This window comes from Macaca mulatta, chromosome 1, assembly GCF_049350105.2.
Source record: "Macaca mulatta isolate MMU2019108-1 chromosome 1, T2T-MMU8v2.0, whole genome shotgun sequence".
NCBI lineage: Eukaryota > Metazoa > Chordata > Mammalia > Primates > Cercopithecidae > Macaca > Macaca mulatta.
The window spans coordinates 79,057,735-79,201,913 of NC_133406.1; the positions used below are offsets into that span (position 1 = coordinate 79,057,735).

The 144,179-nt window shown below is 38.4% G+C and overlaps 1 protein-coding gene and 1 long non-coding RNA gene across 2 annotated transcripts; one reads left to right on the forward strand and one right to left on the reverse strand.

The window, feature by feature from the left end:
• The first annotated feature begins 21,150 nt into the window (after window positions 1-21,150).
• On the forward strand, window positions 21,151-86,036 carry LOC144337644 (uncharacterized). Its single transcript, XR_013411053.1, has 3 exons — window positions 21,151-21,389; window positions 46,301-46,417; window positions 85,865-86,036. It is a non-coding gene; the product is annotated as an uncharacterized LOC144337644 (long non-coding RNA).
• Window positions 86,037-129,962: 43,926 nt separating this feature from the next.
• LOC144338286 (putative uncharacterized protein C1orf140) lies at window positions 129,963-132,526 on the reverse strand. Its single transcript, XM_077987045.1, has 2 exons — window positions 132,259-132,526; window positions 129,963-130,311 (listed from the first exon to the last, which is right to left on the reverse strand). The coding sequence occupies exons 1-2, from the start codon at window positions 132,477-132,479 to the stop codon at window positions 130,128-130,130; spliced, it is 405 nt and encodes a 134-aa protein (XP_077843171.1). The 5' UTR covers window positions 132,480-132,526; the 3' UTR covers window positions 129,963-130,127.
• Between the last annotated feature and the right edge of the window lie 11,653 nt (window positions 132,527-144,179).

Below are 144,179 nucleotides of genomic sequence, written 5' to 3' on the forward strand. Positions count from 1 at the left end.
AGCACTGCAAAGCCGCTGTAGCCAGACTGCCTCTCTAGATTCCTCCTCTCTGAGCAGGGCATCTCTGAAAGAAAGTCAGCAGCCCCAGTCAGGGGCTTATAGATAAAACTCCAATCTCCCTGGGTCAGAGCACCTGGGGGAAGGGGTGGCTGTGGGCATGGCTTCTGCAGACTTAAACGTTCCTGCCTAATGGCCCTGAAAAGAGCAGCAGATCACTCAGCACAGCGCTCGAGCTCTGCTAAGGGACAGACTGTCTCCTCAAGTGGGTCCCTGACCCCCGTGCCTCCTGTTAGGGAGACACCTCGCAGCAGGGGTAGACAGACGCCTCATACAGGAGAGCTCTGACTGGCATCTGGTGGGTGCCCCTCTGGGACGAAGCTTCCAGAGGAAGGTGTAGGCAGCAACCTTTGCTGTTCTACAGCCTCTGCTGGTGACACTCAGGCAAACAGGGTCTGGAGTGTACCCCCAGCAAACTCCAGCAGACCTGCAGAAGAGGGGCCTACTGTTAGAAGGAAAACTAACAAACAGAAAGCAATAGCATCAACATCAACAAAAAGGACAACCACGCAAAACCCCATCCGAAGGTCACCAGCATCAAACACCAAAGGTAGATAAATCCAAAAAGATGAGGAAAAACCAGTGCAAAAAGGCTGAAAATTCCAAAAACCAGATCACTTCTTCTCCTCCAAAGGATCACAACTCCTTGCCAGCAAGGAAACAAAACTGGATGGAGAATGAGTTTGACAAATTGACAGAAGTAAGCTTCAGAAGGTAGGTAATAACAAACTCCTTCAAGCTGAAGAAGCATGTTCTAATCCAATGCAAGAAAGTTAAGAACCTTGATGAAAGGTTACAGGAATTGCTAACTAGAACAACCAGTTTAGAGAAAAACATAAATGACATGATGGAGCTGAAAAGCACAGAACAAGAACTTCGTGAATCATACACAAGTATCAATAGCCAAATAGATCAAGTGGAAGAAAGGATATCAGAGATTGAAGATCAACTTAATGAAATAAAGTGTGAAGACAAGATTAGAGAAAAAAGAATAAAAAGGAACAAGCAAAACCTTCAAGAAATATGGGACTAGGTGAAAAGACCAAATCTATGTTTGATTGTTATACCTGAAAGTGACAGGGAAATGGAACCAAGTTGAAAAACATACTTCAGGATATTATCCAGGAGAAATTCCCCAACCTAGGAAGACAGGCCATCATTCAAATTCAGGAAATACAGAGAATGCCACAAAGATGCTCCCTGAGAAGAGCAACCCCAAGACACATAATAGTCAGATTCACCAAGGTTGAAATAAAGGAAAAAATGTTAAGGGCAGCCAGGGAGAAAGGTTGGGTTACCTGCAAAGGGAAGCCCATCAGACTAACAGCAGATCTCTCACCAGAAATTCTACAAGTCAGAAGACAGTGGGGGCCAATATTCAACATTCTTAAAGAAAAGAATTTTCAACCCAGGATTTCATATCCAGTCAAGTTAAGCTTCATAAGTGAAGGAAAAATACAATCCTTTACAGACAAGCAAATGCTGAGGGATTTTGTCAGCACCAGGCCTGCGTTACAAGAGCTCCTGAAGGAAGCACTAAATATGGAAAGGAAAAACCAGTACCAGTCACTGCAAAAACATACCAAAATATAAAGATCATCAACACTATGAAGAAACTGCATCAACTAATAAGCAGAATAACCAACTAGCATCATAATGAGGGGATCAGATTCACACGTAACAATATTAATGTTAAATGTAAATGGGCTAAATGCCCCAATTAAAAGACACAGACTGGGAAATTGGTTAAAGGGTCAAGACCCATCAGTATGCTGTATTCAGGAGACCCATTTCACGTCCAAAGACACACATAGGCTCAAAATAAAGGAATGGAGGAAGATTTATGAAGAAAATGGAAAGCAAAAAAAAAAAAAAAAAAAAAAAAAAAAAAAAAAAAAAAGCAGGGGTTGCAATCCTAGTCTCTGATAAAACAGACTTTAAACCAACAAAGATCAAAAGAAACAAAGAAGGGCATTATGTAATTGTAAAGGGATCAATGCAACAAGAAGAGGTGAGTATCCTAAATATATATATTCACCCAATACAGGAGCCCCCAGATTCATAAAGCAAGTTCTTAGAGATCTGCAAAGAGACTTAGACTCCCACACAATAATAGTGGGAGATGTTAACACCCCACTGTCAATATTAGACAGATCACTGAGACAGAAAATTAACAAGGATATCCAGGACTTGAACTCAGCTCTGGACCAAGCAGACTAATAGACATCTACAGAACTCTCCACCCCAAATCAACAGAATATACATTCTTCTCAGCACCACATAACACTTATTCTAAAATTGACCACCTAATTGGAAGTAAAACACTCCTCAGCAAATGTAAAGGAATGGAAATCATAACAAACAGTCTCTCAGACCACAGTGCAATCAAATTAGAACTCAGAATTAAGAAAGTCACTCAAGCCTGGCCAACATGGTGAAACTGTGTCTCTACTAAAAATACAAAAATTAGCCTGGTGTGGTGGTGGGTGCCTGTAGTCCCAGCTACTTGGGAGGCTGAAGAAGGAGAATTGCTTGAACCCAGAAGGCGGAGGTTGCAGTGAGTGGAGGTTGCACCACTGCATTCCAGCCTGGGTGACAGAGTGAGACTCCATCTCAAACAAACATACAAAAAAACTCACTCAAAACTGCACAACTACATGGAAACTGAACAACCTGCTCCTGAATGACTACTGGGTAAATAACAAAATGAAGGCAGAAATAAATAAGTTCTTTGACACCAATGAGAACAAAGATACAACATACCAGAATCTCCAGCAGACAGGTAAAGCAGTGTTTTGAAGGAAATTTATAGCACTAAATGCCCACAGGAAAAAGCAGGAAAGATCTAAAATGGACACCCTAACATCAAAAGTAAAAGAACTAGAGAAGTAAGATCGAACAAATTCAAAATCTAGCAGAAGGCAAGAAATAACTAAGATCAGAGCTGAACTGAAGGAGATAGAGACACAAAAAACCCTTCAAAAAAAAAAAAAAATCAATGAATCCAGGAGCTAGTTTTTTGAAAAGATTAACAAAATAGATAGACCGCCAGCCAGACTAATAAAGAAGAAAAGAGACAAGAATCAAATAGACACAATAAAAAATGATAAAGGGGATATCACCACTAATCCCACAGAAATACAAACTACCATCAGAGAATACTATAAACACCTCTATGCAAATAACCTGGAAAATCTAGAAAAAGTGGATAAATTCCTGACCACATACACCCTCCCAAGACTAGACAAGGAAGAATTTGAGTCCCTGAATAGACTAATAATGAGTTCTGAAATTGAGATGGTAATTAATAGCCTACTGACCAAAAAAGGCCCAGGACCAGACAGATTCATAGCTGAATTCTACCAGAGGCAAAAAGAGGAGATGGTACTCTTCCTTCTAAAACTATTCCAAACAATAAAAAAAAGGAAACTCCTTCATAACTCATTTTATGAGGCCAACATCATCCTGATACCAAAACCTGGCAGAGACACAACATAAAAGGAAAATTTCAGGCCAATATCCCTGATGAACATTGATGCAAAAATCTTCAATAAAATTCTGGCAAACTGAATCCAGCAGCATATTAAAAAGCTTATCCACCACAATCAAGTTGGCTTCATCCCTGGGATCCAAGGCTGGTTCAACATACAAAAATCAGTAAGTGTAATCCTTCACATAAACAGAAGCAGTGATAAAAACCACATGATCATCTCAATAGATTCAGAAAAGGCCTTCGATAAAATTCAACACTCTGCGTGCTAACAACTGTCACACTACATATTGATGGAATATATCTCATAATAATAAGAGTTATTTATGACAAACCCACAGCCAATATCATACTGAATGGGCAAAAATTGGAAGCATTCCCTTTGAAAACTGGCATAAAACAAGGATGCCCTCTCTTACCACTCCTATTCAACATAGTATTGGAAGTTCTGGCCAGGGCAATCAGGCAAGAGAAAGAAATAAAGTGTATTCAAATAGGAAGACAAGAAGTCAAATTGTCTCTGTTTGCAGATGACATGATTATATATTTAGAAAACCCCGTTGTCTCAGTCCAAAAACTCCTTAAGCTGATAAGCAACTTCAGCGAAGTCTCAGGATACAAAATCAATGTGCAAAAATCACAAGCATTCCTGTACACCAAAAATAGACAAACAGAGAGCCAAATAATGAGTGAACTCTCATTTACAATTGCTACAAAGGGAATGAAATACCTAGGAATACAACTTACATGGCATGTGAAGGACCTCTTCAAGGAGAACTACAAACCACTGCTCAAAGAAATAAGCGAGGACACAAACAAATGGAAAAACATTCCATGCTCATGGATAGGAAGAATCAGTATCATGAAAATGGCCAAACTGCCCAAAGTAATTTATAGATTCAATGCCATCCCCATCAAGCTACCATTGATTTTCTTCACAGAATTAGAAAAATAAATAAATAAATAAAACTACTTCAAATTTCATATGGAATCAAAAAAGGGCCTGTATAGCCAAGACAATCATAAGCAAAAAGAACAAAGCTGGAAGCATCATGCTACCTGACTTCAAACTATACTACAAGGCTACAGTAATCAAAACAGGAGGGTACTGGTACCAAAACAGATATATAGACCAATGAAACAGAACAGAGAACTCAGAAATAACACCACACATTTGCAGCCATCTGATCTTTGACAAACCTGACAAAAACAAACAATGGGGAAAGGATTCCCTATTTAATAAACGGTGTTGGAAAAACTGGCTAGCCACATGCACAAAACTGAAACTAGACCCCTTCCTTACACCTCATACAAAAATTAACTCAAGATGGATTAAGGTTTAAACGTAAGACCTAAAACCATAAAAATCCTGGAAGAAAACCTAGGCAATACCATTCAGGATATAGGCATGGGCAAAGACTTCATGTCTAAAACACCAAATGCAATTGCAATAAAAGCCAAAATGGACTAATGGTCTAATCAAACTAAAGAGCTTCTGCACAGCAAAAGAAACTATCATCAGAGTGAACAGGCAACCTACAGACTGGGAGAAAAATTTGCAATCTATCCATCTGACAAAGGACTAATATGCTGAATCTGTGAGGAACTTAAACAAATTTATAAGAAAAACACAAACAACCCCATCAAAAAGTGGGCAAAAGATATGAACAGACACTTTTCAAAAGAAGACATTTATGTGGCCAACAAACATGTGAAAAAAAGTTCATCATCACAGGTAATTAGATAAACGCAAATCAAAAACACAATGAGATACCATCTCACACCAGTTAGAATGGCGATCATTAAAAAGCCAGGAAACAACAGATGCTAGAGAGGATGTGGAGAAATAGGAATGCTTTTACACTGTTGGTAGGAGTGTAAATTAGTTCGACTATTGTGGAAGACAGTGTGGTGATTCCTCAAGGATCTAGAACTAGAAATACCATTTGACCCAACAATCCCATTACTGGGCATATACCCAAAGGATTATAAATTGTTCTACTATAAAGACAAATGCACATGTATGTTTATTGCAGCACTATTCACAATAGCAAAGACTGGGAACCAACCCAAATGCCCATCAATAATAGACTGGATAAAGAAAATGTGGCACATAGACAACATGGAATATCATGCAGCTGTAAAAAAGAATGAGTTCATGTCCTTTGCAGGGATATGGATTAAGCTGGAAACCATCATTCTCAGCAAACTAACACAGGAACAGGAAACCAAACACGGCATGTTCTCACTCATAAGTGGGAGTTGAACAATGAGAACATATGGGTACAGGCAGGGGAACATCACACACTGGGGGCAAGCAGAGGGATAGCATTAGGAGAAATACCTAATGTGGATGACGGGTTGACAGCTGCAGCAAACCACTGTGACACACGTATACCTATGTAACAAACCTGTACATTCTGCACATGTATCCCAGAACTTAAAGTATAAGGAAGAAGAAGGAGAAGAAGAAGAAGGAGAAGGAGAAGGAGAAATAATATTAATAATGCCCCAGCATTATTAATATAATATATTAATATTATATAATCAGGTTTAAGACCTGATAAACATTTTATGCATATGTAACAACATACCCGATTTTACATAAGATTTAAGTCATCCTCAAAATCCTATAATGAAAGGAAAATGACTGAATGGAAGGAAAACTATATTTGGAGTTTTTTTTTATTGATTTCAGATGATTTTTCCAAAATTATATGTTAGAGTATTTGCAAAATAAATTTTCTATAAAGTCAAGACAGATTGTCTTTCTTTGATCACTTTAATTATATAATGAATCAGTGAGAAGGGAAACGAGACTTGTGATTTTGTCTATTCATCTCTCTAAATGACACAAATGCATCAAAGTACTAATAGCTTAGCCTTAAATAGTTTGTTGTGGAATAGAATAACCCCAGGAGTTATTTCCAAAGCAATTTTTTTTCTTTAGAAAATTTAACAATAAATGTCTCAAGGTCAGAAGGATGCAGTGGATCAGTGCTTAGAGCCCACAAAGATTGTCACAGCCATGTTAAAACAATATTGTTAGTCTTCCCCCTCATTTCCTCAGAGGTGCACAATACTTTTCCCTCCCCACCCTGTGGCTCTCTTTCTAAAATTGTTTTGGACCTTTAGGGTCTTTCTATATTAAGACTGAAGGAAACTGGAACCGTAACTTGTTCTTTCTTATGAGCACTTTTCCTGGATGTGATAAACGGAGAGCAGCTTCCCATGAGGCTGTGAGCTCGTCAATCCCAGAGGCTTTATCTCACAAGAGCAAACTGCCTTCTTGTCTCCTGACTCCTTTCCCGGTATCTTCACACCTCTCTAATGTCCCTCCACACTTACGGACTTTCCCTCTACCTTCACAATTTACCAAAAAGCAACATGGGGCAAGGAGAAGAAAGGGAAAACAGAAACAATAGAACACCAATCAGAAGTTTCTCACCTGCTCTGAAATGGTGAGGCAGCTTTGTCAGCCATGCACACTTGGATCACCTCTTCTAGGTAATTGCTTTCTTGGAAGTTTGCTGGGTTGTAGAATTTCTTCCCTTGAGTCCTACAACCTTCTGAAGTCCACAAAGCTATGTCAAGAGGCTTAATTAACAGAACATATTATGTGTCACACATATCAACATTTAATGAGAGGAGTAAATGTGGCCAATAAGATTTCTGAGAAAACCCTATATTGCCACCACCTATTTTCTGTCCCCATAGAGAAAATGAAAGGTGTCTTTCTTATTTCACTTTCCTCTGGAATTATGCTGGCCCTGTCATTTTCTCCAGTGATTACTTTTTGCAAATCTGTAAGACAAACTATTATTGTGGAGGGTTTATTTGGCTTTTCTTCAATCCACAGTGCTGTTAAAATCCTTTTCTTGATTTTTCTGAGGGTTGAGGAGGACATGGTTTACTGCCGGAGGCTCTATTTTTTCCTCTTCTCTGTATTCTTTCTCCCATGCAAAAGTCATTTTCCATGTCTACTATGTTTCTCCAGAGGCCTCTCGAGTTGAGTCTTCTACTGACTGTCTGTAGTACAGCCTTGTAATAGAGTTTTATTATAAATTGAAATTAAAGTTGTCCCCAGTGTAACTCGAATTTCATCTCTCCCCATGCCAAGCCCTATTACCTCTCCAGTGTCGACAGAGAACCTTTCCTTCTTGCAGGTTGTGTAAAATTTAAAATCACACCTTCCAGACATAAGAGTGTGTCTTATGTCTTATGAGAGTGTGTACAGTGACAAGAAAATAAGGGGATGGAAAGGTTCATTTTTCTTATTTCCCTGCCTGCTCCCTCCTGCTTTCTACCTCCCAGGAGGAACAGTTGTGTTCACTTTGTGCAGTCCTTTAAGATCTCTCTGCGGCAACAGTAGCAGGTTGGCTAATGGCTCAAAGAAACTGCTATGCTTCAGTCATCAGATCTATCTCACTCTGTTCTCTTCTGTGAAACAAAAGGCGTGCCACCTCCTAGCAGACTTTATGTTTGCCTGATGGATAGTTTGCTTTGAAATAAAATATTATTAACAGATGACTTATAAAATTGTCTTTGCAGATCTGTAATGGAAAACAACTGTTATTTAAAAACTGAGCCAAAGATGAAACTTTCTATTATTTTATATACATATATATATTCAATATAGCATACTTGATGCTAGTTATCAAATATTAAATGACTTTGTGCTTCTTTATCCTACTTTAAACAAGTTCTGTGACGTTGACCAAGTCTGTTATGCTCTCTGGGCATCAGTTTCTGCATCTGTCAGATGTGAAAAGTTGAAAAATAATTCTATTCCTTCTCTCATAGTTCCCCATTCTCTGCTTCTGTGAGTCTCATTCACAGAAGAGTCTCATTCATGCACGATATGGGCAATCAAAATCCACACATGACCTCCAGTCCTCTAGTTAGCCAATAGATTTGATCTTCTCTTAAAACACTTTAACTTGATTGACTAAAAATAAACCAAATAGACTATTCGAACACATTCTTTGCACCTTGCTCTGCTGACCTCATAGAATTTTTATGAGCAATTAAAGGATCAAGAAGAGAGGAGAAGAAGCAGGAGAATCAAAGGCCTTAGTCCGCTCACAAGCTGGGTAGTCATTCCTGAATATTGAGTAAGTTGTCCTTTAGTCCTCAGTAGCCTATGTACAGCTTCATCTCCTGTAGTACCACTGGAAATTCTGGATTTCCTTTGTAGAGTGGTTTTTAGTCTCCGTAAGCTCTAAAGCTCAATGAGGTGATTGCTCTCCTCTGTGAAGATAAAGGCAGATAAACGTCATCTGTAGGAGCCACCCATCTATTATGCTTCTGAGAATGGCACTAACGTGAATGGCGCCAGGCATCCCCACACCCTGTATTCTGGTAGGAATGCATGCATTCATTTGAGTAAAGATTGGGTGACAGTGTCCCAGGAGGAGTTGTCACATCTGTGGTTATGGAGCTATTTTCATTTATTTGTTTATTCTAAAGTGAATGCATTGTTTGTGAATTAAATAGTATTTTAGGCTGGGCGTGGCAGCTCACACCTGTAATCCTGACACTTTGGGAGGCCAAGGCAGGTGGATCACCTGAAGTCAGGAGTTTGAGACCAGCCTGGCCAACCTGGTGAAGCCCCAACTCTAATTAAAAACAAAAAAAAAAAAAAAAAAAAATATATATATATATATATATATATATATATATATATATAAATTAACTGGGCGTGGTGGTGGGCACCTGTAATCCCAGCTACTTGGGAGGCTGAGTCAGCAGGAGAGTTGTTTGAGCCCAGGAGGTGGAGGTTGTAGTGAGCCAAGGTCACGCCACTGCACTCCAGCCTGGATGATGGAGCAAGACTCTGTCTAAAAACAAAACAAAATGTATTTTAGTGTCTTGATCTAAATTAAGTCAACACTTAATTTACTTACTTGATTTAAGTAAATTGAGCCAACATACACTTGTTTATTACCTGCCCGATTGACCTATTGACCATGAGAATGAAATTTTACTAGTGTATAAAAATTATGAAAGTTTGTTTACATTAATATCCAGCCTTCAGGGTGAACCACACTAAAGTTCTCCTTGATTGGGAAAAGTTATATATATTTTTCCTTATCAGAATCTTACTTTTCTTATTTCAGAATCTTCAAGAGAAGTAGTATTCACTGTCCATGACCACGACCACTCTGGAGAATATTTAGTAGATATTTTTCTGGCACATTTTTGTCAAAAGAATTTTTTTTTATGCCAAAGAAGCCTAAGAATTATCCTAATATCAGCATCTTCAAATGGAAAATGTTTCAAGAAGGCTTCTCATCATCGGCCTGCTTTCATGTCCATTTTCATGTGAATTGTTGATGGGAAAATAGAATTTCATCACAACAGTTGGTGGAGACATTCCTAAGAACACAGAGTTAGTGCATGCAGTTACCTGGGGAGGGAAGAGGGCTTGCAGAACTTTCTAGCAGCCCAGGCTCACTAAGATTTGCTACGTCCACCTATCCAACTTATGAAGTCCTTTACACCATGGCAAGGTCTTTTTGGAGTCACAACTTATTTCTTGGGTCCCCTTGAGTTTTTCAGACCACCACTTATTAGTTACATGATCATTAAAAAGTAAATCCACCTCTCTGACATCAATTCTTAGTTTGAGAAATAGAATAGTAATTCTGACCCAACCTACCTCAAAGGCCCATTACAAGGTCAAAAATGATGTATGTGATGAGCTTTTGAAAAGTAAAATTTATGAAGCGAACACAAAGTAGTGAATTGTGGATATCAACATTTTGATACAGAATTAACTTGGTTTAGTAATTTAAAGAGGATGGCATCTATATCTTTTTATAATCAGGAGCTTTTGATACCTTTTTCCTAAACTGCAAAAATTCACAGAACCTTGGTTAGCTTCTCTGTTCCCCAGTCCTTCAATAAGTTGACATCACAACAGAGGTTAAAATAAGGCAAACTGACAGTGGCCTAGAGATATGTGTTTGTGTGTGTCTTTGTGTGTGTATTTAAGAAGATGTACATGTGCCTTTGACCTAGCAACTACCTGTGTTCATACAATTAAAAAAGAAATAATGACTCATTAAGCAAACAAGTTCTAGAAAAAAAAATACTCATTTAATACAATCACAGTGACTTCCTCACTGTTTCCACTTCATTCCTGCTTATATGAGTAAAAACAACATGCTAAATGGAGACTTTCAGGACCCCATGGGACCAATTAATGCCACGTGACTTCCTCCCCGCCTTCCATGAAAATAACTATATTATAATGGTCTGTGATATTAATATCAGCTTTGGAAAAGTCAGGCAGTGACTCCATAGGGAAGGAAGTGGCCTGCGCAAGAACTGTGGAATGTGCAGTATTTGACAGACTAGAGGCCACATCTTTTTATAAGCTACATCACAGAGTTAAACGAGATGGGGGCACCAACTGGGCTAGTGGGTTAATTCAGGTTAAAAGGCCACCAGGGTAGTCTATCTCTGATCTTGAACTCCAAGAAAATGTGGTTATTGGGGAAGTTTTGGAAATTAAAGTTCTCAGAAATAAAGTCATTTCCAAAGCATTATTTTCCTCTGAATTTCTCCAGATTTTTGCCCACCACAGAGGCAGGATGTATTTTGACAACCTCTGTTTGTCTTGGAGGGTAGACCTGGGATGAGGAGTGGTGGGTACACCTCCCAAGTGTGTTGGCAGCTTGATGGGGTTTTCCAGTGACAGTGGAACACAGGACAGAACCAAAGGGAATATGAGCCACAACGCTGGTAGTCAGTCCAGGCTTCCTTCAAATGCAGTTGTAGGAATCCCAGGCCTATGCCCCACCCAGGCCCCATCCTAATCCCACTCCCCACAGGATCCTGGAGAGATTCAGTGTTCTCCCTGTGGCTAGGCAAATTCTCTCTAGCACATGGCAATGAGCCCGTCAATTTTCTTGGTTGTAAATTGCTGTAGTGCATTAACTCCACTCAAGGGTGGTCCCAAAGCACAATTGAGGATATTAAGTTCTCCTGGGAGCAGATGTTTAGTGGTATAGCTAATCATCCAGGAGAGACTGCCTAAGGCAATGATCTAGATCCAATTCCTGGACAGTGGCTGATGGTTTGGCCAGACAGTCAGAGGTTTGGAAGGAATAATATGGGAGAATTGGTGATGGGGAAGATAAGGGAAGAATGAAACCAGTGTATGAGAATATTTGTGCTTCATCCGCATGATCCCCCAAAGGTTCCCACTGTGGGGAAAACTTTAAGTAATTAAGAAGAAAAAATGGCTTTTTGTTGTTGTTCTTAGAGATGTCCATCAGAATCTTTCCCTGGTGCTAGACCAATGGACTGCAGAGCAGCCATGGTGGCAGGGATGAAGGCTGTGCAGGAGCCTAATGACAAGGACTTCCTCTCATCATGGTGACCTGCCTAGTGACTCAGTTGAATTCCCCATTGATCAGGAGTAGCAGTCAGATCTGAAAACCAGGATGACACCGTATCAAAGACTACCAGTCAACTACCTAGTAGAAGCTGATGATATTGAACCCTTTCATTGTGGTAGGGGCAGAAATTACCCTCACTGAAACAGATACCTATTCTATACGTGAGTTTACCATCACTGCTCTACTGTGCTTCCACTAACACTTTCCTCATGTTTAACAGCTCAAATTCATAAACATCACAATGGAATTCCCATTCTACATTATTATGTTTTATAACCATATTATTTTCTTCACATTTATTTTCCAAATTCTTGAAATAAAATTGAAGGTGACTCATAATATAAGGGTAATGCCATTCAAATAAACTTTTGAAATAAATTAAACAAGCTGAGCCATAATAAAATTAAAAGGTGTAAGTAGATCCTTTATGAGTAAGGAACTTACTTTACTGAGAAAGAAATAAGACAATGGGCTAATTGCCATAGAATTGACTGATCTAGCCACGTGTCCTACTACCCAGAAGCAAATGACCTTATAGAAAAGCAGAATGGTCTATTGAAGTCTTAGATATGGTACCAGCTGGCTGTCAACTGGTAGATAACATCTTGCACATTTAGGTGCTGTTCTTTAGGATAAAGCATTTACTTTGATTTAACTGTGAATAAATGGCACTCTTTCTTCCTATTCTGGGATACACAGATTGAGAAGCCTTGGGGAAGAAATATAAGGCCACCAGTCAAAATTAGATCTAATTATCCACTATTAAAATTGTGCATCCTGGGCCAAGTGCGGTGGCTCACGCCTGTAATCCCAGCACTTTGAGAGGGCGAGGTGGGAGGATCACCTGAGACCTGGAGTTCAAGACCAGCCTGGCCAACATGGTGAAACCCCGTCTCTGCCAAAAATACAAAAATTTGCTGGGCATGGTTGCAGGCACCTGTAATCCCAGCTACTCAGGAGGCTGAGGCAGGAGAATTGCTTGAACCCGGGAGGTGGAGGTTGCAGTTAGCTGAGATCGTGCCACTGCACTCCAGCCTGGGCAACAAGAGTGAGACTCTGTCTCAAAAAAAAAAAAAAAAAAAAAAAAAAAAAAAAATTTGCATTCTGTCCCAGGGCTCCTTTGGTTATTTTAGTGTCCAAAGGAGAATTGCTTCCACTGAGTGATATTATAATACTTCTATAAAACTGGACGCTGGAATAACCACTTGGACATTCAAAGGTTCTCATGCTGCTGGAAAATAATAGAAGGAGGAAGTTGGATTTTTGTTGGGTTGACTGATCCTGACTACTAAAAAGAAGGACAGGAAGGACCACAGTACACCTCTTGTACTATTATTTTGAGTGGTAAATGTGAACAAAAGACTATTGCAAGTTTATACAAGCAGGAACAGCAAGTGCTCAGATTTCTAAAGGCTGAATATTTAGTTTAGGTTGCCCTACTGTGTGCTAACTAGCTCAGGCAGAGAGAACATGGAGTGGCATAAGACAAAAGCTGAAAATACTAGCTATGGTCATATGTCTAACTGCAGAAATGCCTGTTGTGTATAGAACGTGTTGGTGGTGGCTATACTTACTATTGAGTTTTCAGTTTTAGAACTGAAAACTCAAGATGAGATTGTATCAGAAAGAATGGGCAATGGCCAGAGAATTTGGGCTGAAACTCAATGGAGTGAAAAAGAACTTCATATTTTCTCTGTTTGAGGAAAGAGTGAGGGTGTTTTTGGTTGCATGAGACAGGCTACCTATATAGTGTAGAAATATTTTTGGAAGTGCAAGTTTAGGAGAAAGTATTTATGAGGATGTAAAGCAGTCAAAGGGATAGATTATAATAGGCCTGACTATCTTTAGAATCTGAATATTCTTATTTGGGAAGAATCCTTGAACAGGTGAGTTAGCAGGACCCTGTTTTCCACTAGGAAGATAATGAAAGCAGGTATTTCCTTTTCCTTCCTCCTGACCTCAGTGTGTTCACATGGCCCACCCTTGGTCAGTCGTATTCAGGATCTCACCCAGGACTTTGCAACGTGAGAGAGTGATGTAAAGCCCGAGGGGCAGGTGAAGAGCTGTTTATGATAGTAAAGGCAGCACTGCTGAGAGTCCTGAAGTGGGGTTCCCTAGCGTCCAGGGTGGCTGTGGTGACAGGGAAAGCAAAAACACGTGTCCAGAGCTGGTGGCATTTTTTTTTCCCCCCAAGACGGAGTCTCGCTCTGTCCTTTAGGCTGGAGTGCAGTGGCACGATCTTGGCTCACTGCAAGCTCCGCCTCCCCGGTTCATGCCATTCTCCTGCCTCAGCCTCCCGAGTAGCTGGGACTACAGGCGCCCGCCACCACACCCAGCTGATTTCTTGTATTTTTAGTAGAGACGGGATTTCGCCATGTTAACCAGGATGATCTCCATCTCTTGACCTCGTGATCTGCCCGCCTCGGCCTCCCAAAGTGCTGGGATTACAGGTGTGAGCCACGGCGCACGGCCCAGAGCTGGTGACATTTTAACCAGACTGTTTCAGTGCTGTGATCTCAACTGTTTTGGATTGCCTGACCTTCCTCGATTCCTATCCACTTTATGAATTGGCATCTTCAGTTTTCATGTTGATTTGAGAGCCATCCAATATTCCTTCCATAAATACTTTTCCTGGTAACCATGGCCAGAGTCAATTCTCATTATTTGTGCAATGATGCAAAGGCTCAAGATGCCTTTTATTCCACTTGGAGAGTCTAAATGCAGCCTTTTTCTCACGAAATTGGAAGATATCATGGTCACTTTGGGGTTGGTTATTGCCTTAGTAAACACTCCCATTTTCGCCAAAGGCTTGAGTACCTGACTTTCCATGTAGTGACTGTCTATCCTCCCTCTTTCTTTCAGTATAAAAGGGCCTGTCTCTCTGAGAACATGGCATTTACTTTTTCTTAAGACATATTTAGGAGACAATATGAAGAAATCATCGCTATGAAGCCAGCAGAATTGTACTTGAAGTAATCTCATCTATTGTTTGGGGACTGATTAGATGCCCTCTGACTACCTTGATTCAAGGTAAGTTCTTTTTCCATCCAGTTAAAGATATGCTAACTTGCCTTCCACTTTTATAATGTAAAGTTTACTTCCTGAAGTTGTCAATTAATGCCAATATATTCTGACCCTCTTCTTCCCATATAACCCCTTGGAACATTAAATATTTGATCTCTTTGGTGTTCCTTACCCTAACACATTTAAACTCTCCCCAGTAAAAACACAGGGAATTTGGGAGCCTTAGCCATAGACACATAGTTTTATATAGACAGAAATTCACTCAGTAATACAATTTACGTTAGACCTCTCGAACTAAAAGGGCCCATTGAGAGTAAAGAAAACACAAAATCTTTTTAATGGAAAATGGAAAATTCATGTAAATTTTTCATTCAACAAATGAATACATCCCATGTAATCAACACCTCTGTTAAGATAAAATACATTTTCATCACCAGAAATTTTTTAAATTTGTTGAGCAGCTATTCTGCACCAGGCATTACCCTAGTCTCTGGAGATTTATATATGAACAAAATAAAATACCTTTTGTGAAATATTAATTATAAACAGATAATTAATCTATGTCCAAAGGTGATAATTATTATCAAGAGAAACAGAGCAGGGTAAAGGCTTTGGGGGAGTGCCAGAAACATGCTTGGATATTCAAAAAATTAAGCAAGAGCCATTGTAACTGCAGCGTGAACAACAGTGAGAAGATGAGGTTCAGTGGGGAAGCAGAATGTGTAGGGCCTTGAGACTATTGTAAGAAGTTAGGCTTTGGCTTTGAGATGGAAAGACATTTGAGGATTTGGAACCAAAGGATAATATTATCTGACTTACTTTTTCTCAAGGCAAGTACAGTTTTAAAAAATTTAGATAAAATTTGCATACAATAAAACTACAGATTATTAAGCACACTTTCAGGTAAATCTATCAAATGCATACATCCCATGGAGTCAACCTCTCTTAAAATAACATATATTTTCATTACTCCAGAAATGTTTCAATTTCCCTTGCCAGTCAATTCCTGCTCCCAAGCAACTACCATTCTGATTTGTGTCATAACAAATTAGTTATATTTGTTCTAGAATTTCATTTAAATAGAATCATATGATATCTACTCTCATATGGCTGGCTTCTTCTACTCACAAAATGTTTTTGACAGTTGTTTATGTTGTTGTATAAACCAGTAGTTATTCATTTTATTAGTGAATAATATTGTATTCTATGACTCTACCACAAGTTATTCCTCCATCACATTGATGATAGTTATTTGGATTATTCTGTTTGTTTTGTTTATTTTTGCCATTATTAATAAAGCTTCTATGAACACTGTTCTCATGGCTTTCTTGGAGGTATGTTTTTACTTCTCTTTGGTAAATACTTAGAACTGCAATTTATGGGTCCTAGGGTAAATATAACTTTAACCTGTAAGAAACTGTCAAGCAGTTTTTCAAAGAGGTTATACAATGCTTCCATCATTGATGTAGTAGAGTCCTGGTTCTCCACATGCTCCAGAACATTTGGTGTTGTCAGCCTTTTGAATTTTAGTCATATCACTTACTTCTATAAATATTATAAAATTCACCTCATAATGCTATTAGTTTGGCTTTAAATTGTCAGTTTCTTTTAAGGAAATTGTACAAGGGAACTAAATATAATATTTTATAGTAACCTACATAGTTATTATTTCTGCTGTTCTGTTTTTCTTCTTATGGGTTCTAATTGCTATCTGCTAACATTTGTCTTCTCTCTGAAGAAAATCCTTTGGGACTTCTTGCAATAAATTCTTTGAACTTTTGCTTATTTAAGGATGTCATTAATTCACTCTATTTTAATTGATTATGGAATTTGGTGTTGATAGTGAGATCTTTTTTCCTTTTGTTATTTCAAAGATGACATTCCACTATCTTTTCTCTGACATTGTTTCTGATAAAAAAATCAGCTGTCAGTTGTATCACTCTTCCTCTGTATATAAAGCATCTTTCTATTGCCTGCTTTCAGGATTTTTCTCTACCTCCTTGTTTTTCAGCATCTTGATGCTGTTTTCTTTGTGTTTTGTCTGCTTGGGATTTACTGGGCTTTTTGATCTGTAAATTGACATTTTTGAAAAAAAATCTGGGAAATTGTAAGTTTTTCCTTGCCCTTCTGAGGCTCCAAATACATGAATATGAGATAGTTTTAACTGCTCCATAAGTACCTAAGCCTCTATTTAATTTTCTTCAATTGTTATTTTTCTGATAGCCTGTCATTTCTAAGTCTACTATTTTCCTGCCATTTCCATCATCCATTGAATTTAATTTGAATTCTTATTCCAGTTTATTCATTTTTATTTGATTATTTTGTAGTTTCATTTCTTTGTTGACATCCTCTATATATTCACTCATTAATGCCATAGCTCCTTTAATACTTTGAACATGTCCCTTTATTTCCTTGACAATATTGATAGCTATTTGAAGTCTTCGTCTAACATATCCAACACCTGGGCTCTCCTGGGGTGAATATCCATTGCTTGCTTTTGTTCTTGCTTGTGGGTCACACTTTTTCTTCTTTGAATATCTCAATATTTCTATTGTGTGCTCAACTTAGTAAATGCTACCTGAAGAGTGCTGAGTTTTGTTTTAAAGGAAGCTCAATGACTAGTAGTTTACATTACACTCATATAGGCTTGGTTTTATGTTTTATTATGATGGCAGATTTATAGAAAGCTCAGAGCATTTCCCAAGATCCTTTAACTTGGCAGTGAGGGAAAGCAATCGCCAATTCTGTTTCCTTTAAGGCTTTTGTCCGGGCTTAGTTTTAAGCATCTTTAGGGCAGGTATAGAACAGAAATTCTCTAAAGTGTGGTTCTAACTTTAGAGGCTTGGCCTCACTGTCAGCTCAGACAGTTTCCTGATACTAATGAATTGTTAATAGAGCTTCTCCACTCTGGCTGTAGAGAGTCCCCCTCCAACACCCCCAAGTACTGCTTATTTTTCTATCTCTGTTTCACTCTCAAAACCTTAGCGGCCACTCTCTTGATGGCCTCAGCTAGTCTTTCCTCATGCATGTTTAGCCTGGCCATCAACCAAGGACTCACAGTTTCCCTCACTTGGGCACTTGAACAGTTCACCTTTTACTGATGACCTATTCTTTAGATTCCTGCGGCTTTATTATCCTGGACTCGAATATCTGCTTAGTTAACTCAGTGGGACTATTCTACTCTACTTGGATTCCAGCTCAATGCATTATGATTGTGAACTTGTCCCTGGCACAGTTGTGTGGCTTGCCACATGCACTTCCTTTTTCCTGTAGGAATCGTGTTTCACTGCTCATCCAATGCCTGATAACTATTCCCCCATATATTTTTCCAGTCTTATGGTTGTTTATAAGGACCAGTTACTTTGTTATAGCCAGAAAGAAAGAAATTTTCTTGGCCGGGCGCGGTGGCTCAAGCCTGTAATCCCAGCACTTTGGGAGGCCGAGACGGGTGGATCATGAGGTCAGGAGATCGAGACCATCCTGGCTGACACGGTGAAACCCCGTCTCTACTAAAAAATACGAAAAACTAGCCGGGCGAGGTGGCGGGCGCCTGTAGTCCCAGATACTCGGGAGGCTGAGGCAGGAGAATGGCGTGAACCCGGGATGTGGAGCTTGCAGTGAGCCGAGATCTGGCCACTGCACTCCAGCCTGGGCGGCAGAGCGAGACTCCGTCTCAAAAAAAAAAAAAAAAAAAAAAGAAAGAAATTTTCTTTTTTATAATTGACAAAAAAAATTGCATATGTTTATGTTATACAAGATGATGTTTTGATACATGATTACATTGTGAAATGGCTAATCAAGTATTAATATATGCATTAGTCACATACTTATAATTTTTTTTGTGGTAAGAAAACAAAATCTACTCTCTAAGCAATCTTCAAGTGTGCAACGTATTGTTTTTAACTATAGTCATCATGTTGTGTAATAGATCTTTTGAACTTATTCCTTCTGTCTAACTGAAATTTTGTATCCTTTGACCAACATGTCCCCAATGCTTCCTCCCCCCAGTCTCTGGTAACCACCATTCTACTATCTGTCCTATGAGTTTGACTTTCTTAAACTCCACATGTAAGTGAGATCATATGGTATTTTTCTGTTTGGCTTATTTCATTTAACATACTGTCTCCAGGTTCATTCATGTTGTCAGAAATGATGGATTTCTATTTTCAAGGCTGAATAGTGCTCCATCGTGTATATCTACCACCTTTTCTTGATTCATTTATCCAGTTTTGGACACTTAGGTTGATTCCATATCTTGGCTATTGTGAATAATGCTGCTATGAGCATGGGGACGCAGATATCCCTTTCATGTACTGATTTCATTTTCTTTGGAATATATACCCAAGAGAAAGTGGAATTGCTGGATTATTTGGCATTTCTATTTTTAATTTTTTTGAAGAACTTCTATACTGTTTTCCATAACGGCTGTACAGAGGAATGTTCTTTTTAAGTATTTTTCTCCACTCCTCCTCCATGGTTTTAATACATTTGGTCTATGGGCCACACTGCCTTAGATACTATTCTGAGCCTGGATAATTAGCCTCTCATTTTTCTTTTTTTTCTTTTTTTTTTTTTTTTGAGACGGAGTCTCGCTCTGTCACCCAGGCTGGAGTGCAATGGCCGGATCTCAGCTCACTGCAAGCTCCGCCTCCCGGGTTCACGCCATTCTCCTGCCTCAGCCTCCCGAGTAGCTGGGACTACAGGCGCCTGCCACCTCGCCCGGCTAGTTTTTTGTATTTTTTTAGTAGAGACGGGGTTTCACCGGGTTAGCCAGGATGGTCTTGATCTCCTGACCTTGTGATCCGCCCGTCTCGGCCTCCCAAAGTGCTGGGATTACAGGCTTGAGCCACCGCGCCCGGCCTAGCCTCTCATTTTTCTATAGGAAATTTTATTTTTAGGAACTATAGCTCTTTGTTACTGGAGTTTCTGGAGTTTCATCAGGATCATCCTTACCTACCCCAAATCATCTCACAAGCTACAAATCCTGGTTCAAGTTGTAGGTTTCTTTTCTTTTTTCTTTTTTGTTCTTTCTTTTCTTTTTCTTTTTATTTGAGATGAAGTTTCACTCTTGTTGTCCAGGCTGGAGTGCAGTGGTGTGATCTTGGCTCACCGCAACCTCCGCCTCCCGAGTTCAAGCGATTCTCCTGCTTCAGCTTCCCAAGTAGCTGGGATTACAAGCATGTGCCACCATGCGCCACCACACTCGGCTAATTTGGTATTTTTAATAGAGGCGGGGTTTCTCCATGTTGGTCAGGCTGGTCTCGAACTCCCAACCTCAGGTGATCCGCCTGCCTTGGCCTCCCAAAGTGCTGGAATTACAGGCATGAGCCACCATGCCCAGTCTCCAAGCTGTAGGTTTCTTATCCCTTTCCTCTCAGAAATTCCCAGGCATTGAATGCAAAATGATCCACCTTCTCTACCTTCCCTCTGTCCACCATTATGTATAGCAAATGAGCAATATACAAACAACAAAAGGTTCTATCAAATATTGATTCCAGGGTAATGGGTGCTTAGTTGCCCTATATTAGCATTGTCCAAGTGACTATTCTCTAACTTAAGCAAAGCAAAGCAAAACAAATGTATTCCACTACATTTTGCTAAAGCCTCAGTGACTCTGAATTGTCAAGGGACATACCCTCACTAACATGGCTGGCCAGGGACAAATCTGGCTATGATCCTGGTTGTTTGACTCCCAGAGGATGCTTTTCCCGTGAATACCCTTCACAACAAACTTTCAGATTGACCAGTCCCTTAGCGTTCAATGAGACTGGGAAGAGAACCTGGAAGTTATAATCTGGTTGTAGTGATGATGGGGATTTACATGTATATGTGTGGTGTATACGTGTGGCAGTGGGCAAGAGGTAGTTGTAGGTGGCATAGGAAAAAAAGTTATAAAGCTGAGGCTGCTGCTCTTGGTAGACAGGAACTAGAAAGAGTTCTAAGTCCCTGTGATGGTTAATATTGAGTGTCAATTCGATTGGATTAAAGGATGCAAAGTATTGTTCCTGGGTGTGTCTGTAAGGGTGTTGCCAAAAGAGATTAACACCTGAGTCAGTAAATTGGGAGAGACAGACCCCACCCTCAATCTGGGTGGGTACAATCTAATCAGCTGCCAGTGAGGCTAGAATAAAAGCAGGCGGAAGAATGTGTAAAGACTAGACTGGACCTGTCTTCTGGCCTTCATCTTTTTCCCATGCTGGATGCTTCCTGCCCTCGAACATTGGAGTCTAAGTTCTTCAGCTTTTGGACTCTTAGATTTACACCAGTGATTTGCCAGGGGCTCTCAGGCCTTTGGCCACAGACCGAAGGCTACACCGTTGGCTTTCCTACTTTTGAGGTTTTGGGACTCAGACTGGTTTCCTTGCTCATGTTTGCAGATGGCCTGTCGTGGGAGTTCACCTTGTGATGGTGTGAGTCAATACCCCTTAATAAACTCTCTTTCATATATATGTCTATCCTATTAGTCCTGTCCCTCTAGAAAACCCTGACTAATGCAACTTGGGAATAGAGAGGGGCGCTATTGGGACTGGTCTGTTTTAGATGTTTTTCAAGCAACTAGACAAGTAGGTCCCTGAGAGTCCCCTAAGTTAAGGTGAGGGAGTTGCCTTGTGCCTCTCTAGTTGTTTTCACTTTAACAGTATCTCTGATGATACCCATCTTCCTTGCCTTCTGCACAGAAGAACATTTATTTCCAGACTTGAACTTTGTGCTGGTAGTAAACGGAAACTCCCCAAACAAGGCTTGCGAGGGTTTATGGGGCCTCTTCGAGGCTTGCGAGGGCTTATGGGGCCTCCTGGCAGCCTCTCTCTCCTACCTGTCCATGGGGCTTTTGCTGTGCAGGTTGGTGAAGCAATGGTTCAGGATGGCTTTTTGCCTCTGCTTCCTCTTTCCCTCCTCAAAGATACTCAGTGTCCATCCCTGCGTGAAGCAGTCTCCCCTGAGAGAATGCGCCCAAGCAGCGCTGAGGGCAGGGTAGCTGCGGGGTCTCCCTGTGCCCCTACATTCTTCCCCTAGTGTAGTGTAGCATTGTTGCAGCCACATACGGGAAGCCTATGGGGAGCCCCTCGGCAGGGCGGCTTTGATGATTTCTTCAGACGCACGGAGCAGACTGACAAATTGACTTTCAAGTAAAAGGTCAGAGCCTAGGACTGAAGGGGTAGAGCATCTGGATTCACAATTAAAACGCCTACCGAGTACACTTTGCAGCTCTGGCGTCTCGTCGTGTAGGAGGTGCTGTCAGAGGGACTTATTTGGCAGCTGTTTCTGACTCTGGATTGGGATTGAAGAAAATAAAAATTCCTTGTGGTTGTCTCTCTCTCTCTCTCTCTGTGTGTGTGTGTGTGTGTGTGTGTGTGTGTGTGTGTGTGTGGCGCACCTGAAACCATGTGTGGGTGTTTCAAGAGAAACCTTGCTCTTTGGCAAAAGCAAGCAAGGCTAACTTTTGCTAACTCAGTTCTGCCCTAGAGCTGACCTCCAGAATGGTCTGTCCAGAGTGAGTGAATCCTCAGAAGAGTTGGCTGGTTCATCACTGTACCGGCCTTATAAAACTGCGGATTAAAGACCTCTGTGGACGGAGGTTAATCACTATTTACTCTGTAATCTTGGCAAGTTTTCTTTTAGGATGTATAAAAGGGCTGCACCCAGACACCTGCAGAATGGAAATGTACTTGCTCTTCCAGTTGAAAAGAAAGCCTGACCCCTCTGAGGCCTTTCCTCTGTTGTTGGTTGGTCGCAGGAATATTTGTTCTATTTCCAGTTTACAGAATGTTTCCATACCCGAGGATATAGTGAGAGCAAACAGGCTATCCCTAATAAGTGCCTGAGTGCCCCATAACCCCAAAAGGTGCTTGATAGCTTGGAGCTCAGTAAACCCAAAGCTCAGCTTTCTCAGGATGTTTTATCTGCCCCAAACTTGCTTTTGAGTTCTTACTGACATAATCAAGCAGGTAGATGATAAAACCCTGTAGTGACACCATTCATTATGGCTTGTTTACTTTATTCCCCTTTGCAGCAGTCAGCGAGCGGGAGGTCTCTAAAACACTCCGTTGAATGATGGGATGCAAACCTCTCTCCACAGTTGAGGCTCTCTGCTTCTCCTGCTACCTCACACAGGCGCAGGTGGTTTCACTTCGGGGGGCACTTAGGAAGGGATATTTATAGCTCACTCTTCCTCTTCCTCCTCCTCCTAGCAAGCAGTCAAAATAATGAAATTAAGCTTGTGGTAGAAAGCGTTGGAGAGGGTTGCTAGAAAGACAGGGACAGAGACCGAGGACTCAGAGGCTCCTGATTGCAAAGGAGAAATATTTTCCAATAAGTCAAAATAACAGCAGAGTCTGAGCCCCTGGCTGCACTAGTTTGGAGACAAGAATCCCTTTGCTTAATCTGACTTATGTGGCTTACTATCTACATGACCATGGACATGTTATTTAACCTATCTGTGCCTCAGTTTCCCCTTCTGCAATATGAGGATAATAAGGCCTATCTCACAGAGTTGTTGCAAGGATTAAATTAGCTAACATGTGAAATGTTTAGAACTGTCTCCAGCACATAGTAAGCACTACACGACTCGACAAATGTCATTAATTTTCTATGGATTAATTCATTGTCTTTTTCCTACCTGCCTCCACCATCTGCTGACTTCAGGTAAACAGACTCTTCATTTGAACTCTGCAATAACCTGTATGAGGGAAGCAGGGCAAGTGTAATTATCATCATTTTACAGATGAGAAACTATGGATACATTCTTACAGGGTCCTGATTGTTACTTATATACCTGTATTTTCTCTTTATTTCTCCTACTCACTTTAGCACTTTCTACTAGGTAAAAGTAGTAGATTATAGATAGATTTATATATAAAAATCAATCTAGCTATCTATAATCTACTACTTTTTATAGTATATCTATACTATGTATATAAATAAATATAATATATAATCTACTACTTTTACCTAGTAGCAAGTTACATATATATAATGTGTATATATATATATAAAATTTGTTGGATACCAACTATAGACCAGAAACAGTTCTCAGTGCTAGATATAGAAAGCTGAATGAGAAACATAAAGTCTTTGCTGTCATGGAGTTTATAACTTCATCTTATCTTGTCTGTTAGAATCTAAGCTCCTGGCAGGCAGGAAATATGTCTGATTTATCCTTATGTCTATCAAAGTTTTCCAACACAAAGTTTTGCTCATAGTAAGTGTTCAAACAGTTGTTGATACAAAAGTTATAGCTCACATTTGAGTGCATACTAATGTCAGACACTGTGTTAATTGTTTTACATTATCATCTTGCAAATCCTGTAGTAACAATCCTCTGAAATTGGTATTTTTAGTAACCTTATTTTATGATGGAGAAACCAACATTAGAGATTTGCCTAGATTCGCTCAAATAGTAAGTTGTTACAAGAACTCAGTCCAGGCTTGCTTGACTCAAAATGTCATGCCTTTTGTCCTTGGAAATAAAGTTAAGATGAATAGGCTTTACTTAATTATCTTAATAGATAGGCTAATGGAATCCCAAAGTAGTTAAACAGGCTACTGAAATTGGCATAACTCCTTACTCCTCTCTGACCTTTTTTGCTGAACTCTTTATACTCATCCAAAGAATAAAATTTCCTACACGAACGAGGGCATTGGCCTCAGGGTTTCCTTGTTTCCCTGGCATCTATGTTTGGTAGTAAATTTATGCTCTCTTGTGTTCTGTTGGCAAGGAAGCAGCTATCTAAACACTGGGCTGTTGCCACAGCCCTGGGAAATAGAAACATCGGTCATTCTACTTGCCACACAGCCTAAAACATGGAGCCTATTTTTAGCATATGCAGAGTAAGGAAATAATTAAACAGTAGTTTGCTTAGAGAATACGTTACAGGCCTAGGTTCTGTGAAGACAATGTGGAGTTTAAAATATTTCTTTTATTTGTTTATCAATTGATGTATATTGGTCCTAGCTGATAGGGATCAAGTATACAGGACTTGTTTTAGTATCTTCAGTTCACCAGAGGGAAGAGTAATCTTAATTTCTACATCTAAATGTTATGGTGTTCTTTCAAAACAAATCAATCTCCAGGATAAATGTAGGGATTATTTTTTAAATGAAAAATTGAAAAGATAATTTTCATCTCTACATCTCCTTATCACAGCAAAAGGGCATGATTCAGTGATTTGTTAGTCTATCATTTAAGGAACGGCTATTGGCAAAGTACTAAAGAGAATTTTTTTGCATGGTTTGTGGAATCAGCCTCAGTACTTTAGTGTCACTCACTCACATATTTAAAAATTAAAAAAAAAACTAATTAAGAAAACCTTCTTGCCACAGAGAAATAAAGGGTGGCCACAACAGATCAGCAGCTTAGAAATGGAAAATTTTAATTGATTAATTCCATAAGTAAGTATTTATTAAGCCTGTGTCTAGCACAGCATTAAACTAGCAGACAAACACTCTCTCTAAGTATAAGAAGGTCATTCATTAATTCACAATTGCCAGTACCTTATGTTAAAATTCATATGTCAGGCTGCTTGGGTGGTATTTTTAATTGATTCTATTAAGAAAATGGTAGAGAACTTCAGCTTATGACCATATTTTGGATTAGGATACACAAAAATCCTCTTTTAGAAACACCTAGAAATACAGACAATATATTTAAATATGTAATATAACAAACATTGTATTAAGTGTATATTCAATGTTACAGGAAAGATAGAAAATTTTCTAGAAAAATAAAAACATAAATAATAGAATCAAGTAACAGCAAGAGAGTGAGCGTGTGAGCTGTTGCTCTAGTCACCTTGGTTGTGGGGAAAGATTGATTTTCGACATCTAAGGGTTTTAAAACTCATGAGGGAACAGACACACGCACGCAACAACAACAAATTAAAAAATATCTTCCTAAAAAAATGCTTTTGTTCATGTGTAATTATAGTTCAAAAAGATTTTAACTACCAGTGTGGCCCAGACTAAGACATCAACATAAAACAGGCCTGGGTTAGTGATATAATTAGATTGGCAGAAGGTAAAATACCTCTTTGGAGGATGTGTTCTCAATCTAGGCTATGTAAGAGTTCTTCATCTCTGATGAGGATCAGCTCACAATGAAGAATTACAAACCCCGTAAGAAATAATCTAAAAGCAAGAATCAGTTTTTTTTAAATGGAAGAATTAGGCTACAAAGATGTTCAAATAACCAAGCTATCTTTTAGAGATTACAAAATAAGTATGTTTTAGATGGTGAAAGACATTGAAAAGAAAGGATTAAAGCCGGGCGCGGTGGCTCAAGCCTGTAATCCCGGCACTTTGGGAGGCCCAGATGGGCGGATCACGAGGTCAGGAGATTGAGACCATCCTGGCTAACATGGTGAAACCCCGTCTCTACTAAAAAATACAAAAAAACTAGCAGGGCGAGGTGGCAGGCGCCTGTAGTCCCAGCTACTCGGGAGGCTGAGGCAGGAGAATGACGTGAACCCGAGAGGCGGAGCTTGCAGTGAGCTGAGATCCGGCCACGGCACTCCAGCCTGGGCGACAGAGCAAGACTCTGTCTCAAAAAAAAATAAAAAAATAAAAAATAAAAAATAAAATAAAAACATAAACAAAATGTTATCAGCATAGGCAGTTTCTTAAAAGAACCAAATAAAACTTCCAGAAATTAAAAAAAGAGACTTTTAGAAAATGGTAGCTAAACAGCAGATTATATATAGTTGATTAGAGAATGGGTAAATTGAAAGACAGATCTGAAGAAATTATTACTCCAAGATAGCACAGTAATATAAAAAATTGAAATAAAAAAAGATTAAAAAAAGTACACACATCCTCATATATATAGACATATATATGTATATACATACATATATACATAGACATATATACATATATATACTGATTATTGCTTTTAGATTATTCCTCATGGGCTTTGTAATTTTGTAATTGTGGGCTTATCTTCATCAGGGATTATTATAGGGATTATTATAGAACTCTTATATAGCCAAGATTGAGAACACATTCCTCCAAAGAGGTTACTTTACCTTCTGTCATATGCACACATATGTACACACATTTCTATATATACATATATGTATATATATGAGGATGTGTGTGAATATATATAGATTTATATATATATATATATATGTATGTGTGTACAGGCAGAGACCTAGAGGATTGCACATTCTGTTAAACTTTTATTCAATACTAAGAGTAAAATAAATATATTATACATATAGGTGGTGGTGGTATATGAAAAGGGTGTGTGAAAGGGGATTATTTATATATTGTTAGAGATAGTAGTGAGATTAGAGCCTTTATAGGTAGAATTATACCACAATGCCTAAAATTGGCCTAGATCCAGACAGTATGTCACTAGGTAAAGTCTTTACCAAGAACATCAACAAGTAGGAAAATCAGCAATTCTTTGTTACTAGCTGGAATTTAGTGGTAAGCCCCAAGGCAGAATTCTAATCAGAAAAGTATACCACTTGAGAGGCTCTTTTTGTTACATGCTAACTAGTCCAAATCACAGAAAACCAAAGCAGTCTCCTTTTCCATTTATCTCACCTTCTTTTTAATGCCCACATCTGAATCTTTCTTTCTTCTTTCTTTCTCTTTCTTTCTTTTCTTTCTTTCTTTCTTTCTTTCTTTCTTTCTTTCTTTCTTTCTTTCTTTCTTTCTTTCTTTCTTTCTTTCTTTCTTTCTTTCTTTCTTTCTTTCTTCTTTCTTTCTTTTTCTTTCTTTTTTTCTTTTTCCTTCTTTCTTTTTCTCTTTCTTTCTTTCTTTTTTCTTTTCTCTTTCTTTCTTTCTTTTTCTTTCTTTCTTTTCTCTTTCTTTCCTTCTTTCTTTCTTTCTTTTTCTTTCTTTCTTTCTTTCTTTCTTTCTTTCTTTCTTTCTTTTTCTTTTTCTTTCTTTCCTTCTTTCTTTCTTTCCTTCCTTCCTTCTCCCTTCCTTCCTCCCTTCCTCCTTTCTTTCTTTACTTCCTTCCTCCTCCTCCTTCTACTTCTTCTTCTTCTTCCTCCTCCTCCTCTCTTGTTCCTTCCTTCCTTCCCTCCCTTCTCTCTCTCTCTTTCTTTCTTCCTTCCCTCCCTTCTCTCTCTTTCTTTCTTTTCTCTTTTTCTTTCTTTCTTTCTTTCTTTCTTTCTTTCTTTCTTTCTTTTCTCTTTCTTTCTTTCTTTCTTTCTTTCTTTCTTTCTTTCTTTCTTTCTTTCTTTCTTTCTTTCTTTTTCTTCTTTCTTTCTTTCTTTCCTTCCTTCCTTCTCCCTTCCTTCCTCCCTTCCTCCTTTCTTTCTTTACTTCCTTCCTCCTCCTCCTTCTACTTCTTCTTCTTCTTCCTCCTCCTCCTCTCTTGTTCCTTCCTTCCTTCCCTCCCTTCTCTCTCTTTCTTTCTTTCTTTCTTTCTTTCTTTCTTTCTTTCTTTCTTTCTTTCTTTCTTTCTTTCTTTCTTTGTTTTTCTTTCTTTCCTTCCTTCCTTCCTTCCTTCCTTCCTTCCTTCCTTCTTTTTGTCTCTTTCTTTCTCATCATTTTTTTTCTGTTTCTTTCTCTTGTGAAAAGGTAGCTACAATAAACACAAGCAGATCCAGAGAGAGATGGTGAGAGAGAGCACACCTGTGCCATTGCATAGGACAGTTTACCTTGGTTACTCTCACAAGGTTTAAAATAATGGAGCCCTGTACCCATTGTAGTCCACAAAAGCAGAAACAAATGTGCAGTGAGGAAGAAAGTGATATGGTTGGTTTGCTAAGATATAAGATAGGTGAAATGGATTCTAGAAGTTCTTCCTAGGCTTTAATTTAAACTATAATACAGATTTCATTGCCAGTGCACACCACCATGTATAGCACAGAGAAATGCTTAATAAATATTTTCATCAACATATTTATGAATGACAAATTAATGAATGATAAAAATAAATAAATTAATTTAAATAATGAATGATAAAAATATATAGAAAAGATAAGCAGTTGAGGGATAGATAATTATTTGAGGGGAAAGGGAAGACCATTTACATCCTTGGAGGGCTTTGTAAAAATTTTCTACATTTTCTGGGGCAGAAATATTCCTGGTGAGAGTTTTGTTAAGTTTTATTTTTCAACAGCTGGACTCTGGGCAAGATATCTAAAAATGCATATTGTTGCTCCGAGAGAGAGAGAGAGAGAGAGAGAGAGAGAGAGAGACTGAGTAAATATAAAAGGTTGTTGTTGTGCAGTTTGGACAGTTTGGAGTATTCAGGGATCACAGGAGCTGCAGAGGCAAACAGATTAATTAAAGGCTTTAGGCCTCATCATGAAGGCCTTGAACTTTGCATGAGCATTGTAGCCAAAGTGGTTTCCAAAGGGTGAGGCTCAGTGACTCTTTCACCTCAATATTAAGGAGCATCAACTCCTACATTTCACAGCTGCTACAGTGACTGGATACATTTCAAGGAAGAATGACTCATTTTAGAATCCTGCTGGCAATCAGACTCATCTTAATAAGAGCAACAATTTGATGTAGCTTATCTGATTTTTAAATATCACCAAGCCCTTTTATAGGCATAAGATGCAAGTATTAGAGGGAATAATGATAGTAATCTGGCTAAATTTCAATTATCCATACTAATGTTGTAAAATTTCCCAAAAGTAATTTATGTTTGGCATTGGTAGACATTGTGGAAAGTTGTCTGTGTGTTGGGGCAATGGATTTATCGACACAAACATGTTTGGCTCACTCTGTTACTAAAATGATTTTGCATTGCCTGAATACTCAAAGGGAAGGAAAGAAAGTCCAGAAGACAGTAACTGGTGATTAGAAATCAGCATAGAATAGTCACTTGTACATAACTTTGCAAATTTTAAAGCACTTTAAAATAGATCTCATTTCATTTTTATAGTAACACTGAGCAGATATGGATGTCAAACTATACTAATTGGGAATGTTCTGCCTTATATAATCCCCATTAGCCTCTCCTAAATTCACAAGTAGATATTCTAAGAAAAGCCAGTGCATTTACTGTGCAAATAAATACAGCTTCAAGAAAACATCCTCAGCCCTTTCTTTCTAACTAGAACAACACTCCATTCTTGCAGTAATTGATTGCCTCAATGGCCCCAGTTCTTCATCTTCTCCTACCATATCCTTTATAGTGTGACTTTGCAGTTTCTCCCATCAGGAGATGGAGACTATTTCCCCCGCCTTGATTTTGAGTTTGGCCATGTGACTTGCTTTGGCAGTGTTGATGCAAACAGAATTGAAACAGGCCTGCAAGTTTTTGCTAATGCTCTTGCTTTTCTTCTAGCTGTCAAAGGAGAATGTCTAAACTAAACTGTTGTGAGAAGACATGTAAGGAGCAGAGTCTAGAATCTGCTTCACCACAGGAAGGATGCCAGCATGTCAGGAATTCGGGGAGGAAGGAAGAAGGACAGAGAAAGAAGGGAGGGAGGAAAGGAAGGAAGGAAGGAAGGAAGGAAGGAAGGAAGGAAGGAAGGAAGGAAGGAAGGAAGGGAGGAGGGAAGTCAAGAAGGATGGAAGTCCTCTTAATCAGTAAATACAGGCTAACATCACCATTTTTAATACCTGCCAAATAGTCAAATGTAATCATTACCATTATTTATTAAACCAGTCCCTTATCCTGGTAAATTGCAAAATGGCTGCAATTTTCTGCTCCTCCCTATATCCATGCTCCTTTGCAATGTGATTTTGCTGTTTCTTCCAGGAAGAGGTAGAGTCTGTTTCTCCACCTTTTGAAACTGGGCTGCCCCTGTGACTTGCTTTGGCTAAAGGAATAAAATAGAAATGATATAATGCCAAGTCTGACCCTAGATCTCAAGTATCTTGCATCCTTCCTTTTGTTCTCTTGAAATCCTGCCTTACTGCTGTATGAATAAACTCAGCTTTTAACTAGCTGCAGACACATGAGAAAGGCCAACTCAAACCAGAAGAACCATCTAGCTGAGCCCTGCTAAAATTGCTAATCCACATATACTCAGTAGCTAAATCAGTGGTTATTGTTAAAATCACTAAGTTTTGGGTGTGGTTTGTGTGTAGCAAATTGATAATTGATGTATTTACTGATGAATTTTTAGACTGTTTCTAATTTTTCTTTACTATAAACAATGCTTTGATGGAAAACCTTCATATAGATCTTCACATACTAGTCAGATTATGTCCATAGTGTAATTGTCTAGAGGTGAGATTACTGGACCAAAGAGAATGTTCATTTTAAGTTATATTACACGTAGCTAAATTGTTCCCTAGAAAGTAGGATTAATTTATGTAAGAGCATCCACCATGGTTAGGAGTAGAGGCAGGAACTATGTTAGATAGAGTGGTTAGGGAAGTCTTTTCTGGAGAGGTGACATTTCAGCCATAACCTCAATTGAATAAAGCAATGAGCCATGTGACAATTGGGGCAAGAGTGGTCCAGGCAAGCAAAAAGCAAATGGCAAAAGACCAGTCTGGAAGGTATATGATGTTCTGGGTAGTATAGCTGCAATTCAGAGAAAGAGGACCAGAAGTTAGGTTCCAAATAGGCAGGGGCCAGATCTTGTAGAGCACTGTAGGCTGTGATAGAATTTTGTATTTTATTCTGAGTATGATAAGATGCCATTGCACGATTCTGTGCAGAGGGGTGGCATCACCATTGTTAATGGCAGCAGCACAGCATCTTCCTTATCACAAATATTTCCTAAGTGCTTGCTTATATGTTAGATACTGTTCTTGGCATGTGTCACATGTGTCATGTATTAAGTCACTTAATCTTCCCAATGCAAAAGTTGGGTACTATTGCTATCATCCTGATTTTACAAAAGAAATAATGGAAGCACAAATTAGATGAATTGTTGAAGTTCACACTGTGAGTTAGAGGCAAAATCAGGATTCAAATCTAGGCAGTTAGGCTCCAGGCCCTGGAATGATGTGATTTATGTTTTAAAGTGATACCTTGTAGGAACTGACTACAGCAGTACAAGGGAGGTACTGCCATTTCTGAGGCTGTTGCAGAAGCTTGGAGGAGAGTTCTTGGACTTGTTGGTGGCTATAAAAGTGGTAAGAAGTGATTTCAAGAATTAGCTGGTAGATTCTCAATGATCTGTTAATTATTTCAAAAACTCACAAGTTCATTTTGTTGGTTAAAAAAAAAAAAAAAAAAAAAGTAATGTCTCCCTGCCATTTTATTTGCATTTATTTAGTTAGAGTCAGATTAAATATGTTTCCTAATTATATTGGCTATTTAAATTTTTTCTGTGAATTGCCTGTACATATTCTTCACATATTTTTCTATGGGAGGTTGGCTTTCACTTGATTTATGAAGGTTCTTTGTATGTTAGGTATATTAACTTAAATACATTAATTTATTCATACAAATATGTCTTCTAATATAAATGTAAAATATAATAGTCTATGGATTTCCCAGTTTGTCTTTGCCATTGTGACTTTGCTGATTTTTTTTTTCACAATAACATTCATGTTCTGTTTGCATTATGTTTTGTGGTTTCTGAATTTTCTGCCACATTTAGAATAGTTCTCTCTATTCAGAAATTAAAAGAGTACTCACCCAAATTTTCCTAGTACTTTTAGGTTTGCATTTTTCTTTCACTTAAATGTTTAATTCATTTAAAATTTATATCGAAGTCAGGAGTGACTTGAGATGTAGCTTAATTTATTTCACAAATTACTAAAAGATTAGTTCAACATTATTTAAGAAAACACTGTCTTTTTTGCACCAATCTTTTATATATACTAAATTGACATATAATTGGTCCTGCTTTCGTATTTATTTCCATTCCTGTGTTAGAATTAAAATGTTTTAATTATAAATATTTTATATAATTAATTTTATTATCTATTAGAGTAAGTACTTCTTGCCCCATGAATCTTTCTTTTCAGAATTTTCCTAGCTATTTCAGCTCAGTTATTCTTTCATCTAAATTTTCAAATTACTTTTCAAGCTAAAAACATTTTGTTGAGTTTTGATGGAAATCACTATATTCTATAAATTTTTTTAGATAACTTAGGGAGAATTAACATCTTTAAAAATTAAATTAAATTGGAAAGATTTATTCTACTAGTGTGGTGTGTTGTTGTTATTGCAACTACTAATATGCTGCATTTGGAGGAATTTCTTTGTCTTCATCTTGTCTTCTCTCACTCCCTCAGCTCCCCCCACACATGTAAAAATTGCAAAGCGCATTAAAATAGGGGATTTTCAGTATTTTCTCTTGAACTTGAGCCTTCTTCTTTTATTTGCTCTGCTTTACCTGCTCCCCAGCGCTGGGAAATTGTTGTTAATCAGCTCCAAATCTTAGTTCCCAGAAGGGGAATGTGTATGAAAAGACCACATTGGCCCTCAACATCTGTAACTTTTCAGTCCATTGTATGCCTCTTCTATGAGCACGCCACGGGGCATTTTTTTCCAATCTGAAACTTATTTTACATTAACACACTTTTGTTTTACAACACTCTTTCCAAGTTTATGGCTTTCTTGTTTGAGCCGCTTGTTCCAATTGTATCTAATATTTCATCAAATATGGTAAAGAAGCCATGAGAATAAATTGATGCTTCTTAAGAACACTCTTAAGCAGACACCGCCAGATTGCTGTAATGGTTTTCCTTTTTAGCCCTTCTGAATTGTAATATGTTTCTGAGGCCAAATTCTTCAGGGAAACATTATGACTATTTAAGGTCTCCAAACTTTATGCTTCAATACAAAAGGCCTAAGGGTGAGGATTTTAAATGGATGAAGTGGAGAAATTTTCACTTCCTTAAGCAAACATATAGCATTTCCTTCCATGTGTCAGAAATGAAAACAAAAAATACAAACTAATTTGTCATGAAATTTTCCCTTTTATAATTCCCTCTTTGGTGCTTTTTCAACCTAACAAGTCATATTTTCTCTTCTTTTGTGTCAGGTTTATAGCTTTGCTGGTCACAGTTTCAATAACCATGATGGACGATCCTCTGTTCTATATATCATGTACAAGTATTCAGCTTAAAAGTATCTTTGTGTTCACAGCTTGCTTTCTGTCACCTCTCGGATCCCTCCTCCCCACCGCACATGCACATGGCGTTATATTATATGCGCGGAGAGCTTTGGGGAAAGCTCATATTTAGGAACATTAAGTAAGCAGAGGAGGATGGCTGCTTATTTGGGCTGAGCTTGACCTCACTATGAAATGAGGTAAATTGTCATATTTATGACTCAGAGTAAGTCAATAATATATTGGCATTCACATGTGGAAACGCGTTTACTCCCCAACATGGGGCCTCTGCTTTGTTTTTCTCCAAGTAGTATTCACCTAAGTATGAGTCTTTCTTTGCCCTACCTTTTTTCTTTTTCTCTCTTCCTCCCTTCTTTCTTTCTCCTCTCTTCTCTCCTTTCTCCCAATTCCTTCCTTCCTTCTTTCCTTCCTTCCTTCTTTCCTTCTTTCCTTTTCTCTTTCTTTCTCTTTTTATGTTTTCTCCCCTTCTCCTTTCTGAGACCTAAGTAAACTTTGTGAGATTTATTTCATTTATATATAGCATAGAAGACTTCTCTTCAGAAAACTAAAATTATTACTCACTTTAACATTCTATTTCTACCCTCTCTTTGCCTGTTCTATGCTTACACACACACACACACACACACACACACACACACACACACACACACACACAGACATACAGACTCATCAGCCACTGAAAAAAAAGTACATGGTTGGATAAATGCTATTCACAACTATTGCCTGGAAATGTGATCCTATTGGGTCCTTTGGAGTCTCAATCAGTATCACTTATTTTTCTTGTTATACTGCCTCCCTATAAATTACAGCAGGAGAAAGGAAGGTCACATGGGATCTGATTTACTGTGGAGAATATTGAGAAGGAAAAAAAAAGTATTAGAGTAAGTCATTGATAATAAAAAAATAGAAAAAACTTACTGTGAGTCTTTATTATTTCTAAATTTGGTAAGCTACACCCCCCTGTTCTCCCAGCTACAAGGCCCCATTATCCTGAAGTCTGTTTTTATAACTCAAGTTTGCAAGTGGGATTTAGGTTGGGAAGGCATGTAGAAAATCTGGACCTGTTTTCCTCTATCTCCAATATGTTGTGGAAGTTAGGTTTCTCTCCCTGCTTTTTCTAGCTTGTGCAGATTTGTGGGGTGTTGCCAATCTTTTCCACCTGGTCTTTCTCCTCTTCCTTATGTCTGAGTCACTGTTTGGATTCCATCGGCTCTTCTGTGACTGACCACCCTTACTGGGAGAACCGGTAAGCCTGACCACACATGGGCAATGTACTGGTAACAGGAGAGAGTCCTGTGCTGGAAAAGGCCTCTGAAACACTGGAAATGGTCTTTGCTAGATGTTGTCTTTCTTGATTTTTCTCATCATGCACATGGCAGTTGAAAAGAATTGCCGTTTTGACTCTGGGCTGAGTTGCTGTTGCTAGTAAATGTGCTAAACCAAAGCAACCACCAACTGAAATCAGCAGTGACTAACTTGCTTTACACTACATGATTTTAAGGAACTGGTTAGGATGAGTTTTCCGCTTTGTATCCCTTAGATTCAACAGGAAGAAGTTGTGAAAGCGCAGAACCGGGCACCAGAAGACTGATTTTAAAATTCATCTGTGTTTCTGCATTTCTGGTTCCTTAAAGATGTTATTTACTTTTCCTTGGCCTCTGTTTCCCTCTTTGTTATTTTGAAGGGTTGATTTTCTCTGAGGTCACTTTCTGTAATAACATTTGATGGCCATTTTTTTTTAATTTAAAAAGGGAATTGGATGGGATTTTCTTATTACCACATTTTAAATAATTTGTGGTATGATCTGGTGCAAAGAACAGAACTGTTTTCCCTCCATCTATGTGGGAAGAATGATTCTCATGAGTGAACTACTTCCCACAAATGTTGAAAAGATGAGGGACTAAGCGACTTATGTTGTCTCCATAGAGCATAAAACAAAGGAAGATTTGGCAGCTCTCCAGCTCATTTGATCTACGTTAAACAGGGACTAATTTTTTATGCTTTATTTTTGGCTTGACGCTAGTCATGGTTTTTAGGAAAGTTGATATGAGTGCAATTACTGACCATTTTATTTTATAAACAACTTATTGAATTCTATCATGTAGCTGAAGCTACAGGTATTATTCTGAAGAATTCCAGTTGCCTGATTAATTTCTTCTTTCAAAAAAATATTATGGGTGGGTGAAAACACCTTGCCATATAGTTTGTATTTATTAGTGCTTTCAGTTAATTTGCTGAAAGTGAATAATCAGACTGCAGAAGATGGACTCAGGCTTAGGTCAGGGACTTCATTTATGTGTTTGCTCCCGTATTAAAGATTCACACACTCCTTGGCTGTAGATTCTGGATTTACACAAAAATAGGACCAGACTAAGGGATCCTGGATGGCAGGATTTTATTCTTTGTGTACCGGTATCATGCTGCCTGAATACAGAAGGATTTTAGTAAATATCTTTTGAAAAAAAATATAACTAAATAGCTACTCAGTTTACTTTTACCATCTTTTTTTTAATGTATACATAACATAACTTTTGTTTTTTGGGTTTTTTTTTTTGAGACGGAGTTTTGCTCTGTCATCAGGCTGGAGTGCAGTGGTGCGATCTCGGCTCACTGTAACCTCTGCCTCCCGGGTTCAAGTGATTCTCCTACTTCGGCCTCCCAAGCAGCTGGGACTACAGGCGCGAGCCACCATGCCCACCTAATTTTTGTATTTTTAGTAGAGACGAGGTTTCACCATGTTGGCCAGGATGGTCTCGAGCTCTTGACCTCATGATCCTCCCACCTCAGCCTCCCAAAGTGCTGGAGCACAATATTTTAAGTACAATTTAGGGCCATTAAGTACATTTACAATATTGTGCACCTATCACCACCATCCATCTCCAGAGCTAATCTTCTCGAACTGAAACTCTATACCCATTAAACAATAACTTCCCATTTCTCACCACCTTCAGCCCCTGGTAATTACCAACTTTCTGTCTCCATGAATTTGACTACTTTAAGTACTTTATGTAAGTGGAATCATACATTTTTTGTTTATTTGTGACTGGCTTATTTCACCGAGCATAATATCCCCAAGGTTCATCCATTTAGTAGCATGTGTCAGAATTTTCTTTCTCTTAAGGCTGAGCCATATTCCATTGCATATATGTACCTCATTTTGTTCATCCAATCATTCATCGATGGACATCTAGATTGTTTCTACCTTTTGACTATTATGAATAATGCTACTATGAACGTGACATGGTACAAATCTCACCATCTTTATAAGAAAGAAAGCACTACTCAGAAAGAATCCATATTATAGCAACCCTTCAAGTCCATTCACATAGCTTAAATTCTTAGGCCATTTCCTGTTCAGTTTGTTCTGTGCTGAGGAGCTCACTCACCAGACTGAGGAGCTCTAATAGGGTAATGTCCTTGTCATGTTAACTTTTGCATCCCCAGCATCTGGCATAGAGCCTGGCCCAGAGGAGGATGAGTAAAGTGTTGAATGGATTGACCAAGTTTAATTATCTGATTTACATTTTTAGTACCCAACAGAATAAAGAAATTAAACCTAGAATGCTGAGTGTATTTATTATCAATTGAGTTTCGTAACTATGTTTTCTCTCTCATACACTAGATTGGCTATATTCTGAGCAAAGGGACTGGCTTGAAATTAGTGGACTTCAAGCCTATTTACCTAGACATTTTTAGAGAACGTTGAAAAAAATACCTCCTTCTCATTTTTATATTGACTTCTAAAATTTTGCGTAAGAATTTGAGCAATCCTAAGGAAATTTCTTATATGTTGCAAATATTGGCAATTTAAAATTAAATTATGACATCACTATTTTAAATATATCCAGTGAAATGTTATATACCATAGCAATTTGATACCACCATCATCTACTTAAAAATATACAAACAACCCTTTTACAAGTTGAAAGTTTTACATTGTTTCTTTTTTTCTCTTGAATTTTTATATTTTCATTCTACTTCCCTCACATTTTGTCCTAATTTAAGAACTGAAAGTCATTTATTGAGTACTTTATCATTCTTCTTGGCAATGATACACATTTAAAATTTTTAAAGTTTTAAATTTTCTGTGACCATTAGATTCAATGTTGGAAACAATTTCTACCAGACTGAGTTATCATCATCCAATCATCAAAATCATTAGTGCATAATCAATCAAACAACATAACTACATATAATTACATTATTATGTATACTTATTATTATACAACAACATACAATTTCATGGGAAGTACGTTTTTTAAGGAGATACTTTAAAATTTGTAATTTGTTCTCTTTATTGCCAGAATGAAACAAAGTTCAATATCAGTTCTACTTCCCTTTTTCATTTCAGAAAATGTAGCACTCAGACATCTTGTTCACATGTTAAATTAGATGGGAAGTAACTCCTTTTGAATTAAATGTTAAAAATTAAACAGAAGATCTAGCATCAAAAATTATTTTTAGTAATCAGATGGAAATTCAATTACAAGTCTTTACTTTCTTAGTTTTGTGGAAGTATATCTCTCTCAAAAAAAGTTTTAACAAGACCTAGAAAATGACAATTATTTATGTCTATTGTTCTTTCCCTTACAGGATCTTGCTTAATCTAACATGTTTATAAGGTGTTAGAGGAATAAAAATAATGTGAATTTAAATGGTACCTTTTTCCTCCAAATAATATTTTGAAACAAAGTCATTTTATTTTATCATAAATGTAAATATATTTTTATCAAAGCCTTTGAGCATAATATGTAGTTTTATTAATTTGTGAAAACCATATTCTATAGAATCAAGTGGCAAAGTCAGTCCTCATTATCAGATTCAGTCTCCAAATCAGATTTACTTTCTATAAGAAAGCCTAACTTCATATTTCAATTCAAATAAACTTGTTAATTCACTTCCCTTGGACAATTTCACCTCCAAATTCTAATAGTAAGGTGAATAGATAAGGGAATGAAACCTTCCATGGGTTTGTACCTGGATATGTATATAAAGGTGAAGATGCTATATATGTAGTGTGTGTGTGTTATCAGCATTCTCTTTGCTTTGCCATCACAGGATTTTGCCTCAACAGTGGTACATTTAACATAGACTTATAGTACCTTGTTTCTAGTGCCACACTTTGCATTTACAAATCTATGCATAATATAAAGAAGTACAAAAAGCCCTCTCACTGGTATATGGTATCCATCATGAGCATAGAAGCTTTTGTCAACACCAGTATTTTAAATGGTGTCTTTGCCAGCCATGGGTTGGGGCTGGGGTTACACCTCAGGAAAATGCGCCAGCATCAGGTTCAGGATGTCTGTCTTTTGTAAGTTGGCAGAAGGGAGAATCAACTGAAAATCTGAACCCCAGGCATTTCCCAAGCAAATAATTTTTTTTTTTTTTTTTGGTATTTTTTTTTTTTAGTAGAGACGGGGTTTCACCGTGTTAGCCAGGATGGTCTCGATCTCCTGACCTCGTGATCCGCCCGTCTCGGCCTCCCAAAGTGCTGGGATTACAGGCTTGAGCCACCGCGCCCGGCCGCAAATAATTTTTTAAAAGGACAAGTATGGAAGTTGAAGATCAGAAAATGTATTCTCTAAAAACTACCTGTGCCATGTGTCCCTTGGAAAGCATATATTCCCAGGAGTACACACACTGCATTGTCTTATACGTCTCTGTGCTCTTACCATTTAGCTTAATACCTACTAATATTTATCATGATGTCACAGTTGTAAATTCTCTACTTCCATGATGTAATTTCTTTTTTTTTTTTTTTACTTTTCTTTTAAGTTCAAGGGTACATGTGCAGGTTTGTTATATGGGTAAACTTGTGTCATGGCGGTTTGTTGTACAGATTATTGCATTACCTAGGTATTAAGCCCAGTGTCCATTAGTTATTTTTCCTGATCCTCTCCCTCCTCCTACCCTCCACCCTCTAGTAGGCCCCAGTGTGTGTTGTTCCCCTCTATGTGTTCATGTGTTCTCATTATTTAGCCTTCACTTATGAATGAGAACATGTGGTATTTGGTTTTCTGTCCCTTCATTAGTTTGCTTAGGATAATGGTCTACAGCTCCATCCATGTTCCTGCAAAGGTCATGATCTTGTTCTTTTTCTTTTCCAACTTATTTTTTTTTTGCATTATTATACTTTAAGTTCTAGGGTACATGTGCACAATGTGCAGGTTTGTTACGTATGTATACTTGTGCCATGTTGGTGTGCTGCACCCATCAACTCATCAGCGCCCATCAACTTGTCATTTACATCAGGTATAACTCCCAATGCAATCCCTCCCCACTATACCCTCCCCATAATAGGCCCCGATGTGTGATGTTCCCCTTCCTGAGTCCAAGTGCTCTCATTGTTCAGTTCCCACCTATAAGTGAGAACATGTGGTGTTTGGTTTTCTGTTCTTGCGATAGTTTGCTGAGAATGATGGTTTCCAGCTGCATCCATGTCCCTACAAAGGACACAAACTCATCCTTCTTTATGGCTGCATAGTATTCCATGGTGTATATGTGCCACATTTTCTTAATCCAGTCTGTCACTGATGGACATTTGGGTTGATTCCAAGTCTTTGCTATTGTAAGTAGTGCCACAATGAACATATGTGTGCATGTGTCTTTATAGCAGCATGATTTATAATCCTTTGGGTATATACCCAGTAATGGGATGGCTGGGTCATATGGTACTTCTAGTTCTAGATCCTTGAGGAATCGCCATACTGTTTTCCATAATGGTTGAACTAGTTTACAATCGCACCAGCAGTGTAAAAGTGTTCCTATTTCTCCACATCCTCTCCAGCACCTGTTGTTTCCTGACTTTTTAATGATTGCCATTCTAACTGGTGTGAGATGGTATCTCATTGTGGTTTTGATTTGCATTTCTCTGATGGCCAGTGATGATGAGCATTTTTTCATGTGTCTGTTGTCTGTATGAATGTCTTCTTTTGAGAAATGTCTGTTCATATCCTTTGCCCACTTTTTGATGGGGTTGTTTGTCTTTTTCTTGTGAATTTGTTTGAGTTCTTTGTAGGTTCTTGATATGAGCCCTTTGTCAGATGAGTAGATTGCAAAACTTTTCTCCCATTCTGTAGGTTGCCTGTTCACTCTGATGCTAGTTTCTTTTGCTGTGCAGAAGCTCTATAGTTTAATTAGATCTCATTTGTCAATTCTGGCTTTTGTTGTCTTTGCTTTTGGTGTTTTAGACATGAAGTCCTTACCCATGCCTATGTCCTGAATGGTATTGCCTAGGTTTTCTTCTAGGGTTTTTATGGTATTAGGTCTAACATTTAAGTCTCTAATCCATCTTGAATTAATTTTCATATAAGGAGTAAGGAAAGGATCCAGTTTCAGCTTTCTACTTATGGCTAGCCAATTTTCCCAGCACCATTTATTAAATAGGGAATCCTTTCCCCATTTCTTGTTTTTCTCAGGTTTGTCAAAGATCAAATGGCTGTAGATGTGTGGTATTATTTCTGAGGACTCTGCTCTGTTGCATTGGTCTATATATCTGTTTTGGTACCTGTATCATGCTGTTTTGGTTACTGTAGCCTTGTAGTATAGTTTGAAGTCAGGTAGCGTGATGCCTCCAGCTTTGTTCTTTTGACTTAGGATTGTCTTGGCAATGTGGGGTCTTTTTTGGTTCCATATGAACTTTAAAGCAGTTTTTTCCAATTCTGTGAAGAAACTCATTGGTAGCTTGATGGGGATGGCATTGAATCTGTAAATGACCTTGGGCAGTATGGCCATTTTCACGATATTGATTCTTCCTATCCATGAGCATGGTATGTTCTTCCATTTGTTTGTGTCCTCTTTTAGTTCACTGAGCAATGGTTTGTAGTTCTCCTTGAAGAGGTCCTTTACATCCCTTGTAAGTTGGATTCCTAGGTATTTTATTCTCTTTGAAGCAATTGTGAATGGAAGTTCATTCATAATTTGGCTCTCTGTTTGTCTGTTATTGGTGTATAAGAATGCTTGTGATTTTTGCACATTAATTTTGTATCCTGAGACTTTGCTGAAGTTGCTTATCAGCTTAAGGAGATTTGGGGCTGAGATGATGGAGTTTTCTAAATATACAATCATGTCATCTGCAAACAGGGACAATTTGACTTCTTCTTTTCCTAACTGAATACGCTTGATTTCTTTCTCTTGCCTGATTGCCCTAGCCAGAACTTCCAACACTATGTTGCATAGGAGTGGTGAGAGAGGGCATCCCTGTCTTGTGCCAGTTTTCAAAGGGAATTTTTCCAGTTTTTGCCCATTCAGTATGATATTGGCTGTGGGTTGGTCATAAATAGCTCCTATTATTTTGAGATACGTTCCATCAATACCTAGTTTATTGAGAGTGTTTAGCATGAAGGGCTGTTGAATTTTGTCAAAGGCCTTTTCTGCATCTATTGCGATAATTATGTGGTTTTTGTCTTTGGTTCTGTTTATATGTCGGATTACATTTATTGATTTGCATTTGTTGAACCAGCCTTGCATCCCAGGGATGAAGCCCACTTCATCATGGTGGATAAGCTTTTTGATGTGCTGCTGGATTTGGTTTGCCAGTATTTTATTGAGGATTTTTGCATTGATGTTCATCAGGGATATTGGTCTAAAATTCTCTTTTTTTGTTGTGTCTCTGCCAGGCTTTGGTATCAGGATGATGTTGGCCTCATAAAATGAGTTAAGGAGGATTCCCTCTTTTTCTATTGATTGGAGTAGTTTCAGAAGGAATGGTACCAGCTCCTCCTTGTACCTCTGGTAGAATTTGACTGTGAATCCGTCTGGTCCTGGACTTTTTTTGGTTGGTAGGCTATTAATTATTGCCTCAATTTCAGAGTCTGCTATTGGTCTATTCAGGGATTCAACTTCTTCCTGGTTTAGTCTTGGGAGAGTGTAAGTGTCCAGGAAATTATCCATTTCTTCTAGATTTTCTAGTTTATTTTCATAGAGGTGTTTACAGTATTCTCTGATGGTAGGTTGTATTTCTGTGGGGTCGGTGGTGATATCCCCTTTATCATGTTTTTTTGCATCTATTTGATTCTTCTCTCTTTTCTTTTTTATTAGTCTTGCTAGCTGACTATCAATTTTGTTGATCTTTTCAAAAAACCAACTCCTGGATTCATTGATTTTTTGGAGGGTTTTTTGTGTCTCTATCTCCTTCAGTTCTGCTCTGATCTTAGTTATTTCTTGCCTTCTGCTAGCTTTTGAATGTGCTTGCTCTTGCTTCTCTACTTCTTTTAATTGTGATGTTAGAGTGTCAATTTTAGATCTTTCCTGCTTTCTCTTGTGGGCATTTAGTGCTATAAATTTCCCTCTACACACTGCTTTAAATGTGTCCCAGAGATTCTGGTATGTTGTATCTTTGTTCTCATTGGTTTCAAAGAACATCTTTATTTCTGCCTTCATTTCGTTATGTACCCAGTAGTCATTCAGGAGCAGGTTGTTCAGTTTCCATGTAGTTGAGCAGTTTTGATTGAGTTTCTTAGTCCTGAGTTCTAGTTTGATTGCACTGTGGTCTGAGAGACAGTTTGTTATAATTTCTGTTCTTTTACATTTGCTGAGGAGTGCTTTACTTCCAATTATGTGGTCAATTTTGGAATAAGTGCGATGTGGTGCTGAGAATAATGTATATTCTGTTGATTTGGGGTGGAGAGTTCTATAGATGTCTATTAGGGCCACTTGGTGCAGAGTTGAGTTCAATTCCTGGATATCCTTGTTAACTTTCTGTCCTGTTGTTCTGTCTAATGTTGACAGTGGGGTGTTGAAATCTCCCATTATTATTGTGTGGGAGTCTAAGTCTCTTTGTGGGTCTCTACGGACCTGCTTTATGAATCTGAGTGCTCCTGTATTGGATGCATAAATATTTAGGATAGTTAGCTCTTCTTGTTGAATTGATCCCTTTACCATTATGTAATGGCCTTTTTTGTCTCTTTTGATCTTTGATGGTTTAAAGTCTCTTTTATCAGAGACTAGGATTGCAACCCCTGCTTTTTTTTGTTCTCCATTTGCTTGGTAGATCTTCCTCCATCCCTTTATTTTGAGCCTATATGGGTCTCTGCATGTGAGATGGGTCTCCTGAATACAGCAAACTGATGGGTCTTGACTCTTTATCCAATTTGCCAGTCTGTGTCTTTTAATTGGACCATTTAGTCCATTTACATTTAAGGTTAATATTGTTATGTGTGAACTTGATCCTGTCATTATGATATTAGCTGGTTATTTTGCTTGTTAGTTGATGCAGTTTCTTCCTAGCATTGATGGTCTTTACATTTTGGCATGTTTTTGCAATGGCTCGTACCGGTTGTTCCTTTCCATGTTTAGTGCTTCCTTCAGGATCTCGTGTAGGGCAGGCCTGGTGGTGACAAAATCTCTCAGTATTTGCTTGTCTGTAAAGGATTTTATTTCTCCTTCACTTATGAAACTTAGTTTGGCTGGACATGAAATTCTGGGTTTAAAATTCTTTTCTTTAAGAATGTTGAATATTGGCCCCCACTCTCTTCTGGCTTGTAGAGCTTCTGCTGAGAGATCTGCTGTTTGTTTGATGGCCTTCCCTTTGTGGGTAACCTGATCTTTCTCTCTGGCTGCTCTTAACAGTTTTTCCTTCATTTCAACTTTGGTGAATCTAACAATTATGTGTCTTAGAGTTGCTCTTCTCAAGGAGTATCTTTATGGTGTTCTCTGTATTTCCTGAATTTGAATGTTGGCCTGCCTTACTAGGTTGGGGAAGTTCTCCTGGATGATATCCTGAAGAGTGTTTTCCAATTGGTTCCATTTTCCCCCTCACTATCAGGCACCCCAATCAGATGTAGATTTGGTCTTTTCACATAATCGCATACTTCTTGAAGGCTTTGTTCATTTCTTTTTCCTCCTTTTTCTTTAGACTTCTCTTCTCACTTCGTTTCATTCATTTGATCCTCAATCGCTGATACTCTTCCTTCCAGTTGATTTAGTCAGTTACTGAAACTTGTGCATTTTCACGTATTTCTCGTGTCATGGTTTTTATCTCTGTCAGTTCGTTTATGGCCTTTTCTGCATTGATTCTTCTAGTTATCCATTCTTCCATTCTTTTTTCAAGATTTTCAGTTTCTTTGCGCTGGGTACGTAATTCCTCCTCTTAGCTCTGAGAAGTTTGATGGACTGAAGCTTTCTTCTCTCAACTCATCAAAGTCATTCTCCATCCAGCTTTGATCCATTGCTGGCGATGAGCTGCGTTCCTTTGGAGGGGGAGATGCGCTCTTATTTTTTGAATTTCCAGCTTTTCTGTCCTGCTTTTTCCCCATCTTTGTGATTTTATCTGCCTTTGGTCTTTGATGATGGTGACATATTGTTGGGGTTTTGGTGTGTATGTCCTTCCTGTTTGTTAGTTTTCCTTCTAACAGTCAGGACCCTCAGCTGTAGGTCTGTTGGAGATTGCTTGAGGTCCACTCCAGACCCTGTTTGCCTGGGTATCAGCAGCAGAGGCTGCAGAAGATAGACTATTGCTGAACAGCAAGTGTACCTGTCTGATTCTTGCTTTGGAAGCTTCGTCTCAGGGATGTACCCTGCCGTGTGAGGTGTGGGGTGTCAGTCTGCATCTAGTGTTGGATGTCTCCCAGTTAGGCTTCTCAGGGGTCAGGGACCCACTTGAGCAGGCAGTCTGTCCGTTCTCAGATCTCAGCCTCCATGTTGGGAGATCCACTGCTCGCTTCAAAGCTGTCAGACAGGGTCGTTTGCATCTGCAGAGGTTTCTGCTCTTTTTTTATCTTGTTCTTTTTTATGTCTGTATAGTATTTCACGGTGTAATGTACTACGTTTTCTTCTTCCACTCTACAACTGATGGAGATTTAGGTTGATTACAGGTCTTTGCTATTGTGAATAGTGCTGCAGTGGACATTTGCATGCATGTGTCTTTTTGATACAACAATTTATATTGCTTTGGGTAAATACCCAGTAGTGGGATTGCTGAATCAAATAGTATTTCTGTTTTTAGGTCTTTGAGGAATCATCACACTGTCTTCCACAATGGTTGAACTAATTTAGACTCCCACCAACAGGATATAAGTGTTCTTTTTCTCTGCATCCTCATCAGCATCTGTTATTTTTTGACTTTTTAATAATAGCCATTCTGACTGGTGTGAGATAGTACCTCATAGTGGCTTTGATTTCCTTTCTCCAGTGACATGATATGATTTTTTAATAAACTAGTTAGTTCCACAGGTTATAGGTTGCATATCTCTGTGTGACAGACACCTTATTCATTCATTCATCTTTTTTCATTTGCCAATTCAGCAAATGCATGATAAACAGCTAATGTTTGCAATGCAATATGGGCTTAGCGAAAGATAAAGGCCACAAAAAAAGAAGTTTTTTTTTTTTTTTTTTTTTTTTTTTTTTTTTTTTTGTAGGAATGAGAAGACGTGCACAAATAACTGTGGCACGAATCAGGAAGTGATGCTATATATATGAGGAGTTTGGAACAACTAGTTGTGGCCTGAAGAATCAAGTCCCAGTGATGACCGTGTGTGAGTATGGGTAGAGGCAAACCCCATCACTACTTCTAGAAATACAACTCAAAGGGTGTGTTGGGCAATAGTCCTATTTGAAAGGTAGTCCTTTATTTAAAATTGGTAATTCATATGATCATACTTACATTTATGAGTTTGTGTACATAAAACCTTTAAAATGAATTAACCTGTTTCCTACCTATGGAGTAGATTGAATCATGCTTTATTTTTTTTCTGTTGAGAATGTGATATAACATCACAGTCTGTCAGTTTCGTATTTATTGGGGGAATGTTTTCAGATCAATCTTTCCTCACTGACTTGAAAACACATTTACTTTTTATTTCTTGAACTCCACTTCAACCAAAAAAGTCTCTCATGCTGACTCAGCATACAAAGCTACATTTTATACCTGTCAGGCCACATATAGATTTTTATAAGGTGAACAATGGTTGTATTTAAGTACTGATGTAGTAATCTTGAAATCTTCTGGCAGTATCCTTTGGAAACTGAATCCATAAATTTTATTCGTATTAAATGTTTCTAATGGGAGTTGACAAATAGTTGAATGGGATAGCTTTTTCTTTGCACTTGGCAAAGAGAGAGGGAAGAAAAAGTCCCCATTATACAATGAGAAATGCATTAATGCTCAAGCCCATTCATTAATCTCAATTTTGTACAAAAATAATTTAAAACCTTTAACAACTGTTGGTGAAATTACAGTGTGCTGCAGGGAAGTTGCAAAATTTTTATGGACCTAATAAAATTGTCATTGTAATACCATTATAGGGTGCTGTGACAATATAGATATTTGTAATACTTGTACTCGCATGCCAAATTGAGAAGGGAGATAGTAAGTTTGATTGGAGACAAATGCTGAACAAGGCTAAAACCCAAGTGTGTTTGATAATGAAAAGCTCCTTATCATGTTTGATATAAAATGAAATTGGATGGGCAATCAGGCATTTTAACTGGTTGGATTTATAATGGAGCAGATAAACATTATCAAGCACAGCCCATAAAATAAGCTATTTTATGATTATGCATTATCTTTAGATAAATTTCAAAGCAATTTTCAGTTGATTATTTTCTGCTTTTTCATTCAATTTTTGCTTCAGAAATATGCCCACTGGCTTTTCTATGCTCTTACTTTTAGCATATAGCCAACAATCTCTTGATGGTCTTTAGTCAGGCTAAAAGCTTTTGAAAAAAATCTCATAAGAGATTCAGTCACTTTGAAGTACAGGGTCAAAACAAACAAACAGCCCTCCTTTCAGTCAATATCCCTGGTGAGGTAGGGAAAAAGCATGTACTCTAAAATGGCTCAACACTGAAATCTTGAGGATGAAAAATAGAATTTGCAGGGTGTGTCCCAAAGGGAGCTGTGGTCTTTTCTATGTGACCGTATCTTCTGACTGCCCTTGGATTCATGTCGAAATCTGCTAACAGGATCAAGTGAATGAAATATTTAGATTCTCCTAGGATAGTAACATACAGCCATGTACTCCAGCTATGAAAGGCTTGGTGCTTACTCTCCTCTCTTACTGGGCATTGGCTGATGAGAACATTATAAACACACCCTTATTACAACACTGGAGTAGTCTTTGTGTTTGAATCCCTAATATCCCATCCTCTCCTCCAAGGAATTACTTTGATATGAACCTGTTAATTTCATTCCCCTTTATAGTGATTGGTTTAGGGATGGACTTGAGACCTACTGCTAGCCTTTGCTCTGTGGAGGGGAGTATGCTCGTGTCTCCTGGGAACTCTACCTTCTTCCCAGGAAGAGATATGAGAAAGATCTCCTTTTTTGTATCTAGGTGTGGCCCATGGAAATACTGTCGACACCTCACTACATCTAAAGATTAAGGTGAAACCCCGTCTCTACTAAAAATACAAAAAATTAGCCGGGCGAGGTGGCGGGCGCCTGTAGTCCCAGCTACTCGGGAGGCTGAGGCAGGAGAATGACGTGAACCCAGGAGGCGGACCTTGCAGTGAGCTGAGATCCGGCCACTGTACTCCAGCCTGGGTGACAGAGCGAGACTCCATCTCAAAAAAAAAAAAAAAAAAAAAAAAAAAAAAAGATTAAGGCAATACAAAGTAGGAGAGATACTGAAGACATGAGACAGAGCCTTGATACTTTGTACCTGGAACTCGTCTTCCTCCTGATGAGTGAGAATCTGAGCTGAGGACAAGCTTGCAGAGCTATGCCATGTATCAATTCTGTAACTTTTGGAAAATTCTTAATTTCTCTGAATCTTGGTCACCCCATTAGTGAACCTAGCTTAGCTGGCTGCTGTGAATTAATATATACAAAGTGCTTAGAAGAGTGGTTGGCATATAGTAGACATTCAATAAATGTTAGCTATTCTTATCATTACTTTTTTTTTTTTTTTAAGACAGTCTCATTCCATCACCCAGGCTGGAGTGCAGTGGCATGATCTCGGCTCACTGCAATCTCTGCCTCCCAGGTTCAAGTGATTCTCTTGCCTCAGCCTCCCAAGTAGCTGGGACTACAGGTGCGTGCCACCATATCCAGCTAATTTTTTGTATTTTTAGTTGAGATGAGGTTTCACCAGGTTAGCCAGCATGGTCTTGATCTCCCGACCTCATGATCTTCCCTCCTTGGCCTCCCAAAGTGCTGGGATTACAGGCGTGAGCCACCGTGCCCGGCCATTATTACTATTACGTGAAAACATAGCTTTCTTATTGCTTAAGTCATTTTGAATCAGGTTCTTCTGTTATTTTAAAATATAAATATTTAGCAATATTAAATAGCATAATTGACATACTGGCTTTGCTCAAAGGTCATATTTTTAAGAATGCCTTCACTGACCAACCTATTTAAAATTACACCCTTCCTCTAGCATTACCTATCTTTTCTCCTAATTTGTTTCTCACGAAAGGACTTACCATGATTTGATATATATTTTACTTAGTTATTTGTTGACTCATTGTCCCACCTCCTCCTTGCCTTCCCCCACTGTAACCCACAGTGTATAGATGAGTACATGGTACAGAGTCGGCCTTCAATAAATGTTCGTTGACTGAATAAGTGATGTATCATGCTCTACCTGGTAACACTGTGCAACAAGTAAGGTAGGCAAACCTCTACACCATTAAGTCACAAGAGTGATAGGCAGGCAGCAAAGACAATGCTACTTCTTCCAGCGAGCAAGTGAAACAATTTAGGTTACTTCAGAAATTATTAGACAAAACAGCTTATTGCTTTCTAGATCGTGCCTTTACTCTGATTTTTTAAAATATCAGCATTTTAAAAGATCGATAGATATTGTATCAGATTGTGGGGGCTGGCATGTCTGAGGGCTGGACACAGGGACAGGAATTGTTGGAGTCTTGAGGTGGAATATCTTTCTAAGAAACCTCAGTAATTGTTCTTAAGACTTTAAACTGATTGGGTGAGGTCTACTCACATTATTGAAGGTAATCTTCACTTAAAGTTAACTATTATTAGGTTAGTGCAAAAGTAATTGCGGTTTTTGCCATTACTTTCAATAGCAAAAACCGCAATTACTTTTGCACCAACCTATAATTATCACTGTTCTATCTACAAAATACTTTCATGGCGGCACCTACATTAGCATTTGATTAAGTAACTCTAAGCTATTCTCTAGCCAAATTGATACATAAAACTAACGATCACAAATATAATAAGAGTACAATACATTAAAGTTCTGTAGCTGATTTAGCAAAGGGCTCTTCAAATACTCTTTATTGGTATTAAAGATTAAATGATACAAAACAAAATATTTTGATATATAGTACACATTACATCAGCTGACTCATGAGCCAGACTCATTCGGATTCTCATAATGCAATAATGGCTTTTCTCATGGTAGTTTTCAGCTAGGCTTTCAATCATGACATAAAATTCAGTACAAAAATAGTTTTTGAACTAGGAATAATTCATTCTCACAAGGGTTTTTGGAGCTGGCAAGTGAGTAAATGCATGAGTGAGCATTCTTGTCAAGTGGTCTTACTTAAGTATTTTGTCTAGAGGTGGCTGGTTTGGAGTCTGATTGTCAATACAAACACTTGTAAAGATAAATCATTATTGGAGTTAAAATATATTGAGGTCTTACTATGTTCTTGGAAATGCTAAACACCTTACACAATAATCTCATTTAATCTCTACTGCAATCCTATGAGGTAGGAGCAATTTTTGCCTTCATTTTATTGTTTAGTCCCTTGGACTATAAAGTCCTTAACATCATGAATCATCTCTGTTACTTCCATTGTCTCACTTCTCACACTCTGGTTCAGAGCTTCATTCCAGTTGGGTCTAAAGCAGAGCTGATTATTAGACTGGCCAAATTCCTTAAAAGTCTTGCTTTTTAAAAAGGCCTGAGAGGGCTCACTTTAGCTATCCAAGGAGTAATAAACCTGTGTCTTCTCAACTGAACCTGTAATTGTGATGCTGCCAAAACCAAAGTACCTTGGGTTGGAAATCTGAATGGGTACACGCTTTGATCGAAAGTGGATCTGTTTTGTGCTGCACAAGTTTTGAGTTTAGGGTTCATTTCAATGTTCCTTTCAATTCAGAAAAGCATAATTTCATTTTAAGAGAAAAGAAAACAATTGCTTTAATAAAAATCTTTGTGAACAAGGTTCAGAGGGTTTCTTGCACAACAAATGACTGTTACAGAGCAACATTGTGGTGAGTTAAGTGTAAATGGCTCAGAAACATGCAGATTAAATTTCCCTGAAAACACTCAAGGGCTTCCAAAATTAATGGAGGGAAAATACTTGGACAACGTATATTTCAGACTTTATAGTTTTTTTTTTTTTCTTTTTCACTCTGTTGATTTTATTTTCCTCTACAACATTTCCTAGGGTGACTTCATCTCTTGTGGTCAGGATGCTGTCAGACCAAATTATCATTAATTCTGATGCATTCTGGGTGGCCCAAACTGGGTATCAGCTGTGTTCCCTCTCTTACAGAGTTAGCTTTTCTTTCTATTATTTGTCTTTCAATATAGGAAAGGCATAAAAATAAAAGCACAATTCAAATCTGTGGAAAGCTTTTAGGCCTTGTGAAAGTCCACCATCATGACACTTGAGAGATAAATGTATGTTCTTATATGTTGAAGACTGATAAATCTTCTGTGCTTTAACTTAGAAAATACCTCTATGGATATAGATGTGATAGGGGGATTCATAAATCAAGATATGAAGATTCTTAGAAGAGACTTTTGAAAGGCCCTCTAGCCCATTCCCAAGCCTCAGATATGTCTCAATAGAAAGCATGACAGAAAAATAATTATAGTCCTATTTCTTAATTGTTGCCTTAGATAAATTTTCTTCAACAAGCATTATAAAAATATTCCTATGTTCTCTGCCTTGTGGAGATTCTCATAAAACTAACCAAATTCCATTTTGTAGGGATTTAAGCTTATTTTCCTTTTTCCTGTCTTTGGAGGAGGCAAATTCTGGAACACTGGTAACTGTGCCTTTTCTCATTTGGACCTTGCACTACCTTGGTCAGTGAAGTATGTCAGACATTTCTTTCTTTTCAAATATGGAAATGCTGAAAATGCTCATTTTGGAATTCTGCTATGTCTCCAAGCAATATGGTCACCAATGTTATTGAAGTGTAATAGATTCTTTCCATCTCAGGACATTATGTGATAGGGAAAGCAATTCACTTCATCAAATGAGTACAAAAGCAGTAGAAAATATGGTAGCTATCTCCTAGAACTTAAAGCTTACGTGGCGTTAAAATTTACATAGATGGCTGAGTGAGGAGGTCAGCAAACTCTCTTCCCAAATCAACTACAAGCCTAGATAAAATGAATAAAAATAACTGTTTCTAGGACTCAAACAAAAGCATAAAAGAATCAGAGAATCCTTCATGCTTAAAAACCTTCAAGTAAGAAATTTAAGTAAGAACAATGGGAGCCAGTGATGTTCTTGGGTGGACCTGCTCCATTCCACCCCACCCACCCTCCAGCTCAGTCTGCAGGGAGAGTCTGGAAGGGCCAGGTGGTCCAGGAAAATGTGCAGTTTCACTGCCACAGCTGAAGGGGTATCACTTGATGTGGAATGGTGAGCAGTGCCTACACCAAGTGTGGCAAAAGTGATAATATAGGCAGTGGGAGGGCCTACATCTCTACTAGCCTAAAGGAGCTACCATGGTGATAGAAGGCAATAAGTATAGCACTGTATGGTTGGTTTAGAACATATCCAGATGTAATATATATGGCAATTATAGTACAAAGAGAGAAGGAGAGAAGCTTTATTAAAGTTTCTATATTTTACCAGAATTAAGTTAGTATTAATTTACGAAGTTTATTGTTATAAATTATGATGTATATGTTAATCCTTAGATCAGTCACCAATAGAATTATAATTAAAAAATCAACAGAAGAATTAAAATGGTACATTTTTTAACACTAAAGAAGGAATTAAAAGCAACAGAGGACTAAAAATATAGGAGACATATAGAAAACAAAAAGCAAAGTGGCAAATATAAATCCAACTGTATCAATAATTTTATTAATGTCAAAAGCCTAAACAACTTGATCAAAAGGCAGCGACTGTCAGAATGGATCAAAAAGCAACGTCCAACTGTATTCTAACTGTAAGGAATACACTTTAGATTCAAAGACACAAACAGGTTGGAAGCAAAGGATGGAAAACGATATACCAGGCAAAAAAAAAAAAAAAAAAAAAAAAAAAAAAGAGGTGCAGTGGTCATACTAACATCAAAAAAAATTGAATTTAAGATAAGATATATCACTGGAGATACAGAAGGTCATTTTATAATGCCAGAAGTGTCAATACATCAGGAAAATATAATACACCTAACAACAGAATTTCAAAATAAAGAAAGCAAATCCAGCCAGAATTGAAAGGAAAAATGATAATTTAACAATAACAATTGAAGATTTCAATACTCTGCTCTTAAAAGTCAATAGAACAACCAGACAAAAGTTTATCAAACATATAGGAGACTTGTCCTACACTTTTAGCCAACCTCTGTTTTAAAAGAAGAGTCTAGCCACTGATAGCAGAATATACTTCTTTTCAAGCAGATGACATAAACTGAATGTAGAAATTCCCATGAAATTCACAAAAAATACTAGAATTAATATAGGAATTATCAATATACACAATTAATTGTATTTCCATACAGTAGCAATAAACTGTAGGAAATAAAATCAATAAAATAATTTGATTTCCAGTAGTATCAAAATTTTAATATGAGTAAGATGGTGCCTTAGTCCTTTAGTGTTTCTATGAAGGAATACCTGAAGCTGGATAATTTCTAAAGAAAAAAGATTTATTTGTCTCATTATTCTGCTTGCTGGAAGATTAGGCAGCTGACAAAATCTTTAAGCTGCTTCCACTCATGACAGAGGAAAAAGGGAGCCAGTGTGTGCAGAGATCACATGTCACGAGAGGAAACAATAGAGAGTGTGGGGAGGTCCTAGGCTCTTTTAAACAACCAGTTGGCTCTTGTGGGAACTAATAAAGTGAGAACTCTCTCATAACTGCAAGGACAGCACCAAGCCATTCATGAAGAATTTGCCTCCATGACACAAACACCTCCTATTAGGCCTCATCTCCAACATTAAGTATCACATTTCAGCATGAGGTTTGGTGGCCGGAGGGACAAATATTCAGCTATAGCAGATGATAGTTCGCCCTAAATTAGTACAATAAAATCAATGCAATCCCTATCAAAATATCAGTAGGCATTTTTGTACAAATTGATAATATTCTTCTAAAATTTATATAAAAATGCAAAGGACATGGAGAGCCAAAAGAACTTTTGAAAAAGAAGAACAAAGTTGGAAGAATTACTTTACCTGATTTCAAAATTTACTATAACATAAAAGTAGAAAACACAATGTGGTAAATAATAAAACTATGGTAAAAGAAGATACAATTCAACAGATAAATGGCACAGAATTGAGAGTTTAGAAACCAAACATTTCATTAAAGGATGACTGATTTTCAACAAATAACAAATATGCCAAGACAATCAATGGGAATAGAATAGTCTCTTCAGCAATGGTGCTGGAACAATTGTATGCTCATGTGAAAAAAAACAAACAAACTGAACTTAGAGCTATACCTCACAACATACATAACAGTTGAATCAAAATGCAATAAAAATACTGTATTTACATTTTATTGACCAAAATGCAAAAGCTAAAACTATACAAATTCTTGAAGAAAATGATTGAAAAAAATCTTTGTGATCTTGAGTGGATGAAAAGTTCCTAATTAATGACCCCAAAAGCATGGTCCATAAAAAAACAGACAAATTGAACCTTATCAAAATGTAAAATGTTTGTGTTACAAAAAATATCACTAAGCCAATGCAAAAACAAGTTCTACATAGGGAGAAAACATTTTCCAGTCATATTTTTGATAAAGAACTTGTATCTAGACTGTATAAAGAGTTTTATAACTCAATAATAGAAGAAAATTAAATTTAAGTGAGCAAAAGATTTGAGTAGACACTTTACTAAAGAGAATATTCAAATTGCCAATTATGGTGCATAAAATAGATTTAACTACATGAGCTGTAAGGGAAATGCAAATTAAAATCATAATGATATATCTCTACACACTCATTAAAGTGGCTACAAACACAAAGACAATTCCAGGTGTTGATAACTAAGTGGAGAAACTGGAATCACCATGCAGTCTTGTTGGAAATATCAAATGGTACAGACACTTTGGAAAACAGTGTGGCAGTTTCTTAAAAAGTTAGTAACAAATATATATGACTCAGCAATTTTACTGCTAGGAATCTCTTTTGGAAAATAAAAACACATGTCCACACAAAGTTATGTACATGAATGTTCATAGCCAAAAAATGGGAACAATCCAAATGTCTATCAAGCAGTAAATAGATTTTTAAAAAATGGTATATCCATGTAATAGAGTACTACTCTGCAATAAAAAGGAAAAAAAACCCTGCTGATTTATGCTACAACATGGATGAACCTCACAAATATTATGCTGACTGAAAGAAGTCATATGTAAATAACTACATATTGTATGCTTCCATATATATGAAATATTCAGAAAAGGTAAATTTATAGAGACAGGAAGCAGACCAGTAACTGCTTGGGCCCTGAGGATGGTGGTGGGAATGAACTGAAAATGAGCATGAGTGTACTTTTTGGAGGTTGGGAGATGTTATAAAACTAGATTGTGGTACTGATTGCACACTTCTATAAATCCGATTTTAAAATCACTGAATATTACACTTATAGTACATGAATTAGGTACTTAAATTTAACTAAGCTGTTAAAGAAAAATAAGGCTTATAGCTTATTGTATATATGCCATTTAGCAGGCACTGCGCTAGGCAGTGATGACAGAGGGAGATAAAGTCAGTCAAAGAAGACTTGCCATCATGGAGCTTACAATTTGCAATAATCAATATGAGATTTTGAGCAGGCTGACATTGTTGGCTTGTGAAGTTTCAGAAACAAACAAGCCATGTTAAAAATATTATATTGCTCTCCCTCAAAATTCTGCTTTCACATAATTTACATTTATTGTAGGAGATTTGGAGGAGATGAAAAATGAGGATATAAAAACATGAATAAATACATTTTAGGAGGTGGTAAGTACTGTTAATAAAAATAAATCTGAGATATAAAGAACTCCTGAAACTCAACAACCAAAAAACCAACTCGAAAATGGGCCAAGAAGTTGAGTAGATATTTCTCCAGATAACATATACAAATGGCAAAAATTGTATTAAAAGATGCTCAGTATCACTAATCATTAGGGAAATGCAAATCAAAACTACAAGGAAATACGTTTCACACTCATTAGAATGGTTAGCATCACACGCGCACACACACACACACACAAAACAGAAAACAAGTGTTTGTGAAGATGTGGATTAACTGGAAACTTTTGTGCGCTGTTGGTAGGAGTGTAAAATGGTACAGCCATTGGGGAAACAGTACAATGGTTTCTCAAAATATTAAATAGAGAATACCCCTGTGATCCAGAAATTCTACTTCTGGATAACTTAAAAGAATTGAAACGAGGATCTTGAAGCAATACTTGTAAATTCATGTTCATGACAGCATTATTGATTATAGCTAAAACATGGAAGTAATCAAGTGTTCATCAATGGATAAATGCATTAAGCAAAATGTGGTATATATGTACAATGGGTTTTTAGTATTATAAAGGAAAAAAATCTGAAATATTCTTTAAAATTTCTGACATATTCTGAATGAACTTTGCAGATATTATGCTAAGTGAAAAAAGCTAGTCACAAATGGACAAATATTCATCATTCCACTTATCTGAGGTACTTAGAGTAGTCAAAATCATAGAGACAAAAAGTCGAATGGTAGTTGCCAGGGGCTGGGGGAAAGGGGTAATGGACACTTATTGTATAAATATACATTGAATTTCTGTTTTACAAGATGAAAAGAGTTCTGGAGATGAATGGTGGTAATGCTTATACAGCATTATGAATGTACTTAACTATGAATATATTTAATATATACAATAAAATTAATATAGTTAAAATGGTAAGACGGTACATTTTATATTATGTGTACTTTATCACAGTGAAAACATTGAAAAAAATTAGAGAAAATAAAGAGTTATGGAGCCAGAGGGAAGAGAGTGTGTTGTTTAAATATGATGATAATAGAAGACATCCTTGATAAGGTTCCTGGAGGAACGAATAGAAAGCCGTGCAGATGTCTGACTAAAAAACATTCCAGGCAGAGGAAACTGCGTTAGGGACGTGCATGGCCTCTTTGAGGTCTGGCAAGGAGGCCAACGTAGTTGGAACAGAGTAAATGACCAGAAAGTGGAGATGAAGTCAGAGAAGGGACTGGGGCCAGATCATTTAGGGCCTTGAAACATTTTGTTCGACTTTAGATTCTACTGTGAGTGAGCTTAGGGGCCACGGGAAGGTTTTGAACAGAAAAAGGAAATAATCTAACATTTTCTAGTAGTTCATTCTGGTGACTGGTAGATAACAAACTAGACCACAAGGTTGGAAGTAGGGAGAATAGTACTATTGCAATCATCCAGGAGAGAGATGCTGGTGGCTCACATCAGGGTAGCAGCAGCCTACATGACAAGAAGTAGCCCAGGAGATATTGCCACTGTAGAACCAACAGGATTTGCTGATGTGTTGGATGACAGGTGGGAGAAAGAAGGGAATCAAGGATGACCCCAAGGTTTCTGATTGGAGCAACTAGACTAGATTATGAAGCAAATGTCTTTTTTTTTTTTTTTAATTATACTTTAAGTTCTAGGGTACATGTGCACAACGTGCAGGTTTGTTACACATATATATACATGTGCCATGTTGCTTTGCTGTACCTATTAACTCGTCATTTACATTAGGTATTTCTCCTAATGCTATCCCTCCCCCCTCCCCCCTCACCCCATGACAGGCCCCAGTGTGTGATGTTCCCCACCCTGTGTCCAAGTGTTCTCATTGTTCAATTCCCACCTATGAGTGAGAAAATGTGGTGTTTGGTTTTCTGTTCCTGTGTTAGTTTGCTGAGAACGATGGTTTCCAGCTTCAACCATGTCCCTACAAAGGACATGAACTCATCCTTTTTTATGGCTGCGTAGTATACCATGGTGTATATGTGCCACATTTTCTTAATTCAGTTTATCACTGATGGACATTTGGGTTGGTTCCAAGTCTTTGCTATTGTGAATAGTGCCACAATAAACATATGTGTGCATGTGTCTTTATAGCAGCATGATTTATAATCCTTTGGGTATATACCCAGTAATGGGATGGCTGGGTCAAATGGTATTTCTAGCTCTATCCTCGAGGAATTGCCACACTGTCTTCCACTATGGTTGAACTAGTTTACAGTCCCACCAACAGCGTAAAAGTGTTCCTATTTCTCCACATCCTCTCTGGGACCTGTTTTTTCCCGACATTTTAATGTTCACCATTCTAACTGGTATCAGATAATATCTCATTGTGATTTTGATTTGCATTTCTCTGATGGCCAGTGATGATGAGCATTTTTTTCATGTGTCTGTTGGCTGCATAAATGTCTTATTTTGAGAAGTGTCTGTTCATATCCTTCGTCCACTTTTTGATGGGGTTGTTTGATTTTTTCTTGTAAATTTGTTTGAGTTCTTTGTAGATTCTGGATATTAGCCCTTTGTCAGATGGGTAGATTGCAAAAATTTTCTCCCATTCTGTAGGTTGCCTGTTCAATCTGATGGTAGTTTCTTTTGTTGTGCAGAAGCTTTTTAGTTTAATTAAATCCCATTTGTCTCTTTTGACTTTTGTTGCCATTGCTTTTGGCATTTTAGTCATAAAGTCCCTGCCCATGCCTATGTCCTGAATGGTATTGCCTAGGTTTTCTTCTAGGGTTTTTATGGTTTTAGGTCTAACATTTAAGTCTTTAATCCATCTTGAATTAATTTTTGTATAAGGTGTAAGGAAGGGATCCACTTTCAGCTTTCTAAATATGGCTAGTCAGTTTTCCCAGTACCATTTATTAAAAAGGGAATCCTTCCCCCATTGCTTGTTATTGTCAGGTTTGTCAAAGATCGGATCGTTGTAGATGTGTGGCACTATTTCTGAGGCCTCTGTTCTGTTCCATTGGTCTATATATCTGTTTTGGTACCAGTACCAAGCTGTTTTTATTACTGTGGCCTTGTAGTATAGTTTGAAGTCAGGTAGCATGATGCCTCCAGCTTTGTTCTTTCTGCTTAGGATTGTCTTGGCAATGCAGGCTCTTTTTTTGGGTCCATATGAACTTTAAAGTAGTTTTTTTCCAATTCTGTGAAGAAAGTCATTGATAGCTTGATGGGGATGGCATTGAATCTATAAATTACCTCGGGCATTATGGCCATTTTCACAATATTGATTATTCCCATCCATGAGCATGGAATGTTCTTTCATTTGTTTGGGTCCTCTTTTATTTCGTTGAGCAGTGGTGTGTAGCTCTCCATAAAGACATCCTTCACATTCCTTATAAGTTGGATTCCTAGGTATTTTATTCTCTTTGAAGCTATTGTGAATGGGAGCTCACTCACGATTTGGCTCTCTGTTTGTCTGTTATTGGTGTATAGGAATGCTTGTGATTTTTGCACATTGATTTTGTATCCTGAGACCTTCCTGAAATTGCTTAGCAGCCTAAGGAGATTTTGGGCCGAGACAATGGTGTTTTCTAATTATACAATCATGTAATCTGCAAACAGAGATAATTTGACTTCCTCTTTTTCTAACTGAATACCCTTTATTTCTTTCTCCTGTCTGATTGTCCTGGCCAGAACTTCCAACACTATATTGAATAGGAGTGGTGAGAGAGGGCATCCTTGTCTTCAGCCAGTTTTCAAAGGGAATGCTTCCAGTTTTTGCCCATTCAGTATGATATTGGCTGTGGGTTTGTCATAAATAGCTCTTATTATTTCGAGATATGTCCCATCAATACCTAGTTTATTGAGAGTTTTCAGCATGAAGGGCTGTTGAATTTTGTTGAAGGCCTTTTCTGCATCTATTGAGATAATCATGTGGTTTTTGTCTTGGTTCTGTTTATATGCTGGATTACGTTTATTGATTTGTGTATGTTGAACCATCCTTGCATCCCAGGGATGAAGCCAACTTGATTGTGGTAGGTAAGTTTTTTGATGTGCTGCTGGATTCGGTTTGCCAGTATTTTATTGAGGATTTTTGCATCTATGTTCATCAGGGATATTGGTCTAAAATTCTCTTTTTTTGTTGTGTCTCTGCCAGGCTTTGGTATCAGGATGATGTTGGCCTCATAAAATGAGTTAGGGAGGATTCCCTCTTTTTCTTTTGATTCAAATAGTTTCAGAAGAAATGGTACCAATTCCTCTTTGTACCTCTGGTAGAATTCAGCTGTGAATCTGTCTGGTCTCGGACTTTTTTTGGTTGGTAGGCTATTAATTATTGCCTCAATTTCAGAGCCTGTTATTGGTCTACTCAGGGATTCAACTTCTTCCTTGTTTAGTCTTACGGGGGTGCATGTGTCCAGGAATTTATCCATTTCTTCCAGATTTTCTAGTTTGTTTGTATAGAGGTATTTATAGTATTCTCTGATGGTAGTTTGTAGTTCTGTGGGATTGGTGGTGATATCCCCTCTTTCATTTGTTATTGCACCTATTTGATTCTTCTCTTTTTTCTTCTTTATTAGTCTTGCTAGGGGTCTATCAATTTTGTTGATCTTTTTGAAAAACCAACTCCTGGATTCATTGATTTTTTGAAGGGTTTTTGTGTCTCTATCTCCTTCAGTTCTGCTCTGATCTTATTTATTTCTTGCCTTCTGCTAGCTTTTGAATGTGTTTGCTCTTGCTTCTGTAGTTCTTTTAATTGTGATGTTAGGGTGTCGATTTTATATCTTTCCTGCTTTCTCTTGTGGCATATTTAGTGCTATAAATTTCCCTCTACACATTGCTTTAAATGTGTTCCAGAGATCCTGGTATGTTGTGTCTTTGTTCCCATTGATTTCAAAGAACATCTTCATTTCTCCCTTCATTTCATTATGTAACCAGTAGTCATTCAGGAGCAGGTTGTTCAGTTTCCATGTAGTTGAGCAGTTTTGATTGAGTTTCTTAGTCCTGAGCTCTAGTTTGATTGCACTGTGGTCTGAGAGGCAGTTAGTTATAATTTCTGTTCTTTTACATTTGCTGAGGAGTGCTTTACTTCCAACCATGTGGTCAATTTTGGAATAAGTGTGATGTGGTGCTGAGAAGAATGTATATTCTGTTGATTTGGGGTGGAGAGTTCTGTAGATGTCTATTAAGTCCACTTGGCACAGAGCTGAGTTTAAGTCCTGGATATCCTTGTTAACTTTCTGTCTCATTGATCTGTCTAATGAGGACAGTGGAGTGTTAAAGTCTCCCATTATTATTGTGTGGGAGTCTAAGTCTCTTTGTGGGTCTCTAAGGACTTGCTTTATGAATCTGGGTGCTCCTGTATTGGATGCATATATATTTAGGATAGTTAGCTCTTCTTGCTGAATTGATCCCTTTACCATTATGTAATGGCCTTTTTTGTCTCTTTTGATCTTTGATGGTTTAAAGTCTGTTTTATCAGAGACTAGGATTACAACCCCTGCTTTTTTTGTTTTCCATTTGCTTGGGAGATCTTCCTCTATCCCTTTATTTTGAGCCTATGTGTGTCTCTGCACATGAGATGGGTCTCCTGAATACAGCAAACTGATGGGTCTTGACTCTTTATCCAATTTGCCATTCTGTGTCTTTTAATTGGGACATTTAGCCCATTTACATTTAAGGTTAATATTGTTGTGTGTGAATTTGATCCTATTATTATGATGTTAGCTGGTTATTTTCCTCATTAATTGATGCAGTTTCTTCCTTGCATTGATGGTCTTTACAATTTGGCATGTTTTTGCAGTGGCTGGTACTGGTTTTTCCTTTCCATGTTTAGTGCTTCCTTCAGGAGCTCTTGTAAGGCAGGCCTGGTGCTGACAAAATCTCTCAGCATTTGCTTGTCTGTAAAGGATTTTATTTCTCCTTTACTTATGAAGCTCAGTTTGACTGAATATGAAATCCTGGGTTGAAAATTCTTTTCTTTAAGAATGTTGAATATTGGCCCCCACTCTCTTCTGACTTATAGAATTTCTGGTGAGAGATCTGCTGTTAGTCTGATGGGCTTCCCTTTGTGGGTAACCCAACCTTTCTCTCTGACTGCCCTTAACATTTTTTCCTTCATTTCAACCTTGGTGAATGTGACAATTATGTGCCTTGGGGTTGCTCTTCTTGAGGAGTATCTTTATGGCATTCTCTGTATTTCCTGAATTTGAATGATGGCCTGCTTGCTAGGTTAGGGAAGTTCTCCTGGATAGTATCCTGAAGAGTGTTTTCCAACTTGGTTCCATTCTCCCCGTCACTTTCAGGCACACCAATGAGACATAAATTTGGTCTTTTCACATAGTCCCATATTTCTTGGGGGCTTTGTTTGTTTCTTTTTACTCTTTTTTCCCTAAACTTCTTTTCTCACCTCATTTCATTCATTTGATCTTCAATCACTGATACCCTTTCTTCCACTTGATCAAATCACCTACTGAAGCTTGTGAATGCATCACATAGTTCTTGTGCCATGGTTCTCAGCTCCATCAGGTCATTTAAGGTATTCTCTATGCTGTTTATTCTAGTTAGCCATTCGTCTAATCTTTTTTTCAAGGTTTTTAGCTTCTTTGCGATGTTTTTGTACATCCTTCTTTAGATCAGAGAAGTTTATTATTACCAATCTTCTGAAGCCTACCTCTGTCAACTCGTCAAAGTCATTCTCTGTCCAGCTTTGTTCCATTGCTGGCAAAGAGTTGCATTCCTTTGGAGGAGAAGAGGTGCTCTGGTTTTTAGAATTTTCAGATTTTCTGCTCTGGTTTCTCCCCATCTTTGTGATTTTATCTACCTTTGGTCTTTGATGATGGTGACCTACTGATGGGGTTTTGGTGTGGATGTCCTCTTTGTTGATGTTGATGCTATATTCCTTTCTGTTTGTTAGTTTTCCTTCTAACAGTCATGACCCTCAGCTGCAGGTCTGTTGGAGTTTGCTGGAGGTCCACTCTAGACCCTGTTTGCCGGGGTATCACCAAGAGAGGATGCAGAACAGCAAATATTGCAGAACAGCAAATATTGCTCCCTGATCCTTCCTCTGGAAGCTTCGTCTCAGAGGGGCACCCAGCTGTATGAGGTGTCATTCAGCCCCTACTGGGAGATGTCTCCCAGTTAGGCTGCTCAGGAGTCAGGGACCCACTTGAGGAGGCAGTCTGTCAGTTCTCAGACCTCAAACTCCATGCTAGGAGAACCACTACTCACTTCAAAGCTTTCAGACAGGGACGTTTAAGTCTGCAGAAGTTTCTGTTGCCTTTTGTTCAGCTATGCCCTACCCCCAGAGGTGGAGTCTACAGAGGCAGGCAGGCCTTGTTGAACTACAGTGGGCTCCACTCAGTTGGAGCTTCCTGGCTGCTTTGTTTACCTACTCAAGCCTCAGCAAAGGTGGACGCCCCTCCCCCAGGCTTGCTGCTGCCTTGCAGTTTGATCTTGGACTGCTGTGCTAGCAGTGAGCAAGGCTCCATGGGTGTGGGACCTGCTGAGCCAGGTGCGGAATATAATCTCCTGGTGTGCTGTTTGCTTAGGCCATTGGAAAAGTGCAGTATTAGGGTGGGAGTGTCCCGATTTTCCAGGTACCATCTCTCATGGCTTCCCTTGGCTAGGAAAGGGAATTCCCTGACCCCTTGCACTTACCAGGTGAGGTGATACCCCACCTTGCTTCGGCTTACACTCTGTGGGCTGTACCCACTGTCCAACAAGTCCCAGTGAGATGAACCCGGTACCTCCGTTGGAAATGCAGAAATCACCCGTCTTCTGTGTTGCTCCTGCTGGGAGCTGTAGACTGGAGCTGTTCCTATTCCACCATCTTGGAGGGAGCTATGAAGCAAATGTCTTTAAGAGTGCTAACACTTCAGTCTGAGACTGCATGTAGGAATTCATGAAAATTAATTGCTAAAATCCTGATGGAATGAAATAGCAGAATGAGATAGCTGTGTTTTCTTTATACAGTATTTAAGCCATATTTCTGCATAGCTAGGGACTATGCAAGTGTTTTTCTTTGCTCCTGATACCACAGTTACAAAGGATTCCACCGGTGTCACTCAGGAAACAGGGAAGTGTTTCTGTGTCCTGTATTTCAATTCCTGACATGTTAAAGATGGCGGTGGCCATCCTTTTCTACAGTATCTCAAGCTCATTCTCCACCAGATGGCAGCACTGAAGTTCAGAGGCCCTCAGCGCAGAGCCTCCTTGCCTGGTGAATACAAATGCAAAACTTTAAGCTCCTTCTTCACACAAGTTAGACTCTCATTCTCTCTCCTACTTCCCCTCCCCCACTGAAGGCAACCCCTTCCAATAATCAGCCTTCTAGACTAAAATAGAGGCTTTTAACATTTTAATGTCTTGTCACATTACTCACCAGTCTCATATAGGCCCAGGAAACCATTTCCTGGAGGCCTCTTTTTTATTTGTGTTCATTAGCTGTGCTAATACATTCTCTTGGAAACCACAGTTTAATAAATTTCATAGCGCATGACCAGTGGACTTAATGAATATTAGTCACTCGAAGCAATTTTTGTTTATTCAGCTTCTCTTTCCTCTCCTCCCTTTCCCTACTCCAGACCTCATTCTGTGGAATGATAATAATACACAGAGAGCTGGCTGGCCACAGAAGACTCTAAAAACAAGAAGAAAAAGGATCTTTCTGAGCTCACACCTGTTTTAAGATTTGTTATCCTTAAAACGAAAAGCTGTAGGGATTCACTCGGCTCTTTCCTTGTAGCTCCCCGTGGACTTTGCTATTAAACCGCAGGGAGGAGCCCAGCCTTCAGAGCACTTAAAAGTACTTATGTCAAATCCATCCCATTCTTCCGGCCTCCGTTCCTCAATCCAGCCACCATTCCCAGGGGCTGGAGCACATTACAAGGCATTCACTTCATATGAATGGGCACACACAGACTTTTTCACCATTTCGATATGTCTAACATTTGCAGGCACATCCTGTAGGCTGCCTGAAACAGCCTTAATTTCAATTTACTGTCTCCCCAAGGATCTTGCCATTCTGCGGAAAGTAGAAAACTCAATGGTTGTTTCTCGTCTCCGACCTCTCACCCCAGGCTCTCTCTGCCCTCCTCCTCTTTCAAGGAAAAGCTGTAGTGGGAGGAACATTTTGCTCCAGATGAATAGAATGAAGTTTTGATGCTTCTAACAGCACGTATGATCTTTTATTTTTAAAAAATAATGAGCAAGTTACACCAGATTACCACATTTGGAAAGTGTTCAAAGTCGGCATACAAAGCTCAGTAAATGCTGTCTTGGGTCCTCCTGGAATATGATTACACAAGACAGCATGAAATCATAGTCTTGAAGTTTTATGTTGTCATTTGTAATCTGCTAGGTCTAACTCTATATAACTTTTTAGTATGGAAATTTTCAAATACGTATACAACTTCAGAAAATACTGTAATGAACCTCAATGCATCTGTCCTTTAACTTTCACATTAATCAACATTTGGCCAATCTTATCTTATCAAATCCTCTTCTCACACATGCATGTCTTTTTTGCTTAGAGATTTAAAAACAAATGACAGATGTTATGTCTTTTTCTCTGCAAACAGTTTGGCATGCCTTGCTAACTGATAAGAGCTTTCTATTTTTAGCATAATCATCATGCCAATATCACACTTAATATAATTAGTGGTAATTCCTTAGTCATCTCATGCCCAGTCCGTATTAGTTTTTTCCTGATTACCTCAATATATTTTTTTACTAGTTCAGAATCCAAACAAGACCCACTTGTTGCATTGAGTTGTTTTTTCCTTAAGTCTCTTTTGTTTTGCAACAAGTCTTCCTCCTTCTTCTCCTTCTTCTCCTCCTCCTCCTCTTCCTTCTTCTCCAGTTTTAAGCCATAGATCTGTTGGTAATACCAAGATTTTTGTCTATAGAAATATTTCATACTGTACATTTGACTGATTGTTTCCTTATGGCGTCATTGAATTTGTTCTTGTACTGTTAGCTGAGTTTTTCACTCTTATAGTGAATAAAAACCATTAGAATATTGAGGGAAATCCTCATTGTGCTTTGGCATCTGGAGCTACACTTACTGTTAATTCATTCAACAAATATTAATTAGCTCTTATAATGTACCAGGCACTGTACTGGGCTTTGGGAATGCAGAGTGACTAAGGGGGTTGGGAATATGGGATAACTGAGAAAATCATGGACCTTATCCTTGTGAAACTTAGGAGTCGTGGGTGTCAAAGCACCACTTAAAAAAACACCTGTGTTGGGTTCTAATAATACCCTTGTAAAGTCTATCAAGTTGTAAAGCCCTCTCAAATTTACTGAAGAATACTGAGGATGAAGTGGTAGGTGCTGTAGACAGGAACTATACCAGAAATCACTAATGGAGAAGTCAGACACCATTCCCTTTGGACTTTTGGATTTCAATCTTTTGATAAATTAATTTTAGATCCTCAACTCTGTCACAGGTGGATCAGTACTGCTAAAAAGATTTAGGCAACCCCTGAACAAAATTAATATCAGGGTATCAACTTTTATTGGCCTAGGTTACAAAAGAAGTTAATTCCTTAAGAGTTCCTTAATTCTGACACACATCTCCAAGAAATCCATCAATGCATCAAAATAAGAAACACATTGGAACATAGTGCACACAGACTAAACACAACTGAAATAAAAGTTGCCCAAAACAAAATGTCTCTTATTTACCAGTGTGTGATAAACTCTGATATTTCCAAATTTATTTTGTTTTATTTTCATTTCATTTTGTTTTCAAAAAATGCTTGTTGCAAACCAATAAATGAATTTTGTGATACACCAGTGAGTCACGATCTGCTGATTTTGGAAAAGGCTTGACATTTGGATAAGGTGGGGTCATGGGCCATCTGCTTGAACTATGCAGTTGAGGCTTAACTTTTGTAAAAGCCCAGATTTTGTGCCTTTGAAATAATATCGGAGGAAGGGATTGAGGTAGGGGGTTTTCAGAAGTTGTAAACAGCATCAAGGCCTTCCTCGTATTTATTTATTTATTTTTTTCTGGATAGAAGAAGTGTAAGCAGATGGAGGGAGACACTGGGGGCAAAGTAAGATTCTTGGGAATTTCAAGTGTCTTATTTTTAAAGAATGAGACTAAAATTTTTAAAGTAGCACCTATGGACTGGATGTTTTCTCATCTTATGTAATCCTTATAACAATGTAACTGTGTAGCCTTTATATATGTTACATAGGAGAAAACTTGGATTCCCCGAGACTGAGTAAGTAAGAGGAACAGACTATTAAGCAACTCACAGAGGTCATGTCTCCTGACAACTGGGGACTAACAGAGGCTGGAGCCAGACAATCTTTACTCTGAATCCTTGCTGTGGTACTCAGTGATAGTCATTAGTAAGTCAGGAATAAATAAGATAAAATGTGCAAACACTCAGCATCTAGTAGTCACTGATTATTTGTATGTATATAGGATACATGTATAAGCTATATATTAAAATATGTATATATGATATGTATACACATATAAGATATATATTAAAATTTTTGTTTTTAAAATTATCCCTTGGAACAAGATGATATGTCAAAAATACTGGCATTGTGTACATTTCTAATCTTGCAGTCTGTTGGCATCCCTCTCTGCTTTGTCTCCTCCCAGTAATGCTGAATATGGTTAGAGTCCTGCATGTACTGGACACTGAAGCAAAACTTGAAAAGCAAACAAATAAACACACATACAAACTAAACAACAGGTGTCAGCCTCCAGCAGAGAAATTTGATGGAAGAAGCCATAATTTTGAGTAACAACCTATATTTCATCAAGACTAGGTTCCTTTCCAACACTCAGAGATTCTGTTGTTGCTATTGGTGCTTTAATGAGAATATTTCCATTCTCACACATACCACACTGAGAGGCAATGGTATATGGTGTATAAGAGCTCCAACCCTCAGTGCAAGACGACCTATGCTTTAATTCTGGTTCTGTCACTTCCCTGCTGTATTAGCCCATTCTTGCGTTGCTATAAAGAAATACCTGAAGACTGGGTAATTTATAAGAAAAGAAGTTTAATTGGCTCGTGGTTCTTCAGGCTACACAGGAAACAGTGCTGGCATCAGCTTCTAGGGAGGCCTCAGGAAGCTTTTACTCATGGTGGAAGGCAAAGTGGGAGAAGGCACTACACATGGCGAAAGCAGGAGCAAGAGAGAAAGAGTTGGGGATGGAGAGGAGTTGCCATGCTTTACAACAACCGGATCTTACAAAAACTCAGTACCGTAAGGACAGCACGAAGCCACGCGGGATCCACCCCCATGACCCAAACATCTCCCTCCAGGCCCCATTTCCAACACTGGAGATTACATTTCAACATGATATTTGGGTGGGGAAAATATTCAAATTATATCACCTGCTATGTGGTTTTGAACAAATCACTTAAACCCTTTTTCCTCCATCCTCATTAGTAAAACAAGGTTTATGATGTTAATCACAATGATGATGATAAAAATGCTCACCATGTAGGTTGTTGTAAGAATTCAATGCATTAGCATACATAAAACACTTAGAACAGTATCCAGAATATAAGAAGTGTTGGCAAGTATTATGATGTTACAAGTTAGAGATACTCCCTCTGCTCCTGAAGGGCCAACATTTCCAGTTTCAGTTGCATTTGGCAGCTTTCTGGAACGGAGCAAATCATAGTTAGGTCTCCACTCATTCAGTGGGACTTTGTGAGTCATTGACAGTGGTTAAGATGCAGTGCTAGCTACAGAATAGTTTAGAAAAACAATGGAACATCTGTTCTTTCCTCAATAATTTACAATCTAATTGAGAAAATAACAATGCTATCTGCCACCAGCTAGCTGTGAGATTTTACTCAGGATACTGTCCCACTCCAAAAATAAGGGGCTCCACTACTCTGAACTAATGATGAGTAAATTGGGATTCACCAGGTTTAGCACCTCAATTCACAAAGACAAGAGTCTCTATTGAAGAATTATAAAGAAAATTATGAACTCATAAAAATATTTTAAATACGTTAGAGTCTGAAAAATAAAGAACGTTGTCTTATTTAGTGATGACCCCATAAGGGACTCCACTACTCTGCAAGTGATGATTAATAAACTGGGAATCACCAGGTTTAGCACCTAAATTCACAAAGGCAAGAATCTCTATCCAAGAATTATAAAGAAAATCATGAACTCATAAAAATATTTTAAATAAGCTAGCATCTGAAAAATAAAGAATGTTATCTTATTTAGTGATGATCCCCAGATAAAAACTTGAGGAAGTTTATGGTTAAACATTTTTACTTAGGATACATTTTTCTTTTTTTTTTTTTCTCCTCCTTATCTTCCTTACTATCTCTTTCTCTTCTTATTTCTTCTCCTACATTTTCTCCTTTTTTTCTCCTTATCTGCCTCCTTAGACATTCATGAGGACTTGCCAAAGAAACAGTGGGACAACCAGGTTGAGAAAGACAAGTTAAATCTCTCCTTTTGTTAATTCTGATTGGAGAAGCTTTACTCACATCCTCTCTTCCTCTCCTATGAGGCAAGTCACTTCTAAGTATCTGGACAGCCTTCTCCCTTGATGTTGAGCAGGACCTTTGACAGAGAGTGTAATATTCAGAGTGATCAATTCTGATTCCATTATTTTAGTCCTGATGAAGACAAATCTATCATAAAATTCTTGCTTGTTGAAAATTAAAAGCAACATTTATTTGTGAAATTAAAAAGCACTCAGATGGCAACCAAATGCTCAGATGTCTTTATCCTTTTTTTTTTTTTTTAAATGACTATCTTCCTTTGAAGATGCATGTTTTCTAAAAGCAAATAGAATCATTCATCTTAAAACTGGTTACCCTATGTTCAGCCATATAACAAGTCACTGACTTAACTGAAATGTTGAGAATCTCCCAGTCCATCATATATCTCATTAGCAATATAAAAATCTGTTCCTGGGCAGAAATATTAACTGCTGCCCAAATAAACAACCATCTATCATACGTGAATGCACTGCGGTAGGCAGCTACTTCATATCTTATTACGAAAGGTTTCCCTCAGTATGAATGCAACAGATCTGTGAATTTATTTCCCTATGTGGGTCCCCTACATGAGTTGGATGCCGGCAGCCTTAGAAATTGGTTATAGTTAAAGGTTTATTTTTATAATCCTATTGTTTGCAACTGAAAATGCATCTTCCCATAATGACAGTGTTACAATTCAAGATTAGATCCCTGAGGTCACCTGTGAATGTTTACTGAAAGCAAAGCTGAAATGGTCTAATTTATAGCCACTGGCTTTCCTAAGCAACCCCCTGCCCTAGCACCGAGTCCCTAAGGCCCCCAAGGTTCGACTTACTACTGAGATTGTGAAGAAGAAGTGGGGATGGGTATAGAATTGCACAGCATTGGAGGCAAAGGAGGAGAAAATGAAAGGGGGGCTCCATGGCTCCTCTTATATTCACTGGGATTACTGGTGAATCAGAGATGATCTGCCCACCTTGTACTTCTCATTATACGGCTCTATATCCAAGCTGCCTTCATGAAAGTCTTATGTGTTTGTAATTGAAAAACTTTGTCCTTCTTTAAAAAAATAAGAATTTGTGGCTACCTCTAGAGCTTCCAGTCAGATAGGTATTTTGGTCTATTTAGTGGGGAAAATGCACAACACAAGTTACTTGACATATGCAGATTAGCTTTTAAAGATTGTTGCCTTGATATTGTATTTGGTGAGCAGTTGGACTGTGTAGCTTCTTGGCATTTGTTTTATTGTACCCAAATCCTAGTTCTCCATGACAGTTCTAGAGAATTTAGAGTTATGGCTTTTTAAAGCTGAATCATGAACGCAGTCCTGGAACAGAACACCCTCATCTTGTATTGACACAGGCAGAGAACAATCTCTACCTGAAGGAGATAAGGGTGGGCACAGTCTGCACATGAACTTCCTGACATATACTCACAGGGGCATCCTCTCCCTGTAGGCCTATAACAGTGTTTTTCTGAAGCAAGTACCACTAACAAGAGGTGTTCTTTGGAGCAGACTAAGGGTTAATCAAGTGAGTAAAAACTGACCCTGGATGTATGTCTGAACCTCTTCAATTCAACACTGCCCTAGAACTGATTGTTATATACTCTCTATTTTTTTTTTTTTTTTTTTTGGAGACGGAGTCTCGCTCTGTGGCCCAGGCTGGAGTGCAGTGGCATGATGTCAGCTCACTGCAAGCTCCGCCTCCCAGGTTCACGTCATTCTCCTGCCTCAGCCTCCCAAGTAGCTGGGACTACAGGTGCCTGCCACCATACCCAGCTAATTTTTTTGTATTTTTTTGTATTTTTTTTTTGGTAGAGACGGGGTTTCACTGTGTTAGCCAGGATGGTCTCAATCTCCTGACCTCGTGATTTGCCGCCTCGGCCTTCCAAAGTGCTGGGATTACAGGCGTGAGCCACTGCACCTGGCCATATTCTCTATTATTCTTTACAATATTTAAATAAAAAGAAGTATGTAGTATTTTGTGTGCAGGAAGGCACTGTGTCTTAGAAATAAAATTTCTGCTCTTGAGGGACTTATAGTCCAGCTCTGCAAACAGACACATGGACAAATAATTACCATGCAATGGGATGCATGCATTTACAGGGGAAGAAGATATTAATTCAACCTTGAAGAAGGTTGGGAAGGCATCAGAGAGGATGTGTCGTCTGAGTTTTACCTTGAGAAGGAGGTAGGATTGCTGTACTTGGTAAAGATTGTATTGGCTAGAAGGAACCCATATGAGCAAAGATCTGGAGGTAAGAAAGTATTTAGCCTGTTTGAGGAAGAACAGGGATCCATGCAGTGGCTTAAATGTAATAATGGACATTGAAGCTAGAGAGGTAAATATAGGACAACGTATAAAAGTCCTTTCCTATATGAGACTAGGAAATTTAGATTTTAACTTATATACAATAGAAAGTGGGATACTAGCTAAACTTTCTGCTAGAAAATTTGATGGTAGAATACGATATTAAGGAAAGTATTAGAGACCATAGAACTGAAATTTTCTGGACTTGGGGACCCTTGGGATAATTGCTGTGTCTCCTCTTTAGGTCTTTCTAGGAAGCAATGAAGCCTGGGGCTTAGAGCAGAACTCAGGTGTCATCAACAGCTATTAATGGAAGAAAGACTCATCTGCCTCAGACTCACACGGGATATGCAGGTGTTCCCTATAAAACGGTCCAGGTTTTCTGCATCTGCCTCTTAGCAAACTTATGTGACTGCCCAATAAATTTCCACACGCGCAATATTCTCCCCTTCTCCCTTTCCCTCCTTTCCCCTCCCTTCCCCTTCCTTTCTTTCTCTCTCAGACGTGGCACAGCTGATGAATTAGAGGGACACATAGGCTTTCTAGAAGCTCACTGAGTAACTTCTCATGGCATAGACATTTGTTGAATGTCCTCTATAGGCCAAGCCCTGGGGATGGCCCTCTGTATGGTGCTAAACAGGTGATCGACTGGTGAGGTTTGGGGAAGCACATTTTATTCATGGTTTCCTTAATTGCTCTATTATTTCTCCTGCATAACATGTGCCTCAATCAAGGCCATTTATGATCTGAATGTATGAAAGCTATAATTTTGAGCATCCCCCAGTGTGTTCCCTGCCCTTCAATCAAGCCTCCTACCAGCTCTCCTCCCACCCCAGCCTTGTGGCCCTACCCTATATTCTCTCCCTGGCTGAAAGCCCCTTCTCTTTGCTGATTCAAATCCCATCCAGCATTCAAAACCACCACCTCCATAATGTCTTTCTGATGTCTCGCATCCTCATCAATTTCTTGGAGATATAATTCAGGGTAACAGTTAAAAAACTGGGCTCTAAATTAAGCAGAGAGGTTAACTCTGAGGAAAGGAGAAAGATGTGTTCAGGGCCTTCATCCATTGCTAACATATTATATCTTAAGCTGGGTGATGAATATACAGGTATTTTTAAAAACATAGTTCATTGTATAATTTTGTATGATTGAATTATCTTACAAAAGAAAAAAGTCACATATTAAATGTGCTACCTTGTGCAAGTTCCCTAACTTCTTTATGCCCCAGTTACCTCATTTGTAGGAAATGATAACAGTGCCCTCTTGTTGTGGGCATTAATAATATTAGATAATGCCTGTCAGGAATTTACAAAGTGCTTGATATATAGTAAGAACTCAATAAATGTTAGTAATGGTCTTCACCTCTTTTTCCCTTTGAACTCCCCAGAGTGCTTTTGCTCAGAATTATATAATTTAAAATTTAATTGAACCTTCTCTGGTTCTGTGATTTTTGCTCATTTTTTTACTGTGCTCCTCTTTTTTCTTGAGGGCAGTCACAGTGTGCTATCCTTCTTCCTAAGCTCCACAGCACCCTAGCATGGTGCCCAGGGTATCTGAATAGGTTCATAAATTCTTAAAGTTGATTGATTGGAATGGTCTTTTCAAGGATTAACTATATGATTCCCATGGTTTTTCACTCATTTGTGTCTGAATAGCTAAAGAAGAAACCTGTGCATGTCTGTTACTTTCCTCCTGTCATATGACCTGTGAGCAGCTACCTTAGGGCTCAGAGTTGAAATATATGAACTAGCCAAGAACACACACATTCACAGGCTTCCCAAAGTCCGCCCACCACTTCCTATTTCCATTCAGTGCTGGAACACCTCCCAATAATTCAATAAGTATGCACCCCTTCTTTCTTAAAACAGTATTTGTGTAGGTTATAATCTTCTGTTTCACACTTTAAGGGAAATCTGAGCTAACCAGCTGCTCCACAGCCAAGTCCTAATGGTGACAATCATCTTGCTCTTGGCAAGACTATTTCCGGGTCTGCTTAAAGCCAGAGTGTGTGCTCCAGAGTCTAGAGCGGAGCTAAAATCTCATCAGGAGTTGGCTGCGGAGCATCCATTTACCCAGCTATAAACCATCCCCTGAGCTCCTGCCTGCCTCTACAGTGGAGTGACAAGCCAACCCAAATACAGGGGCCCAGCAGATAGTCCTGAACCCCCAATGTGTGCTTGCTGACTACTGATGCAATATCTGCATTCATCACTGGGGCTCTGAAGGTTCCAGGAGGCCGAGTATTTCTGCAGAGGTTGGAGCCTCCTAGTCCTGGCTCAGTTCATCTGATCTTGAGGAAATCTGTTTAGTTGAACTGCCTTTGCTGGGGTTGATGACAGGGCAGCAGAGGGGAGAGCAGTAAAAGGGAAAGGCAAAGAGGTCAGAATAATGATAATATTTAATTCCACGAGGAAGCTCCACTCAGTGTGATAATCAAGGCCCTGAATCATGTCTCCAAGTGGATTATAAATTCTGCTGAAGGATGAGATCTAAGGATCTAAGGAGACACAAATCAGCCATCATATCCAATATTTTTTCTACTGCATCTATTGCCTTTAAGTAGATTCACTTGAGTAAATATAAGAAACGTTTAAGATGGAAACAGAAGGTGTACGTAAAACTCATGTGCAATGTAAATCATAAAGCTTCATATACTCCAACTTCTGCCATTTCTATCTCAGTCCTCATTTTCTAAATTGCATCCTAATAACATTGAAAACATACACACACACCCCTCTCCACTAATAGCTACCACAAAGATGTTCCCAGCCTGGAAACGTCTTTGCAGTCAGGCCTGACTTCTGTCAATTACCCCAGATGCTAAACTAATTGGCTTGATGCTCAGATGAAAGAATCTAAATCTAGAAAGGCAGGAAAAGCCCCCTCCTGTGACCAAAGCCATTAAACCTCAATTAGGAGATAGACAGGGAAGGTGTAGATGAGTCTGGGGTAATTACAGGGCTTTGTCTGACAGCTCAGTTCCTGAAGCCTGGACCAGAGCAGGTGATTTGGAAATCTGATCCCGAAACAGCTGCAGATGGTGCAGGCTGATTGCACCCGGCCAGACGGACCTCATCCCATTGGCAGCTTTCTGCAGCGTGTGGCCCCTCACAACTTAGCACTGCCTGGCGAGCTGGCCCCATCTGTTCTGTCATGGCCAGGCACACAGAGAGCCACCCAGCAGCAAACACCTATAGACTCTAACCAGAGACATTGTTGGGATAGAGGTAGGGGTGGGGGTGGTCTGTCCTTGTTTTGGTTTAGAACTATCTCCACAATATTCATCTTATCCACGTTTCAGGAGAGTTAGAAACTGACTAAAGCTTCCACTGTCCTCATCCTAGGCACTTGGAGAGACTTGATAACAGCTGACCAGGGCTGTTTTCCGAAGGTTCCTGAAAGTTGGAGTCATTCCTGCCTCCCATGCATTTAGGACACGGAGGGATCATTCATGGTGTTATCAGCTGAATGGTGTCCCTGTAAATTCGTATGTAGATGTCTCCACCCACAGGACTACAGGGTATAACCATATTTGGAGATAAGGTCTTTAAAGAGGCGATTAGCTGAAAATGAGGCTGTTAGGGTGGGCCCATTATCCAATATACTGGTATCCTTACAGGAAGAAGAGATTAGGACACAGGCTGAGAGACACTAGGCGCATATGTGCGTCAATGGACAACCATGTGAAGAGACAGCAAGTGTGCAGCCATCTGCAGTCAGCATCTTGGTCTCAAACTTCCAGCCTCTAGAACTGTGAGAAATACATTTCTGCTTCAGCCACCACTTTCTGTGGTATTTTGTTCTGGCAATCCTAACAAACTAATACAACAGGTTTATTAATTCACCCAATAAGTATTTGTTGAGTATTTACTATGTGCCAGAAATTGTTTACATGCTGGGAATACAGAGCTAAAAAAGACAGACTACTCTCCCTGTTGTGAATTTATATCTTCATGGGGAAGAGGAGAAAGGTCACTAACAAGGTAAACACACACACAAGTTAATTTTAGAGGATGGCAAGTGTTACGAAGGAGACAGAACAGGGTGATATAGGGCTGCTTCGGATAAAGTGTTGAGGAGAAGGCCTTTTGGAACGGTAATATTAGAGCTAGACCTGATAACAAGAATGTATTAGCCATACAAAGATCACGGGAGAAGAAAATGCAAAAGTGCTGGTGGGGCAGGAGAATAGGGTCTGGAGGCAGAGAACCTAAGGCTGTTTCATGCCTACTTCCTATAACTAAATTGAAAGGAAAACCCTAACTTTCCATGCCTAAGTAACAAAAGGACCAGAAGCTACTCCCTTTGGCTTTTTCTGTGTGCAGATAGAAAATTGGAAAATTGGAAAATTGCAGGTTGAGTCTTTGTTTGCAACTTTGTAAGTTCACTTCAGTCTCTGGTTGGCTGCTTTCTGTAACCACTCAGACTGATTGCAGGCTACTACTTCAGTTACATGAGTTGAGCATGAATGAGAAACTTCTAGAGGGTATTTGAACCCAAGAAGTTTCTATGTATCTGGGCCCTTGTGGCGCTGCTTGTCCACTCCCACACTGTGGAGTGTACTTTGATTTTCAGTAAATCCTGCTTTCGTTCTTTTGTTGCTTCATTCTTCCTTTGCTTTGCTGGATGTTTTATCTAATTCTTGTTCAAAACACCAAAAACCTGGACCACTTGCAGTCATGACCCTCTACACTGGGGCAAGGACAAATTGATAACTCCAAGGAACAAAAAGGCCAGTGTGAGTTAAAAAAAAAAAAAAAAAGTGGTGTGAGGTGGATTTATGTCAACCTGAAGGGAGGAATAGAGTGGCTGGAGGCAGACCTCTGTATACAGCCCTGCCCTTTTCAAAGTTGGTGAGGGAGGTTGAAGGTTGTGATTGAAGGAGGCCACCTGTGGAGGTGAAAGACACAGACTAGAGTCCCAAGGATGGAATCTAAGCTCCAGGTACACAGTTGGCCTAGATCAGTGGTTATCAGCCCAACCGGAGTCAATGATGCTTTTTAAAGCAAGTATTTTATTAGATCCCTTCATTATCCTGAAATGATCATTATTCTGAATGATCTACCAAAGCATATAATAAAAAAGAATAATGTCCTAACTACAATAAAAGGGAAACATTTATAAATAATTATGATAAAGTAATTGCAATACATAAATATGCAGGCACAAGTTACATTAGAAGAGAAAATGAAGTGGTTAGCTGACAGCAGATAGAATCACTCTGAGTGTGAGTCCCATGATTGTAGGCTGATACCTAGTTTGGTTGGTCAAAAGTTAAATTTAATCATTAGTAGTTTAGAAACTTTTCTTTCAGCTTGATAACTTGTAATGGTAATGTCATGCAAATTTGGGGATTATTGTCAAAGTAGGGCAAGTTTCTACCAAGCTTCTTTCAATTTTGAGCTTTAAGATTTCCTGGCATTTTAGATTTTCTTGTGCAATGACTAATCTTCAATGCTCTGAATTGTCAATACTTATTAACCACTACCCACATCCTTGTGGTTCTGGGCACTGTAGGATACATAAATCCTACAGGAGGACTCTGGGCCTTAAATCTACATCACAGTGTCAGGTGACAAGGAGCAGTGGGAGTTTTCTGAAAGCTAATCTTAGGCTGGAATTAACTCTATAACAGCAACTTAACTATAAGTGGAAGTGTCTGCAAGTCACGTAGACATATTCTACCATACCCAACCTTTAACCCAACTCCCTTTTCATTGGATCACAAAAATGTCTGTGACTTGATATGAGAGGAGGTATGGCAGACATGAAGTTAGCATGGAAAAGAGGGTGGCCTTAGCTAACTAAATACACTATCTTAAGCAAAATTTAAGAAACCATATAATCATGTGAACCCTCTGTTGGGGACTTCTCAGGAATCCATGGTAGAGGAGGTCCTGGAGCTTAAACTTTATTAGCTTCACTATTCATGCATCTCTACTTGTACTCAACTTCCATGTACTTCGAATCCAATAGCCAGCAAAATCCCAACTCTAAATTCACACTTCTGTATTTTCCATGGATGCCCTGCTGAGCACTGCTGGAGGAAATTTGTACTACCATGCATGATATTTCCCCTACAAATCTGGCAACTTGAATCTCACTTAACTCTGAATGATGTCCATTAGTTCTGTGAGTCTTGAATTAGTTTTCTCTCCACTTTCTTAAACAGCTATTTTGAACATTCCCCATTATTTTTAAGCACTTACCCTAGGCTAGGCTTCTTTGTTACTCATTTTAGCGTCCCTTACACACTACACTACACACACACACAATTATTAGACCTGTCCTTACTTTGTATTAATGGAGGGATGTCACCTTTCTTGTTTATCCTCTCCATCCTGTTCTCTGAATTTACTACACTTACTGTCCTGGGGACATGGAAGCTTCATCTAGATCCTTCAATTATCTTTCTTTTTCCATAATCTTTAAGTACTCTGAGGCAATTGGTTATTGCCCCAGACTATAAATAAGCTCAAGTCTGTCTAAACATTAAACAAAATTCTTTCTTGATCCTGCATCTACCTCCAGCCACTTCCCTATTTTGTTTACCCTTTATAGTTAAAATTCTTAAAATAATGATCAATACTCACTGTCTCCATTTCCTGACCAACAGTTGCATCCCCACGTAATCAGATATCCATCCCTGTCACTGCAATGAAACACTTTCACCAAGGTTACCAGTTGCCAAAGAATATTCTAGTTGGTAAATTCAAGAGGCACTTTACTCTTGACCTTACTTGACCTTCGTGTGCATTGGGCACTATTGACCAGACCCTTATTTTTAAGGGATATTTATTGGTTTATTTATGTATTCCTTGTATTGCTCCAGAAATGATTTTCAAAGTATCCAGTCAAAATACAAATAATTTGGAAAGATAAAATAAAAATTTTAAAATGTCTTAATTGTTCTCTTGGCTTTTAAGTATATATACTTTAACAAACCTTAAAGATAATCAATACTGTTAAGTCTCTTCAGATAATACAGGAATCTTAGAATACTTTAACTTCAGTCTCTTCCAATTTATAATTTATATACAAAATTTTTAATCAATTTTATCTTTTTAAAAACCTATAAATAGATATCAGTGTTATGTTTAGAGAATCAGTGATTTATATTCACCCATATAATTATCAATTTCCTTGAACACTGTTTCTTTTCTGTATCTCACATTTTCCATCTGGAATCACCTTTATGAAGTACATACTTTAGAAGTTTCTTAAATAGAAACTTGTTGATGGCAAAACTCTTGTTTGTGTGAAAATTTTGTATTTTGTCCTTATTCTTGGAAATAAGTTTTCTGGCTAAAAGACCCTAGACCCATTGCTCTGTTTTCTCAGCATATTGAATATAGTTTAGTCCTGTCCATTTTTGTTGAGAAATCAAATGTTGGTCTTGCTGTTTCTTTGTGGGTGTACTTTTCTCATCTGTCTACTTTAGGATGTTCTTTGTGTCTTTTGTACATTGAATATCACTACTTTGTCCTGGATCACATCCTGCTTGGAATTTGTTAGGTTGCCTGAAGTTATGGATTGGTTTCTTTCATTAATTCTGTAAAAATTTGCCATAATATATTGAAATATTGCCTTTCCTTCAGTCTCTTACTTGTCTTCTTCCATAACTTTGGTTAGTAATATTTTGGACTGTTTACTTTCAATGCCCACTTTTATTTCTTTCGCATAAGAAGCATAGTTATTGTTGTCCTTTGCTTGATAATCCTGCAATCTGTAGTCTTTGCTGGTGTGACTCAGATCTCTGCTGCTTCTGTTGATTATTGTTTCAGTGCCAAATTACTTTTTGTTTTAGTATTTTGTGTTTTCCCTTTTGTTCTTTACTATGATTTCATATTCAAACCATCTAGGTCCAGTTTGTGGTTCCAAATTCTTAGGGAGACTTATTTTCTTAGGGCAGATTTTATTTCTCTTGTCAAAGAGAGATAGATGAAAATAGACAAGATTTTTGGTTTCCCTCTTTTACCAGGTGACTTATTTATTTTTCATTTTTATACTAGGTTACTAGGTTCCTTGCATTTCCTTTTTTTTTTTTTTTTTTTTTTTTGAGATGGAGTCTGTCTTGCTCTGTCACCCAGGCTGGAGTGTAGTGTCATGATCTTGGCTAACTGTAACCTCTGCCTTGTGGGTTCAATCTATTCTCCTGTCTCAGCCTCCCGAGTAGCTAGGATTACAGGTGTGCACCACCACGCCCAGCGAATTTTTGTATTTTTAGCAGAGACGGGGTTTTGCCATGTTGGCCAGGCTGGTCTCGAAGTCCTGACCTCAGGTGATCCACCCACCTCGGCCTCCCAAAGTGCTGGGATTACAGGCGTGAGCCACTGCACCCGGCCGGTTCCTAGAATTTCTATAGGGTCTCTTATTAGACTTTTCCACCTGTTTGTCTCTTACTTTGTAGACCCTGCATGGCTATTGAAATGAAAGCTCAAAGCCAGGCTCACACCTGTAATCCCAGCACTCCGGGAGGCAAAGGCAGGAGGGTCACTTGAGACCAGGAGCTTGAAACCAGCCTGGTCAACACAGCAAGTCCCCACCTCTACAAAATTAAAAAAGAAAAAAAAAAAAACATTAGCTGAGTGTGGTGGCGCACATCTGTGATCCCAGTTACTCGGGAAGCTGAGGTGGGAGGACCACTTGAGCCCAGGAGGTCAAGGCTGCAATGAGCCATGACTGCCATTGCACGCCAACCTGGGCCACAGAGTGAGACCCTGTCTTAAAAACACAAGCAAACAAAAAGAAATGAAACTTCAAGGTCTCTGGGGTTCAAAGTTTCTCTGAGAAAGTGGGCCTCAGTGGGAGCTTGCCTCTCTGGATCCACACTGTCATTATAATTTTTGCTTCCAAGGGTTCCTTATAGCATTTTATTTGAAAATATGTTTTTAAATTTTATTGAGTATTTATTATTTTTATTTATTTATTTATTTTTCAACTTTTCTTTTAGATTCAGGGGATACATGTGAAGGTTTGTTACTTGAATGTATTGTGTGATGCTGAGACTTGGGGTATGAATGATCCCATCACCCGGGTACTGAGCACAGTACCAAATGAGTTATTTTTCAATCCTTCCCACCTTTCCTCCCCTCTCTAGTAGTCTCCAGTGTCTACTGTTGCCAACTTTATGTCCATGAATACCCAATGTTTAGCTTCCACCTATAAGTGGGAACACACAGTATTTGATTTCCTCTTTCTGCGTTCATTCGCTTAGGATAATGGCCTCCAGCTGTGTCCATATTCCTGCAAAGGAAATGAAATTTTTTTTATGGCTAGATAGTATTCCATGGTGTGTATGTACCACATTTTCTTCATCAAGTCCATCACTGATGGGCATCTAGGTTGATTCCATGTCTTTGCTATTGGGAATAGTGCTGCAGTGAACATTCAAGTGTGTGTGTCTTTCTGGTAGAAAAGATTGTTGTTGTTGTTGTTTTTTTGAGATGGCTATGTTGAATGATAGTTCTGTTTTAAAAATTCTCTGAGAAATCTCCAAACTGTTTTCCACAGTGGCCGAACTAATCTACATTCCCACCAACAGTGTATAAGCGTTCCCTTTTGGGTAGCTTTGCCAGCATTTTTTGTTTTCCAACTTTTTAATAATAGTCATTTTGACTGGTATAAGATGGTATCTCATTGTAATTTTGATTTGCATCTCTCTAATCATTAGTAATGTGGAGCATTTTTTCATGTTTGTTGGCCACTTATATGCCTTCTTTTGAAAAGTGTCTGTTCTTGTCTTTTGACTATTTTTAACGGGATTATTTGTTTTTTACTTGTTGTTTATGTTCTTTATAAATTATGGATATTAAACCTTTGTTGGATGTGTAGTTTGCCAATATTTTCTCTCGTTCTGTATGTTGTCTGTTTACTCTGTTGACAGTTTCTTGTGCTGCACAGAGGTCCTTAGTTTAATTAGGTCTTATTTGTCAATTTTTGGTTTTGTTGCAATTGCTTTTGAAAACTTAGTCATATACTCCTGTGTAAGGCCCATGTCCAGAATGGTGTTTTTTAGGTTTTCATCTAGAATTCTTATAGTTTGAGGTCATACATTAAAGTCTTTAATTCATCTTGAGTTAATTTTTGTACATGGTGAAAGTTAGGCATCCAGTTTCATTCTTCTGCATGTGGCTCACCAGGTATACCAGCACCATTTATTGAATAGGAAGTCTTTTCCCCATTGCTTATTTTTCTCTACTTTGTTGAAGATCAGATGGTTGTAGGTGTGTGGCTTTATTTTTGGGTTCTCTATTCTGTTCCATTGGTCTATGTGTCTCTTTTTGTACCAATATCGTACTATTTTGGTTACTGTAGCCTTGTAGTATAGTTTCAAGTCTGGTAATGTGATGTCTCCTGCTTTATTCTTTTTGCTTAGGGTTGCTTTAGCTATTTGGGCTCCTTTTTGGTTCCATATAAATTTTAGTGTAATTTTTTTTAATTCTGTGAAAAATGACATTGGTATTATAGTTTGATAAGAATCAGGTTGAATCTGAAAATTGCTTTGGGCAATATGACCTTCTTAATGAAATTGAGTCTTCTAATCCAAGGGTATGGAAAGTTTCTTTATCTGTTATCTGTGACTTCTTTTAGCAGTACTTTGTAGTTCTCCTTGTAGAGGTCTTTCACCTGACTGTTTAGATGTATTCCTGGGTATTTAATTTTTTTGTGGCTAGTATAAATGGGATTATGTTCTTGATTTGGCTCTCAGCTTGAAAATAATTGGTGTATAGAAACATCATTTGTTTTTAGAAGGATTATTTAGGATGTCTGCTCTAATCAAATTTCTAGAAACACAAGATTCTCCTGATTTCCTGAAATTTTGTTTCTTGGCTTGAGATCTCTCTAATACTCCATCTGACCATCTTTTCTAGTTTCTTCATTGGATCTTTCTTGTCCGCTCATCACCCAGAGGGCAATGTCCAATAGTGTTCTATCCTTTACCCTCTCCCAGTCTGCTTGAAAAACACATCAGGCCCATGCCTTCAGCTAACTGTATGCCAATTCATCACAAACTATGCGCTGTCTGCCCAAAGCAATCTTTGGAGCTCTGCATTTTTGTATCTACAGGTCTTTTTAATTTGGCATCTCAAGCTCAACATGTCCAAAGTTGACTTAATCACCCCCTCCTCCCACCTTCTTCTTTTATTTTTTATTTGGGAAAATGATACCGACATTCATCTTGTTAATCAACATAGAAACATGGAGAGCATTATAGACTCCTTCCTCTCCCGCATCCTCCACATTCAATTGAACACTGCATCTATGAATTCTATCACCATAAAACCTCTTATCACAACTCAACTACCTAATTAATTTAAAGCATCATAATTTCTCTCCTGGATTGATGTGATAGCCTCCTAAATGTCTGCAATAAATCCACCAATTCTCACTGGAATCAAAGTAATATTTCTAAAACACATATGTGATCATCTCATAACCCTACCTAGAATTCATCAATGACTCTCTGCAGTGCTCAAGATAAATTCACATTCCAAGTTCATCTTGTTCTATTCCACGTTTACCCAGACAAAAGTCAAATTGAAATATTTGCAATTCCTCCAGCACATCATGTGTTCTCACAGCTTTGACTTTACACAGTCTCCTTTGCTTAAAATTTCCTTCGCCTTCCTCCTTGCCTGGCTTATACACATTTATTTAATAGACATAATGCACATATTACCCTCCCATAAATCCTCCAAGTCTTTTACCTACCTCACTCTGTTGAATATCTTTGATTCATTCATTTAAGAAACATATATTGAGGCTGCATTATCTATCTATCCATCTATCTATCTATCTATCTATATATCTATCTATCTATCTATCATCTATCTAATCTTCTACATATTATGGTAATATGCTTGACATTAGGAAACTAATAAAGAATAAGAAACAATCCTTTTATATTACAGTGCGATAAATGCAAAGATAGCAGAGAGCACAGTGAAGGGGAACCTGAACCAGCCTTGAATGAACAGACAGGGCTTGTAAGGAGGTTATATATAAGTAAATGTAATTGCTTCCTCTCTTAATTCTCTCCCTCTTATTTTCCCCACTGCTACCAGCCAAACATTTGTGTACGAAAGAGATTAGCATATGTTTAGTTATGAAGTTTTTTATTTTCATGAATTTCTGTAGTTTAAATCAGTCTGGCCTCTGCCTGTTATCGGCATACTAGAGAATCATAAAACTCTGAGTAATTGTGTTCATGTATTCCAGTAGGGCTTATCCAACCCTGGGAAAATAATGGCATCTGACCCGATAGGACTACCAAAGAGCAAACCCAAGAAAAGAGATAAACAAACATGTATTAAATGGTAGTTTTAGATTTTTTGAAGTACATAATTTTTGTTTTATTCCACAAAGGCACCGTGGAAGTTTATAAAAATACACACTGTTCATTGGAATAAAATATATTATCAAGGCAAAGAGAATAAAGGGGAAATAGAAAAGGAATATCATAAATCTGTAATAACATTAGTATATGGAAGCAATAGAAAAAGACTAAAAATTTGATTCTAAGCTCCTTAACAGCCAAAACAAAGAAAGATCATGATTAGTCACAGTTCTGCATAAGAAAAATAAAACAAATGACTTGTTCACTAAGGAGCATAGTTTTTGCAAAAACTGATTCCCAAGGAATTTCTCCCATGAATGCTGAAACTGCTGTGTGATGTGGTAGACAATGTTCTTAATATGATCCATTCAATAGCTACAATCACAGACATAATGAGTCTGTGTCATAAATATCCTTTTTGTGGGTAGTTGGCAAAATGCCAAGGAACGAGTCAGTGAAAGCTGTTCTACAAGCAGTAGATTTCAGTAAAGCACACGGAAAATTCTAAGACTTTAGAATCAAACAGCTAAAGATTGAATAGTGGTTCAATTAAACACAAGATATGTGAACTTGGACCAGTTTCTTCCTCTTCCTTAGTTTGATCATCTGTGAAAACTGAGATAATAATACTCATCATTTGGATCCAAAATTCAGTTAAAATTCAGAATATCTGGAACAATAGTAATCAACATCCATCAAACTCCTATTCCATCCCAGGCACTATGCTAAGTACTTTACATGGATTATCTGATTTAATCCTCACAAAATTCCTTTACATGAGTGCTATAGTTATTCCCATTTACCAACTAGGAAATGGAGATCAGAGAGGTTAAGTAATTTGTCCAAAACCACAGAGCTAGGATGAGGGGAGCTGAGCTCATCAGCCCAGGCAGACTGATCGTGGAGTTCACATTCTTAAAGCATTCTGTTCTATAAAATGCAACTTTGAGGCAACTCTTGATAAAAATCGTTTCTCACAACCAGGTTTTTTGATACCAGGTTTGATACTAGGTATCTTATGATGAACTATAAAACAGATTTTTTCCCCCCATGGATAGTTAAGGTGAGATCCCTTTGTTTTGCCAGAGGTAGCTTAGTCAACTTCCTGTAATAAAAAGCAAGGATTCTTACCACGAGATAAAATAAATGGCAGGTAAATCTACGGAACTTTAAGAGTAGGAAAGTTAATCCTGTGTTCTGCTTACTGTCTGTGGCAAAAACAGCCCCTTGTTGTCCACTCCCATCTTTGATTCAGTTGACAGACAGCTGCAGCATAATTGGCCTGCTACACAGTTTGTTTGGCTGGATTTCATGGCAAGCAGAGTCTGGCGGGGGGCCTTAAACAAGGCTCACCCAGCATGTCTTCTGCCTTGCCAAACTCTAAAAATAGAAAGCTCAACTTCTGCAGAGTTAAGGAACTGAACTAGTCAATGGTTAGAAGATAGGTTTGTCATCTCAAGGGTGGTTTGTGTTTCCTATTAACTGGGGTTGGAATGACAAGGGGCAATCTTTTGAGCACTAAAGTCTGGACAGAATGGCATATGACCGCTATGCAAAGGACGGAATCCTGGTTATAAATCATAGCAACAACAGCCTGAAACTGAGCTATCACAGAATCTTAAATCTCCAAAGTGTGGCCTGGGTAAGCCATTATGAGAGCTCTGCCTTCTCAGATATAAAAATTCCATGCCTCAGAGCTTAAAGCATACCTCCCTATAATCCATTTCTTTGTTCCAGTCAGACTTTCTTTCTGGAATTTTCCTCCATGCTCCATGACCTGATCAAGGGTTAAAGAGGATTCCATATCCCACACTACATTAGAGAAGAGTGACAGCATATCAGAGAGAGGCATTGTGGACCTGTGTTTAAGTCAGCCTGTCTGAATCCACATCCTGGCTCCATCCTTCTTTACAAGGTATGTAACCTTGGACAAGGCCTTTAATCTCCATGGGTTTCATTAGCCTAGGTTTTGTTATCTATAAAACATGCTTAATAAAAGTTTCAACTTCATAGAGTGGTTTTGAGAATAAAATAAAATAATTCAAGTAAAGTACATATTTTACAGAAAATGCATCTTCATAATGGTTATTAATATCATGTATTATCTGGGAAAGCCTTAGTATACCCATACTGGAGGAACTCAGGAAATAAATGAAGAAATGAAGATGAAGCTTAAGATAATTTTAGCCATACAAAAGGATTCAGAGAATGGCAAAGGAAACTCAATTCTATTTAGAAATAAAATATTCTAAAAAATTATACTCCCAAAGGAAAGGTTTTCTCATTTTGGTAATTGGGGCCTGCCTATTAGCATACCCACAAAGTCTTCTTTCCCTTCAGCATGTTGATGAAACGTACTTGTAGGACTACAGAGAAAATAACTATCATCATTAATCACTGAGTCATAAATCTAAATGAACAGTGAAAACTTATTTGAGAACAATCTACTGCATATAGGAAAGTGAAAAAACATTATTGAAATTGGAAGAAACAGATTGTGCATGGAAAAGAGGAAAACTGGATGAAAATTCTACCAAGTAACATTGGAAAATTTAAAACTCTGTTTTAGCCAAATAAGAACAGGCTGCAATGATAAAGAATCGGTCAAAGAATAAGAATGAAATTTAGAAAATTCAAATATTAATTGTCTGGTTACCAGTACCCAAAAATTAAAGAAAAGAAGCCAGGTAACAGAATGAGTATAGATGAAATCCATATTAGTTATATACAGAGTCAGTAGAAGATTTTTCAGAATGTAAGACAATATTGTTGGCCAGTAAGTTGAAAAAAATATAATGCAAAATAAAGTTAATAACAATATGGTAACTTGGCAAAAACAATTTAGATTATTTCAACACAACTTTAGGCATAGGAGCAGTAGTGGAAGTATGCCTGTAATCTTGTATTTTTCAGGAGAGATGGGTTGTAGATGGTGAACTATTACCTAATTTGTTAGAAAATAAGTTGAAATGTAATTAATCAAAATTTACATATTATCATTAGAGATATAAAAGTAGAAGATTTAACATTTAAGTCATTTGAGAGAGAGAGAGACAGGGAAAGAAACAGAGATATTGAAAGAAAGAGAGAGAGAGAGAAACTCAGAAAAGAGAAGCAGCATAATCTATAAATTAAAACCATGGCCTTTAGAGTAAATATCTAATATCTGAGTCCTGGTTTGCCAATTTAACACATATGAAATGTTGGACAAGTTAATGAATCTTACTAAGTCTCAGTTTCTTCACTTGCAACATGAATCATGAATCAAAAGGTTATTTTGAACATTAAATTAGATAAAAACCAAAAAGTTATTGGAATATGGCTTGCTGCATTGTAAAATATTTATACATGTCAGCTCATAATTAAGACTACAAATGATGGGAAAAATGGTAATAGGCAATTTGAAACGGCAGCAATACATCCAAGTATATCACTAATCACAATAAATGTAAATGCATTAAATTTCCACATTAAAACACAGAATTCTAAAGTGAGTACATGTGCAAAAACCAGACATATGCTGCTTACTAAAAACCTACCTAAAATAAAATGTTACTAAAAATTTAAACTGGATAAAAAGGATACACTAGGTTAATGTTAAAACTGATAATAGTAGACAAAGAAAACTCAAATAAAAACAACTGCAAGTTAAATAGAAATTTTATGAGAGAAACTGTACATTCATTCACTAATTTATTAATATTGACATTTATTTTCTGAACATCTACAATGAGCCAGGCATTGTAAAAGTGCTGGAACTATAAAACTAATCTAGACAAACACATTCCCTGCCTGTGAGGAGCTTAATTCTAATAAGAGTAGATAATAAACTATGGATTTATAAATGTAATTGGCAGTGATGAGAGCTATGAATAGTAATAAGCAGGTGAAAGAGAGTGAGAATGATGGGTTTCTCTCTTAGTAGGGTAGTAAGGAATGCCTTTCTGAGATAGTCAGCTGAATTGAGTGAGCAAGTCAAATGACTATAGGGGGTAGGATGGGCAGGAAAATGTTCTAGGCAAAGTAAACAGCATGATGTATTTTCTTTCTTTTTTTCTTTTTTTTTTTTTTGAGGCGGAGTCTCGCTCTGTCGCCCAGGCTGGAGTGCAGATGGTCTCGATCTCCTGACCTCGTGATCCGCCCGTCTCGGCCTCCCAAAGTGCTGGGATTACAGGCTTGAGCCACCGCGCCCGGCCGATGTATTTTCTTTATGCAATGTGTACGCAATGCAAAGACCCTGCGTCAAGAGCAATCCACAAAAATGGCACCAGAGAGATAAAACAAAAGCTCTTAGTAATACAAAGAGACATCCAGAAATGCTATGATAATGAGTTGCTTTAACACTGTCCTACAGAAATTGATAAACAGTAATAGCAAAGGACATACATTTAAAAACTGAATTAATAATGTTGGCTAAATATATATGCACATACATTGTTAACCAAAAGAAAAACACATTTTTTTTTTCAAAAACAAATAATAGTTAAGAATTAGCCCTACATTAGCCTTGAAGAAAACTAATACATTGCATAAATTCAAATCAATAGGTGGGTATTTTCTGACTATAATGCAATGAAACTAGATATTAGAAAAATATATAGTCAATATTGTATCCAGTTAGAAACTTATACTGTTCTAACTAAAACTAAGGTTAAAAAAGAAATCATATTAGAATTACAGAGCATTTAGAGATAAATGCAAATGAAATTACCATTTACAAAATATATGAGAGTACTTAAATGTAAGCCAATATTCTGATGGCTATGTATTATTTAAGCACTGTGTTTTGGAAAACAAGAAAAAGTGAAAACAAATTGTTCCATTGAAAAGAAAAAAACAAATAAACATATATAAAGTAAATGGGGAGTTAAAAAAAAGATAAAAACAGATAATAATGAAATATAAAACTATAAAATGAATAAAAATCTTTAAATAAACAGCTATTTTATTAAAGAAAATCAATAAAGTAGATAAATATTTAGCTATTTAAAGCTAACCACCCCCCAACTAAGCATATTATAAATGAGCAAAGAAAAAATAACCACAGCTACAAAAGGATTTTAAAATTCAAGAATATGGTTATTCCTTTTATATTACTGAATCTGGAAATAGATGAAGTTGATGACTTTCTAAAAAAAAAATAATGAAAACTGACTCCAGATATGTATAACCTGAAAAGTACAATAGTCATAGAAGAGGCTGAAATGATTGTGGAAGACATTACTAACTATACAGAAAGGTTCTAGAGAAATTCTATTAAACTTCAAGGAACATGCAATTTCTCTGTTATTTGAACTTTTTCAGAGCATAGAAAAATATAAAACATTTTCAATTCATTTTTCAAGACTGCCATAATCTTGACACTAAAATTGAACAGAGTATCAAAAGCTGTAGATAAATCTTATTTATGACAGTAGACATAAAAATCCTTAATAAATGTATGCAAGTGAAATCCAGTGGCACACAAAAAGAATAATACATCATAGAGGAATGGCTCCATATAGGTAATCTATTAATGCGATGTTTTGCATTTTTAGATTTAAAGAGAAACGACTGCATGACAATTTTGATAGAGACCCCAAAGCCTGCTTAATAGATATTCATAAAAAATTAGGAAAAGGTCCTCTTTAGTTTGATGAACGATATCTACCAGGGAACTACTGAAAACATCAAACGAAATAGTGAACTTCTAGTTTCACTATTTATGGAACATTTTAGTTTTCAATTGACAGTAAAAGTGGGACAATGCATGAGAGGTCACCAAAATGACTTTTATAGAAAGACAACTTGTTGACTGAAGAAAGAGAAAATCATGGAGTAATTCCACAAAGCGTGCTTATTTCAAGCATAACTTTCAAATGAGACTTGTGCATACTTTTTAGCTAAATTAATTACCTGTTTTTATCATGCTTATTTCAAGCATAACTTTCAAATGAGACTTGTGGATACTTTTTAACCAGAGTAATGACCTGTTTTGTGACATGTTAAAAATGCTCTTTTCTAAGGAAGAAAAGCTACTCTTAGGCAATGCACAATTTTCTTTTGCATAATTGCAATTTGATAGACACATTCTTATGCAGCATAGCTCATAGAGCAGGAGTGATATTGAATAAATAAATTAATAGTTAGTTTTAAGTGCACGTTTTATTGCAGTCAAACACTTCAAATGAATCATCAGATGTTTCTGTGGGCTCTTATGCTCCCTGGAAGGCACACAAATTGACACGGACTATAGGGCTCAGAGCCTAAAATAATCATCCTGAAAGTCAGCATTCTTATTGAAAATTGAAAACAAATCAAGTTCTCTAGGGAGAAGTTTTGGGAACCAGTGCAAGATTTTCAAAAATCCAAGAAGTTCTTTGATATATAATTTAAAACATGTTAAATTACTTGCATTTGACTGATTCATGGGATTATCTGACTCACTAGTTTATCTGTTAAACACACCTTGTGAAGCTCCAGACATGATGGCCTCCTATGTAGGAGGTCACACTGCAGAAAACCCTCTCACTGCTGCTCTCACCAAATGAATTCAATGCTTCCTAAGAGGTGTCTGTGTTTATTCCCAAACATGTTGGTGTCTGTTGTAGTTGTTATTTAAATTAAGTAATTTAATTTAATAATATGTAAACCAATGACAGACAATAATGTAAAACAGAATTACTGTTCCCATAAATATAAGGTTGGGAGTTTGGAAAACTTAATCAAAACTTAATCAAGTGGCTACCTTTGACCTTATACCTTCTCAATATTCGCATCTTGTCAATAGTGGGCCTTACAAATAACTTCTCCCAATCTGCTGTGATGGCCAATTACTTTATCCATGTTATTCGTTAAAGGTAGAAATCAATTTTTGCCTTATAATTTGGGCTTTAAAAAAAAGCCCATCACCATCCCTATATCATCACAAAGATACATTTCTACCTAGGGCTGGCTACATAAATTGCCAACCCAGTGCAGAATGAAAGTGTGGGACCCTTTGTTTAAAAAAAAATTAAGAATTTCAAGATGACAACAACAAGTAGGGCATTCAACCACACACTGACCCTTTCTAAGCATTGGCCTCTGTGGTGTCCCACACCCATGAAGATGGTTCTGTTTCTATATCATCTGCTATGTGGATAATTGTTTTACTTTTTACATTTAGGTTTTGAATCTTGCTGGAGTCTACATTTGTATAACATGTTACATAGAGGTTAAGTATTTTTTCCCCTCATACAGCGAGTGAGTTTTCCCCAAATCACTTACTAAGAAGCCTATTCTTTCCTTACTGTTTCATGGTGCCATTCTAATCATGTATTAGGTTTTATCTAGATCTCTCCCTGAGCTCTCTATTCAATTCCACTGATCCGTGTGTGTGTGCATGGGTGTGTGTGTGTGTGTGTATGTGTGTTACAGGGGCTAGATAGACATTTTTAGGCAGATAGCAAGGGTAAAGGAGTCTTCGATAAGGCTTCCATTTTAATAAAAAGCAGTCGCCAAATCATGTTTTTTCTAATGAAGAGCGACCTGAAAAATTGAGCTGCAGACATAGATAAGCAAGCTGGAAGTTTGCACAGGTGAATGCTGGCAGCTGTGCCAATGGGGAAAGGGCTACCTGAGGGCCAGGCATGTTCAACTTAGAGGCTCCATCTTCCCTTGTCTTTGTCACCACCTGTACAGTAAAAAAAGCAGGCAATATGACATCGGCCAGGTAAAGAACCTATCTGCGTACTAAAAGATTAGAATGGGGCAGCCAGTTTCTTCACACGCTATGCAAATAGAAAACCTAGTCTTAACCAGTTCTTTGCACGCTGTGCAAATGACACAACTGGTCCGACCAATCTTTCGTGCCCTTTGTAAATCAGACACCGCCTCCTCAAGCCCATCTAGAAAGCCTCCTGCATTTCACCACAGAAGAAGCAACTCGTTTTCTCCGGGACCCCTCTCTGTGCAGAGAGCTCTTCTTTTTCCCTATTAAACTTCCGCTCTTAACCTCACGCTGGTGTGTCCTAGTTTTCTGTGGCCATGAGACAACGAATATTGGGTATTTACCCCAGACAAACGATGCAAGCACGTGTGTGTTTTATACTTTGGCTGTTTCTTCCTTTTTTCTCTTCTAAGTTGCCTTTGTTAATCATATAAAATTTTAGAATAAATGTATTAACGACATTTAGAAAACCAGCAGAGATTGAGATGACAGTTGTGTTCAATCAGTAGATTAATTAGGGGAAGATTTGGTACCTTTGTAATATCTGTCTGTTCACCCAAGAACTTGGACCATCTATTTAAACAGATTTTTTTAAAGCCTTTATTAGAGTGTTCAAATTTTCTCTAGAGGCTTTGTGCACTTTTGGTTAAGTTATATCTTGAATTTTATTAGTTTTTGTAGAGGCTTTGTGCACTTTCGGTTAAGTTATATCTTGAATTTTATTAGTTTTTTAGATTATATCTTCTAAAATAGATTTTTTAATTGATTATAATTTGGAAACATGATATCTATTTTAAAAGACAGATTTTCTATCCCAAATTCTTTGTTTACTTCTAAGAATTTGGCTATTAATTCTGTATTCTTCTTCTATGGAGATGGTTATGTCATCTACAAGTAAGACCAGCTATATAACTTGCAGGACCAGAGTAAAAGGCAAATTCAGGAACCCTTGTTCAGAAAGCAGGAAATAGGTAAGAGCTGTTAAAGGTACTAAAATAAAAAGTTTTTTCAATAGGCTCTCTCTTAACGTGTCATGATATTTCATATTTGCTATTAAATGTTCTTCTAGAGAGTAAAATTAAAATGTTATTTGTACAAATTTTACTATTTATCTTTAGACTGTGCAATGCCAGTTTTAAATCCACATGAAAGATTATTTAACTTGTATTCACAGTTACACAATTCAGGCTAATAATGCCTGTATTTACCAGAACAGTGGAAATGCTCCACGAAAAAAATCCACTGTTTGTATTTCTCTTTTTGATTTGTGCTGAGCATCCTATTGACACTTTACCTTCTGCTTACTGATGAGTAAGGAAAGACTGAAAGGGAAGGAACTATGGGTTATCCTATCTTTCCCTTTTCTTCTGTGTCATAATAATTAGCATAAGTGGTTGGCTAATACAGAGAAGAAACGTGAGTGAGAAAGAATATGGTAGGTCTCCTTGGTCATTCATTTTTCTTAGAATGTCACTTTCTTCTTTCTGCATTAGAAGACAGCTCTGGTTTGAACCAAAAAAGCATGTTCTTCCCAGGCTGTCAGGACCATACTTAGTCATAAACATGATACGCTTATCTTTACTCTTGCTTTGAGTATTGCTTAACTCAGCTGCATCATGGGCCTACCACATACTGTGCTCATGAGGCATTGTGACCTCTAGATGTAAATGGCAAGGCAAGGAATAGCAGACAACGTATTGCATGTTTCTCTTCTACTCATGATGCACATACTAAATTATCCTATCAGACTTCACTTGCAAAACAAAAATTAGAAAATAAAATTATGAAGAAATCCAGAATAGCAACAACAGAGCATCATCAAACCAAGCATGAAGCCCTTCTGAGCTCAGGGCCCTGTGTCACTACAAAGGTGCCCAGCCATGAAGTTAACCCTTCTGCAAATAATGACTGCAACTCATGGCTGTTCCATCTCTTCCCTTCCAATCTCAACACTTTTTATTTCTTTTTATTTTATTACAGAATTTTCCAGTGATAACATTAGATATTTAGCTAACAAATGTCTGATAATAGTAGCAATATTTGTCATTCTATTCTTGTCCCTGATCAAATGTGTCTAAAGTTTCTATATAAAATCACATTTTTACTAAATTTCTATTATATAACCTTTACAAATACAAGAAATTTTATTTGTATTCCTAACTTGTCAATTTTTTCAATCATAAATATGCATTAAAGTTTTTTTAATACTTTTTCTGAGCCAATTGACCTGACCATATGAATTTTCTTCCTGATCTCTTAATATGGTAAATTGTGTTGATTGACTTTTTGTCACTAACCTATCTTTGCCTGTATGAGATAAATTGTATTTAGTCCTAAAGTAATTTAAAAATTTGTACACGAAGAGGCCAGGCGCGGTGGCTCACACCTGCAATCCCAGCATTTTGGGATGCTGAGGTGGGTGGATCACTTGAGGTCAGGTATTTGAGACCAGTCTGGGCAATATAATTAAACCCCGACTCTACTAAAAATACAAGAAAATTAGCTGGGTGTGGTGGCACGTGCCTGTAATCCCAGCTACTTGGGAGGCTGAGGCAGGAGAATCACTTGCACCTGGGAGGCAGAAGTTGCAGTGAGCCAAGATCGTACCACTGTTCAGCCTGGCTGACAGAGCCAGACTCTGAGGAAAAAAAATCAGAAAGAGCACCATAAGCCATAAGCCAATTTCACTTTGAGCACAGATATAAAAATCTTAAAGTATTAAATAACCAAACCTGGAAGTATTTTTGGTTTTTACTTTTTATTTTTTTAAAATTTTATATATGCACAATAACTGTACATATTTATGGGGTACATGTGATATTTTGATACAAGTATATAATGTGTAATGATCACACCAGCATAATTAGATTATCCCTCACCTGAAACATTTATCATTTCTTTCTTTGTGTGTGTGTGTGTGTGTGTGTGTGTGTGTTTTAGTCATGCATCCAGCAACTTGATACTTTACCAAGGCTAGAGATTCAGATGAGAAAGAGGTATAGGGGTGAATGCTCAAGCGTAGAGAGTAAGGTGTCATCTGTTTTCATCAGCTCATCACCTAGTAAAACTTTTATACTACCTTGATAGTACCTTGACAAGTGGCCAGGTCTGTCATTGACAATTTTGAGGTTGCAAGGCATCCAGTGATTCTCCTAGGCAAAAGGAGGACTTGAAAACCCTTCTGAAAATAACCCTCACAGCTACAATATGCAGCTCTCCACTCAAGGCTGTAGCTACCAACTCCTGTGTACCACACACACCAATTGATAGGCTTTTTTACTCCCATAGTTTTCTTTAAAGCTTCCTATTTTGTGTGTTTTTTAAAGTTTCCTGAGAGCCATGCTCCCATTTTACTTCTGTGGTTTTTACACTGTTGATTTGGAGAGAGATAGGCAGGAATCAATACTAGTTTGCCATTTTTTCAGGAATGAAGGAAATCCATTTTTTACTTACTAATTTCTGCACCCTGAATTGATTACCCTATGTCTTTTCTCTTTTCTATTTAATTTTTTATTTTTGTAAAAGATATATACCATAATTTATCATTGTAAGTCTATAGTTCTGTGGCACATTTACGTTGTTATGAAATCTTTCTATGACTTTATGCTATATATATCTTGAGAAGATTTCTTAAACCGAATACACTAACCCTCAAAATTTCTTAAATTATGGTAACCACATGTTTAAATTCTAGGATATATTTTAAATCATTTTAATCTTGTTTAATGCATACACTAACATCTCAGAACTCTCTGAATAACTAATTGGAGATGATTTCTTTTATTAAATTGAGATAATATTTTACATATTTATGGGGTACATGTCATAGTTTGTTACATGCGTAGTATGTGTAATGATTAAATCAGGGCATTTGGGGTGTCCATCACTTTTGAGTATTTATCATTTCTATGTCTTGGGAACAGTTCATGTCCTCTCATCCAGCTACTTTGAAATATGCAACACACTGGTTATGCCTGTAGTCACGCTACACTTCTGTTGAACAATACTACATATACTTTTTATCTAACTGTATGTTTGTACCTGTTAACCCGCCTCTCTTCATTACCCTCGCCCACACACCAACCCACCCTTCCCAGGCTCTACTACCTACCATTCTACTCTCTATCTTTATGAGACCAACTTTTTATCTCCCACATGTAAGTGAGAACCTGCAGTATTCGTCTTTCTGTGCTAGGCTTATTTTACTTCACATAATGGCCTCCAGTTCCATCCATGTTGCTGCAAATGACTTCATTTCATTTTTCTTTATTACTGAATAGTACTCCACTGTGTATATAAACCACATTTTCTTTATTCGTTCACCTGTTGATGGACACTTAAATTGATTCTAATATCTTCGCTATTGTGAATAGTGCTTCAATAAACATGTAAGTGCAGGTATCTTTTTGATATAATGATTTGTTTTCCTTTGGATAAATACCTTAGTGGGACTGCTAGATTATATGTAGTTTTATTTCAGTTTTTGAGAAATCTTCATTATGGTTTCCACAGTGGCTAAGCTAATTTACATTTTCACCAATAGTGTATAAGGGTTCCCTTTTCTCCACATCCTTACCATCATCTGTTATTCTTTTTCTTTTAATGATAGCCATTGTAATTGGGGTAAGATGATATTTCATTGTGGCTTTGATTTGCATTTCCCTGATGACTAGTGATGTTGAGCCTTTTTTCATACACTCGTTGGCCATTTGTATGTCTTCTTTTGAGAAATGTCTGTTCCTGTCCTTTGCCTGCTTTATAATGGGATTTTTTTTTTTGGTGTAGAATTGTTTGACTTCTTTATATAATCTGCACATACGTTTTTGTCAGATAAATAGTTTGCAAATATTTCCTTCCTTTCAACAGATGGTCTCTACATTTTGTTGATTGTTTTCTTTGTGGAGCAAAAGGAGAAAAAAACAAACCAAAAAAACAAAAACAAGAAACAAAAAAAGATTTTTAGTATAATATGGTTGACCAGGATGGTCTTGATCTCTTGACCTCACGATCCACCCGCCTCGGCCTCCCAAAGTGCTGGGATTACAGGCAAAAGCCACTGCACCCGGCCGAAAAGTCTGCAACTTTCACACAAAAGTCAGTACAAGTAAACATCTGTACCTAAATGCGTTAATATACAAATAAAGGACTAGCGATGAGGGTTGGTTAAAATCGATAAAAACTTTATTTACCTAAGATTGGTAGAGGGGGCAAAAAATGATCTATTTCTTTTCTGTGAATTTAATTCTTTTTGATCAGCATTGGTATTTACTGAATTAGGTAATGTCATTGTCATTTTGCCCACAGAAAAAAGTCTGTGCTATAGAGGTTTCAAAATATCTTACCTAAAGTCTAAATTGTTAGTGTTTGAATTTCAATCTTTCTATTTTCTGCCCTTATATTTAAAATGTATAGCTTGTAAACAAAACACAGTCCTTTTTTTTTCATCTAGTCCAAAAGTTTAGGTTTTCATTTGGAGCATATATCCCATTTACATTTAATATAATTACTCATTTATTTGGGTTTATATATAGCATTATATTTTGTATTTGAACTTGAACTGTCTTCTTTATACTCCCTTTTCCCTCTTTCTGGTATTGTTTAAATTAATTGGATTTTTAAAAATTATTTCAGATAATGAACAGACACAAATCACAAACCAGTAAAGAAAACAACCATCATGAAAGACACCAAGAAAAACAAATAGAACAATAGGAGAAAGTGAGAGAGTTCTGAGAAGAGAAAAAAAAATTAAGAAATAATCTCCAGCATTACACTACCTGATGTAAAATTATGCTATAAGGCTATTATAGTCAAAACAGCATGGTATTGCTATAAAAACAGACAGACCAATGGAATAGAATACATACCCCACAAATAAATTCAGGTATCTACAACCAACTGATTTTCAAAGATGTCAAGAACATCCAACAAAGTAAGAAAACTGGTGCTGGGAAAATTGGATATCCACACGCAGAAAAATGAAACTATAACCTTACCTCTCACCATATACAAAAATTAGCTCAAGATGGATTAAAGAATTAAATATAAGACCTAAAACTATAAAACCACTAAAAGTAAACAGAAAAAACCCTTCAGGAACATTCGTTATGTTCTATTGGAGATCTCTTTCCAGTTTATAAAGTGCTTTATATAAACATTATCTCCTTTACTACAGGAGTGCTATTTTGCAGTGAACAAGGCTGGTAGGATTCCCATTTTACAGATGAGTACACCAAGGCGCAGTGGCTTCCTTTCACCACATTGTTGGCAGACTTGGTGCTTGTATGTGGTCCTTCTGCTGCTCCACAGATATTCACACACTCTCTCTTTGTGAGAAAATGTAATCTCCCTTATCAGTAAGCAAATAAACACAGAATTGGTTCAGTCTTGCTGACTCATTTTGGCACATTATTTAGAATGATGGACAAAAGACATAAATGAGTGCCCATAGTGTAGAATCACCCTATAAAAAATACCTGCTTGAATTCGGGTCAGCTAAGAATTTAACCTTAGGCCTATAGAAGGGTGTGGGGAACTCAATGGAAGGCAAAGGAAGAGAGAGTGCAGCAGGGAAAGAGTGATCTCAGCAAGAACTATTTCAGGAGCCTCCTTTCCCATGAGTTTTATTCTGCAAGATTGTAAAAGTCAACCCCAGGCTGCAGATTTTCAAACAGAAACACAGCCCCTTGGTTTGCTTTCTGACCTAGTCCTCTTCCATATAACTCTATGTGTCCAACACACAGAGCACAAAAGTTACATTTCTTGGAACAAAATCACAAAAAAAATTTCTGGTCTTTCCCATGCCGTTTGTTTACTGGTCTATGACTGGCTTAATCTTATCAATTCGGCTGAGCAAAAGGCTCTGAACAATCTTCCTGAAGCTTGTCTCTCAGCAGGCGATTCTCCATTCCTTGCTACCTCATTAATGTCAGAAATCTTGAGGTGAGCTGTTTGCCAAATTGTGGTTCTAAGAATGAAAGTCAGGGAGGGGAGAGAGGACACACAGAGAGAGTGTACTCCTAATTTCCTGTATATATGCAAATACAGTACATTTTTCTCTTATCCCTGCAATCCCTTCAATAAAAGGAGGATAGTGCCCCTCAAAGAGAATGCAGCCTAAAGCATGAATTATAGTCTTGCAGAGAACAAAAGAAACACAGAGAAAGAAAGGAACAAACAAATCCTTGGATGTTACTGACTCCATTCCTCTAAATCCACCTGGGATCGATGGTTGTCTCAGTGTTGTGGGGGGTGGCGGGAAGGCAAGGTATGTGTGGGGGTGGGGGCACGGACATGAAGGGCAGGATGGGGAGAGGGAAGCAAGAAAGAACTGACTGTCTTGGGTGATATTTGGAATGATGAAGCCCTTAAGCACTTAGAGGATGACAGAGTCATTGTGAAGCAAGGGGAGTCCAGGTAAACATACCCCTTGAGTGCCACCTTTCTAGTACCCATGGCTGCTCCCAGTGTGGAGAATGGGCAATGACTAATACTCTAACTGCAATACCAGTGTAAGTGCATTGCTAGGGTGAATCCAGGATAAATTAGAAAAAAATTGAGTAAGATTGCCTCACTATAATAGCAACAATCAACAATTGTATAGCTGATATATCATAATGTGATGTGATGTCATAATGTGACACATCATATGATGTGTCTTCTGAAGGTTGTAAGCACGTGTAAAAGTGAATTAGCTAATTATAAATAATTTTAAGGGAAATCTCATTCTGTGGGTGATAAAACTGAGGTGCAGAGAGGTTAAGTAATTTGCCCAAAGGCACACAGCTAGTGGTAGAGCTGGGATTCAAACTCAGGCAGTCTGATGCTGGAACACGTGAAAATCTCTTGAGAGATTTTACTATCTCTCAAGGTTAAACAAGGATGCTCATGCCTGTGTCACTTAAAATAGCAAAATGTTAATAATAAACTTCAGAAAAAGGGAGAAATATTTGAGTCAGTTAATTTATAACCAAAGTTTTAAAGGCATGAAAATTTGTATTTTAAAATGATATTCAATAGCATAGGAAAGTCTTCATGACAGCATCAAGAGAAAAGGCACAATATAAAATGACACAGAGTGTGACCCCTACTTTGTTTAACAACACAAGCTTTTGTACCTATCTCCATATCATCTGTCTCTGAATGGGTAAGCATAGAAAAACAATACTAGAAAGAAATACACGAAAATATTTACAATGGTTAATTCCAAGCAGTAGAATTAGTGGTAAGTTTTATTTTCTTCTTTATACTTTTACAAATTTGCCATTTTAAAAAAACCAATCTACATAAACTATATCTATAATAGAGAAAAGATGTACATAGGGAAATAATGTGGTTGAGTCTGATTTCTTCTTTCCCATTAAGTGCATTCCATCCTGAGACACGCTATTCTCAATGCTGGCGGCTCTTCACCATGTGGGGGATGGTGGGAGGTGGTTCTGCTTGCACCCCCCTGCTCCCCAGTCTTCTGCATTCCCTCCTCCTTCCAGCGCAGTGCTCTGTAAACATTTACCTCAGTCCATGGAAGGGAACCCTGTGGTGAACTCTGGGATGGTGCAAATCTCTTCCCAGTGATTTTAATCATCCCCTAAATTATAATGTGTTGAAGTTTTGGTTCTGTGTATCAGATTCCTGTTCACAAAGCAGAGGTATTACCTGGGGGCTGAGCTAAGATATGTATGAAGATAACTGAAGGATTTGACACAAGTAGTAACAGGTAGCCAATATATTTATATTTAAGCTGGGGGAAAAAAAGGGATATGAAGCCTTTTACTAATAGAAATGCCTATACACAGTGGTTCGTTTATAAATGGATGAATGGGATATCAGTGAAAATACACCATCTGGTCTTTTGCACCCTGGTTTTCATAAAACCATAAATAAGGAACAATCTTGCCTTGAATTCTCTGATAAGAGAATATCCATCCTCCTATGTTCTCACTGTCTGTTAATGTCTCTTTCTTAAGGAATGATAAAAGATTATTTAACTGTCTTTGCTATTTCTGGAATTTTCTTTTCGGTTTCATATAACCTGAATTCTTCCTTCTGTGACTCAAACATGTTTTTCTCCTTTTGTGTATTCAGCAAAAGTATCCCCCAAAGGCAGCTGGCCTTTGGCTCTCCGAGGTGCACTAAGACATTAATTAATGGATCCGCTCCATGATTCTTTTAATGAGAAATTCAAATACATATACCTTTAGGATCAAATATGACCCAGAGAGATTCCAGAATTCCCAAACCACCCAGAGGGCAGTCTGATGTTTGTTAATGTGACCGACACCATTCTCCAAATGTCAAAATGGAGGTCCAGGTGAGAAAGAGGGAGAGGTGAGGAGCTTGCTAGGGACAGACCCTTGGCATGACAGCCAGTTCTCAACAAAGTGGCATCAGTCCTGTTCTTACCAGGGCTCAATCAACCTATTTACCTGGGTCCTGTACCAGATTGGTTGACATCTGAGTATTAAAGAAAAAAAAAAAAAAAGATGAGGTCCTGGAGGGATTGACTGCGGGTCTGCAGAATTGTTTTCCACTTACTAGCGTGGCCTACAGGGTCCCACACCACCCTGGGGTGACCCAGGTCAGCCTTGACCAGATGTGGGGCCAGCACACCCTGCCTCCAGGCAGCCCGTGAACCAAAGTTCTCAGTGCCTTTTGGGACCAAAGGCATAAATCATTGATTTTCTATGAATTGGGGAATACTGCTAAATCGTGTGCTTTCTATTAATAGATCTTCATAAATGCTGCAGGTGCGGCCCGAGCACCTCTTTGAAGTACTGCTTAATCGTCCCCCTTCCAAATCCTCATAATCCAACCCTCATAAAAAACCCTGGGGATTATTGATTGAGGGGGCCTTGGGGATCCCTAAAGGCACTGCAGCTCAGACGCCGGCCTGTCCTGGAGGTGCGGCTGCAGGCTGCACCCGGAATGCATGCCAGGTGTGGCTAGGCTTGCTGCACCAACTTGGAGGGCCAGGCCAGCTCGTCCCAGGCAGGGACAGGGTGGAGCCCAGGGAGAAGGCACCAAGGTGAGCCATGCCCACTTTAAAGTGTAGGGATTTCTATGCATGTAACAAAATATCACATGCACCCTGTAAATATGTACACATATTATGTATCAATAAAAATAAGAGTGGAGAATTTTCCTCTTAATAACTGTCTTGCTTAAAACAACATTTTTTGGAGCTTATAGTGTGAGACAGGAACTCTTACTTAAACAATTAATTGATCAATTATAATTAATTCAAACTATTTTCAGTAATTTAAGTACTTTAACTAAATTTAATTTATTTAATTGATTTCATTTACTGTCATAGTCTGTGCCTCCTCTTTAAGCCCTGATCCTTTAGTTGCCCTGTGCTACTTTTCATTCAGGCCGTGCAGCGCCTTATTTAACAAGATTTTGATGTATCTATATAGTCCCCACCTAGAATGTCTTTCCTTCTCCTCTCTACTTTATGAAATCCTTCTAATTGGTCAAGGTCTGGCTCAAATGTCACCTTCTGAGTTCCTGGGATGACTCAGTCACTTTCCCCTTTCTGTTTCCATTATACTTTGTTCATGCCACTATTTTAGCCCTGTTATGCTTGTATCTGTTACATTAGTATAGTTGTTTATTTGTTCAACTCATCCCTTATCTCCTGGATTCCAGGCACTGGGCTGGGTGCTAAAGATACAAAATTGAACAAGATACAGTGCTTGATTTTGAGGAAATCACCGAGATGTGAGGATCCCAGGGTCATGGGGAAAAGATGAAAATTACCAAGTGAGAGGAATATACTAGTTGTTATACTAAAACGTTCTCTGAGGTCTTAGGTAGAGAGCCACTGAGTTGTAAAAACTTGAGAGCTGTCTTACTGGGGACACCCAGTAGGGTGCCTTGCACTCCCCAGTGCTCACTAAATCCCAATGGAATAATTCGTGCAGTTGAAAGATGCCTGATTAGACTTGAATTTCCCAGGTTGGAGTTCCAAGTTGTGCCTCTTAGAAGATATATATGTAATCAGATCATGAAAACACTCTGTCCTCCTTTGTCATAAATGAAATGGATATAGTAATAATATTCTTCTTCTAGCACTGTTAGGAGAAGCAAATGAAGAAATGTAAGTAAAGGCAATTTGAACACTCTGGAGGTAAATAAAGGTAATGCCCCCTTGTAAATACTGTTACCTCCATGACTTAGAGCAATTCTTTCTACTGACAAGGTATCTATACATGAAACCCCATGGGATTAACTATATGATCTAGAAAACTAAAACTATGGCTGGAGTTAGGAGAGTCAACAAGGGACAAGAAAGTCCTGTTCGTTTTCACTCCTCCTGGGCATTGATCCCTATGTTTACTTGGAGACCATAGGGGTTAGAGATTTGAGATAAGTACAAAATCTCTTTAAAATGCAATTGGTCAGTTCTATTTTATGTATAACAGAATCAGTGCACAAAAATATCCACATGTCCTAAGAAGGACTGTCCAAATAGCTTTTTTATGGTCTGATATAAATAACTCCTATCAGACTCAGAAACAGGGAGATACCTGTAGCTGTTATAGGTGGGCCTTGAAACTTGCTGTCACGTTCAGATTTCTTCTCATTGTCTTTATGACTGTGGTCAGGAATGAACAATAGCCTGTTAGCATGAGTCTGAGGGTAGATAAATCCATCACTGGTTTAGGCAGCTTTGCATTGCACCATAGTGCTAAAAATCACAGAATTAATCAGCTGATAGAAAGACACCCTTGGAGGTGAATGGATGGAAGAAGATGTGAATAGAAAGGAGTACATTTGGACGGGGATCTATTTATCGTTCTACCTTAAGTGCTTTGTGGGTCTATAAAAATATGGAAATCTGTGACAGAATAGAATAAGCAAGGAAGGGTGGCAAAAGCTTCCAAGGGAAGGAATGATGCTTTTCTTCTCACCGTAAAGTCCACTTACATGAAAATGGTTTTGGAAAAATTTTTGACTATCCTTGCCACATGAAATGGCATTTGTTGGATGAGATAATATGCAATGAGAAATAAAACCCCATTTAGCCTGCAAAAATTAAAACAAAGGCTTTTCAATGAGTTCAGGTACTCCTTGATGTATAATTCTGTCAGAAGCTGGTTTAGCCTGCATAGTTCACCAGCCCCTAAATGTACTTGCCACATGGAGGTGAAGTCAGGAGTCCAGGCAGCCACAGTAAGCTAGCTGTGAGGTGCACTGTGGAGTGGAGCAGCACCACTCAGCACATATCTGGTAAACCACTTCTGTTCCCTACACATCACTCTGCCTGGCAGGCTGGTACAGTCCTCTCTATGGCAACATGCCTTCTGACTTTTGTTAAGCTGCTTCTTTACTGTAAAACAAGAAAGAAGATAAAATACCCCAATTCCCTTTGGTTCTGAATCTGAAGAGTGAACTGCCCCTATCCTCATGGCTAAATGTGTGGAAGTACGATACACAAACTGCCCTCTACTTTTTAACTCCTTACTCCTCAAACTGGTATTTTAGGGGCAGCCATGCTGTACCCACTTCCTCAATGTTGCTTACATTGTTATGGCTTTTTTTGCTTCACTAGTTTCACAAGCAGGAGAGCATGGCGCCAAGCAGCTTTTTTGCTCCTGCAGTTGGGCCAGCGGGAGGGGGTGTTAGAGCTTGTTATAGGCTCTTTTGTTCCCACTGCCCGGCAGCCCAGTGAGCCAGCCAGGAGTGTCACAGCTCTTTTATTCCCACAGTTCAACAAGTGGGAGAGCATGGCATCTAATGGCTCCTTCTCTCCCATTATTTGGCGAGCAAGAGGGAGAGTTACAGCTCTTTTACTCCCACTGCCTGAGGCTTGGAAAGTTCCAGGTTCTTGTCCTGTGACCAAGAGGAATAAGGTATGCAGACACTGGAGAGTGAGTAAGACAGAGAAGGAAATTGAGCAACAGAAGGAAAGCTCTCAGCAGCAAGAGGGGATCCAAAAGTGGGCTGGCGTCTGTGAGGCTGAGTCCAGGGTTTTTATGGGCTTAGAATGGAGGACTGCATGCTGATTCATCCATGGATGGTCTTGCAAAAAGCACCATTTGATTGGTTAAAAGGCATCATTCAGAAGAAACCAATCGGGAGAGAGTGAGTAAGATGGGGTTGGAAGTTCTCACTTTCGTCATGGACTCTATCCAGAACTGGCAGCTCGGTGCTCAGGCTTTAAACTGTCCTTGGCTTGAAGGTCAGTTTTTGCTGGGGACCCATTCCTGTCTGCTTAGGAATTTGTCTGTCTCCTGTGGCTATCTATTTTCTTCAAATAAATTTGCTGGCCACAAAATTGTCTGTGTCCCTGAAATAGGCATTTTCATTCTAAAGTTTGTAATATACTTTGACTTTTTACAATTTGTAAGTATATTACATTGCTCAAGAGAAGTTAAAGCTTAAAAATATAGGACCAAGCACCCATCTATTATTAAATTACAGATTTTACTCATACTTTGGCTTAACACAGGATATCCTGCTGTTGTTGAAAGCACTGGTACTTAAGTCTTTTGGGTTTAGAGATTAATGTTGTTGGGAAGAAAGACTTGTTGGGTCACCTGCCTCTGGTGGATCACCACTAAGACTCTTACCAGAATGAATGGGATGCCTATCTCTTCTATCAATGAGATATGGAATAGGTAGTGTTAATCTTGAACTGCATGGGGTATACCAGAATTTATAGTAATGAATCCCACTGGAGGCCAGGATATTGACCACCTAGGCGAAGAGACTCACATAGTTTACAGTGCTCCCTGGAGTGCTCTCTGGAAACAACTGGTCCCTAGGGAATCTCTCAGCAACCCCAATTGTAAATCTGTTCTGTAGGAAAACATGCATGAATGACTGAACCATGTTGTCCCAGAAAGACAAATAAAAAGGAAATTAAATGTTTGGTCTGTTCATGTAGTACTACATTGTGATTCCCTGATGCGCATGCATTTTGTTTGTAATAAAGAAGTAACCAAAAAGAAAAATCCAGTAAAAATTCATAGAGCTATTAACAAACACTTGTAAGTAAGAAACACTTTGAATTGCCTTTAGGGATCCATTTCTCTTTCCCTGGTTTGCCTTGAAAGGTGAGCACTCATTTAACTTCCTGATACCATCTGGGAGTGCTTGCAGTCTTTCCGCTAACACGCTAATTGAGGATCTATCAGGGTCCTCCAGGGAGCTGAGTGGCTCAGTAACGCCATCCAGTATGTGCCATCTGGGAGGGAGGCAGGACTCATAAGCTGTTTGCCCCAAGTCACCCAACAAAGGTGGCAAATTCCCAGGGAAAGTATCAAATGAATCCGTTAATGAGGCAAAAACTAGGAAAGAGGTCCAGGGAGGAGGGGTACTGACAGACCTAACACGGAGTGAGCTGAAGGAAGTGGAGGATTTATTTATCTGCTTCTTAAATGAGTGTTAATGTGAGGATCTCTTCCATCCGTTGAAAGTATTTTCAAGCCGAATCTTTAGCACACTAAGGAATCCCAGACAAACCAGGAACTTCAGAGTTTACATCTTGAAGAAAGAAAAGGAAATTTGAGTTTCATAAGGATAAATATTTTAATATACATTATGATTATGCATATTTGTCTACGTGGTGATTTTTGCCTTTTTAAAGTAAGAATTTATCCAGATTGGGCCCTGAGTTAACTGAATAAAACTTAGAGGTTCAATTTATTCAAACTCTATTTCACAAGGGAAATTAAGTGAAATATGTAAGTTCATATAAATGAATGTAACATCTGGTTAAGAAATAACATGGGACAAACCCATGTCATTGTGCCACAGTTAGGTAATTTCTACCACATTATTTTGTATTTTCTTCGTCCAATTTATTTTCTAAGTTTCTGCTCTCCTCTCCCTTCCTCTGGTATCTTGCTAATTTTGAATCTATGGAGATTTTTGAGAGCTTGCAAATATGCCATCCTCTTTCTCACTAGTTGCCACCAGTTCCATTCTTCCCCTGCTATTATTTTGAAAGTTACACTCTACTTCTATTCTTTAAATAATTAGAAATTTTGACAGCATGCTTAACTTTAAAACTGCTAAGATTAATTAAATAGCTTTACTTTCATTCTAAGAGCCTTTAGAAACATTTTAACTCCAATCACATATTCACTCAACTTATATTCTATCATTATCCAGTATTTTAGTTTTATCTTGATTTTTAAAAATTGAGATGAAATTTACAGTGAAATATACAAATTTTAAGTGTACAGTTGTATTTATTTTTTGTTTGTTTGTTTTGAAACAGAGTCTCACTCTGTCACCTAGGCTGGAGTGTAGTGGCATGATCTCAGCTCGTTGCAACCTCTGCCTCCTGGGTTCAAGCAATTCTCCTGCTTCAGGCTCCAGAGTAGCTGGGATTACAGGCGTATGCCACTATGCCTGGCTAATTTTTGTATTTTTAGTAGAGAAGGGGTTTCACCATGTTGTCCAGGTTTGTCTTGAACTCCTGACCTCAAGTGATCTGCCCACCTCGACCTCCCAAAGTGCTTGGGTTACAGGTGTGAGCAACTGCATCCAACATACAGTTGTATGTTTTAATCAAACAGAATCAATCAGTGTTCACACTGGTGTAACCTCCACCCAAGTCAAGATGTGGAGTATTTCTATACAGTTCTCTCATTTCCTCTTCCAGTCAATTCCCACCTGCCATTAGGTCAAAGCTGTTCTGAGTTATGTCACCATAAATTAGCTCTGCCTAGTCTAAAAGTTTATGTAAATGGAATAATACTGTATTTTTTGTATGTCTGGTTTCCATTGCTCAAAATGTTTTTGAAAGTCATCCATGTTGTGTGTATGATAATAGCTTAGTGATTCCCAAAGTAAACACCTGAGAGTCTCCAAAACCTTTTCAGGGTGTCCATGAGCTCAAAAGTATTTTTATAATTAACCAATTAATTCATTCTTACTTTTTTCATGAGTATACAGGATTATTTTCCTAAGGTTACATGAAGTATGATATCACAACAGATTGAAGAAGCAGATATGAGATTTCAAATATCTCTTTTTAAGCTAAACATTGAAGAGATTCCCCCAAAGTAAAGGAATATCATTTTTCTCATTAAATGTTTTTATTTTAACAAATATAGCTATTTCCATCAAAACATTTCACTTATGTTAACATATTATTATTATTTTTAAGTGAATAAATGCATAATTTTTTAATTATTCAATTTTAATTTCGAATATGGTAAATATTGATAGCCATAAGCCACATAAGAAAAACTCTTTTAAAGTCTGCAATTATTTTTTAGAGTGGAAAGCAGACCCGAGACCAAAAAGTCTGATACTTACTGTGATAGTTCTTTCTTTTTTAATTGCTGAGTAGGATCTCACTTTATATACCATAATTTTGTTTAGACATTCCTCTCGTGGGTTATATCCAGTTTTGTGTTATTGTAAATAAAGATGCTATTAACATCCTTCTATATATCTTTTTATACATATATGTTTTCATTTGTTTCAGATAAATATTTAAGGGGGTAATTGATGAGTCACAGGGTAAGTATGCTTTTAACTGTGTGAGGGGACTGCTAAGTTATTTTCTAAAGTGACTGTACCATTCTGCACCCATACCAGCTATAGATGGGAGTTCCAGTTTCTACACAGCCTTCCCAACTGTTGGTGTTGTTGGTCTTTCCAATTGCAGCCATATTTAATGGGCATGCCTTATCTTCTTGTGGATTTGACTTGTATTCTCCTAATGATTAAAAGTGATGGGTAACTTTTTTCTTAACTTTTATTTTAGGTTCAGGGGTACATGTACAGGTTTGTTATATAGGTAAACGTATGTCATGGGAGTTTAGTGTACAAATTATTTGGTCACTCAAGTAATAAGCTCTGATAGGTTTTTTTTTTCTGAACCTCTTCCTCCTCCTACCCTCCACTCTTCCAGGAAAGCCCCAGTGTCTGTTGTTCCTCTCTTTGCATCTACGTGATTTCATTGTTTAGCTCTTACTTATAAGTGAGAACATGCTGTGTTTCATTTTCCTTTCCTGTGTTACTTTGCTTAGGATAATGGTCTCCAGCTCCATCCATGTTGCTGCAGAGGACATGATCTCCTTTTTTTACGACTGCGTAGAATTCCATGGTGTATATATACCACATTTTCTTTGTCCAGTCTACCATGATGGGCATTTAGGCTGATTCCATGTGTTTGTTATTTTGAATATTGCTGCAATGAACATATACATGCATGTGTCTTTATGGTAGTACCATTTATGTTCCTTTGAGTATATACCCGAACATGGGATTGCTGGGGCAAATCGTAGTTCCATTTTCAGTTCTGTGAGGAATTGCCACACTGCTTTCCACAATGGCTGAACTAATTTACACCCTCACCTAAAGTGTGTAAGTGTTCCCTTTTCTCTGCAACCTCGCCAGCATCTGTTACTTTTTGACTTTTTAATAATAGCTATTCTGATTGCTATAAGATGGTATCTCATTGTGGTTTTGATTTGCATTTCTTTAATGATTAATGATGTTGAGTATTTTTTATATGCCTGTTGGCTACATGCATGCCTTGTTTTAAAAAGTGTATGTTCATATTCTTTGCCCACTTTTTAATGGGGTTGAGAAACTTTTCATATACTAGTCGTCCATTTGTATATCTTCTCTTGTAAAATGTCAACCCAAGACTTTTACTCATGTTTTATTGTCCTTTATGTTATTGAATCATAGAAATTATTTATGTAATCTGGATAAAAGTGAAAGGTCAGAAATATGAATTGCTGGCTGGGCGTAGTGGCTCATGCCTCTAATCCCAGCACTTTGAGAGGCCGAGGCAGGCAGATCATGAGATCAGGAGATCGAGACCATCCTGGCTAACATGCTGAAACCCTGTCTCTACTAAAAATACAAATAATTAGCTGGGTGTGGTGGCAGGTGCCTGTAGTCCCAGTTACTCGGGAGGCTGAGGCAGGAGAATGGCGAGAACCCAGGAGGCGGAGCTTGCAGTCAGCTGAGATGGTGCCACTGCACTCCAGCCTAGGTGACAGAGCAAGACTACATCTCAAAAAAAAAAAAAAAAAAAAGAAATATGAATTGCTAATACTCTCTACAGATCTGCAGCTTGCTTTTCATTTTTAATGATGCCTTTTGATTAGCAAGTTTTTAATTGCAATAAAGTTTAATTGTTCAATGTTTTTATGGTTAGTACTCTTTGTGCCTTGTCTAAAAAAATCATTGCTTACTCTAAGGTCATGAAGAAACACCTATGTTTTCTTATTCTAGAAACCTTATAGTTTTAACTCTTACGTTTAGGCCTATGATGTATCTCAAATTAATTTTTGTATGTGATGACAAAGAGGTTGATTTCTTTCCTGTGGTGCAGCTTCCACCACCAGGGAGCTAGAATCAATTTAGAATCAATTGTTTAAGTACAATCTTGTGAACACCCTTGTCTTACTGAAAGAAGGAATACATCCAGGAGCATCACTCAGGCATTTAAGACCCTCTTCAAGAGGATGCCAATCTACTTTTGCAACTTTGTAGATCATCACTTTCCTGTATGCACCAGATAATCCAGAGAACTGGATTTTCCAACACTGTGTAAGTCTTTATTTTATTCCTTATTTCTAGAACTTCCAATCCTTTTTCTTTATCTGCTGATATCCTACTTATCCATCAAGTCCTAACTCAATTGCTTCCTTTTTCATGAAGCCCATACTTATTTACCTGCCATATTTTGTCTAACAGTCTTGGCTTCTCACATGCATCTTACAAGTTCTTTAAAGTAGGACTTTGTCTTATTAACCTTAAAACTACCCAAAGAAGTTAGTATGTCAAATTTCACATAGCAGATGCTCAATAAAGAATTATTGAACTGAGTTTTATTACAGGTTAGGGGTTTGGAAATATCATTTTGTTGTTGAAACTTTCCTCCACAACCTACCTTGTTGGAGATAAAATGCTTCTTGTGCTTACTAAATAATTCATAGCAGGATGCAAGCAAACATGACATTCTGGGAAAAGTTGTCCCTTTCTAATAGAAAAAAAGAAAAGTCTTTAGAATTCCAACTCAGTAGACCAATTTGGAAATGATTAAAATTCATGCACTAAATATCACTATTGAAACATAGTGTGGACATTTTTAATCAGATATAAGTTAATCTACAGATTTTTTTTTCTATGTATAAGAAAAGAAAAAGAAACCCTGTAGAAAAAAAATCCAAATTCCTGAGTTGTTTAAAATAAAATGATGTTATAGTTACAACATGCTTTCACTCACAGGTTTAGTAGTGATGTCCCGTATTTTTGGTCTCTCACTTAGCCTTACTTATAAAATCTTCCAGATAAGAAAACCACACATAAGCTAAGGTTCTGTGTTTCTTCACTTCACTGAAAGCAAGTATATTTTCCAATGTCATAGCATTGAAGAAAACATTAGTTGATTAAAAGGATCTAGTCCTTTTACTAGCTACTGTCTCAGGTGCATGGAGTATGAACTTATCTTGGTTAAATTAAGAAAGAAAAAGTAAGGCATTAGCAGGGTACAGAATCTCCTAGAGAATCAATGAGAATATTAAACACTTAGGCTTCACAAAGGTCAGGAACACTGTATTTAGACCGAAGAAACGAATGGAATGTTCATTTGGGCAACCACCAATAAGATGAATTGGCTCCAACCCTTTCTCACTGGTCTCGAGATTTAACTTCCCTGGAAAGAGAGATGGGCTAGCCTGGCTTAGATTACTTGTGCTGTGTCCTTAGCTGGAGAAGGGAAAGACACTGGGATGGACCATATGACAAGAAATGATGGGAAGGTTTGCTCTTGGAGGAAAGACTGGGCACCAGTACCAGAAAAAGGGGGAGTGGATAGTGGGTGGTGAAAAGCAACAGATGTCTTTTTAAACAGTGCATTGTCCCCACCCCTCCATGCTAAGAGTTTGCTCGCACATGGTCAAGAACAAATGCTTTCCTGGTAATAAAGGGAATTTTGGAACTTCTAATAAATAATGGAGCATGTACTTTTCCTGGCGCGTATTTTACTATAGTGGCAAATAATGAATTAACTTATCTTTACTCATCAAAGTTGCCCACAAAATAAAAATATTTTTAAACACAAGCAATGATCCACACTTCTGCCCCATTCAAAGAAAATAAATACTCAAAGTCAGGTAGGATGATGTCACCATAGCTTATTGCCATGTGCATTTGTGTTCTCTCACTTACAGGTGCCTGAGGCCCATGATTAAGAGAACAGGGTTATTAGTGAGTTCCATGTAGGGGTTCAAAGGCCAGCACCCCTGCATCCCCACTGGGACAATTCTCCAGGGCCATTTCAGCTTCAGCAGAGCTTCCTGAAGGATTGGTTGTGGCCTTTGGTGAGGCTACATGACAGTACAATTTATCCCCGTGCCTAATGCTAAATTTCCTTAGCTTAAAAATTTTATGATTTTATAAAAACAGTAATGCTCATGCATATGTAACTCACCTGAATTTCAGTTTTTCTTTTCTGTAAAATGGGTCAATGTTCAACTCTAAGGGCTGATTAAGTGTTTAATAATAAATGTAAATTGTGCTTTATTACCTGTGAGATACTATATAAATGCATCATTACTGTATTTAAATAGTCCCTGCTTTTTCTTCAGACAAAACAGAAATATGATACCTCTCAAAGTTCTATAGTAGTCATTGCTTCACTTACTCACCCACAGACTAAAAATATTTCCATTAAAGTGGTTACAAAACTTGGCTAAATATTTGCTTGCCTTTCAAAATACTTAGAGAGTTGTGCAACCTAAAAGCAATGTTTTAGGTGTAGCTGGTACGTAAAAATCAGTTCTTGTTTGTTTAAAAGTATTTCTATGTAACATTTACTTGCAATAACTCACCCCCCAAAACCAACAAACCCAGTATCATTCATGGAATGATTTTATTTTTTAATACTCTCATGCTATTGCATCAGCCTAGTATGCTGCCAGCACTCCTGGAATTTTGGAGATAAACAATATCACCCTTTGGGTTCCTTCCCAACTCAACATTTGTTTTAAATGAGCACTAAAAATGTGACAAGAGACCCTCAGTTTATTTCACTTCAGCTGCTTCCACCTTCCCTATGGACTACGTCTGCCTTCTCATTCACATAAAGTCACAATCTCCAAGCCTGTTGCAGAGGGCCTTTTAACCTACCATCGATTTTGCTCTTGTCCTTGCAAGTTACTGTGATGGTAAATTTTAGGTGTCAGCTTGACTGGCTTAAAGATTACCTAGAGAACTGGTAAAGTATTATTTCTTGGTGTTGTCTGATCCACTAAGCCATAAAGCTGAACATGGACAGCAATGCTCCATCATCAAGTGGAAATGGTATATATATGATCAGACTTGAGCAGGTCTTGAAGGCACAAGTAAGTCACATGAAGAAGTGGCCAAATTATCCCTGGTTCCTACTTCTGCCACCCTGCCTTCCCTCTCCCAGCCTGCACCTATGGCCTCATGGGGAGTACCCTATGTTAGTTGACAGAGGAAGAGAAGACTGTGGCCTAATTTATAGATGGCTCTGCACAACATGAAGGCACCACCTGAAAATGGAGAGCTGCAGGAACATAGCCCCTTCCTAGAACATCCCTGAAGGACAGTGGTCAAGGGAAATTTTCCCCATGGGCAGAGCTTTGGCAGTGTACTTTGTTAAGCACTTTGCTTGGAAAGAGAAATGGCCAGATGGGACTTAAAAGGAACATAATAGGAAAATTGGTGATAAAGAAATCTGGGGAAGATGTATGTGGATAGACCTCCATGAGGGGGCAGAAGATGTGAATATATTTGTGTCTCATGTGAATGAATACTCACCAAAGGGTAACCTCACAAGAGGAAAACTTTAATAATCAGGTAGGTATGATGACCCAATGTGTGGATACCAGTCGGCCACTTTTCTCAGCCACTCCATCGTTGGCCAATGGGCTCATGCACAAAGTTGCAATGGTAACAAGGATGGAGGTTATGCATAGGCTCAGCAACATGGACTTCTACTCACTAAGACCAACCTGGCTGCAGCCACCATTGAGAGCTTAATCTCTCAGCAGCAGAGACCAACACTGAGCCCTCTGTATGGCACTATTCTCTGAGGTGATCAACCGGCTACCTGAAGGCAGCTTGATTACATCGGACTAGTTCCATCATGGATGGGGAAGTGGTTTATCCCTACTGGAATAGACACTTACTCCAGATATGGATTTGCCTTTCTTCTATGCAATGCTCCTGCCAAAACTACCATCTGTGAACTCACAAAATGTCTATTCACTATCATGGTAGTCCACTCAGCATTGCTTCTGACCAGGCAACTCACTTCACAGCCAAAGAAATGTGACAATGGGCTCATGGTCACGGAATTCACTGGTTTTATTATGTTCTCCATCATCCTGAAGCAGCTGACTTGCTGGAATTGTGGAATGGCCCTTTGAAATTATAGTTACATCATGAGCTAAATGACGATACTTTGCAGGGTCAGGACAAGGCTCTTCAGAAGGCTGCATATGCCCTGGATCAGCATTCAACATACAGTATTATTTCCCCCATAGCTAGAATTCATGGGTCCATGAATCAAAAGATGGGAGTGGCACTAAAATGGGAGGAGCACCACTCACCATTACCCCCTAGAAATCCACCAGCAAAATTTTTGCCATCTGCTTCTCTGACTTTATGTTCTGCTGGCCTAGAGGTCTTAGTTTCAGAAGGAAGATTATTTCTTCCAGGAGACACAATGATGAGTCCATTGAACTGAAAGTTAAGACTGCCACCTAGGCTCTTTGCACTTTTTATGCCTCTGATTCAATGAGCTAAGGAGAGAGTTTCAGTGTTGGCTTGGGTGATCAATCCAGACTTCCAATGGGGAAGTTGGAGCTCTACCCCACAATGGAGGTAAGGAAGAGTATGTCTGGAATACAGGAGCTCCCTTGTGGTATCTTTCAGTATTACCGTGTTCTGTGATTAAAGTCAATGGGAAATTACAACAACCCAATCCAAGCAGAACAAATGACTCAGACCCTTCAGGAATAAAGGTTTGGGTCTCCCAGCCAGGTAACAAACCTCGATCAGCTGAGGTGCTTGCTGAAGGTAAAGGGAATGCAGAAAGGGTAGTGGAAGAAGGTAGCTGTGACCACATGACCAGTCACAGAAATGAAGACTGTGATTGTCATGAGTATTTCCTCCCTAGTTTGTTAAGAATATGTATATATACATATATTAGATAAATATCTTTTCTCGTTCCTAATTTTTTTTACTATGTAACATAAGATTTATTGACCTTATATTAGTATTTAAGTAATGTTAATTTTGCCTCATAGTATTTACATTATATGATAGCAGGAGAAGCATAAACATCACCCAAAGACTTTACTTCCTCTTCTGGGGAAGAAGAGATTAGCGTGTTTTGTTTGTACATAGGATAGTTGCGTCACATTAGGCAGAAGTAGTACCTTAATATTATGATTATTCGGAGATGAAGTATGGTTTAAGGAGCTGCACGTGGGTGCCAAGTTGATGAGGGGTAGACTTGTGATGGTTAATTTTAGGTGTCAATTTAACTGGATTAAGGATTACTTAAAGAACTGGTAAAGGATTACTTCTAGGTGTATTTGTAAGGGTGTTCCTAGCCATTAGCAATTGGCATGTGAGTCAGTAGACTGAGCGGGAAAGATCTGCCCTCAATGTGGGCATGCACCGTCCAGTTGGCTGGGGGCCCAGATACAACAACAAAGACAATTTCCTCTCTTTCCTGAAGCTGAAATACACACTTCTCCTCCTGTCTTAGACATCAGAACTCTAGGCTGTCTGGATTCTGGGCTCCATGACTTATACCAGCAGTCCCCTGGATTCTGAGGCCTTCTGGCTTTCCTGGTTCTGAGGCTTTTGGATTTGGACTAAGCCATGATACCAGCTTCCCAGGGTCTTTAGCTTGCAGACGGCCTGTCATGGCACTTCTCAGCCTCCATAATCATGTAAGCTAATTTCCCTAATAAATCACCTCTTATCTATCTATTGCCTATTGGTTCTGTCTCTCTGGAGAGCCCTGATAATACAGTTACCTGAACACACATGCTCATCTCTTCATTATCCACATGTGCGGTCTTACTTTGTTGACTCTCCCATCACACCTCAGAAGCTCCCTCATTTCATCCCTCAGTGTGCAGCAGGAAACAGTGGAAGAAAGGACCAGTGTAGAAATACTGGGGCATGACTGACCAAATTCCAGCATGCAATATGAATACCTGGGGCTCAGACATTGCTTTAGTCCAGGCACATCTCTCTCCTTAGCCTCAGTGGAACGTGATTGAAGAGCTTGTTCATAATGTAGAGGACAGATCCCCCACTCAAGGGATAGATTTCTCCCACAGCCAAAGTTCTCAGAGGATCATGACTCCCCTCAGCTTCTCAGTTTTCTTCTTTATATTTTTAAGTGAATAACTATTCATCTTTTCAAAGCATTCTTCCCATCTGCTTCTAGACAAGATGTCTGACTAAATTGCATTCTGTGACACATGCTGACTGCAAGCTAATAAAAGAATAACCAGATAAGCAGTAAGTAGGCTTTTAATCAGAAGACTATATTGAACTGGAGATAGTAAAATCCTGCATAATTACCTGCAGATGCTAAAAATCTATAAAGTTATAGCCTGGGTCAGAATGGTTTACCTCCCTAATATGTTAGCCTTTGTTTTGTCTGTAGCTTTATTATTAAACTTAATAAACTATCAGTTTTATTATGTACAGTACATAACTCCTGGAGTTTTACTATAGTCACTGTAACCCCAGCATAGTTGAGACCAAAGAGATCATTTCATGGGTGGATATTTTGAAGTAGAAAGAACTAAAGACACATTTCTTGAAAATATTTATTTTTACTAAGCCATCTGAGTTTTGAAAGAAGTTGAAGAAATCATCATTGAAAATAATATTTCATCTCCCAATTCCTTATGGTATTCTCTCTTATGATATATCTTAAAAAGTTCCTTGAAGTATCTAAGTATTTCATCAGTAAAGTTATTATAATTTCAACAGAATCAACAGGGAATTAAACCATAGGAAAAAGATAGGTTATAAGGAAAAGTGACACCTTTTGCACTACCCCAGACTTCTTGTAGAAATACTGGTTAAAAATATTAGGAAAGAGGGAAAATATCTCAGATCTTTGGGATCTTAATGTGTTTTGCAGACTTTCCTATACTCAGTGGTATATTTAAGCTTGTGATTTTGGCATTTAAGTGTCTGATGCACTTTAGAAAAAGGCTGCTTGCTGTCATTTTGCTTGGTGTTACTCTTGAGAATGTTAAAACTGGGTTAACTTGAATTGAAATTTAACTTGACTAGATAATAGCCAGAGAAATTATCAATTTATCACTAGTATGCTGCAATGAGAGGTTTGCTTTTGGTTTAACTCTAGCCTTTGGATCACCAGTGGGAAATATGCTTGAAAATGAGTCCAGTCCTTAGAGGCACAAGAAGTGATTGGTGCTACTCACATTAACCCAAGGAACAGGGACATTAGATGGAAATCAAATCACATTTGCGCTTCTTATCTATGTGCATATTGGCACCATAGAGCTGATGGTTCAACATTTTGAAAATGAAATGTTTCTTTTTTTTTTTTTCCAGATCAGTAAGCAATCTAAACTTTTGGGGTTTTGCTCATTAGCCCTATCCTCACCACACAGACTCTTTTATATTTTTTGAGACAGAGTCTTGCTCTGTCACCCAGGCTGGAGTGTAGCACCATCTTGGCTCACTGCAACCTCTGCCTCCTGGATTTGAGCAGTTCTCCTGCTTCAGCCTCCGTAGTAGCTGGGATTACAAGTGTGCACCACCACGCCCAGCTATTTTTGTTTGTTTGTTTGTTTGTTTGTTTTTTAGTAGAGATGGGGTTTCATCATGTTGGCCAGGCTGGTCTCAAACTCTTGACCTCAGGTGATCTGCCTTCCTTGGTCTCCCAAAGTCTCTTTGAGACAAGGATTTTGTCTTCCATTTATTTTGTTCCCTCTCCTGTCTCCCAGCAGCCACCTCAGTGTAGAGGACAGCTCTACAGCACTGTGGTAACTCATTCTGTTTACCTGGAATCTGGCAGGATGCAACAGAGAAGGGCATGGGGAGGCTCAGCCTCAAAGGACTCTATATCTTCCTAGTGCTTGGGATTTCTCTGAATTTCAGTAGTGCTTATTCTGAGCTTTGCTAATTTCACAATACTGTTGTTACCCTATGTTAGTAAATATTAATAGGAGCTTATTTTCAATGAGAATGTGAACCCCCTAAGAGCTAAGGCTACAATACCTTATTCTCATCTGGATTTCTTTCTGAAGGTTAATATCTCTAAGTGATGGTTGACTAGGGTGAAGTGACTAAGAGCATTATTGAACATTTGTCTCAAATGTTGGGTCACCTGTACTTTGTGTTTCTCTTTTCCGGAGACAAATTGAAGGTTCCTTCAGGAAACTTCCTATTTTGTGTCAAGGTTCTGCCTTGCTCTCATGATCTTGCCTTAGGAAGGCTTAGGTGGGTCTCCAGATGCTTCAGAATGAAGCAAAAGACAAAAAGCTTTTATTGCAAAGCCAAAGTACACAGTCAAGAGTGGCAGTGCGGGTGTGCTTAGGAGAGTAAGTTGCACCCAACAGAGTTTGTGTTTCTAATTTTATGGGCTCTTCTAGTTAATGGGTGAAATAATCGTGAGGTTTTAAGAAAAAAGGTGGAGATTTCTTAGAATTGAGGTGCCACCCATTTTTATACTAAATACAGGCATGTTGAGATCTGGCCCTGGTGGATATGTGATTTCATATGGAAATGAGCCTATAATTAGGTCTGGGGTAGGGCATAGGTCAAATCCAATGCCATGTTGGACCTAGCCATTTTCAACCAGCTTAGTCCTTGTCTGTTAGGGCCTTATAGCCCAGGTTCCTTTTTGTCCTTGTAGCAAATTTTTTTGTGAAATTGCTGCTTAATATTTAACCACTTCTCCTGTGACCACCCAGCATTTTTATTTTGTGGGTGTTTTAATTAGAGAGTAGAATCATTATTTGGTATTTTGGAAAAGGAAGGGATTTCAGGGACCCTCAGTTACCAACCCCTTTCTTCCTTATTTGGGTTTCCCAGGGAGAGTCATAAACATATCACTCTGATGGGGGTTTTGGATTTTTTTCTCTCCCTTATTTTGGGTTTTCTGTTATCCTGTAGTTTCTTTCTGTGGTTCTTGTTTTAGAGACGTTGTTTGGGTTTTTTCATTCTCCTGTGACTACTGAGTGCTATTCCTATCTCAATGATTTCATCTTTGGGGATGATTTTTAAAGAATCCCGACATTTTGAGAGACTTTTATGGGGAAAAAAAAAAAAAAAAAAAAAAAAACCAAATCCAGCAGACCATTGGGTTCATGACCTTTTGATGCAGGAGAAAGAGAAACAGCCATATTTTCTTCCTAGATCGTGGATGTTCCAAGCTACATCTATAAGCCTGGAACAGGTGTGTGTGTGTGTGTGTGTGTGTGTGTGTGTGTGAGAGAGAGAGAGAGAGAGAGAGATTACTGTTTCTGTAAGCAGTTATTACTCTTTATACTTCAGGGCCTTAAGTGGGTAGGAGTTTAGAGAGCAGAGCTTGTTTAGAACAGACACCAGAAAAATTAGTGGCTCCCCCCTCACATCTAATGGATTTGTTTTCTTGAATATTTTAAGGACTGATAGCAATGGATAGAATGGATATTAGAAAAAAATGAAGCTTTCAAATAATTAATTAAATATGCTATTGCGATATGATAGATCCCATGTGTATATATACTTCAGGTTTATCTAGATGCATATCCAGCATTTAGACCACACAAATATTTGTGAATAAGTGTTGTTGTAAAGCTAGATTGTCAGAGAGGACACAAATATATCCTGATATAATGAGATGAAAGCTTAAATGTGAAAGAGTACCTTTTTTTCCCCCTGTGGAATGGCTAGGACTGATCTGTCTTTAATAGGACAGGTACTTTGTGTTGTTTCTGTTTTATTGACAAAGGGTCATTTGCACATTTTACAATTTACATGTACTGTCCTTTTTGACCTGTGACAAACAGCACAGAGTGGTGACTCTGCTAAGATCAAGATCCAGTTGGCCATAAAATGAATTTTTCCAGTGAAATGCCAAGCCGTTATCAACCATATGTATACAGTCACTTGCATCCAGGAAAATTAAGTAAGGTTAACCCTGGGTTCTCAGCTCCAACTCAGGAGAGAGGCTTGGGCATCTTTGTAAAACTATCCTTGAGGAAATCAGCTCAATACAGGGCTACAGTTAAAAAATCCTATAAAACCTCTTCTTGAGAAGAGTACAATATGCTGTACTGAGCTGATGTCACCCCGGTCCAGACCACAATCTGGACCTGTGATCACCATTGCTTTAGGATAGGGGCAGGGAACCTGGAGAAAGTTGCCAAGAAGACAACTATCATTAGTATAGGAATGGGAAGAATTTAGAAATGGATGTTGCCTTAGGACATGAAATCAAGACTGTCTGACACAATGGCTCGTGCTTGTAATCCCAGCACTTTGGGAGCCTTAGACAGGATATAGAGAGACCTCCTCTCTACAGACATTTTTAAAAATTAGCCAGGCATGATGACACATGCCTGTAATCCCAGCTACTCGGGAGGCTGAGGTGGGAGGATCACTTGAGCCTGGGAGGTGGAGGCTATAGTGAGTCCAGATTGCACCACTGCACTCCAGCCTAGGTGACAGAGCAGCCTATTGGGAAATAGAAAATATAGTAAAGGATAAAAGATTTAGATAGAATGAACATGAGCAACTCCTTCTCTATTGAAGGATTAGAATCGGGAGGCAACCATTAAAATCTGAGAGAGCTAATAACAACAATAAGTATACTTTACAGTTACTAAATACTTTTTATATGGTATCTTATTATAGGCTTTTTTTTTTTTTGGCAGAGCAAACACAATTAACTCTTAAAATTAATTATATCCCAAAGTGGCACAGGTTGAAGATAAGCTTGATGTAATTGATATTACCATTTTCTAACTATGTTCCAAAAGTATTAGTACAGTATTGCTTTAAAAAATATTTCCCCGGGCGAGGTGGTGGGCGCCTGTGGTCCCAGCTACTTGGGAGGCTGAAGCAGGAGAAGAGTGTGAACCCGGGAGGTGGAGCTTGCAGTGAGCCAAGATCACGCCACTCCACTCCAGCCTGGGTGACAGAGCAAGACTCCATCTCAAACAACAACAACAACAACAACAACAACAACAACAAAAAACAAACAAACAAAAAAACCCCAAAAACATATATATATATTTCCATGAGCCTACAAGTTTATAAAATGCCACATATACACAGTGGCTCCCCTCTATGCACTTAGTTACAATACATATGAGATATTAAAGGCTCTAAGAAATCTCTTGAAAAATAAATTTCTTTAGCTTTGTTTAACCGAGTATTCTACATTTATTTTATCAGAGAATGGCTATTGTTCAAAATCTTACCGACATTCTACAGTAAGATTGACTTACTGTCTTGGGCCTTCTCATGAGAAATGTGAATCTATATTTATTAGTCAAGGATGAATTTCTGATGGGTACCAAAGGAAATCAAATTTTCATGTGTTGTAGCCCTCAACTTCAAGGCTATATCTGGAAGGATTACTTACTTGGTATGCCTGGGAAAATTAAGTCATGTTAACTCCAGGTTCTTAGCTGCAACTCAGGAGAGAGGTTTGGGCATCTCTGTAAAACTATCCTCTAAGATTGGATAGACCAGAATCTGACTTTGGGAGAGAGAAGAATCATTCATTTTGTGAATATCATAGCTGTTGAGTACTTACTGTGTTCTGGATACTGTTCTAAGGCTTTTACATATATTATTTGATTTAATTCTCACAACAAAATCCTAGGAAGAGGATAGTACTATAATATCTATTTTACAAATGAGGAATATGAAGCGTAGGGAGGTTAAGTAATTTGTCCAAGGTGACCCAGTGTTAGAATTGGGACTTGAACCCAGGCTTTCTTACTCTAGTCTTCTGTTTTTGAATTTTACCTTTTATTTTAGGTTCAGGGGTACATGCGCAAGTTTGTTACACGGGTAAATTGCATGATGCTGAGATTTGGGATATGGATGATCCCAAATTATCCATATGATCATCCTGGTCACTCAGGTAGTGAGCATAGTAGGCAATAGGTAGTTTTTTTTTAACCCTTGCCTCTCTCCCTCCTTCCTCCATCTAGTAGTCCCCAGTATTTACTCTTCCTTTCTTTATATCCATGTGTACTCAATATTTAGCTCCCACTTATAAGTGAGAATCTCTGGTACTTGATTTTCTGCTCCAGCATTCATTGACTTTGGATAATGACCTCCAGCTACATCCATGTTGCTGCAAAGGACATGATTTCATTCTTTTTTTATGGCTGCTTAGTATTCCATGGTGTATATGTACCATATTTCCTTCATCTAATCCACCACTGATGGGCATTTAGGTTGATTCCATGTTTTTGCTGTTGTGAATAGTGCTACAATGACTATACGAGTGCATGTGTCATTTTGGTAGAATGATTTATGCTCCTTTGGGTATGTATCCAGTAACAGGATTGCTGGGTTGAATAGTAGTTCTGTTTTAAGTTCTTGGAGAAATCTCCAAACTACTTTCCACGGTAGCTGAACTAATTTATGTTCTCACCAACAATGTATAAGCATTCTCTTTTCTCTGCAACATTACCAAAATCTGTTACTTTTTCACTTTTATTTTTTAAGGCAGAGTCTTGCTCTGTCACCCAGGCTGGAGCACAGTGGTGCAATAATAGCTCATTGCAACCTTGGATTCCAGGGCTCAAAGGATCCTCTTGCCCCAGCCTCTTGGATAGCTGGAACTACAGGTGTGCACCACCATGCCTGGCTAATTTTTCAAAGTTCTTGTAGAGATGGGGTCTTACTTTGTTGCCTAGGCTGGTCTTGAACTCATGGGTTCAAGCAATCCTCCTACTTTGGCGTCTCAAAGTGCTGGGATTACAGGTATGAGCCACTGTGCCCAGCCTTTGACTTAGTAATAATAGTCAATCTGACTGACCTCACTCTAGTCTTGGGACTTACAATCATCATATTATCCTGCCATCCTCCTCTAAGTAGAATAGCAGCAACTGGGGAAAACCCAAAAAGGCTAGTGACCATTACCATAGGTAACAGGGGTCATAAAGTGTGGTAATTCACTTAGTAGTTCTATAAAAACCAGGAGGAGAATATGAGACATACATCTGCTGAGAAATAGTCAAATGACAAATCTTTTACCATGGCATGAATGCTTTTAAACCTAAGACAGGGAGAGACTGTGTAAAGCCTGGCAACGTGGAATAATATAAACAAGTTCCGGTGGCTTTAGGCATCATTTGTTTTGAGTGTTGTTTCACCATCTCCAAAGTGATAACCGTGGTACAAGCCCCATTACATCTCACTGGGAATCTTCACATAGCCAGACCTCCTGGTCTCTCTCTTCTACTCTCGCCTCCCCGTGTGCCTGCAGAGCAGCCAGAGTGAAACTTCACATCCCAGAGAAGATTGTGGAATTTTCCCATTCAAGGTTCTTCAGTAACCTCCATATCCTAGAAGATCCTTGTGTTAGACCTCTTTTTCCTCTGTGTTCTCACATACTACCATTTTCTTTGATCATTGTGCTCTCACCACACTGAGCCCTTTGCTACACTTTGTATGTCTAATAGTTCCCTCAGTTTGAGGACCCTAGCTTTATATATCCATATGACTTCTGCTCTCCTTTAATAGGACTTCTGTTCAAATATTGCCTCTGAAAAGTGTCCTTCATAGACAGCTCTGTATAACATAGCAGCGCTATCCTTTTTCCACACTCTCCCCTCAGCCCCCTTTATTTTTTTCACAGCACTAATGATATTATAATTTTTGACATTATGTTATTTATTGAGTGCCTACTATGAGATTATAAGATCCATGAGGGGCAGGGACTTTGTTTTATTTAAAATTATAGTCTGAGAATTGAGATCAGTCTCCAGTGCATATGGATTTGGCAATAAATACTTGTGGCATGTCAACTCAGTAAGTTCCTAATCAGGAGAACAGCATCCTGCAGAACTGCAGGTCTGAAAGTAGATGAGATTCCGAGCTCTTTGATCTGGGGGCTTGCCCAGGTTGTATAGTACTGGTGAGGGGTTGAACAAGGGCTCTGACATCCTGTCCAGTGCTCCTCTTGTTCCCTCACATTGCCTTCCTATTACCATGGCTTCTTGATAGACTTTTGTCAGGAAAGCAGCTGTTTTGCGGTAAACGCCTATTGAGGTTTTTTATTTTTTTATTTTTATTTTTTAACCAGAAAATGATCTGGAGTCCAGAGTGATGCCAGTCCCATATACTGCATTACCAGGAATCCTACTCTGTCAACCTCCGACCAGTCCTTCTGAAATATGGTCATAAAATAATGGATCTGTAAACTGTTCTGGGCAATTATGGTACTCCTGGAGTGAAAGTGGGCTGTCATTAGCCATGCTTATGGACACCAGCTTGCTGCAGTTGGCTCTCAGCCAGGCTGGGAAACAGCCTTCCATTGGGAGGACACAAGTTCAATGGGATAATTAGGCAGGGGTTTGTACAAGTTTGTTGATAAAAAATGTGCTACAGATTAGCCTTTTCCCCTCTCTGTGCTGAGTAACGATCAGACAGAACAGGTGGTAAGCTAATGGGGGAATACGAAATTAATACTTTGTTTCCTGGTCCCTCCTTTGTTGCTTTTGTGTAGAGTATTTCTTCAGAATCTTCAAACACGTTGCAAGCACCGTTTTCTTCCCTTTTCTTCTTTATTTAGTTTAGCCTAAAATATCTGGCCCAAAGGGGTCTGAACCATCCAGGTTTTCAAAAGGAGTTCCCCTACTTTTGTGGGAAATGCTCTAAGAATAAACATCTGGAAAATAGAACAATTACAAACAGTATGAAGTAAAAAACAAGCCTTTCAAACTAGCTGTTAAACCTCAACCACAGCAGGATCTCAGATTCCAAATGTCAGTTTGACCTTCATCTAAAAAATGTGATCCTTCTTAAGAAATAGTTCAGCCATTCATGCCTCTCTAATCACAGAGTCTCTTGTTTGGTGACTGATGGGTTTTCAAAACGTCCACGTCCCCTGCAGGTACTAAAGACCCTAACGACCATAGAGCATACTTCTAGATGCCATCTGTCAGTCTAAAAAATAATAATAATAAACAAATTGTTCCCACCCTTTATTATGATAAGACTAATTTCCTTTTCCTCATTTTTGGATTTGATGAAAATGTTTCACAGTGATTTTAGAAGGATCTGGAGATTCAAGATTTCATCTTTTATGGAAGATTCCCAACAATGAAAATTTGTCCTGTTCTGTCTCTCTCTCTTTCTCTCTCTCTCTCTCTCTGTGTGTGTGTGTGTCTGTGTGTGTGTGTGTGTGTGCGTGTGTGTAAAACTCAGTCCAATTTCTCCCTTCGTCCATGAAGTTCACTTTTGTTATTCTAGCTTTAATCATTTCCCTCTATCTTCAATCTGTGCTCATGACTTTTTGCTTAATTGTACACTTGCTTAAATGGTTCTGTTTTTTTGTGTGTCTATCTCATCTTCAGATGGGAAGGATATGGTACAGTTAAGAAATACAGGCTTTAAGAGTGATATCAGCATGGTTGTGGACAAGTAAGGGAGCCTTACTCCCTCATGGAACCACCAAGTAAAGAGCAACATATGGACCAACATAGCTTTATGAGAATGCTAGAAACCAGTTAAGAATCTGCAGGAAGTCAGCAAATGCCTAATCTAGGAAAAGCTACATTCAACCTGGTAGAGAATTTCATGGCATTGTTGATCATTTTGGCTCTATCTACTCTTGGGTGCAGAGCAGAGTAGTTGGGAGAAAGTTGCTCAATTCCTGGTTCCTCCCTCAGAGTGGAGGAAAAATGGTGGCACTGTTCACAATGTTCTGATGTTTCTGGAAGCTGCTCAAGGGACTGGGTTCTGTTTCACTTAACTTGGAGTGCTGATGAGAATAATGGCATAGTTTGTATATCAGTTTAGGGGCTGCTGAAAGCAATAGTGAGAGCTGCAGGGGAACTGCAGATATGTGGGCACCTGGGGCAAGAGATTATAAACAGAGGGATATAATAGGGCATAAGGCCCTGAGAAGAAGCAAGTGTGAGACTTATAGAGAAATTAAGAAATTTTAAGGTATATAGGAAAAAAAGGGGGCGAGGGGCGGGGTGGGGAGGGAAGCACACACATAGGCCCAGGAGAGACACCCCCAGAAAAGACCTGAGACGACCTTGGGCCTTCATTCCAGACCAAATAGCAACAGTCTTCTTTTGCATGGAACAAGTCCAAAAAGACCGGGAGAGGTAACTGTTTTATTTTGTTTTTTTGTTTTTTCATGCTCAAGTTTCAATAAAAAAGACCATGAAGCATATAAATAGGGAAGCATGGCCCATTCAAAGAGCAAAATAAATATCCAGAAACTAACCCTAAAGAAACACAGGTTTCAGACTTCCTTGGCAAAGACTTTAAAACAATTGTCTTAAATATGCTCAATATTCTTAAATATGAGCCAAAGAAGAACACAGGCAGACAAGTAAGGAAAATCATAAAAAAGATACATAAACAAAATGCAAATATTCACAAGGAAATGGAAATTAGTTAGATGTTGTGGCTCATGCCTATAATCCTAGGACTTTGGGAAGTTGAGGTGGTAGGTCTGTTTGAGCCCAAGAGTTAGAGACCAGCCTGGGTAATATGGCAAACCCTGTCTCTATTGAAAACCAAACCTTAGCTGGGCATGATGGTGTGCGCTTCCAGGCCCAGCTACTAGCAGGGCTGAGGTGGGAAGATTACCTGATCCCACAGAAGTTGAAGCTGTAGTAAGTTAAGATTGTGCCACTGCACTCCAGCCTGTGCTACAGAGTGAGACCCTTTCTCAAAACAAAACAAAATGAGATAAAAGTTATAAAAAAGTACCCCACAAAAATTAATTCTGGAACTGAAAAATGCAATAACTGAATTCAAACATTTACGATAGTGTATCTTTTTTTTTGAGACAGAGTCTCCCTTGGTTGCCCAGGCTGGAGTGCAGTGGTGCGATCTCGGCTCACTGCAACCTCCACCTGCTGGGTTCAAGCAATTCTCCTGCCTCAGCCTCTCGAGTACCTGGGACTACAGGTGTATGCCACCACACCTGGCTCATTTTTGTATTTTTAGTGGAGATGGGGTTTCACCATGTTAGTCAGGCTGGTCTCAAACTCCTGACCTCGTTATCCACCCACCTCAGCCTCCTAAAGGGCTAGGATTACAGGCGTGAGCCACCACACCCAGCCTAGTGTTTCAATGGCAGACTTGAATAGGCAGAAAAAAAATCCATGGAGTTAAAGACAGATCATTTAAAATTATTGAGTCTAACGTGCCAATAGAAAAATGAATGAAGAAAAGTAAGCAGAGACTGAAAGGCTGTGGGATACTACCAAGTAAACCAATATACGCATTATGAAGTTTTAGGAGAAGAGAGAAACAAAAAACAGAGAACTTACAGTAGTCCTCCTTTATCAATTGGGTATGTTCCAACATCCCAAATATAGTATCAAACCCTATGTATACTACTTACAAATTTCTTTTTCTTTCATCACAATTTCATGGATAGATTTACTTTTACTGTAGATCTTAGAAACCTCAGCATGTTTTTTTTTTTTTTCTTTCCTTGCATCAAGAATTTTCACCTTTTTACTTAAAGGAAGCACTTTGTGAACATTTTTTCTTTTTTTTTTTTGGTATATCCAAATTGCCAGCATCACCTATATTGCACTTTGGGGACATTATTAAGTAAACTAAGGGTTACTTGAACACAAGTACTGTGATACCATGACAGTCAATCTGATAACTGAGATGGCTACTAAATGACTAACAGGCAGGTAGTATATATAGTTTGAATATCCTAGACAGAGGGATGATTTATGTCCCAGGTAGGGCAGAGCAGGACAGCATAAGATTTCATCATACTTCTCAGAATGGCATGTGATTTAAACTTATAAATTGCTTATTTCTGGAATTTTCATTTAATGTTTTCAAACTGCTGTTTTGATCCCCCAGATCAAAGAGCTCGGAATCTCATCTACTTTCAAACTGCTGTGGAAACTGTGGAAAGTGAAACTGTGGGTGATGGTAAACTACTGTATTTGAAGAAATAATGACCCCAAACTGCCAAAATTTGAGAAAAGAGATGAATCAACAAATACAAGAAGCTAAACAAACTCCAAGTATGATAATCCAAAGAGATTCACACTAAAATATAGTCAACTGTGAGAAGTCAGAGATAAAGGAAACCTTGAAAGCAGAAAGAGAAAAATGGCTAGTCAAATACAATGTGTCCTCGATAACACTGTCAGCAGATTTCTCAGTAAAAACCTTGCAAATAAAAAAGCAGTGAGATGATATATTTAAAATGCCGAAAGAAAAAAAAGTTGTGACTGAGAATTCTATATCCAGCAAGACTGTCCTTCAGAAGCAAAGAAAGAATTAAAACTTCCCAGATTTAAAAAAATACTGAGGAAATTCATTACTACTAGACCTGTTCTGTAAGGAATGTTAAACAGAATCCTTTAAGTTAAAATGAATGGATGGTAGGTCATACCAAAATATAAAATTTTCTAGCCAAGGTAAAAATATGGACAAATGTAAAAACTCTTATTATTGTAATTTTGGTTTGTAACTCAGCTTTTTATTCTTTTATAGAATATAGAAGGCAAAGCATAAAAATAATTATAAATCTCTGCTAATCAGTATACAATATATCAAGGTGTAGTTTTTTATATTACAAATGCAATTTATGACACATACAACAATATGACTGAATCTTGAGTATACTATGCTAAGTGAAATAAGCCGGTTACAAATACCATTTGATTTCATTTATATGAGGTACCTAGAATTATTAAATCCATAAAGACAGAAAGTAGAATGATAGTTGCCAACAGCTGGGGATTGGAAGAAAATGATGTTCTTAATAGATGCAGAGTTTCAGTTTGGGAAACTGAAAAAGTTCTGAAGAATGGTTGCCCAACAATGTGAATGTACTTGACACTACTGGACTGTACATTTAAAAATAGTTAACATGGTCAATTTTATGTTATGTGTATTTTATCGCCATTAAAACATTTTTTAAATTTGGGCTTTGGAAACAGATGACCATGAATTTGCATTTCAAGTTCTTTTAACTCCTAGTGAAGTGGTGGTGTTGTCTAGGGTAAATACCCGGGATTCATTGCCTGGCACCAAGAAGATTAAGGACATGGACATACATGAGAAGTGACTTTAGGAGCAGAGGTTTAATAGGCAAAACAAAGACAAAGGATAACAGCTCTCTCTCTTGCAAAAAAGAGGAGTATCCGAATGGGATTTCCAGCCTACAATGAGTGCACCAGATTTTATAGGCAGGCTGGAGAAGGCGGTGTCTGATTTTTGTAGGGCCCGCAGATTGGTTGGATCAGGTGTGATGTTACGTAGCACACAGGGAAGGCGGGCCACCCCATCCTAATCTTATTGTACAAATGGGCTTTCTACTTGGCCAGTGCCCCGTTGTCTGCTCCTTATTGTACACCTGGCTGGCAAAGAGAAGAGAAGATGGAGCTGCCATTTTGAACATGCCTAGTTCCAGGTTGCCTTTTCCTATTGGCACAACTGCTAGCATTCACCTGCGCAAGCTTCTAGCTTGCTTGTCTATGTCTGTAGCTCAATTTTACAGGCTGCTCTTTGTTAGAAAAGAAAATGATTTGGGGGCTGCTTTTCATTAAAAGGAAAACCTTACTGAGGACTTCCTCACCCTCACTATCTGCCTAAATAATTTCTTCTTAACTCCTATATCACTAGCTGAGTAACCTTCGGCAAATAGCTATTCACTCTGTAGGATAAAATGAAAATAAAGTTGCAGGTTGCTGTGAATATAAAATGGGCAAATGCATGTAAAGCCCCTGGGGCACAGTAAAGAGAGTAAACATTCTAGATGGCAACCTCTTTGATGGCACGTCTTAACTCTAATACTACTCCAAAATGCACAGCTAACTGTGATTTCACTTCGGGAATTTACTTTTGCTAATGATCATGTAATCAAAGATTGAGGAACAAAAAGAAGCTGCATGAACAAAAAGAAGAAGTCATGACTCAGGTGACTGGATGAAGACTGGAATGACTTTCTCACCTCTGTTACTGGGCACACATTTCAGAATAAGACAAAGTCAGTCTTCCAAAATTAACTTTTTGAAATGTTTTGGGGCTGGTGTGAGAGTGGAAAAGGGAAGGCAGCACTAAAAGGGATATATGCACACTGATATTTTCCCTCCATATGAACATATTTTCCTAGGCTGCCCCGTGGATGTCTTTGTGATACCTCGCAGTTTCCTTTCTCATCAGTCCTTCACTTGTCCTAAGGGACAGCACCCCACAAAAATACACTATTTCATGTAGACCTGCGGTATCCACAAAGAAAAGATGACCTGGGACATCCTCTGATCTTGCTTGTGGAGGATGCTCTGCCAGCTTCAGAGGAGAAAGAGACATAGGGAGAAAAGGTTTTTGTTGTGGTTTGCTTTTTTTTTTTTTTTTTTTTTTTACTGCGACCTGAAATCCGCCTTAACCAAAACCCATTCTAGAGAACTTTAGCCTTGGTTTCGGCCAAACAGGCAATGAAGTATAACTTTTCAGTGACTATTTCGGTCCCCAAATCCTTGTATACATGGATTTATTTGGAAAAATAAAGCCTTACAATAGAAGTCCAAGCTTATCACGTGCAGGCCTTTTCCTGCCAACTTATAAGCAACAAACTGGGGTATTTCTTCTTCCTCTTTGATATAGAGTACATTCCAGGAGGAAGCTGATGCCAAGTATTTGGATAAACAGCTAAGATTTGAGAACCAGCTCTGCAGCAGTGGGGGAGATTTTTTCTAATACTTCCTAAGGCTGGTGTGCTACAGGTTTGTAGCAATTATTTCTTTTTTTTTTTTTTTTAAAAAAAAAGCATTTTCTTCTCATGAGGGAAAAGACCTCTCGAATGAACTAAAGGGGACAGATGAAGACTTGGAACACTCTGTCATCACCCCTGAGCCTCTGTAACTATGATTTCTAGGGCACTCGGGTAGCTTATTGGGCAGTCATCCCGGGGGAAACTAAACACATGTTAACACAGACTGGCAGCCCCTAGTCTAAATTCCTTCAGCCAGTGGTCCCCAACAGTTTTGGTACCAGGGATTGGTTTTATTGAAGACAGTTTTTTCCATGGATGAGGTTGGGTGGGGGATGGTTTCGGAATGAAACTGTTCCACCTCAGGTCGTCAGGCATTAGAATCTCACATGACCTAGATCCCTGGCGTGTGCAGTTCACAATAGGGTTTATGTTCTTATGAGAATCTAATGCCATGGCTGATCTGACAGGAGGCGAAGCTCAGGCGGTAATGCTTCTTTGCCTTGCACTCACCTCCTGCTGTATGGCCTGATTCCTAACAGGCCATGGACTGGTACAGGTCTGTGCCATGGACTGGTACTAGTACATGGGGGGACGGGGACTCCTACTTTAAGCCATAGGCTAGCAATGCTTCATTCCCATCCAGAAAAGAGGAGAAACAGCAAGGGATGGTTGCTACAAAATCATGTGCCCCATCAAGGGAGTCTCTTGGAGAGAGTGGAGTCACATAACCAGCATGGTGACAACAGAAATCAAGTCGGCTCCTGAACCTAAGTAGGAAAGCAGGTGACTGAACGGCAAAAACTGCCAGATACAAACATTTTCTTTTGTTCTCTTTTTTTGAAGCACCTCATGCCCTGGGAAGATGAGGATGTCTTACAACTGTTTCCATTTAGTGATGCAGAAACTGTCACAATGATGAGTCACTGTTCTGTAAAAAAGAGACCTTTGGTGGTGGAAAACTGGTGTGTGTGAGAGAGAGAGAGAGAGAGAAAGAAAGAGAGAGAGAGAGAAAGAGCACGTGCTTAGGGAGGGCTCTGCAGATTATTGCTCAAATTGCCATTGCCTAATCAGCCAGTAGTGATTGAATGGAGAAAACCTTTGAACCAGATCTCAGATTCAGGGTGCTTGCATGGAGCAGAGAGAAAAAGACTGAGAAATTCACTATGGTGAGTATTGAGGTTGTACTGTAGCTCAGTCTGGAGAATTGAAGGCTCCTTCCTGAAAGGGTATGGGGACATAGAGAGAGAAAGCATCAGTGGATCAAAGCTACCACATTTTTTGTTAGATGGAGATTACAGTAGGGAGTGACAGAGATAAAATGTTAAAAACCTCCAACATTCCAGTTTAGGCACAGCCTCTCCCCTTTCTGGCCATAGTGTCCGTTCTCTGGCAAGTACTGCCCAGGGAAGATAAATCAGTTAGCCAGTGGCCTAAGGGTTAGGACTTTAAAAAACAACAATTAAAAAAAAAAACAAAACCAACAAGTTATAAACCATGAGTCCACAAGTGGCCCCAGGAGACTTGCCTTCTGCATTCTCTGTCTGCACAGGACTGCGAGGGATCTCTGTGAAGCCATCAACTCTCAGGGGCAGGCACAGGGAACAGCTCCTCTTGTTGGCAAAATCCAGTTCGTTGGTTTGGAACAGGGTAGACAGAGAAACAAACAAGTGTTTGTTCATAGGCTGAGACCTAGGGGTTGTATAAAGAGTAATGATCCTGTCACCTGAGGAGGATGAATTCTGGATCATTTTATGAACTGTCTTCCTTAGAAAAGCCTCTGAAGCAACTGGCAGATGAAAACTGGAAACTATTTTGGGCTGGGATCAGGGAATCCAGGGAGCTCAGCAGACCAGGCTACTGCCCTTGCCACTCACTAATTAAGCACGTGGACAAATTGCTGCCTTTTCTTGGCCTCTTTTCCTCCTCATAAACAGATGAATCCAAAACTTTTCTAAATCTAAAACTTACCAGTTATTTTCCTTCTTGTCTGCTGATCTTGACTTTTTTTCTTTTCTATGACACTGCATTTCCCCCTTCCCCTCCCCCCACGATGTCAGGATCCAAGAGAAAGTGAAAACTTGCCTCCTGATATGGCCAATACTGGAGAACTGGGGACAATGTGAGAATGACCGGTCACCCTGGGCCAGCCCCTTCAATGGCACTACCCCTGAATTCAAAAGTTACTTCATGTTCTACAAAAAGAATATGTTTCATTTTTAATTTACCTTCATTTTCAAAAAAATTAAGATTCTCTCTAAGATGCCACAGGCCCTATACATCATGCAGTACTCATTTCCAGAAACATCTGTCACCAACAGTTTTGGGGACAGTTTTTGTAGAGTTCCGGACCTCAGTTTCTCTTTCCATTGCAGGGAAATAATCAGACATACCTGCCATCAGCTGCTCTGAGGTTTTTTGTGAGCTTCTCGGCTGATAGTTTTAAAAGGTAAAAACTATCCTTATTTGTGATTACGTATCTTCTCAAATAAGACTTTCTTACATCTGCAGAGACTGTTTAGCCTCTTAGTCTTTTCTAGGATTCTGCGTTACATTTGAAACAAGCACTAGGTTTTATGTTAATACCAAAGCTTTGAAACCACAGCGGTTAATGACTCTACCAGCTGCTTTTTGTCGTCTTTAATAGTGACCTCTTTTTAGGAATAACTGCCACCTAATACCTTCCTCTCAAAGACTAGGTCAACAGAGAGTCATTTGACTGATTTTTCCATCAACAAGCTACGGGGCTAGGGGTTAGCACAACCTGGTTGTAACCATTTTATTCTTCAGCCTCTCTCTGTGCCCATGCCTCAGTATTTCTCCCATGAATGCTAGTAGCCTCAGGATGCAGTACAATGATAATACTATCCAAATCCTGCCCTCCTAAGAAAAGGCATTGTTTTCCTGCCTGCTTCCCTCCAAAGCATAAACACACAAACCGTATGCTGATAGCATCTTTGTTACAAATACAAACTTGAGATATTTATATATTTGTGTTTAGATTCCATCTTCATCCATCACTCTTTTGCCTTTGTACAATTATGAAATGCAGATATTTTCATTCACTGTCAAAGCACCCATTAAGCCTCTTAGCAGAAATGCTGGCTTCGCTAGTGAAGTCAAAGCTTTTATGCCTTGAGTATCAAGCTTGCTGGGGTCAATACATGGGAGCAGATCGTGGCAATTCTGGCCTCTGGGACAAGCATCATCAGAGTGTGATCTCATCCTGAGTACTCAGTGGAAGTAACTCTAAACCAGGGGAAGTCCCACCAGAAGAAAAGGCTAACTCAAAATAAGGTGCATGTTTCCAAACTGTTGGTGCCTTTTGCTCTTCTGGCTTGTGTCCTTCCCAGGCTTTTATACTCAGACACTGGAAGTGAAACTCCTTCCTGTGCAGCTCACAGCTGGCTGCCATCATGGTCTCATGGAACTAAATGGATCATGGGGCCCTTGACACAACTAGAGCTCAGCCCTCCTCTCACTCCTATTCTTTGTTGTTTGTATGTTAGATACAATTGACTGTAAGTCATTAGTGAACACATTTATTGGTGGAACTATATAGTATTTAAGAACATAGGCTTCGAGTTTCAAAATTTGTGCATTAAATTTTATCTCTTTTAACTAGCCTTGTGGCTGCAACAAAGTCTCTTAATTGAGCCTAATTTTTCTCATCTGTAAGATGCTGCTAATTATATTTACTTTATTGAGTTAGTGTGAAGATTCAAAGAGATAATGTATGTAAAAACAAAAGCATGATATTTGGAGAATTTTAAGTATTCAAAATAATGTTTGTTACTGTTAATACTGATATTTTATGGTTACATAAAAGTATTAGATTTAGAAGGTGTCCCAGCCCATATGATGTCTTTTCTTTTTTTGTCTGAGGCTGAGAACCTAAGATATATAATTATAATAATAACCAAATTCAGAGTCTTTTTTGGTCTCAATTTCAGTGACATGATTCCACCTGAAATTCTCCTCAACACGGTTATTTTCTGACAACTCTTGGTCAGGGGCCTGATAACCTGGAAACCATTTGATCTTTTGCATAGGGATGGTCTTTTTGTCAAGCATCAAATTTAGCCCTCTTTCTTGCTGTGGGACAAACATATGCTTTCAGACTTCATGAAAATATTGTCAATCACCAAGAACAATTTTCTGGTGGAGAAAATCTAGGGAAAACATTAACAAAAGTCTAAACTGAAATAATGGACAGTATTTAAGCATCCAAGTTTTTGTGTATTTGGTATGTAACCATTATCAAAATGAGATCTCTCATTTTGTGTTTAGAGTTTTTTCCTCCCATAACACTGCTTAAAAATTTTAAACCAAGTAGTCAATAGGAAAAAAAATATTGCTTTGTTACATTCTTTCTGAAAAGAGAAGTCAGATATGAAAATTAATTAATTCTTTCTTTTTTTCTTTATTTAATGTCTTATGTTTTGAAGCAGGAGGGAAGCAAAAGGGAGTTCGTGTGTTTGAAGTTGTGTGTATGTGTTTGTGTGTGTGTGTGTGTGTGTGTGTCTGTGCATTTATGTACACGTTCCCAATGGGAAAATAATCCATCTTGATGACTTGGGGCTGCTCACAAAGCACATTTACAATTAACGCCCCACCTCTACCTTTTGCCATGCTCTCGCTTTCCAGAATCCATATGTTGTAACTGATATGAGGTTCCAACTGCTTTGTTGCACATGTGAATTTAATAGTGGCAAATTTAGATGAAATGGTTCAAAACTGCCCATGTATTACTTTCATCGGCAGCAAGATCATCATGTTAATTCTTTTTTCAAGTTAGTGTTGAATCTAGGCGGCTTAAAATTGATGAATGATAGGGCTGGTTGCAGCCAGGCGTGATGAGCACAGGTGCTTATTTGGAAGCTGGAGCCTCCGAGCCCAACCCATGCCACTTAATCTCTGCATTGCATGTGTTTTCCTGATATTTAGTACTCACTCTTCCTTCGACACACAGCTTTTGGCATCTCAGCATTAGTGTGTCTATACTGTGTGTATAAATGGGCCTGCAGAGATCATGCTTCCGCGATCTCTGTTTCTAGCCCTACTAGGTGGGGGTGTCACTGGTCTGTAGTTGTGCTCTAATCAGTTTGCAACTCTGCTCTTTCCTCTGGAGGTTAATCTAGAAGTTTTGCTTAGTTTTTCTAATAATATTTTCTCCCAGTTTGCTCCATAGAAGTCAAGTCTCAATGTAAGTGTAATTCTTCCGCCCACCTTGTCCATTTTAATCTCACTTTAAACTACCAAATATCAAATGAGGGACATTCTACTACCAAGACCAGGTCTCCCTTACAAAGACCAGACTTGCAGATTGTTTTTTTCATAAGCTTCATTTTGAGCTGGTCAGAGTACCAAATAGCAATGAATACTGCTTATAAAGCATATTCATATGTCTTTCTATTTTGTCCCTTACAGAGGTCCTTCGGGCCTAATATTATCACTATATAATTATTATTTTACACACAACAACCTTGTAGCTCAACAAGATTGACAAGGTCACACTGTTACTAATTCATCTGGGGGTTGAACCCAGGTCCTTCTCCTTGGAGTATATACTTATTCTTAAGGAAATGTCATGACTGGGCTCCTGGGTTCTGTCTATAGAATACTATAGAAGCATTTATGTGGTTCCTGGTGTCTCAGGCCTTCTCTCCAAGTTTTAGGGCAAAACAGAGGTTGGTAAGGGTGGAGGAAGGACAGGCTACCAAAACTGTGCAAGCAAGCATGGATAAAACCTGAGAACATAACAGAAGGTTACAGATCTAAAGAGAAATGTGATAGTTTCTAAAACCAGTGGGGCTATAAAAGGTATTGAAGATGGGAGTCAGGCTGTAAGTAGAAGAGAGTAAAAGCATTGTTGCAGGTTGCACACAAGAAGGCTGTAGTCCAGCATAGTTGTCGAGAGCCAACTTAGTTGTCTAGATCCAATTATAGTTCCAGGAGTGGGAATGATTGTTAGCTCACCAGTGATTTTCTGAGCTCATATTTCCATATTATTTTATTGATGTGGCATTGATTTAACAACTTCAGAAAAGGAATGTGGGATAAGAGTGACTGTACCCTGGGATATCTACTAGAGTTCACTAAGAGGTGCTGGGAAATGTGAAGAGTCACTGTTCTGATCAATGCTCACCCTGCCATCCCCGTTAGATGATATAAATGGCATATTTACCAAAGTCAGACTCGAGGCTCCACACTTACTTTTGTGGGCTCCTATAATTTTCTGATGGTTCCCAAAGCATTGTTTTCCTCAAGGCTGGGCACATTACCTAGTAGAGCTTCTGAAAAATGAATGTTGTTCTCCTTGTGCCACATAGAGTCCTGAAAGGCAGAGGAGTCTCCAGGACAGATTCAAATTTTGCTTCCTTCCCTGGAGGTGAGGCTGTGATGAGCCTCCGGGTTCCCTTGTGGAGAAGTCTTCCCCACCTTGCCACCTTGGGGTCCTAGGAGAGAATGATGTGCTGCCTCCTACCTTGAAACACTGGTAATGGACTAGGGTAGGACTTGAAGACTCTGAATTGACCTCTTCTTTGATGAAAGTCTGAAACATTCCTCAAGAAAAACCAACCTAGCCATATTTGCATGAACATGTGGCTTGTTCATATTCAACACTGATTCATTTGTCTATTCATTGATTTATCAAACATTTATTAAATTCCATTGCTAGGCACAAAAGAAACCAAACCACATGAGATGATAATCTAAAAATTTCTCCTTTGGTGTGCCTTGTACAGGTCACCTAGTGTTATAAAATTTACTTCTATATATTCTGTTTGTCTACTCATTAAAATGTAGTGAGCATAAAGGTAAACTTTTGGATTACCAGTGACTAGCACAGTGACTGGAACATAGGCAGGGCTAGGTAAATATTGTTGGATGGAACAGAAGCAATCTCTACTATCAAGGTATTTGCTGTCTAGCACAAATATGCATGTGAACGAAGGTAACTGAAAGCTAAAATTAGGTATTAATTGCAGTGATGATCAGTATCCAGTCACCAGCTAGTTAAACTCTTTCTCCTAAGGCAGATAACTATCTTCTATCAGTGAGATCAGGATTCCTTGTCCTTCTGCATTCATTCAGTTCTTCTGTCATTCAATGAACATTCATTGAATCTTTAGCAGGTACTGACTGAGACAAATCTGCTGAATCCTTTGGTGTTGGACATTTATTCCTTACCTATTAGGAAGGAAAGAACTCTCATTTTATTCCGGGAGTTCAGTACCACTTGGGACCAGTAATCTTAAGAAGCAGCCTTCTGGGTAACAGAGCTCAACAAGGACATCCTCATGATCTAGGGCACTGGACAATCAGTTTCCAAAGCAGTCAAGGAGGCAAGGCCAGATGCCTCCATACACTAGGTATAGTAAAGTATTCATTCTTTTCAAAGTATTTTAGAGGTGTCATAATGTTATTCTGAACCACATTATCTTTAAGCTATTTTGGTGGAAAGCCTCCAAATACTTCTTAGCTTTCTTCTCTCTTTGTCTGTCATTCTCATTATTGGTCAATTGTCAAATCTTTCCATTTTTGAAATGATAAACCTTCTACTAGATTCTAGGACTCCTTCAAAGTCTTTTCTCTAAATGTTTTTGGCAAAACATAGCATCGGGGTCAGGATGACCTCTTGTTCTTATTTAAGGTTGGGCATTTATCATTCCTTGGCTCTTTCTTTTTCTAGACTCTGGCTAATCTTTGCCAATTTTTATTACATTCTCATTGCAAAAACCTAATTAATTTCTTAAGGCTCTTATCATTTGAATATCATATCTCAAATTTCATTGACAATTTTCTGATCCCATAGCAAATCAATTTTTCAGATTTAAAAGAGAGTCAATGTCTAATTTTTAAAATGGAACTCAAGAAGACAGATGTGAGACCACTTTTTGCTTTAATATGAGTGTTAGTGAGAATATGCAGCACCTTTGTTTTTTGTTGACCATCTTAGAAGTGATTGGTGCTGAGTCCTTTGGGCTGCTATGCAGGTTAGTACAAAACAAGCACTCCGTGATCACTGAAATTTGAATGGAGCCATAGAAGGCATGTGCCAGGAACTACTGAAAGGCTAAGGAAGTTGAGGTTAGTAGTGGACTCAAATGGGGCCTGGAGTTCCAGAGAATCCCAGGGAGTTCTGACTTACTCTGGAAGGATCTCAGGTGGTTCAGATGAAAACAATGCTGCCTGTGCCCTGAATATTTCAGAGCCTCTAAGTGTTCCCTTCAGAATCTCTCAACCAAGGAATAGAATAATTATGTCCTTGTTGTACAGCCCAGTTCCAAATCAAAACTAAAGGAGTTCAGAAGCTAGTTGCAGAGGTTTTGAAATTCAGAGTAGGAATCCTTTTGCACAATTCTGCCGAGATAGAAAGAATACGAAAGTGGAGTCAGTGGGACCAGTACAGGAGAATGTGTATGTCATGAAGTCAAAATGTTATCTTAAACATATGATTGGTATAAGTGTACTGGGGAAAAACAAAAAGAAAATAGCACTTCCTAAAAGTACTTCTTCTATGTCCAACACAATGCCAAGTCCTGTTACTGCCAACTGTGAGGGGGGTTTAGACTGGTGTGTTTGTCCATGTTCATCTTATTCACAGACTTATTTGATCAGGGAACACATGGTGCTCATTACATGCATGGGAATTAGCTATGAGGCAAAATAGTAATACTGGTTTCCTATTCTTGGTTCCTGTTGCTGCCAGAGATGAGAACTGAATTACCTGGCAGAGTTTTAGGATTTGCTTTTGTTGACCTACAAAATGGTGATAGTGGTCATTTCCTCAGCTGAGAGAGAATTGACATCTCAAAAGGCAACTGTGGCACACTGGAAATAATATGGGATTTGGCATTTGAAGATCTTGGCTAGCATTAAATTTATGGCATTTATTAACTGTGCGCCCTTGTCCCAATCACCTAATCTTTCTAAGCCTTAATTTCCTCAGGTCTTAAGAGGGGATAAAAATGCCTGCCTCACAGGATTCTTGTGAGTATGAATTGAGATAAAGTCCATTAAAGTATGTTGCAAATTTAACAAACCTTTATGCTGGAGTAATTATTTTGTGTGTGCCAGGAACTCTACTAGAGGCTGTGCCCGTGCATTGATGTGGCATTGTGCAAATAACTGGCAATACAAAGACATGTAACAAAAATAGGAGAATTGGTAAAGAGCACACTCTGCTCTCAAGGAACTGGAAGTACAGTGAGGAGACAGAAATGTAAATAAATGATTATAATTGCATAAGGTAATACATTTAGTAGTGCTAAGCTACTAAAACATAGTAGTGCTAAGCACAGAGTGCAATGGGATTATAAAGAGATAAAATTCCTGAGCTGGCAAACAAAAGATGGATTAAACATTGACAGGCAGATATATTTGTGGGGCTTTCAAGGGGGAGTTTGTCAAGTGCAGGGCATATCATATGTATTATTATTATTCAACATAAATTATTATCCAAGCTGTAAGCACATAATCTGACTATAGATCATTTGGTCATTTTAATAAGCAAGAAGTATAATATAAAGAATTTAATCATGTCCCTTTTACATTTTTAGCAAGAATATTTAAAAAATTAAAACATAATGTTACATACATGGAAACTTCCATGCAACAGAGGTGTTTCTGAGTTGGATTGGAATTAGGCTGATGCAGAGAGATTTCATCTTATAATAACATCAATACAGTAGCAAGAGCAGACATCAGTTGATGCTAATGTTGATCATATTAGGCAGATGTCTGACATCTATCTAGGTATCTGCTCATTCACTCTGGTAATCATAATTAGAGGTTCTAGATTGACCATCTGAGTGGCACAGACAATGCTGTTTGTGTCTGTGCAGGACATTGCCCTGAGAGTCTTCTCCCCTCTCTTTTCCCCTGCTCAGAAGGATCTAGAGAACACAGATCCTAATGCAAGTTATCCCTTTCTTGTTCTGAACTACCTGCATATGCTCTGTACAATAATGGAGCAGGGTTCAGATTTAACTTCACAAAATGAAAATCCAGCCTTCTCTGTTCAGTTGCCTTTGCCACGATATGAGCAGAAAGGTTAAATTCAGTTTCAGCTGAATATATACATTTGAAAGAGTCCATTACAATCTGTTCCATGTAGAAACCGTAGAGCAGATCTCCACAGCCTGTTTGGGAAGCCCAGTGAGCATGTGTTCAAGGGGTGTCTGTGGTCACCCCCATCTACACACTGCCAGAGCTTTCCTAACCCAGAAAGACAGGGAAGAGCATGTAGGTCCATCTCAGGGACTAAAATGACTCAGGGATTTGAACTGAATGGAAATTTAGTAAATGGTGGAGAGTGACTGAATGAAATCCATATTCTTCCCGTTCCTTATTGCAAATAAAATCAGGAAGTTAGGGCTTTATAAAATATATTATTTTCTAAGAATAGTGTTCGAAGTTGTCAGGAGGGTCCAGATGTGACTCCCAATTATTTATTGTCTAACTTAACCAACAACCCTTCACCATATTGAGAAATTTTTAGCATCCAAAGGGACACATTAACTTGCTGCTCAGCAAGATGACAAGGAAAAAAAGCAAGCATTTTTATGCAAACTTGTTCATGTGTAGTATTTGACAAGAAATATTGAGTGCCTCTACGTGCTCATGCATCTATGTGATAGTGTGTAAAGAGATGAGGATACAAAGATGCGGGATAAATGATCTTTCATTCCTGTATGTCTTCTAGTGTCATAGTAAAGTAAAATATGGCATTGGGCCAGAGACAGGACATTGGATGGGCACTTCGGAGCACACTGGGAGATAAACTGGTTTAAGAAGACAACAGCACTGAAGAAAGTCAGCTTCATTAACTAAGCTGGGAGTTTGGAGGGAACTCGAATTGGGGCTGATTGTGGAACACATCAGTAGTAAAAATGATTACCCAACCACCAAACAAATCCAGAAAGACTTAAAATCAGATTGAATTGGGACAATTTACAAGTGGCATCAACAGAACTTGACAGTATGTGTTGCTGATCACGCAGATACCATACACAGAAAGCTCCCTCAAAGGAACACATGGAATTGATTTCTTTTTATGAAAATAAAGGAGTACATTGTCCCCATCCAGTACATTTAGCCCAGGGGCTTGCCAAAGGACACATGTATACTATCAATAGTTAACCCTAAATCACATTTTCTGTGAGCTCTATTCTGACTTCCTAATTTTACAGAGAAAAATGAAGAGATAAAATTCATAAAGAATTTACTTCTACTTTGCCTCCTTTACCAAAAGATAGACCAAAAAGGGTCAAAAGGATTAATGGAGATACAAACAAGTGGCCTTTAAAAAGACTTTTTTTATTTTTTTTTCTTTTTCTTCTTTTAGGCTAGGTGCAGTGGCTCACACCTGTAATCCCAGCACTTTGGGAGGCCAAGGCTGGCAGATCACTTGAGCTCAGGAGTTTGAGGCCTGCCTAGGCTACAAAGTGATACATTAAGGAAGGTTAAGGTTGGGAATTGATGGTTAGATTTAGTAATGTGGTGCTCACTAGTGGTCTTATATACTGTATCCATAAAAAAAATATGCCGAGCATGGTGGTACATGCCTGTAGTCCCAGCTACTCAGGAGACTGAGGCAGGAGGATCACTTGAGCCCAGTAGGCAGAGGTTGCAGCAAGCCGAGATCACACCACTGCACTCCAGCCTGGGCAACAGAGCAAGACCCTGTCTCAAAAAATAAAGAAATAAGTAAAAGTAAAAAGACATGTTTTCTATTTATTAAAGAAACTTTTTCTATATTCTCTTTATGAATTCACATATATCAATATACAAATAGCAAATAGTCACATTATAATTGAAGATGTAAGCAGGGTCTGCCCATGGCAAAATTCTCAAAGAGGTAGATACAGCCACAGTTTCCCAGTTGCAGCCTTACAGACCTAGAAAACTTGATACCCAGAAGGAGCATGTGGGCAGAATGAAACTGGGAAAAGGTTGATTTACTGTTGTCTAAGGATGGAGGACAGAATGGAAAATCTGTTTAGTAAACCATGAACAAGAAGACGAGTGGGCAAGGTTAGGATGAAAAGGGAGAATGTTCATTCTTTCACTTCTTTATTCAACATTTATTAATCTCCTAATATATAGCAGGCACTGTCCTAGGCACAGGAAAAGCTGATGTCCATGAATGGAGGGTTAGGTCAAGGGATTTAGGGTTTTTCCAGAGATGGTGCCCTCTTTTACTTGGTGCCCTGAGGGTTCTATAAGGATTTACTTCTTTTTTTTTTTTTTTTTGAGACGGAGTCTCACCCTGTCCCCCAAGCTAGAGTTCAGTGGCGCAATCTTGGCTCACTGCAAGCTCCGCCTCCCGGGTTCACGCCATTCTCCTGCCTCAGCCTCCTGAGTAGCTGGGACTACAGGCGCCCACCACCATGCCCAGCCAATTTTTTGTATTTTTAGTAGAGACAGGGTTTCACTGTGTTAGCCAGGATGGTCTCGATCTCCTGACCTCATGATCCGCCCGTCTCGGCCTCCCAAAGTGCTGGGATTACAGGCGTGAGCCACCACGCCTGGCCAAGGATTTACTTCCTAAAGGACCTGGAACACACCAAACACAATTCCCCTCTCCTCAAAGACTGTTTCTCTAATATCTCAGATCTAATGTGACCCTGTGTCTTCTACTGTAAGGACAATTAAAGCATCTGGTAAGAGTAATATTATTTACTTTATAGATTTTTATGATTGATATTATAGTTGAGAAAATAAAGTCTGAGTTAATATAATATATCCCAAGTCTTAGAGCTGTGGGTTCTGGCTGATTTCAAAGCTTGTGCTCTATCCAGCACCCTACAAAACCTTGAAGGTATCAGGAGCTTAATGAATTAATTACTTCCTTCTAGACATATTTGCAATATAAAGTAAATATCTAAAAAAGGCAATGCTTACTCAAAGGAATATATCTAAGTGGAAATTGTTAGGCACTGGGGTATGGAAGATACTTTTTCAGCAAGGGGAAGGGAGAGGAGAGAACATGAAATTATATAACTTAACAGTTATTACCAACACTATCTTTTGGCTCTTCTTTATAGTAACTCTACTAGAAAGAGTTGTCAAAACTTGCTGCTTCCAATTCTTCTCATACCTTCTCTTAAACATACTCTCTAGTCAGGTTTCTGCCCCAAACCTCCAAAAAAGGTACTCTCGTTAAGACCGTTCGTGAGCACCACATTACTAAATCTAACCGTCAATTCCCAGCCTTAACCTTCCTTCACGTATCAGTGCCATTTAACTCAGTTTGTCACTCCTGGTTTTTGAAAATTTTCTTTCATTGACATCTGAGGAGCCAGTCTTTCTTGATTCTCTTCCTACTCCCTGAACTATTCTTGTCAGTCGCCTTTGCCGAATCTTCTCCATTTCCCTAATTTTTAAGTATTTTAGCATTGCCGGGCTTAGTCTGTGAACCTTTCTTTATCTATACTCATCTA

What these genes read in the sequence shown, in the direction of transcription:
- LOC144338286 (XM_077987045.1), bottom strand. Translation starts at nt 132,479, where the DNA reads ATGATCCAGAATTCATCCTCCTCAGGTGACAGGATCATTACTCTTTAT. An exon ending in GTGCAGACAGAGAATGCAGA is followed by an intron (nt 130,312 to 132,258) that starts AGGCAAGTCTCC and finishes TCTTTCTCCTCT; the next exon opens with GAAGCTGGCAGAGCATCCTC.